At 34.4% G+C, this 144179-nt stretch overlaps 1 protein-coding gene across 3 annotated transcripts; it reads left to right on the top strand.

Annotated features, from left to right (window-relative positions):
* The first annotated feature begins 40896 nt into the window (after positions 1 to 40896).
* LOC149556535 (uncharacterized) lies at positions 40897 to 124974 on the top strand. 3 transcript variants are annotated; one of them, XM_089830842.1, is made up of 6 exons: positions 40897 to 41341; positions 93143 to 93257; positions 124118 to 124177; positions 124281 to 124411; positions 124504 to 124688; positions 124868 to 124974. In XM_089830842.1, exons 1-6 carry the CDS (start codon positions 41230 to 41232, stop codon positions 124898 to 124900), a joined length of 636 nt encoding a protein of 211 aa, XP_089686968.1. In that variant the 5' UTR covers positions 40897 to 41229; the 3' UTR covers positions 124901 to 124974. The 3 variants fall into 3 exon arrangements, with proteins under 3 accessions (XP_089686968.1, XP_089686966.1, XP_089686967.1); XM_089830840.1 differs by having other exon boundaries at positions 40976 to 41341; positions 124504 to 124726; XM_089830841.1 differs by having other exon boundaries at positions 40976 to 41341; positions 124504 to 124974.
* Positions 124975 to 144179: the final 19205 nt, after the last annotated feature.

Here is a 144179-nt window from a genome sequence, read left to right as displayed (position 1 = left end):
AGGGTTCTATAGAGTAATACCATGTTTAGCAAAAAATGTGCTCTTTACCTCCACGAGTATCTTTAGAGTTGCATCCCAATTTGCTAGTGCAATGTCCAATGACTTATGCTAGATGGAAATATCTGCTGCTAGATGTACAAGTCCATTTGAGGTAGAAAGATTTGAATCTTTCTTGAGGACTGTTTCTGCATACATTTGCTCCTCATGGAGTACCTCCAAGTGAGGGGTTATAGAGGACTAGATTTGCATCAACTTAGCTTTTGTATTAGCCTCCTCTACTATTAATACAGCTAATTCTCTTTTAGTGTGAAGCGTTTGAGCAAAATGCTTCTCACTTTGAGCTGGATTGGTGGGGAGTTGCATACTAGAAATCTTTAGATTTCTTTCCAAGCTCATTATTCTCTGGCTAGTCTCCTGTGTGAAATTAGAAAAATCACACAACTTGTTGTACAAGGAGACTATATTCCCAAGTACAATCTTTACTCTTTCCAATTTCTTAGCCAACTCAACTTGAGATAGTGTTATATCACCAGATATCTTCTCATTAACTTTACCTTGGAACTTCCTCTCTGACCATTCCATTAATTTGGCATTTGTATCATGATCTTCATTTGTCACCTGGTCAACTATGTCAGATAGTTGCTCTACTATTGGCCTTGACTCATCAGGTGTCTGTAAGCTGAAGGCATCCATAAAGATGTCCTTTATCTCATTCAGTGCTTGCCTATATTTATATTCTTTTCTCAATGCCTCTTGTCTCCTTGTATCTAATGCACTCTGTATCTCATTAATCTTTTCCTCAATGAGGATACTAGATTCATAGTAGGGTATTTTAATTTCTTCATCTAGCTCAGGAATCACATAATGAAGTGTCTCGGCTACCCTTGTTGAGCTCAAGCCTAGTGTTCTAACTTGCAATGCTAGCATGTCAGTGCTCAGCTTCTGAAGAGTTTGTGTGGGAGTACCTATTTTGGGTAGTTGAACCAAAGTTTGTATTGTAGATTCCTCCTCATCTATTGTCTCTTTCTTCTCTTCTATTTGTCTCACTTTTTCACTATCAATGGCTAGGGATGTACCTACTAACTGTACTAATTTTTCTTTGTCTTTCCTTGCTACCGCACTCGGCACTTGAAGTGCATCTGTGATTGCTTTTGGTGGAGATGGTGGAGGAAGGAATGGGAGTCCAATAGTTGGAGTGGTCGAAGGTGGTTCTTGTGTTTTCACCTTGATTTCCTTTGATTTTACTACTAACTTTTGCAACTCATCAATACTAACCAGTATAGGACTTGTGCATAGTCTAGCTAATTGGGTTGATTGGTCAAGGATCTTTGTGAGATCCTTTGCAGTCAATGGATTGATGCTTTGACAAGAAGTGTCAATAACATCCTCTATTTTGATACTCTCTGCAAGTGTGATAATATCATGAGGAGGGCTAGGAGGTGATAGTTTTGTGTCTTGTACACTTTGTTCTTGTTGCTCATCTATACCCTTTTCTTCCTCTTTCTCCTCTTTATTCTCCTCTTCATCTTTCTTTTCTTCTTCCACTTTCTTCTCTTCCTCAACCTTCTTCTCTTCTTCCTTCTTTTCTTCTCCCTTCTTTCCTATTGTTTTTATTTCCTTTATCTTGGCACTTGCTTCTGCCTTGTATTCCTCATCAAAAACATCATCAATTTTCTTATAAATTATTTTCCACAACTGTGTGGATTTGCTCACAACATTTTCAATTTTATTCTACAAAATACTAAATGCCCTATGCTTTGGAATAAATCTATTATTGTTCCACTTACTACATTAGTTATTTGACCCTTAGTCAAATCAGGTGACAATCTAGCTAAATTAGACTCCCTTATTTCCTTTTCCATTTGCAAGAAAAAATGTCATTTGTCTTCTACTATTTTATACAACTCTTTGGGCATTGAGCCATCTAGCTCTAGAGGTGTGTGCTTGTACTCTACCATCATTGTATACATAGATTCCTCTATTTTATTTTTCTCTTCCTTTGTGAGCTTATTGAAATCTAAATTCTTTAAATCTTTTAATTCTCCATTCCTAATTTTTGCACATAATTTATCAATTGAAGACTTAGGTCGATGACTTACCACTTTGAACTAACTATTATCATCTAACTCTATCTTTTCTTCGTCTGAGTCAGGTTGAGCTACATATTTTCTTCTCTTCCTTGGCTTCTCATCAGTCTTCTTGGTGGCTTTCTTCTTCTTTTCTACCTCTTCCTTGGCCTTTTGAGTAGTGGCTCTGGTGGTGGCTCTAGTAGTAGGCTTCTTTGCTATAGGTTTTGTCACTTTCTTTGCCTTGGGTTGAGGAGTAGGTTGAGCTTTAGCCTTTCTTTTAGTGACCTTGGATCTGATAGGTGCTTCCTTAGCTTCTTCTTCCTCTGCACCTTCTTCCTTGTCCTCACCTAGGCCTTGTATTAGTTGTAGAGGCTCTTGTTTAGGCTCATCCTCTTCATTTTCACTATCATCATCTTCTTCATCTGCTTCCTCTTCCTCTGTTGTGCCTACTGCTTCAACACCAAATCTCTTCTTGATTAATTTTTCCTTCTTCTTCACTACAGTGGTCGTTTTAAGGTCTATGATCACTCTAGATTTAACAACATCATAAGTTCCAAAATGTTTTGCTACCTTGTCAGTATCTTCTACAAGTAGTGTTGTTATTGTTGTTGAGGCCTGATTAACATCAAGTTCATAACCTAGTGGCCTAAGCCATCTCACTCTAGGTATGACTACTTGTATATAAGTGTAATTAATATCCACAAGAAAGCAAATGTCCTTTACATGATGCTCAACTAGTGAGACGGGTATCCTCATCCTCTATTTCATGGACTTCTTGAAGTCCTCAAAGTAACTTGTCATCTGAGCATCAAAATTGTCTCCCATTTGATCAATGAAGTCATTGATTTGTGTGACAATTGTCTTGTTAGGATCCCATCTAACCTGTCCAACTAATGAAAATTCCTTCATAACATAGAAAAATATGCAGACCAACAGTGATCCAAATTTGCATTGGGCTCCTTTTCATTTCCTTATGGCTCCCAAATTTTCATTGATTTGTTGTAGCATGAGCTCTACTAGATCATATGTGTGGTCCTTCTTTACAATTTTGTATGCTACATCCACTGCTATGCATGGCATGCTATTCAATCTACTTGATTTATAGAATTTGTGAGATATGACTCTAACAACGAAATCAAGTAGTGGATCAGTAATGGTATCAATGGTCATTCCTCTGTTATTCCATTTGGCACCAATGTTCTTCTCTATGGCCTCCTTTTTAGCACTTCTCAAGGTCTTGGGCTGATCTAGGGTTGGGAAACCAGTAACCCTATGAACAATTTTCTTCGTGACCTTCATTGGCCCTGTTTCTAACCAGAATGACGCATCATGAATTTGACTCAACACTATATGAATCCATTCAGTCTTAAACACAATGGAGAAAACTAGGGCTTTAGTTAAACCCTTCTTTTCAACTATTTGAAACTCATCCTTCAATATACCTTTACCACACAGCTTATCAAAGGCATTGAAAATTTCTAAGTCACATATGGATACAATCTTACAATTATAGTATTTTCTAACGTCTTGGACCATTACAACTTTGTCTGAAATGACTAACAAAGCACTAGTATGGTCATTTTTATAGGCACCTTCAGGGATGGGCCTAAACTCTGGCTATTTGACTTCATTACTAACAAGTTGAATTTTGTGACTTTCCTTCCCCTTAGTGGTTTTTGACCCAGATGCCATTGTTTACTAAACTAGGGTTCAAAATTAAATAAACTTTTAAGTTCTACATAGGTTGACACTTGAGTGAAATACCTATTGATCGATGAATTGGAGTTGAATCGTAGTTGGAATCACTGCAAATAGCTATGTGATCACCTATTCGCTCTGCTCAACTTTATTCTTTGTTTGAATGGCTTGAAAATGAATGATTTTCACCTTTATTAGGTTCAAGAACCTAGCATTTATTGCATTTGTGCTTACAGTTGTACACTTGACTTCCAAAGATCTTATCGACTCAGCTTCCACTGAAGTTCATCTACTCGGTAGCTACTATCTAATTTCACTCATCGTCAACTAAACTTTTTAATTGCTCGGTAGCCACTAACATCTCTTACTCGACATCCACTAGTCTATTCAACTCAACATGTACTGAAGTTTTACTCAGCAACCAAAGGTAGCTTGGCATCATCTTCTAACTTTTAACTTGGCATCTTTTCTCAAGCATATTTCTTCTTTGCAGTACTTCTATGTTTTCTTGGGTTGATGTATGATACATCTTTATATGTATCAGCCCCATGTATCTGTCTTGTGCTTAATTAGATGACGTGTGATCACTTGACCTCTTAAGTGAAGTGATCTCTCCATTTGATGTGTTGCATTCACCTTTCTTCTTCCATGTCTTGTTCATTTGTCCTCTTACTTGTTCAACATCAATCTTCTCTTTTCTTTTGTTGACTTTAGTCTTTGGTGCTTTTGACTTTGTAGGACAGTTTCTGTTGATATGACCAGTCTTCAAACAACTAAAACATGTAGTTTGGTTTAGCCACCTACTGTAACTTCCCTTGAAATGTGTCCTTATATAATTTTCAGGAATGTGTGCATACTCTTGACAATAGTGACAGCTATACTTAGTATTGTAATCCCAATTGTAGTGATGTGCATGATTGATTCCTCTTGTAGGGTAATTAGGTGTCCACATAGGCTTTGATCTGCATTCAAATGCTCTATGTCCATACTTTTTGTAGTTTTAGTAGTGACCTTCAAATCTTGGTGTCCTCATGGTCTTGGTTCTGCAGTCTTGGGTTGAATGTCCTTACTTTTTGCACTTATGACAAAAGTTTGCATTTGTAGGCTTATCATGTTGATGACTATTCTTGCTTCTGAACGCATTAGAGGTATGTCCCTTTTTACCACAGAAATGGCAAGTAGGTTTAGTGTGCTTACCTTTGTTGCTTCTTTCTTCTGCAATCTTGGATGATTCTCCTTGTTTAGTGCTGATGTAGCCAAGTCTTGAAGTATCACTACTAGCCCTTGGTGATTTCAGCAATTGCTCAAAGTACTTGATGTTCTCATTGGTTTTGTTGTAACTTTTTGCTATTTCCTTTTCTCTCTTCAATTCATTCTACAATTTTTCATTCTACATCTTCAAGGTGGAGATCTCAATGTCCTTCATGTTTAGCTCATGATGAGCATTCATCATCTGGCTTAAGGTGTCTAGCTGCATGTTTGAGATCTTTTCAAATTTAGTTGTCTTCTCTTCCAGCCTATTGGTGAGATTTCTCTTGTCATCTTCTATCATGGCCTTATCTTCAATAGCTATTTTCTTTTGTTCAGCCACTTCACAAAGCATTATGGCTTGTGATTCTTGTTCAAGCTTGAGTAATCTGATTTCTTTAGCTTGTGCTCTATTTTTCTCCATTAATTCTACTATTGCTGCATCAAATTCCTTGGAATCTCCATTGGAAAACACTTGTTTGGTGTCAATCTCCTTGTAGTGTATGTCATTTTCAGCTATGGCGATCTCCTTCCTTCTTTTCAAGGATTTTCTTAGTTCCTCCCTGGCTTCCTCTACTTTGTGTAGAGCTAGTTGCACATCAATCACCTGATTGCCAATGATCTTCCCAAATTTGAAGACTTCTATCTTCTCACCTTTTTCTCCAAGCTGTTAAGCTTCTCCTTGTGAGAACCAGTGCTCTGATACCAATTGTTGGAATATTCAAATGGGAAGGGCACTTTTGAGAGGGGGGGTGAATCAGAAGTACCACACCTTTTTAACCTTTTTTTTTCTATCCTTTAAACATATAACTGAAAAAAAAATTGCATGCATGTAAACATATAAAAGAACATAAAATCAATCACATGCAATAACACATAACACCTGAATTGATAACCCAAAAACCCTCCATGAATAAGAAGGTAAAATTAGGGTGGGGATGATACTCACAAAAATCACTGTAGCAATCAATGTTCAACCACTTCTGATGGTCTGCCCTGTGAAAGGCCTGCCCTATTAGAGGCTTTACACTATGTCAATAGTGACTTGGTTAGAGGATTTACAAACACTTACATGAAGTGCCATCCTGTTAAAGGATTTACAATAGGTTGTTAAACCCACCTAATTTAATAAGACTTTCATGACCTTCTTCAAAGGTTCTCCTACCTAGCTGTTAAGCTAACCTATCAACATAGGATTTCAACCTCTAATACAATTGTGAGAGAGTATTAGAACATTTGACCTGATTGAATGCAATCTCAAATTGCTAGATTCAGGTACTAGATCTACTCTTCTCATTCTGATCCCTACTTGATCTAATCTCTGAATGTATCCCCTGCTCTGTTCTGATCAACTAGATGTATATTTGAAATCCATTTCACTAAGTCCTTGACACCTTTGTTGATTGTTCTGTTCTAAAATTTGATAACTCCATCAATAACCTTCTCAACTCTTGTCTTAGCAATCTCAACAACTTCAATATGGTGTCATGGTCTCCTTATAAAGATATTATGGACTTAGGGTTTTCTATGCATTCACAAACTTGAAATTCCTGCTCAAATCCTTTGTTTTCACCTATTGGTTGCATGCTATCTCCAATTTTTTGATTGGCTACATGTTGATTTCATAGGTAATTTCAAGGATTCGATCTTATCTTCTTATCCTTTCATGAGTCATGCAAAAACTATTTTTCATCTTAGTTTGTGATGGCACAAATTCTTATGCTAATCCTAAGTTACTTGGCGCATATTGTATTCCTGATGTTTGGCACATACTATTTTTGGATTGCTTAGCATCTACTACATTTCTAGTTTGCTTGGCACCTATTATATCCTGGTTTGCTCGGCACCTGTTATATCCTAGTTTGCTCGGCACCTATTATATCCTGGTTTGCTCAGCACCTGTTATATCCTGGTTTTCTCGGCACATGTTATATCCTGGTTTGCTCGGCACCTATTATATCCTAGTTTTCTCGGCACCTATTATATCTTGTATTGGTCAGCACATGAATGTTCCTAGATCACTCAGCATCTGAACAATTCTGGATCACTCGGAATACATTGTGTACTTGACATATATAGTGAAAATGGTTAAGTGTGTTGACACTCAATTGACAAGACTATTCTTTTGACCAACAAATATATTTATTAATTTAATTAATAACATTATTTAGAGTTTATTATTAAAATAAAACTCCTACATAATTATCATTAAATTAAATAAATATAACTACGCCACAGTTAGAGCTATAACTTTATTTTTGAATTTCATTCTTTTGTATTTTACTTTCCTCTAGTTTATTAATTAGTGCAAGCACTAATTAAAGCATAGTTTATTATTTAAATTAATAATAATAATCAAAGCTCATTGTTTAAATGCAACTCTAATTTAATTATTATTAAATAAATAATTATAATAAAACAATATTAAATCTTTAATATTTTAATTATCTTTTTGTCCAACTTCTTAAATTAGACTTTTAAATTAAATCTTTTAAATTGAAGTAAATATTTAATTAATTAAATATCATCATATTCTAATTTCTCTTTAACCAATTTTCTAAATTTGGACTTCTAAATTAAGACTTTTAAAGTAAAGTACATATTTAATTAGTTTTTAATAAATTAAATATTCTCATACTTTAATATTTTCTTTTTAATCAAATAATATTTAATTATATGATTATCTAAAATATTATAATTAAATCATTTACCAAATAAATCACATAGCGAAATCCACATAAAAGCAACATTACCAAAACAAACCAAAACTCAAAATCAAACAACACAGACAAAGATAAACTCACATGTTTTAAAAAGGGTGGAAAGTCAGTTACAAGTCCTCCTTGCAAGACAAGTACTTAGGCTATGGCTGGGATTGGACCTAAACATTATCTCCCCATTTTTACCATTGAGTTATTGTGATAGGGCATACTCATCCTAGCAATTTAGGGAAGTCGATGCCTGATACCTACATTTTTCATAACAAACGAACATGTGCATGTATATAAATATATCTAAACTAAACAAAAATGGCAGAGAGTGATACATCATGTAGATCCCGACTAGCAGGTGACTATGACTCCCTCCCTTAACCACATCAAACATGACAAACAGAAAGATAAAACAAACACACGCACCATACACATGCAAGTATGGGGTAAGTACCATAATAATTATAAGTCAAACATCAAATGTGCAGATAAAATAATGCATCGTTACAAATATGAAGTAATCATCATTAAAGAATCATCTAACATTGCTATGAAAGAAATCACATTTATTAACTAAGAATCATTAAAGCATCATTAATCATAATCATTAAACAACATATGAAATATAGTCTACTAAGTAATCATCATTGATATATCTCTAGTCCAAGTTATGAAATAATATCCTTGAAACTAACACATCTATGAAAAAGGCATAAAAGAGTTTAATAAATATAACATAAAATTAAACTATGGGTGGGCACTACACTCAACATGTTGGTGTTTTATGTTTCATATTATTAGTTCTCTTTAGACTTACATGATTCCATGATATCTTCACACCCATACACATGTACTGTGAATACAATCTTAATAGTGTTAGTGTTTGCAAACATTTTTCCCAAACGAATTTTCTAAGTCAAGTTTTGTGTTACTCATTGTTTTTCTCCTCCATGGTTTAAGGGTTTCTTCAGTGCATGCTACCTCTTTAGGTATAATAGAGCTTAGGGAAATTTTGCTAATCCTAGTGTCAAACATAATTCCTTTCCATATCAAATCTTACACACACACACACACACACACACACACACACACACATATAAACAAGCAATGGCATGGAGTGATACATCATGTAGATCCTGACTATGACTCCCTCCCTTAACCACATCAAAAATGACAAACAGAAAGATAAAATAGACACACGCACCATACACGTGCAAGTATGGGGTAAGTATCATAATAATTATAAGTCAAACTTCAAATGTGCAGATAAAATAATGCACCATTACAAATATGAAGTAATCATCATTAAAGCATCATCTAACATTGCTATGAAAGAAATCGCATTTATTAACTAAGAATCATTAAAGCATCATTAATCATAATCATTAAACAATATATGAAATATAGTCAACTAAGTAGTCATCATTGATATATCTCTTGTCCAAGTTATGAAATAATATCCTTGAAACTAATACATCTATGAAATAGGCATAAAAGAGTTTAATAAATATAACATAAAATTAAACTATGGGTGGGCACTACACTCAACATGTTGGTGTTTTATGTTTCATATTATTAGTTCTCTTTAGACTTACATGATTCTATAATATCTTCACACCCATAACATGTACTATGAATACAATCTTAATAGTGTTAGTGTTTACAAACATTTTTCCCAAATGAATTTTGTGTGTGTGTGTGTGTGTGTGTGTGTGTGTGTGTGTGTGTGTATATATATATATATATATATAAGAGGCCGAAGCCAAGATTAGTTATTATGTATTGTTATTAATTATTATTTTATTAAGCACGGGTAGATTTGAACCCAAGACCTCTTCGATAAGAGGGCTCACAACTTACCATTGTGTTATAGGCTCTTGCCTATATATATATATATATATATATATATATATATATATATATATATATATATATATATATATATATATATAATTTTTATTTTTATTTTATTATTATTTTATTTTTATTGGTAAAATGGCCAAGGCATATCAAATCTTATATTACTTTTTATATTGAATCTTATTTTCTCTCAACATATGTATTTATCTTTCACAATTTTTTATCCTTAAAGACATAATACTATAGATAACACCTTTGACGCTTGCATTCCTTATTAGATATACCTAGGTTTTAGCTTAATTATTTTTTATTTTTAATTAAAAAAAAATCTAAATTCAAACTAGAATAAATCATATGTACAAATTCTATAATCATAAATCAATCACAATCTTTTTTCTATTTATACTTCGTACTACTAATATATTATTTGAAACATTAGATATGATTGAATATAATGTACGATATTAGACTAAAAACAAATGCTCCTAAACATTTTTTTAAAATCTCATTGTAAGATTTTGTTTGAAAATAAGAGTTGTGTCACAGCTAGAGTCCAGCCTTATTGCAAAAGTAAGAAACTTAACAATCACAAATTTAATTGCGCTAGAGAAGTTTTTATGTTAAAAAATAAGTAACATTTTTAAGTTTGGAGAAAAATAATAAAAACATATATTTAAATAATTATATATGGGCACGCACAATATTATTTCTTAATTATTTACAATACATATAGTTTAGATCTATTGTATGTTTTCTAACACATTATTAAAATTAAATATTTAGTTTATATAAAATTTAATTTTAATTTTAATTTATTATTATATTACATAGTACAAATATAAATATGTATGTAAAATAAGAGAATACAATTATATATTTAAAAATTAATAGTGTAATTTTATAAATAGTTAATTAAACATGATAAGTTTTGAATGTTAAATTTCTATCTATCTATCTATAATTGTAAATATTAAATATAAATATATTAAATTATAGTTAATATATAATTATGTATATTTGTAATTTTTGCATATAATACTAATTACAATGTCAAATTTTTTTTTAAAAAATCTATTTGTTATGAATATTATACTAAATTTATTAAAATATAATATATAAATATTATTATTAATATAATTATGATCATCTACAAGAAGAAAAAGAATTCAAACTAATAATAAATCAAATTAATATAAATTCATACATTATCAAATTCTAAATAAAAAATATTTAATATATTTTTTCTTTTATAAAATTATTGCATATATAAAAATATTACCTCATAATATAAATATTAGAAAAATCTTAAGAAATAAATATATTCATTTTTTTAATCAACATAATATAACTATTTAATATTTTGTTTAATTATTACTATTTAAAATATTTTTAAATTCTTTTTTAAAATTGAATTTATAATATTATCTTATAAAAACTAATAATTTACTAATCAAAATATAATATAAATAATTAATAATAATAACTAAATAAGGATACATAATATAAATAAATAAGATGGATGTCTCTTTTTAGATCCATATTAATGAGAGTACCGATCCTGATGCATTTAATTCTTTTAATTCTGATGCATTGTACTTCACATTGTACCTAACAAATGTTTTTAGTATATGTTATAGACATTAATATTTTCATTAAACTAGGCTCTGCAACCTATAACTTTCCCACTCCTTTTGCTTTTCAAAATTATGATGCCTGAATCTAGGGAAGATCTGTCCTCCCCCGCTGGTTCCTTTGGCCATGTGCCACTGGGGTCATCCATGGACTCGATGCTAGCTAAGGCTGACAATGGTTTGCCCCTTATCCTATCAGAGGAAGGTGTGTCACAGATTATGGGTCCTGAAACTAACCCTTTGATACCCACAAAAAATGGTTGGAAATTTGCACTAGTGGGAGCACCTCAAAACATACTTGAATTGGTCTTGGTCAACATTACCACCACAGATGCAAGGACTGAGATAGGGCTCCCTAACTAAGTGGTGGACAAAACCATGATAGGTCTTCATCTAGATGTGGTGGGTAAATTCCTAAACTTTTGACCTTCAATTGAAATGGTTAGGAAATGGGCTATGGGGCAATGGAAATTGAAAGGCGATGTTTCCACCTTTGCTATGTTGGGTAGCCTTTTTCTCTTCAGGTTTGCGGCTGCTAAGGACTAGTCTAAGATCCTTTCAAGGTCATGGCCTAATGGAAAATACCCCCTCACTCTAGCTAAATGGAAGCCAAGGTTCGAGCCGCCCATGGATCTTCTACACATGGCTCCTATTATGATTAGCTTGCATGGGCTTTCATTGGAATATTGAGATGAGTATGTTTACCATTGGATTGGGGACTCATTTAGGAATTTCATAGCTACAAATAACATCACTCTATCTAAATCTAGGTTGGTGTTTGCTAGATTCTACATTAATGTGGCTATAAATAAAACCCTCCCCACCTTTGCCATCCTAAAGTCAAGGCTTGGGAAGCACATCCAAGTGCTAGTTTATGAAAATGCATCTATGTTTTGCCAAAATTGCAGAACTAGGGGTCACACTATGGAGACCTGTAAGCCAAAGGAACAAAAAGCTAAGGAAAAAATCTCCTCACCTAGGGATGTTAATACAGCTGAAGGAGAATGTTCTAAGACCATTGAATCCTAGTGTGAGGTTGTTACCAATAGTTCGGAAAGAGAAAATTTAAAATTGATTATGGAGGTACAAGATGTCCCTCGAGATTCCTGACAAGGGCTTAACTGCCTCCTGTGTACTATAAGTTGAGTGGTTGTATTGGGCATTGATAGATCGGTCTTTTGGTGCAATGGCAACCCCACTCTGACAAGTGGTATCATTGGAGGAAGGGTTTCAACAAACCCCTATTGAGATGGAATCTATGTTTTCTAATCCTGATCATCTGGTTGTTGAGGTTATGCAACTTGAGGATTCCCCTATGAATGAATTAGATAACCAACAGGTGCTAGTGGAGTGGAAGAAACTTCTAAGCTATGAAGAAATGTATTGGAAGCAACATTTGAGGGTTCAATGGCTGAGGGAAGGGGATAAAAATAGTACCTTTTTCCATAGGTTTGCCAAAAATCATAAAAGAAGAAATACTATTGATACCCTTCAGAATGAAAGGGGAGAAATCTGTAATAACAAACTATTCTTGGGGGGCTTGGCCACCAACTATTTCAAATCCTCTTTTGCCTCTATTGGCACTGGCACAAGAAGGTCAATAAAGAGGTCATATAGAAAGCCACGGGCCTAGCCATGGAGGGGAGGAAATGGAAAAAAAGAGAGTAATAGTTCTAACTATGATGCCCTCAACCAATTCTTAAATCCCCTAGAGGAACTGGTTAAAAAGCAGGGTAGGTTCAGCAGGGAAGATTTTTCAAGCATTTGGAAGGATATTTGCCATGTTATTATGAAGTACTTCACTCTTAAAGGTAAGTTTATTATTTACTACTTCTACCATTTTCCTTTTCTGAACCATTTATACTACAAAGCCTTAATTTCTATTATGTTCCACATGTTGCATTCCATTGAGGGAAACATTGAGGCTAACAAAAAAGACAAGGATAATGTCATTTTTCATCAAGGGTTACTATTTAGGCTTTATAACTTTCATTGTGCGCTTTGTCCATGAGTTAGGGAACCCATTGTCTCTCATACTGTCATCCCCCTTGGGCCCTTGATGTTGGCCCTTCCCATACTAGAAAGAAAATATCAAAATGGATTCTTCACCTGACAAAAAATCTAGCGAGCTCACAAAAAAGACAAGCGTGAGGTTTATACTGTTGAGTCAAGTGATGTTATTGAAACCCCTAGAGCCCATAGGCTTAACCACCTTGCCAAAGAGAAGTGTAAATGAGCCATAAAAAATGTTGGTGGGTCAGATTCTAGTAGTTATGTGACTAACTCTACTAAGGAAACTTCTGGCAATTCCTCTAGTAAATCCTTGGATTCCCCCCTCCCTCTAATGTCAAACATACCCACGTTCCCTCCCCCTCAGAGACCAAGAGAAAAAACCCTATCCTAAATCTCACTCCCAACCCCTTTGTTGTGCAGGTTTTGGGGGAGACTAAGGAGGCTACTAGCTCAGCTACTAGTGGGCTTCTGGGAAAATTGAAGGACAAAATTGACAAGCAAGACTCAAAGATTCAAGAGGTGAGAAGGGAGGTTGACAGTTTTAACAGCCGACTAGAGGACTCCAACAAATTTTCTATTAAAGTTATGCATGCCTATTTGGTGACCCTTTGTGCCCTCCATGAGAAGTTTATTGGGACTAAGTCAAAGCTTGGTGAAGATTACAAGGGTGTCTTCCAATTCCTCAAGGAAGAATTAACCTCCACATTGTTGTCTAAGTGGTTGGGAAAATTTTAGTTTTTTGCTTTATGGGTTTTCCTAATTTTTTGTTCAACCTGGATGGATTTAGAACTTTTACCCACCCTATGTGACATAGATACTATGTTATTATTATTATTTTACTACATGACAATACCAGTACTATTAATATGCTAAACTTTACATTTTTGGTTTTTTATAGAGATAAGATAGATGTTCTTTGTGTTGAAATTCACTAGTGCTATTAATGTGTTATTAACGTTCTATTAATATGCTAGTTTATTATATGGACCAACACCCTCTTGCTGCTTTTAATGATAAAAAACATTAATATTTTCCTCACTTATTTTTCATTGGCCAGAAAAAAAGTTTATAAATTTTAAATGAAAAAATAAAAAATGCCCAACAAAAATATAATAGCCAATCAGAAATAAAAATTTGAGACTTGCAAACTTTAGTAAACATTACAATTTTTGTTTAATATTTATGTAAGCACAATTTTCAATACTAATTAATTGAAAATTGGCAAAAAAATATTAGTCTGGCCTATAGATAGGTAGGACTAAAAATCTATACACATCTTAATTTGAAATATGAAACAAGTGCCACATAGTAGCATCTACTTGACATTAGAGTCGTAGTAAATTATAATAAATTTTTGATATAATAAAACTTAATTATTGTATTTGATAATTAATGCATTCAAATTCAAATTAATATTGATAAATAGCCCTCAAAATCATTTTTGTTATTAATTCAAGTAAAGAAAATAGATTAAAAGTGAAGGATTTGAGCAATACAAATCCAGAAAACTCAAAGAACACTTGCATGCAAGAACCTGTCACAAAGAAGAAAAGACAAAGAAGAGGAAAGGGTTTGGCTATGAAAATATGGAAAATTATATTATCAAACTGAAGGAATGAATGAAATTTACAATTGATCAATCCTTATGGAAGGAGATCGTAAAACCTACAAGGGAAACCCTAAGAGGTAAATGACATTTAATAATTACTATTTAATTATTAAATGAAAATGCATGTGCATAAAGTGAAATATTAAGAAGGGAGTAAAGGTAATTTAATAAATTAAATTAAATTAACCCTTTACCGTAACACCCCCCCTTGAGATGAGCAACAATGCAACTAAAAATAATGCATAAAAAAGAAAGGAAACTACAATACTAAAATAAAACTTGGGTTTCGACAACAAGGCCTAATGAGGTATCCAATCACAAAAAAATCTCTATGAAATGGAGAAATAGAGAAAACTCAGTAGGAAAAACCATACTCCAAAAAGAGATAGAAAGAAAAAGTACAAATGATATGTCTCAAGAGACTCTCTCAAAACCATAAGTACAATGAAACCCCCCATGGTAGAGGCTTGAGACTCCATAGCCCCCCCCCCAGAATGACAGAAATCCTATGTTGATGAACAGACCAATGTGACTCCAATCTGAAAGAAATAAAGGTAGTGGACAAGGAGGGTGAAACCCCTAAATGTAAGGTGAAGCTGGAAGTCCTAGCTGATGCTCAAAGGAGAATGCATGAGAATCCTAAAATGGAATCTCCAATGGAGGTGGGATAATAGGTGTGTTGAATCTTTCATCTGAGAGGAGATGTATGTCCTCTTATATATCCTCAATAACTGCACTGGGGGCTCAATGATTGGAGTTGCAATGTTAGGCAATATTGAAGAGTAATCCTATGCAATAGATGGAATCTAAATAGGAGGTGGAGTTGTACAAGTCACAACACTAGTCTCAAGAATAACACATAAGTTCAAGTGACGCAACTTCACCTTAGTAGTCTCTCATGAAGGAGGAGTGTGAGTCTCTAATAATGGAGATGGTGGACCAAAATGAGAGAAAGAGTATAAGCGAGAAGAATGATCAATAATCCTTGCAGCAACAATATCGTCTATCTCACTATCTCTAATGTGCACTAAATCTTGTGCAAACTCAACTGTCTTCCATGTCCCATCGTGTGTAATTTGATAAATAGAGAGAAGGTTAGAGGACAAAGATGGAACGCATAATACATCATGAAATGTACCATCGTCAATGTCAATAGAACCTTTCCCACATATAGTCATAATAGTGTTGTTCCCCATCAAAATGTGTGGAGTGAAGCCTCAAAAGAAGAGAACAAATCTTGAGAAGATGTCATATGGTGTAAAGAACCTAAATCCAGTAACCATCTAGAAGAATGTGAAGTAGTAGTTGCACATAGTGCATGACACTTTCCTATGTCTTTACCATCTAATTGAAATGGTGATGATGAAGAAGATCTGTGAGAAGTAAAAGGAATACCAATGTTGTTATTCTAAAGGAGAGTTGTCAAATTTGAAACATGTTTGGCATAGCCATCTAAATTCTTCTCATAGAAATGTGACTCATCATGATTGGGCTTATTACAATAAACACATTTCAGTCTATCTGGCTTTGGTTTATCCCCCTTAGGAGGAGGAGGCCCTGATGTGATGTGAGGGCTAGAATCAATCTGAGACTTTGTAGGATGTGACTTCTATTTCTTCTCTTTCTTTCCAAAAGATGTCTGAGTTATCAATGCATATTATGTGAGCCTATGAGAGAATCCGATTGAGAGAGTTGAGCTTGATCTCTAGTCAAATGATTACAAAAAACCTCAAAGGATGGCATGGTAAATCTAATACCCAAAGCATGCATGGTGGAATGGAAGGTAGAAGCAAAAATATGAAAGTTTCCACGAAGCTTAAAAAGAATCAGGTAAATAGACTCAGTGTCAGTCTTGGTTTTCCCACAACCCTGCAATAAAGATCTCTATTGTTTTAACTATATCAAGAAGTCCTCATGCCTTGAACTCATTCACTGTACCAAACAAGCCGTCAAACTTGGTCCACATAGCTAGAGGGGAATTGCACCCATCAAGATGAAATTGTAGACTATCATATACATGTAAAGAAATCAACCCCATTGCCTCATCCATCTCATTCCTACGTTGCATGACCTCAAAGGGCCTCTGTAAAACTAGTTGCACTATGTCTAAACAAGACCACAACCTTTTGACTGAAGAAGTCATGTCATCAGGGACTTCCATGTGTGATAGTTATGAGGTATTAGAAGTTCTAGACAAGAAGAGGTCTTGATCATTGTTTTAAAAGGTGTTAGATTTTTTTTTTGAAAAAGTTATGGTTTACTGATGTAAATAACAAAAACTATAATACAAATACCCCCCACAATGCAAAAAATTGAACCCCATATGCTAAAAAGAATGCATATAAAAGAAAAGAGAAAAAAAACTTTAGTTGAACATCACAAATATTTGGAAAAAAATATTGGTGAAACAATAAAGAATTTGGAAAGTTCTCGAGAAGAGCTTTTCGACACTTTTTTTTTTCAGATTGAAAAATGGAGCAAAAAATAGGTACCAAACTAGAAAGAAATCCAAAAAATATCTTCACCATCATGTCCATCTCGAAATTATCAACTTTTCGATGATATTTTATTTTCCAAAAATCGATAACGTATGCTCAAGTTAGAGCCAAAAAATTGCCAGGGACTCCATAAGGCAAAATAAAAAATAGGAATAACCCCTTTAGCCAAAAAAATAGCCCTTGGGTGCTCATAGGACCACATGCAGGTGTGGAAAGGGCTAGTGGCTCGGAGGTGGTGCGGCAACAACAGGGTGGTGGTGTTTTCCAATGGCAAACGAGGGTTGGCAATGCTCGAGTGATGGTGAGTTGCAAGTAGTGCATGAAGTGGCATGCTAGTCACAAGCTATGCATGGGTGGCGTAGGAGCGACCGCTCGGTGATGCATTTTTTAAAACGTGTCGCATTTTTTGAAGTGGGAGTTTAAATTTTATTTTATTTTTTAAAATAAAAAATCACATTGGCATCCATGCCGAGGGGCATACAACCCTAGTAGGCAAAAATGTTTTTGCCTCCTTAGTCAATGTTGTCCAAATTTGACATATTTTAAATGAAAATAGGGGTTTTGATGTCCTCTGAATCCAACCGTGATGTCTATTTGGCCTCAAAGTGCTCTGAAATTCAGAGATCCCCATATTTTTATAAAAAGTAATTGAAAACAACCATATTTGATCCAACAAACCCTCATTCTCACTTTTTTCAAAAACTGAACAAGCTACAACAGATCTAGCTCTAACATCATGAAGGATTTGAGCAATACAAATCCACAAAAGCCCAAAGAACAACTACATGCAAGAACCTGTCACAAAGAAGAAAAGAGAGAGAAGAGGCAAGGGTTTGGCTTTGAAAATATGGAAAAATATATTATCAGACTGAAGGAATGAATGAAATTTACAATTGATCAATCCTTATAGAAGGAGATCATAAAACCTAAAAGGGAAACCCTAAGAGGTAAATGACATTTAATAATTACTATTTAATTATTAGATGGAAGTGCATGTGCATAAAGTGAAATCTTAAGAAGGAAGTAAAGGTAATTTAATAAATTAAATTAAAATAACCATTTACTCTAAGAAAAAGATTTTTAAAAAGATTTATTATTGTTCACCAACTTTATCTAAAAATTTGGTCTCTTTCAAATTTAGTTTATAAATTAGTTGATTGTGAAGAGTTTTAAATTAGTTTCAACTTAATATTTACTTTCTTGGTTCTCTATTTTAAATTAAAATAAGTATTTTAGTATTTACTTAAGTGATTATATTAGCTTTCAAAGAAGCTTTAATTTAGATTAATTTTCATATTAATGGTAAAAGATTAAAAAAAGTTTTTTTTGCATTCAAATGAAACTACTTTGTGATCTAGTGGATTTTGTATTCAAATAACTATTTGTTAAATACATATTTAATTATGAATTCATAGTTTTAATCTTAATATTTATTTTATTTTGCTCCTTTTAATTATGCTTGAAATATGGAGAAATGTTATTTTAACAAAATGAAAAGATAAGAGTAAATATTTATTGTATAGAAAATTAAAAAAAAGTCATGAATGGTTGGTTTTAACTTTAACAGTTAATGACTATAGTTATGAAATTTGAAATCTATGTCTTCAATATTTAAAAAGTTAAATCAATTTTATGACTATATATTAATAGTTAGGTTTTTATTGTGTTGGATGGATGGAATCCTGGTCCGGCTGGTATTGGTGGAGTGGCTCGTTGTAGTTCTGGGAATGTTAAATTTTTCTTCTCAATTCATAAGGGTGATTATACTAACAATCTCATGGAAGCTTAGGCTATTTTATATGCTGTGGAACAGTGTTGCTTGTGGGGATGGAGTAAGATTATTTGTGATTCTGATTCCCAGGTGGTGGTGAACATGCTTTCTTCGCAAGAGCTTGAGGATGTTAGTTGGCAGCTGGCCACTGTTGTTAAGCAGATTCTTTTCTTCTCTTCCTCTTTTTAGTTCATTAGGTTCAAGTATATTCCGCGAGAATGGAATAGACCTGCTGATTGTTTAGCCAAATGGGCTTCTAGTCATGATCCAGGTTGGAATATTAGGGATAGGGGGCAACTGTCCTTTGAGATGGTGCAAGAATTTGATGATCTTGTTGCTCAGGATCGAGCTCCTTATTGAGCTCTCCTTGTTGTATTCCTTTCTGTCTTAATAAATTTTTACCCCTCTTTTTGCAAAAAAAAATTTGAATCTATGTTGAGTTGCATATTAGATTGATAGTTGGATGGGTCAACTCCACCTCTAAGAATATTGCTTCATAGAAATTTAATTTATGGTGAAGCATTTTTAGCTTAATATTTTCTTTCCTTATTATGTTTTCCTTTTCAAGTCAAAGTTTATACATTGGAATGTACATAAATGATGTTTTAAGAGTATGTGAAAAATGGTAAATATTATTGGTGGGACAATAATATTTAGGAGGTTATATCAAATTTATGACTAAGTAATGATAGTTGGATTTTATTGTATCAATAGATGGATTAATCTCAACTCTTACATTTCTATTACTTACACTAGTTTAGGAATTAGTCAATGAAGTTATAGAGAATGATATTATAGAAGCATGGGAAAATAAGAGTAATTCTTAGAAAAATATTATTTAATTTAATGATTATGCATAGTGAATATTTGACTCGATAATTTTTTATATGAACAATTAGATGGGTCAACCCCAACTTTATCTAAGATTTTGACTTCTTTCAATTTTTGTTTTAAGAGTTTTTAGCTTTCTATTTATTTTTTCTTGATTTTATTACTTTATATTAAATGTTATATTTTGGTATTTGTATAAATGATATTTTAGAAATTTAACCTTTAAAACAAACTTGTGATCATGTTCTTCTTTGTTTAACACATATTTAATTCAGTTAATGGTCAGTTTTTAATATTAATATTTATTTATCTTGAATATTTAGGAAGTTAAATCAATTTTATGAAGGTAAGTTTTTTAGTATTTGTCATGGGCAATATACTATTGCAATCAAATATAAGTATTTTTGTTTTTATTTTTACTTTTAAATTTTTCTAATGTTTATATGTCAAATTTATAAGTTTTACAATCATTTTAAAATCATATTACATTAACTTGATTGGTGCATATATTTGAGGTTTTATAGGAGCAAATTTTTAGGAAGCACTATATGCGCTCTATGCTATATTTAGTCACACACATATATTAAAATATAAGACATATTAAATAGCTTCTAATAATTAATACACTAAAATAAACTAAGTTATAGTAGTAACTTCATAAATTAGAAATTAAGTTAGAAATTATTTTAAATTACAATTATTTTTATATTTAAAAATGTTATTTTTTAAATATGTAAATATATTTACTTTTAAAAAATGATAATTTTTTAATATTATTTTATAAAATTATGTAAAAGTTTCATGTAAGAATTTTTTTTTTTTTCGTTTATTTTTTTATCGGTAAAAGGCTAAGGCCCTATGAAAAATTATTATTAGAATAAATCCAAATTACGTGTTCTTCTTTCAAACAAGCACTGGTAGGAAAGAATGGAGAAGAAAACCTCCAATCTTGCCTGGGACCCAAGGTCCTATACATATTACACAAGTAAAAGGGGCATACCCCAGTTTCCATGTCTGATAAAATTATTTTAACAATGGAGTTTTAACAGTTATCTTTGAAGGGTGTATTCTCCCTTCCATTGTTGTATGTTTATTCCTTAGTTGTTTTACAATTCTTTTTGTATCATTTTTGTTTGGTTCTATAATTTCCTCAGTCTTCTTCTTTTACGATATGGCTTTGGTTTTCTCAAGTCCTAATTCTTAGATGGTGCTTATGGTGCGTTGTAGTTGCTTCCTTCTTCCTAAAAATTAAGTAATCTACAAAATCACAACTTATCTTGGCCAAGATCATTAGTTAGCTTGATTAAAGTGCAATCTGTAATACCCACCCGTAGTTTGCTTTTATTAACTGATTGTCAAATTCATTTAGGCCGATTTTATGCATTGATTTGTTTAGAGATACTGGATTTACAATATTATGATATTATTTCATGTCTTGGATTACAAATATATTTGTCATAATTGCTTAGTTGATTTCATTTCATGTGTTGTTAATGATGTTTTGATGATTCCTAGTTAGTAAATTATGTGGTTTCTTTCGTAACAATGTAACGTGATGTCTTTAATGATGATTATGTTTGTATTGATAGAGATGCATTATTATATGTACGCATTTGATATTAGACTTGTGGTTTTTATGATACTTACCCCATACTTGCATGTGTATGGTGCGCATGTTTGTTTTATCTTTCTATCTAATGCGTTCGATGTGGTTAAGGGAGGGAGTCGTAGTCACCTGCTAGTTGGGATCTACACGATGCACCACTCCTTGCCATTGCCTGTTTAGTTTAGATATATATTATATACATGTACATGCTCATCTTTTATGCAGGATGCAAGTACCGGGCGTTGACTTTCCTGAATTGTTAGGATGAGCGTGCCCAATTACAAATACTCAAATGGTGAGAATGGGAAGATAATGATCAGGTCCAATCCCAGCCATAGCCTAAAATACTTGTCCTGCAAGGAGGACTCGTAACAGACTGTCTACCCTTTTTAAAACTCGTGAGTCTTTTGTGTGTATGTTGTTTTATGACTCTTTGATGAATTTTCTATTAATTAAGTCTAATTAAAAGATTAAATTAATGACTTAATTTAATGGAAAATTATTATGACATTTTAAAATTTAATTATATTTAATTAATTGAGAAATTAATTAAATAAAAAGAATTGAATTCAAAGATAAAAGTTATAAGAATAAATTTCGAACATGATAATATTTATTTAATTTAATAATATATTTAAAGTTCATTTTTAAATAAATACTAAATATTATTGTTATTTAAGTTAATAAATATTTATCAAATTAAACGTTCAAAAATAAATTAAGAAGTGAAAATATATTAAATTATGAAAAAACATTTAAGTTCGCATGAAAGGAATAATAAAATAATATCTTAATTAAAAGCAAATTAATTGTGCATTAAAGAATTAATTAAATAAAATAATTATAATTTTAGATTGGTGGAGACAAAAGCCCTAAAAGGTAACTAGAGGTTATATTAGAGGGTTTTCAGGTCATTATCACACACACAAGTTTTAAGACACACACAAGTTTTGGAGAGCAACTCAGAGGGTTTGTAAAAGAAAGGAATTTTTCGTGGCTTGAAGCATTCTGGTATGCAAATATTTGTTCTTGATTGAGAAATATTTGTATATGGACCTAGATGGATACTACATTGAGTTTACTTTAGAGGATTGTATCTTAATATGAATAAGATTAAATAAAAATCAATTAGAAATCTTGTCTGTAGGTAAAAGAGAATCGAAGTTAAATCTGGGGAGGGCTTGAGATGTAAAGGAAATTTTTAATTTGATTGACTAAAAGTATTTATCCTATCAGACTAAAAGTGTAAATATTGTTTTTTTTTAAATAATATTTTAAAATATTTTTTAATGGGGTCTTTGTTATTGTGAAAACTATATAAAATATACATATATATTTTTAAAAAAACACATTATATATATATATATATATAAAATAAAAATCAAATTGGAAAGTGGGGGCCACGACCTCTCCTAGCCCCCTTGGCTTTTAACGTCGCCGATGGTCACTGTTGGTGCAGGTACTGCGCAGGCAAGCTGCCACAGGCCCTACGTCAGCAGGTCTGCCACACGGCAACAACCTTTAATTAGGCTTGCGATTGTTTTAAAATAATTCGCCTTGCAACATTATTAATAAATATAAATTATTTTTAATTTTTATTAAAGTTTTAAATTAAATTAAATTTATATTATTAATAAAATTAAATCATTTTTAATTTTTACTAAGTTTGAATTAAATTAAATCTATATTATTGATTATTATTATTGATTATTAATAATTTTATTTTATATTGTTATTTATTAAAGTTTTATTATTAAAAAATATTTATAATTAGATAAATTATTAATGAGTGAGATATAGTTAAATAATTATTAGTTAATTAAATTTTGATTTAATTAAGAATGATTAATAACGAAAGTTATATAACAATGTGTAAATTTATTTACTATTGTTAAATAATCATTAACGTGGATTTTAATAAAATTGTAATGATTTTATTAAATTTAGTAATTGTTACTTTTATAACTTAAATAAATAAACAATCGATTATCCTCATATTATTCTTTTAGGAAAATGACTTTTATTATGAGGATAATTTTACATATTTAAATCAAATAAACGAATGGGTTATTGGGTGGGATAAACTAAGAATCTTATACACTTAAAACGTTCATTAAAATGCAAATTGAAACTTTATTTTTGACTATATTGTGTATTCTCAAATCAAAAATTGTACTATTTTGCTTGTACTATCTATGCTTTTGGATTTTTGGGTTGATTAGATGTTAACCAGTCTAGGATGTACACCAGAGGTTTTGTGAGAGTTCTTTTGTACCATTTGCGTGGCTGGATGTCATGATGTGTCTTGTGATTCAATTGAAAATTTTATATATATATATATATATATATATGAGGTTTACTTTGTGGAGCATTTATGTGTACTTGGGTGGGAGAACCATCTTATTTTTGGGTTGCCTGTTAAGGAACCGAGCTTGATCATTATGGGTGTTGTGGTATGGGACACAACTGTGATTTTATGTGCTTAGGAGAGGTTGTCTAGGTACATGACTTGGGAGAGGCTTGTAGTAGGGGTCTAGGACCCAAAGTGGTCAGTGCCAGGGTAACCTATTGTAACTTATGTAATAAGTGATAATCTAGTAACTAATATTTGGGGGGGGGGGACACACTAAAAAGATAAGTTAGAGATATTTGATCCACCCATGCCTTGAGTGCTTGTATAGACTAAGGATGGGAATGGGATGACAATATAACTGGTTGCCTCATCTTCTTGAGAGGGGTTTCTGGTTCCACATGTGTTATGTTGAGGGTTCGGGGTTCAGAGTAACCAGTCTAGGGTAACTCAACACTTGAGGGTCTGGGGTCCATTGAGAGACCAATCCAAGGTAACTCAAGTAGTTTGACCATGTGATGATACTCCTTAGTATATAGCCTATGTTTCCTCTATAGATTTTGTGTACCTTTGGTGGTGTACTTATTGTTGGATGTGTTTATTGTGGTTATTTACTTTCATTGATGATGATTGGTGATTCATGGATGATGTACTTTTGACATGTGGCTTTTGACTTGAGGTGATTATCTTTTATTGACTTTATCTTATAATCTTGGTATTCGATTTATACTTTGATCATGTATGATGTTTGATTATGAGGTGTTGGTATTGGATTGAGTGTTCTTACTTTTGGATTATTTTATCTTCTTGAGTAGTATGTGTTACCTTTGAGGTAGTTTTCGCTATTAGGAATTCCTTGCCTATGAATTTTTTATGTTTAATTAGCCGTATGAGGATCGTTCATTATCTTCCTTGCACGATGGGAGTGGAAGCTTGACTAAGTAACCACGTAGTCATGAGGTAGTGTCTTCTTACCATTTGGGTCCCCCTCACTTTGCTAGCTGTTGGATTTTTGTTGCAGAAGATGTGCCTTTATCATTCTTATTTCTTATCTCAGAGACTTCTTTTCAGTTGATGTAATAATTCTATCATGTATTTTGATGTATTGCATCTATTCGCACATACCTTGCAACATGTGCAATGGATGTTATTAATTGGATTACTTTTATTGTATTAGTTTTACTTATGCTTTGCTTATGCGATTATGTATCTATTGTTTCTTTATGATCATGAGGCATTGTACTTGAAACTTAAACTAATTAATTTAAAATTATTAAATGTGACCCAAAGTAAAGGAACCCTTGAGGAATTGAAACTATATTTGTAATTGCAAATGTGTATTTGATGTGAATGATTATATTGCTTCCGCATTAATGTTAGCTTGATGTTGTTCAAACCTTTAAAAAAAAATAGTTCAGTAAACATTGTAACATGTTAGGTTTATTTCTCTTGGTTTCCCGAGCAGGGCGTTACACAATCTATATAAAAAGAATATTCATTTTCTATTTTGTCTTAGCGGTTAGTTCTTTCATGAAAGTAATTTGAATTAGATTAGATTGTTTATAAAACTATTCATTATCTTCCTATAAAAAGTATGCTCAAATTTGACCTTTACTTAGAGTTTTTCGGGTTCATAGATTCTTATGTTGTGGTTATTCTAATTGTGCCTTTTAATTAATAGTAATTGTAACTATAAATTATCAATATTGATCTTCCTTTATTGGTGATTTGCAATGAGAGTAGTAGTTGTAATTAACAATTTGATTAATAAGTTTGATAGGTGATAATGACAACAAAATTAGTGATTGTAGAAAATCTAGAGTGTCACATACAACTTATAGATGTTGAGGATAATTTACTTCATTTTGGAAGTTGATGGTAACTTTTTATGATGATAGTGTCCTATGTCATTGTATCAGCATGGTAGTTAAGGGTTATAGGTGAGGATTGCATTTCATTGTTATTTGTTTAACTCTATTGCTAATCACTTGGTTATTTGGGTTTTAAATTATTCTTTTATCTACAAACATTCCTGAGGAGAACCTTTGTCAGCTTAATTTTATTTAACGGTGAATAAGTATCCATTAATTCAAAACTTAGAAAATTAAGATGAATAAGTAACTTGTTTGTTGCCTTAGCTCAGATTTAATAGATGAGGGATGACCTATTACGGGTTTTTTGAACTTTATTACCTATCACTGAGCTATCTTGATGTGTAAATTAATTTGTATTGCAAGATGCCCACAACCTTGCTAAATAATTTGAATAAGCTTCATATGCTTATTTGTTAACATAAACCAAATTCAAAGAAAAACACTTTGTAATTTCAAAGATAGATATCCATAAATTGTGGATGTTGCAAGGCTTGAAATTGCTAAATACTATTCTTTGTATTTATGATTCTTTGTACATTTTGTTTACGCTTTGAGTTAGACAGCATATGAAGGAGCCCCATAAAGTATGTTGAGAAGAAAATAGGGATAGATATAAACCTAAGCTATATAGTTTGTTGCTAAAGCCAAGGCTGAGAATCAGGAATATAGAAAGCTAAACTTGATAAGCTTAACCAAGGGGAAAAGTTGAATACATATGTAGAAAAAGAAGTCAAGAGGGAGAAAGGAACCAACAAGACCCAAGCTTAGGGTGACACACCGAAAACTAGTACAAAAAGATGAGACTTAGTAAAAAAAAAAATAGTACATATAGCAAGCCCTCATCTAGAGAGGATCCTTTACCTTCCTGATCGACTTAGTAGAGCCCTTCTTCCTCCAAGTACCAATTCATTCCTTTCCATTCCACATAGATTCTAGTTTTGGTAGCCAACAGCAATAACATCCGATTTCTTGTTATGTCCTCACGCTACTTGGCAAACTAGTAATGGTTTCTGATCTTCACTATAGGCCTCACCAGTACAACCCTATCATTGACTTCATACTCGCTCCTCTTGGGAATGCATAGATTATCATCTATGTTGTCTAGGACCTCATATAACTCTTTAATAATCGACCTTTTGAAGAAATCTCAACAAAAATATCTTAATGTAGGTTTATCCCTATTAATGTGCAACACAATAGTGATAAACATGGCAACAATGTCAAAGTTATGTTTGTGTTTATCCAACATTTTTGAGAAATATTCACCTACTATAATCCTAATAACCTTAAGGACCAAGCCTTTACTAGTTTTGACCATCTTCCTAATCCTCATATGGCTAATTTCCCCCCAAAATGACATTTCCCTATTCCCTGGCCTCATTTTTATCAAGGTATCCATATCAAACTATGGGAGTTGGTTATAGAAAGAAATACAAACTAGAGGGAAACCTACCCAAAAGACCTATTAATAGTGTCAAACAAAACCAATTGATCTAAATCTTGAGTTGAATCCCTTTAAATAGAGGAGAGTGACATCATGTCTTCTCGCATTCCTAATTATGGTAATCTTAGTGCCTAATTCTGTCATATATTTTGGTCTAATTACTCCATAAGGTAGATAGTAGTCTTGCATGTAGAGGGTGAGTTGTCACTATTTCCTACATTATGCCTTGAATCCTTTGAGCTTGTTGTACCACCTCAATTGCCAAACATGTGCGAAAGGATTACACATAATTAGAATAATCTACAACATCTTAAATCATTTCCTAAGGGTGACTATTCATGATTGCAAATAAATAAATGAAGCTAGTTCTTTTATCAAGGGTATAACAAATTGAGGAGGAAAGGGAGTGGGAGATCCAAGACTCTAATTTAAGTTGAAACATGAGGAGAGTGTGTTAAATTAAGTGAAGCAAGATGGGAGAAATTTAAAAAGATTTGGGAGAAGAGATTGAAGTTTAAAAGACTAAGGTTGGTAACACTAGTAATCTAATATGTATTGTTATGATGTTAATAAACTATTTTAAATGTTTTTAGAGTTGGTTACAATTATGGTCATGAACTATAATTCCTTTTTTGCGAAAGTTTGATAATTTCAAACCACAAGTTTTAGGGGACAAGGCTTAAGGTTTTCATTTTTGGAAGATTTTGTTATTGTTGACCTTTAAAGTTTGGAGTGAGTTGTTTCAACCTAGTTCTAAGTATGGATTGGTTTAACCATTGAGTATTATTATTAGTTATGTTAATTATTATCTATGTTTGTATGAAAGGAGTCTTTTCCATTAGCTCCTAAATTTGCTAGCAAATTAGCTTCCTTGTTTCCTTTTGGAAAGATATGTTGAAACATGCTCTCTTCAAAATTGTCTATTAATGTTAGAGCATTTTCCAATTTAGAATGCAGTCTCCAATTAGGTGTGCTTCTCTTTCTTATTGCATTTAGGATTATTTGGGAATCCCCTTCTATAATAATTTTCTTGATCCCCAATTTCAAGCACATTTGGAGGCCTTCTATTAGAGCTTATAATTATGCCAAGTTATTTGTCATTATTCCTAGTGGTTTGGCCCTTTTTATGATCCATGAGGCCAGTGAGGATATAAAACATCCTAATCCAGCAATGCACGAGTTGCTTCTAGAAGCTCCATCAAAATCTAATTTAGTCCATCAATGAGGGGGAGGTTCCCATCGACAATTTTGCCTAGTGTTTTTGTTGGCTTTGGAATAGGTCATAGGGGGATTGATAAGTTTTCTCTAGTTCTTTTTCATTAATGCACCTCATTCAGCAAAGGTTCCTTCTTCTTTGGTGGTGTTTCTCAAAGGTTATTAAGTACTTATGTTGTGTTGGCTTCTACTTTGCTTAGAAAGGATTGCAGGGGCATCTCTTTTTCTGTGAATATCCTCGTGTTTCTTTCTTTCTAGATTTCCCATAAAAGGATGGAGGGAGATGTCTTCCATAGGTTGTTGTAGATATTGAATTGACCCCCCTTTGGCTAACTCCTAATATGATCCCATAGAGTGTTGTGAAATGTTGTTGACCAATTTAGCTTGTTACATAACTAGTACCAACATTCTTTAACAAAATTACAATTATATAACATAAAGTCAACAATTTTAGAGTCCTCATTACATAGAGGGCATCTTGAGGGACCCTCAAATCCCATTTTTGAGAATCTATTTATCGTTTGGATGCTAACCATAGAAAGATGCTTGCTTTGGGTCGGCAAGTTGGGTCCCAACAAAGAGCTAGGGGAATTTCAATCCTTTCCCATCTTTGTGAATTGATTATAAGTTCATATCCTCTTTTGACAATGTATATTCCATCGTTTGAAGCTCCCCATATCAGTTTGTCATGTCTTTCTTTGTGATTGGCTTGTCTGAGGTTGATAAATTGTTCATATAATGTTTTTTCCTATTTAGAGAGACCTGTGCCTTCCAAGGTTTTTCATTTCCATCCCCCCATTTGGTATAGTCCTTGACCTTGTCACCCCATTGATTGACTAGAGTTTCTTTGATGGAGAGAGGTAGGGAGGAGGTGATGGGGGGGAGGACCATCCCACAAGTCTTCCCATAATAGGGCTTGCTCTTTGCGACCTATATCCCAAGTGAGATTTTTACTTATTAGTGGTTTACATTGTAGCATGAAGTTCCATGTTTGCAAGCCTTTGGAAGGGTTTGTAGTTAGAAATACTAATAGGGGATCTAAGCTATTGAGATATTTTTGGTATAATATTTTTGCCCATTTGTTGTCCTTTTCCTTATACATCCTCCATACTAATTTTTCTCGAAACTCTTCATTTTGCTAGCTAAGATTTTTGATGCCTAAACCCCCTTGTCCTTTAGATGTACAAATATTTTCCCACTTAATCAAAGCTTGTTTTTTCTTTTTCTTTGTGCCTTTCTAGAGGAAATCCCTTAGTTTCTTATCTATTTTGTGTTTTACTCCCTTAGGTAGTGGGAGACAAGAGATGTGGTATAATGGTAAGGCTAAGAGAACTGATATAATATTTGTCACCCTTCTTGCCTTGGTGAGCCATCTATTTTTCTAACTTTCATTTTCCCCCCAATTTTTTAGTGATTGTATCCTAGATTTTACCATATCGAGACCCTTTCTCTAGATGTACACCTAGATATTTACATGGGAAGGATCCTTTCCTATATCCTGGATCAATTGGCAAATATTTCTTTCCATTTCGGGTTCAATGTCTAGGAAGAAAATTTTGGATTTTTTCGTGCTTAATTTTTGTCCCAAAGCTTCCATATATGTCTTTATGATTTGTTTTAGGTTTCTTTCTTCATTTAAACTAATTTATCTTGGCATTATTGCATCATCCACAAATTTTTGGTGTGTAATGTTATCTACGTCTTCTGTCACCAAAACTCCTTTGATCTTGCTTCAAGTGTTTGAGACATTTTTATTTATCTGCCAAATGATTCTACCATGCTGATAAATAGGAAAGGGGAAATGGGGTCTCCTTGTCTTCTACCTCTAGTAGAGTTAAAAAAACCTTCAGGATTACCATTGATTAGGAGGGAGAATTTTTGGGGTTGAGATGCAGTTGTACATGAGGTCGATCCATTTTTGAGAGAAACTAAAAGCTTCTAAAGTTTTACATAGGAACCTCCAATCTACATTGTCATAAGCTTTTTGTATATCAAGTTTCATGAGCATGCATGCTTCCTTCTTAATTTGAGCCGAATGTATTAGTTCCAATATGATTATAATGCCATCTTGTATAGATCTATTTGGAACAAAACCTTTTTGTTCCTCCGAAATTAATTTGGGGAGGAGTGTCTTGATCATGTTGGCTATTTCTTTGGTTAAAATTTTATTAATGGTGTTGCAAAGTGCTATTGGCCGAAAGTCCCTTGGGTTTTCATGATCTTCTTTTTTAGGGATAAGGGTTAGGAAAGTGTTGTTGATTTCCACTAGCAAAGAGCCTGAACTTCTTGTCACTTCTATTGCTCCTCATGTAGGTTTTCCCCTAGAATATCCCAACATTTTTGGAAGAAAAAGGCTTGGAAGTTGTTAGCCCTTGAAGATTGGTCTAGGTTCATGCTAAATAATGCTTCTCTAATTTCTTCTTTTGTAAAGGCTTTAATTAGAAATTTGTCATCCTCCTTGTTTATAAGTTTAGGAATCGATATTAGCATGGTTTTTTGGACTATGAGATTCAAGTGTTCATAATTATTAAGTATATTTGTATAGTAATTTACAAAGGTTTTTTCTATTTGTGATAGATTTTCTAGCATGTTTCCTTCATTGTCTTTGATTTTTGTGATTCAATTTATGTTTCTATTACTTATTGCATTGTTATAAAAAAAATTTGGTGTTTCAGTCTCCCTCATGGAGCCAAGTTTCTCAAGATTTTTATCTCTAGAATATTTCTTCTTTGGTCGGTATGCCTTCTTGTTTTAAAATGAGTTCTTTTTCTTTTTAATATTTTTCATTATTCATCCCAAACTTAATGACTTCTTCATTGAGATTTTTTAGTTCATCTTCTACTCCTAGTTTTTCTTTTAAAATATTATTAAAGTGATCTTTATTCCATTATATATATATATATATATATATATATATATATATATATATATATATATATATATATATATATATATATATATATATATATATATATATATATATATATATATATATATATATATATATATATATATATATATATATATATATATATATATATATATATATATATATATATATATATTAAGTAAATTGAGTTTGGATACAAAGAAAAATATTCTAGAACCCTCAAATTCTCCTTCCTACCACCACTTATTGATATTTTCCATAAACCTTTCATCCAGGAACCACATTTTCTCACACTTAAAGGGGTTTTGGAGGGTTTTTGTTGAGCTGAAATTTCCAAACTTATAGGGAAGTGATCTAAACGAGCATGGGGTTGAATGGTTGACTTTACCGTGTAGTTGAATGTTTGCAGGTTTCCTTTGAAACTAAATCTATCTAATCATTCTACTATCTGACAAAAGCCCTTCCTCTTGTTGTGCCAAGTAAACAACCCATTTGTTGGAGGTATATCTATTAAGTTGTCTCGACTAAACCATTCTTGAAAGTCGGTCATTGATTGGGATATTACCCACACCCCCCCCACACCCCCGTACCATCTTTTTCTCCAAGTTCTAAGATGGCATTGAAGTCTTCCCCCAATCTAGAAGTTCTCTGTCTGATGTGAGTTCATGAATATACTTAACTCATTCCAAAGAGTTTTTTTCTCTGTTGTCTGAACTAGTTCATATACATTTATAATGCAAAATTATTCATATTTGTTTTATGACTCTTAAATTCACCCCCCATCCAATTTTTACTTGAGATTAAGTTCTTATATTCTATTTTCCTTGGGTCCCATATCACTCCAATTCCACCTAAAAGCCCATTTGATTCCACCAACAAAGATTGCCAATGACCTAACTTTTTGCTTAGTATTTCCCCTTTTGACTTGCTCGGTTTTGTTTCCTAGATCAAATTAATTCTGAGTTTAATAAGGTTAAACTATGCTTTATTAAGCATTTATTGCTACGGGTGTTTAGGCCCCTGATGTTAGACCTTGTTAGCCTCATTGTTCATGGGGAAGGATCTTCCCCTTCCCTCATTTTAGGATGTCTTGAATCTTTTTTTGATTTTTTGCATTACCAATTACTGCTCTTAGTTCTACTAAAGATTTCCTTCCTCTCTTCTTTTTTTGTTGTATTTCGCATTGTGGAGCCAAGATTCCTTCCAAGTTCTGGGCTAATGCTAAGTTATCTATGTTTTCCCTTTCTTTTTGGATACAGTCCCCCTCTGGTCTTTCTTTATTTTCTTTATCCTCAAGTCTTATTTCCTCTAGTATTTGCTTGCTAATGTTTGTTTCTTCTCTATCCCAAGATGACCTTTCTTCCTCTAGTTTTGCTAGATTGTTTTCATTATTGTAATTTTTCTTTTCTTCAAGTAAGTCCAATACTCCAAATTCTTCCCAAAATTCTTTTGATGGTATTCATGTTCTATGCAAACTTCCCCTTATTTTTGAATATTCTACCAAAAGTCTGTCATGAATTTTACTGCCTCTATGGGAATGTAGTTTTGATCTTTTGGTTCTTCCTACTCACAAGTATAAAAGGGGTCTTTACCATTCATGGGTGTTTGCCAGAGTTTGAATTTCTTTGACTTTGACTTCTTTCTTGTAGTTCCTAGCTCTGAGTCCCCAATTATGGTCGAGGGGTTAGATAAATCTTCTAGCCTTGTATGACTCCTACTGATACTCTTTGTATGTTGGATTCCAACCTCTACAATATCCCTATTAGGGGTTGTTTCTTTGTTGCCCTCTTGTATAACTTTTTTGGTTTTATGTGAATTGATTTCTTCTTCCCGATCTTCCTTACAACATTCTTCTCCCACTATTTTATTATTGTCTGCTATTATTTTAGGTGTAGGTTCTTAGTCCATATTATATCTATCCTCAATGTTCCTTCCAATGTACTTTTTTCCCTTGGAATTTTGATATGAGGTCATGTTTATCATGTTTTCCTCCTTGCTCCACATGCCCTTGACTTTTCTCCATCTCTACATCTTCCTTTTGGCTATTTGAGATAAGCTAATAGTTTCTCTTTGGATTTTCTCCTCTCCTTCTTGAATCTAAGTTTCCATTCATCCTTCCTAGTGGATATGTGGGCTATTGAGGAGTAGTTATGATGTGGTGATTCAAGTGTGCTTCTTCTCATAAAGAGATGTAATCTTTTGTATCATTCCTTGTGAGTAGGATATCATGTGTAAGCTTATTTATATTGTTCAAATTACTTCTTATCACATTAGTAAACATGTGTTGTTGCTGACATTGATCACACTATTGTAAAATAGTTATTTTCTCCTCTATTCTGGCTCTACCCTTAACGTTGATTTCTATTGACACTTCATGCTCATTTTTACTTCCTGCATAAACCTGTTTCTCCTGGTCCTTCTTGAATTCCTTGTAGTTTTCCTCAACCTCTATTATTTCCCCTTCTTCCCTTTCTAGTCCTAGATTGATTGTATTTAATGAGTTCACCTTCTTTTCTGTGATTTGTTCTCTTGCTTCTGCTAAATCCCTCTTAATGTTGTTCTTATTCTTAATATGTGTTAGGGAGAATACCTCTTTTAAAGATGAAGTTCTTCTAATGTATCATGGATTAATTGTCCTTATCGAATTTGTAGTAAGGATCCCTTTGATTTGATCTTCATATTTTGAAATTTTGAGTTCATATATTGATATGTTTGTTATCAATTTCAGAGGCTTGATTTCTTGAGTTCCTAACTCCATTTTGATAGGAAACTTGGTGTCATTAGAGTCGATATAACTATTCTCTATTCCTATCAGATCTTCTATTGATTCACCTATGCGACTAAGAATTTGGATTTGTTTAAGTTCTAAGGGGAGTGATTTGTCTTCACTAAAATTAGGTTCCCATTTAATTTTTTTTTATGGAGTAACCTTTGAAAAAACAATGTGGTGCTGAAAGAAAATTATTTCTAATTTGATTACTTAGACATTGAATGTAAATTAAATGCTCAAAGAAGTCAGAAATACTTACCTGGTCCCTCCAAAATCCTTTCAACCAACTTATTATCTCAAATTTTTTTATCTTGGGTCCATTCCAATATGCATATAGAAATTTTTCGTGGCATTCTTTTCATTAGTTTTCACTATGTAGATCATTGGTGATCAAAGTATGTTTTGTCTTTTCCTATGATGGTCCTCTATTCAATGAAGTTTGATAAAGGTGTAGGTTTAGTTTTTGCAGTTGAGTGTTTATCTTATTGTTCCTATGGTGAGGGTTATGTAGAGTCTGGTTATCTATTAATCATTTAGTTCATTTGTGAGGAGGAACATATATTTCTGTCAAGGTTCCATCTTTAAAAGGCTCGGGCTGCTTGGGTGGAGAAAAAAAGGTCATAGGTTTATTTACATTTCCATGCGAGTTTTTGGATGCGGGTTTGTTTATGTAGGATCATACTTGAAGTGTGTATTTTGGTATTTTATAATCTCGAGGGCATCCTCCTATAGGACTATTATTTACTTCAGAGATGGATGCAGGTTGTTTGATACTTAACCTAGGGCAATCAAAAGGCTCTGTTCTGATGATATTATTTTGATTTGCCAAAGGGTTTAAACTCGTAGTCATGCTAGGGGCTACAACTCTTGAATTCCAAGTCTTTGATAGCTGGGCATACCTAGTTTTGGAGAATAGATCCGTCTACTTAGATGGTCCTTCGAATGGTTGTTTACTCTTCTGGAAAACTTAGGGTTGGGATCTTTCATGGGTCACCATCCTCCTTCCCCTTTCCTTGTTGGTTGATTATGTGAGTCACACTTGATCATGTCCCTGATTTCTTCTTCCTGAACAAATTTGGTTTTTGAGAAGTGAGCACCTTGGTTCATGAATATTGCAATGTCTGGAGCTTTTGCTAGTTTGAATGGGGTTTTTAATCTCGTTTTCCTCTGTACTATTTCCTAGCCCACTTCTTAATTCCCTAAGGTTTTGGATATCACATTTTCCTTTAATTCCTTCCATATTTTAGGTACCACAAGTTTTCCTTTCAATTGCTAGGTTATTAGCTCTTTCCTTTTGCTACAATGCAAATTTATTAGGACTTCAAAGCTGTTTTTGTAGACTATATGTTTGGTGTGTGTTGTATCTGGTCCTTTCTTCACATTTTTCATTCTTGAATTGAAGGGCTTCTTTGTTGTTTGAAACACACCTTTTGTTACCTTTTTCACATTAAAGTTAGGATTCGTGAAATTCCCCATTTCGTATAAAAAAGAAAATATTAATAAAATATTAAAATATGAATGAAATATAATTTAATAATATTAAATTTTATCATTATAATTAATTCATTTTTTCTCTTATAACTATTACATTTTTTGATCTATCTATAAATATTTAATTTAATTTTAATTTCTTTACTTAATTAAGTTAAGTTATACGACAAATACAAGCCATTATGTGGTACTTGTATTTTATAATGGATAGGTGGATGGATCCACCATAATTGTTATGTTTGCAATATGTTATCTATATTGTGTTGCATAATGAATTAATAGTTGGATGGGCTAACACTAGCATGCATGACTTGAGTGGAATTTAATTTATTAAAATTTATTATAAAGAGTTTCTAGTTTAATATGTATTTTATTTCTTTTATTTACTTTACACTATTCTTGTTTTTAACTTAGTTTTTGAATGAAATATTTAAACATTATTTTAAGTTGATTATTTAGTTATATAAATTATTATTTTTGTTTAAATATTATAAAAAAGTATTAATTGATTGTTTACTTTAATTTTAATTTTAATTTTTTTTGAAGTGTGATATTTAAAAAAAATTGTAGTAAAGAGTTTATGTAATAGAAAATAGTTCTTTTTAAACTATGAGGTAATTAAAATTTAGAAATATACACATTGTCAATGTCATTAAATTTTCATACTAATCTATAAGATTAAATTCTTTGTTTGTTTGTATCAAAAAATTAGCTGAAAAAATGAAATATGTAAAGCCCTCCAAAAAAAGAACTCATATAACACAATATAGATTCACCTAATCATATAAATTGTATTATATATAAAAATTATAAATTAATTATTAAACTTTAGATATGTTTCAATTATATAAAAATAGTTTGTTTCTCATTGATTGGGGAAACTAATTCAAACTGTTGGAATTCTTTAGAATATCTAAGGGTGGGGAGGGTGGGGGTGAATCAATTATCCAAGGTCCAGATGTACAAATAAAACTTTTCATAGCTTAGTGAACCCATATCCATAAAACATATTCGTCATGCATGCATCCATTAGATCATACAATCACTTAAAATTGTATGTTACTGTCAAATCAACTTTGTAGAAATGTAAGCATGAAACATAATAGATTAAATAACACATTTGACATAATGATTTTGCATGGAAACTCAATTTGGGAAAAACCATCAGTAACATGCTACTCATTTTCACTCTTCTAAAGTGATGTCATGTGAAAGGCCAACCCTGTTAAAGGTTATAATGCACATTGTTAAATGTGACCTATTTAGAGGATTTCAATCACCCTGTTAGGAGTGAGCATTTTTAGAGGACTTTAGATCATTCACTTGGAATGTCACCCGGTTAAAGGATTTACAAATGACTGTTAGGTTAACCTTAATCCAAAGGATTTACCCTAGACTGGTATAATGATTAGAAAGTAATAGTAAGGATTGATCTAATAACAACTTACAACTCACTTGCAGATTATGGATCTTTGTTTCAGTCCTCCATTCTGCTTGGCTTTCACACACTTCAGCTCTAATAGCTTGTTCACCCTTTAATCATCCACACCCTTAAGCCTTCTTGTTTTGCTTGCCAATAACAATCTCTTTTGTTCAATCATTGTATGAAGCAATACCTTAGACCTCTTGTCTAACTTAGGTTCTCTAACATTGGTTAGCCTTGCTTCTGACCAACCATCTCTATAAATAGAAAATTAAGATATTTTTTCATTCATCATTTATTGTTCATTGTAGGGTTAGGTAGAATTAGGTAGGATTTAATGAATCTACCCATCTATTCATTTTAGTTCCTTCTAGAAACTTCTCCTTCAATCCTCTTTGAATTCACTTCAAAATAGTTTACCATGAATTCTGTGCCACCAACTCATCATAGTTATCTTCCACATGCTTCACAAATTTCAAAAAAATAAAATAGTCAGCTTAGATTCGTCAAATCCATAATTTAACATGAATACTAGCACTCAAAATCAATATGTTGTCACTCAACTTCCACATTGTTCTTCCACTCATCATTAACTAGATCAATTGACAAACACTAAATTTTACTTGTGCTCGACATCAACTAAACTTTACCCAGCTTACACTGTATCACTCAGCATACACTGAAATTTGCCTTTGCTCGACTCCAATTGATTTTTTGTTTGGCTTGCACTTACTTTGCTCAACACCTACTGTCCACTCAGTCAAGCTTGGCAGACTCAATTCTTCTTATTTGTTCTTCTAGACTTAGTCAGTGTATCCAACCTTTGTAACCTTAAGTAAATAATCAATGCACTATATCATCACTATCTTAATTGATCTTTGCACTCCTTTTTACATACCATAACTCAACCTTTTCTCTAGGTGCTTTTGTTATTTCATTTGATCAAATCCTCTTCATCAATCAAACAAATGATAGTACTCAAAATCAACTAAGTAGTTGTCTTACCAACAAGTAGCAGGTTTGACATTAGTGACAAAACAATGATTGAAACACATTGTCATACTTGTATCAATATGTTTTCAACACAAATAGGGACGCATAGCGTCCAAGTTCCTTCCCATGTATAATTAGGTTGTAGTCAAAGTGCTAAGTATTGTTAAAGCATATGTTAACTATCAAATTAAATGAGCAAGTTGTCAAAATAATATTAATTATAAACCTATCAATTCATAGATAATGCTACGATGTAGAACTCCTAAGAGAAATTTAAAAAAATCAAAGATTTGAAAGTAGCTTTTGTTTTTAATTCATTGTTAATCTTCATACATTACAATTATCATATAACATTTTAAAACAAAACACAATTCTAAAGGAAGAGGAAAATATTCATTTGCCAAAACATAGTAGCACCAAATTTTGGAATAAAGAAAAAAATCACTTAGATTAATAATTATAAAGTAGACAATCCATTAGTAGTACTGAAGCTCCAAGTAATGTAATATTTATTAGTCTCTTCTAAGAAACAATAATTAAACAATAATCATATTCTATAAGCATAATGCCAACAAAGACTCATGTTGACATAATCTTCTTGTATTGATTAGAAAAAAATAGTCTCAAACTCAATTACATGCATTTGTCTCCTACTTTCAGTTAAAAAATATGGCCCATGGATTCCATATTTGTTGAAGACTTGTGTCCTCGCCTATGATTTACAATCTACTCAATTTAGTTAGGTCCATTTTTAGAAACACCTATTAATTTGTTTAAACAAATAAGCAACATCTACCATAATATACCAATAGAAACAAACTAATTAAAACTATGGTTGCAGGTTTACAACATCACCTCTGAAATTGTTGTTGGAAACTCATATTGTCTCTGAAATCATATTGCCTATAAAATGGTTGTTAATAAAATAGAAAATTAATGAGCATAATGAAGTGTATGCATATGAAATCATATTGCCTCAGAAATGTTTGTTGATAAAAAAAAATTAATGAGCAGGGAAAAAATGTATGCATATATTGTTAATAATCAAAAGAAATAGTACTAATTTGAAGACTCAAGAGGAATATTTAAAAGATTTATCAAAATCTTGTGGTGAATTTTTAATCTTATTTTATCATTTGTCTTATTCAGAATAGAAGGGATAAGTATTAGAAAAAGGTAGTTTTATTATCCACAAAATTTAATAATAAATAAGACAAAACATATAATTGTATGCATTTGTTAAAAAAATGATTATTTAAAATCAACCAATATATTTTCATTCTTATTGGTGAATGCTTTGACTTTTAAAAATGTGACTAATTAATTGTGAAGGTTGATTGATTGATACTTTGATATTTAATTGATTTGAATGATTACATTAGTATCCTACCAAATGTAAAAATAATGTCAAAGTTCATAATAATAATAGAAATTTAAGCCAAAGTTTATAATAATAAATAGGAAGATATAAAGTTGACAAAATAGACAAAAGCTAAAAGTCAAACTCATGATTGTAGCACACTTCTTCCACCAATAGCATTGAAGATAATTTTTTTTAAAGTTCAAATAAAAAAATTGCATGATATATTAAAATTATACAGAAGAAAAAGTGTCTAAATGCCTAATAGAAACTAATAATATAGGACACATTGAATGCAGTAGTACATCATTGGGCACCTTAAACTTTATAAGTGATCCTCTCAAACTCTATACGACTAGCAGTCACATGCTTTTGTACATGCAACGAGTGTGCCGATAGGAGATAAGATTAAAATGTAGAATGAACATTAAATAATGTAAATATAAGTTTTTTGAAATGAAAATACAAAAAAAAAAGTTGAAAATTAAAACATATATATAAAATTTACAATATTTAGGAAATTTGAATATTGTTTAAAAAATGTGTTTAATAATTTCAAGATTTTACAATTAAATTTGATTATCAAATATGAAAAAAAATCATTTTTAGAAAAAAAAACTCATCAAAAAATTTATTACGAAGAAATACAAAAAAATACTATGAAAAATAGTGACATCTCTAACAAATATTTTATTTGCAAAATAAATTATAGAAGTAGGAAAAATAATATTTAAAGAAAAAATTAAACTAATATAAAAATAATAATTTAAAGTAATTTAAAAGCTAAAATCTAAATCAATTTAAAAAATCAAAAGTTTAATAAATATAGATTACAACACAATTTAATGTGGAGATCACAAGTAACTATTTTTTAAATAAACAAGAAAAGAAAAATAATAGTTAAAAGTAGATATTTAAAATATAATCTTATGTGAACAAATTAGATTATTAATAATTTTTAATTTATTTAACATATATTTACTAAAATCTTTTAAATAGATTAATAAATATTATTTATTTAAATTAAATCCATCAAATATATAAAAAAAATTATTTAAAAAAATCATCAAAAAAATCTATTATAAAAAATGAATAAGAGAAATACAAAAGTATAATATGTTTAACAAATATTCTATTGACTAAATAAATTATAGAAACTAAAAAATGATATTTAAATTTTTTTTGAACTAATATTAAAAAAATTAAAAAAATTTAAAAACTAAAATTTAAATCAATTTAAAAAATCAAAGATCAAATGAAAGATCACAACATGAGTTAATGTGAAAATCACAACTAATAAATAGAAAAAGTAAAACAATAGTTAAAAGTAGAGATAACAACTAATAAATATCAAAACTAGAGTTAAAAGTGGAGGGAGATTATTAAAAAATAGCTAATAAATAATTAACGAAAAAGATTTTCAATTTTCCCACAAACTCACAACTTTTCCACTGAACTTACAATTATTCGTCAAAAATTTAATTTTCAGAAACAAAGTTCGCTAAAATATTTACGCTATCTCTTGTACTCCAAACTCCTCCAACCAAATATCTTGGTAATTCATTTTCAGATTTACATTTTATTTTAAACTATTTATAAAACATAGTTCTACGTTGCAGTGTCCTCCTTTTTATCATTAGGCCCGATTGCATTTGAAATGCCTCCTCCGAATCCCTCCCGGGAATAGAAGTTTTTAGAGAGTTCCTGAATGACTAATGAACATGGAAGGCTAATTGCCTGTAGATGCCAATCAAAGAAGATGGTCAATGTATAATACTAACGATGTTATCCCAATTCAGATCATCGAGGCTCAGCTGAATCAAAGATTTTTGCAGCCGGAAGAGGTTCGAACCAGAATTTGGTGGTAAAAGCAAATGGATGGACATAAAGTTGTTGTGGTAGGGCTCATTTCTGACACCCATGGAGTTTTAGATGAGGCAACTGTTCGAGCATTGGAAAGAACCACCGATACCATTATACATGCAGGTCTGAATGTATACTTCCTTAAAAGAAGTTCTACTCTACAAGTAACCCTTTGCAGTATTATTCTGTTTTACTAGATAAAAACAAACGCTGCTAAAAACTTAAACCTAGTGGTGAACCCCGGTGTAAGAGAATCACTCAGAATTTTCTCTTAATCCAGTTGGTTAGAAATTAGAATTGCATGGGCTACATTTTTTGAAGTTCCCAAATATGGATATGCAATACCCATCATGGCCTCTTAGATAATCATATTGTGATAAGTTTTGGTGGAGGGTCTCAACAATTATAACTGCTCTGTGTGACAGATTATGTTCTCAGTGCACTTATGCACATTGTTGGCTGAATATTTTGCAAGTAACAGTTTATGGATCAATTGTATAGTAGTAGTTTCAACTACAGCACCTCAGATAATCTTTCCTTCTTATTAGGGATAAGACTAAGTCTAGGCACTTTAATAAGGGAGAAGACTAAATCTACATACTTGGACAAAATCATAGAAGAATAATGCTGTATAATATCATTAACTAATAAGACAACGCCAATCTTTACATATTCAGCATTGAAGAGTAAATCTTTCTATATACAATAAATTGAATACCAAGCTAAGGAAGTACTTATCTCAATGATTGTTTTAGAAGGTTGATGTATTCCTATAAATGCCCTCAACGGTAACTTCCTGGCACGGATTTCCCCAAATTGTCCTCTCAAAACATCCATATGAAAAGCAACCTATCTGAAAAGAATAATGCTGTATAATATCATTAACTAATAAGACAACGCCAATCTTTACATATTCAGCATTGAAGAGTAAATCTTTCTATATACAATAAATTGAATACCAAGCTAAGGAAGTACTTATCTCAATGATTGTTTTAGAAGGTTGATGTAGTCCTATAAATGCCCTCAACGGTAACTTCCTGGCACGGTTTTCCCCAAATTGTCCTCTCAAAACATCCATATGAAAAGCAACCTATCTGAAATGACTTAGAATCTACATGCAGATCCATTGTCATGCGCAAATAAGCCTTGCATCAAATACCAGTGCCGACCATGATTCCTTGATCCACATATTGTAAGAATATTGCATGTAGACTAGTGAGCCACGCAAATCACTTTCCAACCAAGGTTGATTGTTATGGTTTCTGCAATGTCTAGAACTATCCCAAGATACCCACAACAACACACTCTAAGGTGGCGAGAGAGTCCCTCCTCACAATAACTCTCGCTCCAGGATTGATTGACTACTTAACAATGGTTGGTTGATTGTTTGAAATTGTTTACAATTACTCAATTCGGTTAATGTTTCGCCCAAAAATAAAGATAAACAACAATAACATCAAAATAGAAGCAATAATGAACACTAAGGCACAACTATTTATCCTAGGAAATGTTAATGTTTAGCCCAAACATAAAGCTAAACAACAATAAACAAAAAAAAAACAAAAAAAAAGGCACATAAAGACAACAATTTGTCCTGGGAAAACCCTCCAACCCGAGGGGGGAAACCCAACTACACCAGAAAAATATCTCTTTTAGTAAAATAATAAATGTCCAAGTACAATGCTTTCAATTGAATACAATGCTTATCGCACAAAGCAATCATATATATATTGAATTAAGAGACTATGTGAGGCTGACCGATGCACAAATTTTGATTGCAGATTTGAACACTAATGTCAATGAATTTGAATTGCTCCAGAATCTGTATAAGTTAGTACAAAAATAACAGAGATAACAAAGATGTTCTTTAACTTGAGATACTATCGATCCTTTGGTATACTTGAATTAATTGACTTCAATGCCTTGTTATGTCGGGCAGATCGAGTATACATATTACACAGAGGGGTGTGAGGAGACATGCCCATTCATCGTCATACCGGGTTAATGTTTGTTTATCATACCCGATTATAGTTAGACTTAACACAAGTCTTAAACATGTATAATTGATCATAATGAACTCGATTCATATGCAGCCTGATATTTATATAGATCGATAATGATATTTAAATCAAAGGAATCAGAATAAGTTTCGATCATGGTTGAGATGTGATCTCAAATAATCTGTGTGTGTGTTCATCGGTTCAACTGTATCGATCATATGCAGAATTACATATATTGCCATTATATATATATATGTATGTATATATAACAGTATGTACATCATACTGATATACATATATACATATGTATATATAGATCTGATCACAATCATTGTCAGACCGAAGCTACATGCTTTAACACTCCCTCTTAGCTAGGGAAGACAAAGTGCATATATATAAGTTCTCCTTATTTGAAAAGTGATATCACCTAGATAGTGATATACTTAAGAAAATAGCCTTATGATATTCTTTCCAGTTATGGTGTGTACATAGATATCAAGTCTCATGATATCTACCATAAGAGATCATGGTATATCCATAGATATTATGTCACATAAATGATAATATCCACCATGGTAAAAATGAACATACTAATCTTCTACAGATATCATGCCACATGATATCTATCAACGTATTCTTTTAACTATCATGACTTGTCCATGAATATCAAGTCACATGATATTCATCATGATAGTAATCTAATAATTATAAAGTCATCACCTTATAATATTAGAGTCAACATTTCGTTATAAAAGATTGTCACCTTTTAATAATGTACATAGGGTAGGCCCATAAGTCATAGAGTCACACATATGACAAAAGGGTTTACACTTTAAACATCTTTATTAAAAATAATACAAATTTACAAAGTTGAGACTCAATCTAATAAACTTACATTTCAACCATACCAAGTTTCTTTCTAAAATTATCAACCTTCACTTTAGGAAGAGCCTTGGTGAGAATGTCAACTGTTTGATCTCCTGTATTAATATATTTTGACTGAATAGCTCTTCTTTCCACCATGTCTTTTACGTTGTGGTAAGGGATTTTATATGCTTGGATCTATTATGAAATACCGGATTCATGGATAACTTGATACAACTTTGGTTATCATAGTGAATAATGGTAGGTTTCAAAGGCTCACAGAATAAGCTAGAAAGCAATTTTCGAAGCCACACTGCTTCTCTAGCTCCCATAGCTGTTGTAGTATACTCTGCCTCAATAGAACTCTGAGCAACTGAAGCTTACTTTCTGCAGATTTATGAGATCATAGCTGATCCTAAGCTGAAAAATAATCCTGATGTGCTCTTCCAGTCTTTTACACTTCCGACCCAATCAGAATTAGTATATCCATGTAACTCCAAGCTGGTATTCTCATATTTAAGTTCATACCCAATAGTGCCTTGAAGGTACCTTAATATATGCTTCAAAGCAACAAGATGTATTTCACGAGGTTTACACATGAACTGACTTAATGCATTCATAGCATAGCAAATTTCAAGTCGAGTATTCACAAGATACATCAGAGACCCAATTATCTATCTGTATAAAGTGGGATCAACTATTCTGGATTCAACACTTGCTTCCTTTAGCTTATGTAAGTTGGTCTCCATAGGTGTTGACATAGGTCGGCAGTTCCACATTCCAAATCTTTTCAGAATATCAATAGTATACTTCTTTTGATGTAGAAAGATATTCCTAGACTTCTGACGAACTTCCAATCCAAGGAAGTAATGAAGAATCCTTAAGTCCTTCATGTCAAATTTAGAAGTCAAATCTTTCTTACACTGATTAATAAGATGGTCTTCTCCTATAATCAGAAGGCCATCAACATAAAGAATTAGAATCAACATATCACCTTTAGTTACTTTAAAGTAAAGATTTGGATCAACGTCATTCTTGGTGAATCCAAGACTTGGAGGATATTTATCAATCCTTTCATACTAGGCTCAGGGAGTCTGTTTGAGTCCATATAGAGACTTTTTCAATTTACATACATAGGAGGCAACATCATGAGTCACAAATCCTTCTGGTTGTTCCAAGTATACTTCTTCAATTGCTCCATTTAGAAAACCAATTTTTACATCCATTTGATGAATTTTCCAACCTTTAGCTGCTGCAATGGCTATTACAATTCTAACTGAGATATACCTGGCAACTGGTGCAAAAGTTTCTTCAAAGTCAATTCCTTTCTTTTGAGAGAATCTTCTAGTCAGAAAACGAGCTTTATGTTTTTCAATGCTACCATCTGCAACATACTTAACTTTGAAGAGCCATTTGGATGAAACAACAAATTTTCCTTTAGGTTTAGGAACTATATCCCAAACATCATTTTTTTAGTATGGACTGATACTCTTCCACCATTGCATCTTTCCAAACTTGATTTTTAAGTGCTTTTGAAGCATTAGAAGGTTTAGAGTTTGGAATCTTACACATGAATGCATTGTATGTTAATTTTCAAGGTCTTTTGCTTTCCCTAAATGTCCTTGAAGCTGCTGCAAATTCATATCCTTCCTCTATAATTTTCCTTGCCCAAAGTGGCCTTTTAGAAATATCATCAAGACTCTCTTCTTGAGTCTCTGGAAGGATCTCATTTTCATTTGAAGTCTCTTCAGGGTACTCCCTATGACTCTCAGGAGTAGGAGCCTCTTCTAGGGAACATGATAAGTCATCTGTATCTAGTTCATCTGAAATTTTGGCTTGTTTGAAAGCAATATCTTCTTCAAAGATGACATCTTTGCTGAGTTCTATTTGTTTTTGTCCAAGTATGTAGATTTTGTACCCTTTTACTGTTTCACTAAAACCAATAAGAATTCCTTTTCTTCTAGTAGGTTCTAATTTTGTCCTTTTCTCCTTAGGTACATGAACATACATAGGACATCCAAATATCCTTAAGTGGCTAATATCAGGTTTCATTCCTGAAAATGCTTCTTCAGGAGTTTTGTTGTTCAAATGTGAGTGAGGACATCTATTCTTAATATAGACTATTGTATTAGATGCTTCAGCCCAAAATGACATGCTCAAGTTTTGATCATATATCAAAGCCCTAGCAGCTTCTACATTGGTTTTATTTTTCCTTTCAACAACTCCATTTTGTTGAAGATTGTAGGGAATTGTAAACTCCCTCTTAATCTCAACAAGTTTGCATAATTCTTTAAATATTTTAGAATTGTATTCTTTCCCATTATCTGTTCTTAGAATTTTAATTTTTTTTAAATTTAGAAAGAATCTCTTTAGATTCTTTGCACTTAAGGAAGTATATCCATGTCTTCTTTGAAAAATCAACAAATATCACATAGTACAAGAACCCTCCTATAGATGGCGTAGACATGGGTCCACATAGGTCGGAGTGCACTAGTTCTAACACATCTTTAGTTTTGCTCAAACTATGAAGAAATGACTTTTTAGTGTTTTTCCCCAAAGCACAACCTTTGCAAGTTTCATTGTGAATTTGACTTAATTTGGGCATTCTAGTTACCAACTTCTTCATAGATGTTAGAGCACGAAAGTTGATATGACCTAATCTTCTATGCTAGATTTCATTTGACTCTGAAGTCTCATGAACAAGTGCAAGATTTGTCTTAACGCAAAGCTCATATAATAGTACTTCTATTGTTTGAGCCTTCTTTATAGTTGAATTCTTAGCCCATGCTAGCACTTTGCCTTCCATGAAAGTAATTCTATAACCATCATCTTCAAGTGCTGGTATAGATATTAAATTCCTTTTAATACCTGGTACATATAGAACTCCAAAAAGCTGAATGGATTTTCCAGATTTTAATTTGATAGTGCAAGTCCCAATTCCTTTTACAGAATGTGCAGAATCATCCCCAATTGTAAGTTCTTCATCTGTTTCTATTTGCATGCTTTCTAGGTTATCTTGATATCCAGTGATGTGTCTTGAAGATCCACTGTCAATTATCCAAGTGTTGGACTTGGTTGATGTTTGATTAGACAAGGCTGAGTAGAAGGCATATTGTTCAAAATCTTGACCTTTGATTGGTTTATCAGTTTTGACAAATGATGCTTGAAGTTTTCGTTGATCAGGATAATTTAGTGCATAATGTCCATATTGATCACATCTGAAACATTGAATTTTGGACAAGTCTTTCTTTTGTTTTGACTGTCCTTTTTCGTGAAAGTTTCTTTTCCTTTTGGTGCTCTTCTTCTTACCCTTCTTATGAGAGTTGGTGTTGAGAACATGAATGTCTTCATCTAAGGTTTTATGTTTTCCTTTAATCATTAATCTCGACTCTTCTTGAAGACAATCAGATCTTAATCTATCTAGTTTTGGGATTTTAGATCTTGCACTTATACCTTGTACAAAGGACTCCCAAGAATTTGGTAGTCCTCCTAACACTATTAGGGATAATTCTTGGTTGTCAATCTCATAACTGACTGCAAATAATTGATCTCTCAATTCTGTGATTCTCACGAAGAAGGCATTTACTGTTTCTCCTTTATTCATGTTGATATTATTCATTTGTTTTTTAAGAGCAGGTTTTCTACCAGAGTTATTTACTATGAATGCATTTTCAGGAGCTTTAAACATGTGATATGCTGTTGCATGTTTTGCCACAATAGGCACTATGTGATCTCGAACGACATCCACGATTATCTTCATGGCCTTCTCATTATTTTCGATCCATAGAGTTTTCTCTGGATCATCTTTAGGTTCTTCCTTTTCTTCTTTTACAAAGGAATCTAATTTGTTCTCTTTTAATAGCATCATTATACAAAGTTTCCAGGATTCGAAGTTATCAGCACTTGTAAGGTGGTGTTTGAATTTTAACATGTTTGTCATCTTGAAGAGTAATGAGAGTCTGCAACTTAATGTGAAATCTGATCCCTTTAAATTTAATGAGATCTCTCCTTAACAAGGCTCTGATACCATGTAAAGTTTCTTACCAGATTTCAATGTGAGGTTGACTGATGCACAATTTTGATTGCAGATTTGAACACTGATGTCAATGAATTTGAATTGTTCCAGAATCTGTATAAGTTAGTACAAAAATAACAGAGATAACAAAGATGTTCTTTAACTTGAGATGCTAGCGATCCTTTGATCTACTTGCATTAATTGATTTCGATGCCTTGTTATGTCGGGCAGATCGAGTACACATATTACACGGAGGGGTGTGAGGGTGAATGGGCATGTCTCCAAATTCACCGTCATACCGGTTCAATGTTTGTTTATCATACCTGATTACAGTGATACTTAACACAAGTCTTAAACATGTATAACTGATCATAATGAACTCGATTCATATGCAACCTGATATTTATATAGATCGAAAATGATCTTTATTTCAAAGGAATCAGAATAAGTTTCAATCATGGCTGAATGTGATCTCAGAAAATATATATATGTTCATCGGTTCAACTGTATCAATCATATGCAGAATTACATATACTGCCATTATATATATATATATATATATATATATATATATAACAGTATGTACATCATACTGGTATACATATATACATATGTATATATAGATCTGATCACAGTCATTGTCAGACCGAAGCTACATGCTTTAACAATATCATAACTAAAGGTCTTTTCATTTACCAAATGCGAGTCTCTTCATATTTCTAAATGCATGTCACTTGTCCCTTCGTATAATAAAATGTTAGATATTTAGAGTGGGACACCTAGCACATCTTGGATGACATGTCGTGCTCACTTGGAAATATCATCATAAATATCTTGTTTAGCTGCTGATGCAATACAAAGGCATTTTCTCAATTTCAACATATAGCAATATCAGAGATAAAGATCTCTTGCAACTATAATCTTCAACATTCCCTCTTAGCAACAAAGATATCTTTAGTATGGTAGGTACACCTAGCTGCAACCAAAAATGTCAATAACTGGAGGGAACTCTGCTATTAACTCTGAAACTATCTGTGTTGGTAATGAATTCTTTACGTAGAATTCTAAGCACCACTCTTAATACCCAAAAGTGTGTGGAAAGGAGAACCTCTTTCAGTTTATCACCAGTATTTGGCTCATCAAAGGCAATGTGAGATCTCGACCCTCTCAGCTTGATGACAGTGTTCATCATGAGGACCCTACAGAATCCAACAATGAGAATGCACTATTTATAAGAAAATATAAGCCTTTGATTTTAGTCATCTGGGGGAATGCAATCGGTTAGGCTACCAGCATAGATGCAGGGCTGCAGACAAACTCAAAGGGTCATGTGGGTGATTCTTAGGCTTCCAACACCGAATCAAAGGACACGGGCTAACTCTCACTCGAAATATGGAATATACCAGACAAATAATAAAAGCTAAGGGACATTCAGACTGGACAAAACCTTGCAACTAGGATATTAGAGAAGGAAGAGAATCAAAATAGGACAGTAAGGAGGTGCTGCAATGGAACATAAAAGAAGGATCTTAAACAAATGTAATACCAAAAATTGAGAAAAATGGCAAAGATATATATATATATATATATATATATATATTTATGAGAGTGAATACAAGCATGAATACCATTCTGAAGGTCTGCAGAAGAGAATCTAAAATAAAGTGACGGGAGGGTTAGTATTCCCCAAAGATTAAAGCCAACAGCAGAAAACCACCCAGATTAAAATACCAGAGGGTAATCCTTGATCAAGATTAATTCAACAATATTTCAATCAAATTCTAAGGATAATTTTGCAAAAAGCCTTAGCCATTTGCTAGTAGACAACTAGCATATCACTTTTATATTATATTAACTGGTCCTAGAACAGAGCTATACAAAGGATCAAAAAACCAAAAGTCTTCAGAGTCTGTAGTTTTAGACCAGCATTACCATAGAACCATCCTAGTTAAAGATGAAAGAAGCGATAATGCTTTTAACAGAAGTCCTAATATTCCCCTCTTGCCACCTGTCTATAGTCCTACTCAAACCATATTAGAGACATTTACATACATTTTATATAAAGCATTTTCAAAAAGACATCCACCTAGGGAATTGCCCATTTAATGCACTGCAATACCCTTGCCTTTCCCTTTGACAACCATCCTTCTAGTGCTGGGGCCTTCGTCTGCCTTCCACTTGCTCAAACTCATCTGTTTGTCTTCCTCCAGAATCACCACATCCTCGTCCTCTTCCTCATCACTTTCATCCAGCGCTATGCAAGAGATGTTAGCCCATTCCATTACTTTCTCAAAACCCTCTATGCCTTCTTCCTTCAAATAGAGAGCAAACCAGTTCCAACAAGAAGGCCTCTTGACATGAATTCTGATAACAGAGCTGTCTGCGAGTGCTTCCCAATTTTTGACCCACAAATGGGGTATTTAGGAATGGCCCTACCATCAATATCAATCTTGTCGTAATTCCTAGCTTTCACAATCATCAGTCCCTAGTCGATATTTCTCAGAACCACATCAATGTCAACCAAAATGGTTTTCTTGAAAACAATCTCACACAAATCCTTTACTAAGGGCTTTTTTCCATTTGAAAAACATAGCAACAACTAAGAACATTGCTGCTATGTCCGAATTTACACTCGTCCTATCAATATTTTCAAGATATGCTGTTCCAAGAACTTTTTTAATAGCATCCACAACAAGAGAGTGTGGCAAGGTTAAAATACCTCTGAGATGATCATCTTTGACAATATCCGAGACCTCCGTTTGCCTCTTTTTCCCCTTCAATTTCACTGGAGTATCCATTATGCTTCCGCAACGCTTCCTGGTTTAATCTTTCACCTCTGCTTGACTGAAATTGTTGGGAAGCCCAACATCCCTTAACTTTACTTTAAAGTACTTCCTCGCAGCCCGAGCATTGAAGTGATGATGACCCATAAATGCTGTGTTAATGTATAGATTATTAAAGAGTTATTGATAACTTATATTCATATTTAATATATATATGTATTCGTGTATATATATATATATATATATATATATATATATATATATATATATATATATATATATATATATATATACTATGTTGAATTAAGTTATGGATTCCTATCAAACTTCATATAATACCAAAGCAATATATATTAAGCGGCAAAGAAATATATATCAACCGGTGGTTATAAAGTCATTTATCGACTTAGTCTTATTAAATAATGCTGGTCAGTCACGCGGATAGACGTGACTCAAATATGAGTCATGACTATCGGTCGTGACTCTTGTATTACAGGAGTCTGCTGTATTTATATCTTCTCCTGTCCTGTTTCAGCTGCACGGTGAACACATACATATACAAGTCTTCTAAGTTCAGCAGAGCAGATATTATTCCTTCTCATCCCTTCAATATATTTTGCAGAGTACAGAGTCTTCATATAATTCCAGTTTATATCACTGTCAATAATACTAGTATAAAATCTGATACTTTAACATGGTATCAGAGCAGGCTTATTATTAAATAAACAGAGAGCAATCCTGATATCAGATTTTAAACAAATATTATTTGGAAAAAATAAAAATGGTGAATGGCATGAGGCTGTAGGACAGATTAGAAGGGGATTTAGATTTTGTAGGTTGGAAGCTTCGACTGAAACTCTTACTAAAAGAACATGGCCTAAATAAATTTATTGAAAAATCTGATTCATCACCTAAGGGAAATGATGAAAAATGGGAGAGTGACAACAACAAAGCTACGAAATTATTGTGGATGGTGTTAAAACTCATCTACTCCCTGTAATTGCAGAACTGGACACTGCATATGAGATGTACAATGCTCTTGAAAATATGTTTGAGATTAACAATGTTGTTTGGATTATTACATTAAAAGACAAATTGTCAAATATTAAAATGAATAAAGGAGAGAAATTTTTTTCTTACTTCATAAGAATAACTGAACTTTGAAATCAACTCTGTGAAGATCCTTACCACAAGGTCTCTGGAGACAATACTAAACTATGGAGATTCCTTCTATTTTCTATAATTTACTTGTCAATCATATGAGGAGGAAAAAATGTAATTTTTAAGACAACCAATTCAATGATAAGTGGTAATACCAACAGTATAGATTTATAACAGAATAGCTAACTCCTTTCAGTAATAATAAATCTGATACACACCAATCAGTTGTGAAGAGTAAATGAAAATATTCAAGAAATGTCAAAACCTGGAGTTCGACCAATATTTTTTGAATTCCGCTCCCGGTCCACCAATTGCTATGGCTCTGTGCAAACACTTTCTTCTGTCATCTGAAGTTCGAGCTAGCCCTACTGTCGGCGGTTTTCTTGCTGGGTCGAATTTGCGTCTCAAATTGATCCCTACTCGTTCAAAGGAAGGTTGCCCAAAGTTTTGTCTTGGTCGGTTTCCAATCTAACCCGAGTTTCTGCACACGCTATCATTCTCGCAATTTTCTTCAAAGGTTTTTCCAAACTTCGTGCAAGCGACAGTAATGGCCGCGGGTGTTTGAAAAAATATCGCCGAAATTAAAAAAATATACTTCTGCCCGTCGTTATTTCTATATCTTCATTTCGTGGGTTTTTACCATTCGGATTTGTAACTCCAATATAATTTCCCCTTCCGACCTGCCCTTGCGATTTGCTCGGCTAAGCACAAATCGACCCTTCTTGGATTGAGCCTGTTTGAATTCGGCTAAGACTGGGTAATGTTCCCAACTGGCCTGGAGAATTTACCAATGCGCCATTATTTGTTTCCCTTCAAATTCCTCCAATCTTGCCACAGTTTATTTCCTTCTGACTGACCCTTTAGTGATCAACAAATTGCATAAATTGGCCTTAGGCCACAGATCTCTGTCCAGGTGAAATGACTGTGATATCACTTCCCGTTTGCAATAATTCGGGCGATATTCCACACCCTCAAAATTGCTTATCAATGGGAGTTTTCGTTCCCAAAGATAATCTGAGAATTTGCAGACCTAATGACTACAAATTGCTCCAAGAAGAATTAAAGTCGAATCCACAAAACTGCCCTCCCTTGGGTGCCTCTTGTCCTCTATTTATTTACTTTTTTGAGAAGTTGCTGGAAGCTTCCAGATTAACTTATTATAATAACTTATTATTATTAATTAATTTTATAAAATTAAATAAATAACTTTATAAAGTTATACAAGAATGTAATCATCTGTCAACAGAATGACTCTCTTTCCAAATCACTTGCCTACGAGAGTTAATGATAGGCAAATCCCCGGTGAAAATTATGTCATGACTACAAATTGCTCCAAGAAGAATTAAAGTCGAATCCACAAAACTGCCCTCCCTTGGGTGCCTCTTGTCCTCTATTTATTTACTTTTTTGAGAAGTCACTGGAAGCTTCCAGAACAACTTATTATAATAACTTATTATTAATTAACTTTATAAAATTAAATAAATAACTTTATAAAGTTAAAGTACAAGAATGTAATCATCTGTCAACAGAATGACTCTCTTTCCAAATCACTTGCCTACGAGAGTCAATGATAGGCAAATCCTCGGTGAAAATTATGTCACTAGAAAGGGGACATGACAGTCTGCCCTTCCTAAAATTGCTTGTCCTCAAGCAATCTCAAAGCTGGATGCTGCAAAACTGTTTCATTTTCCCAAGTGGCATCTTCAACTGGAAGATCTTTCCATTTAACCAAATACTCTCTGATTACCCTTCTGCGGAGCTGTTTTTCCCTACTTTCCAAAATGAATTCCGGCACTAAGATCAGTTTTCCTTCATCATCCAAAGGGGGTAATACTGTAGAAGGTACCACATTCTGTCCCAGGGCCTTTTTGAGGCGTGACACATGGAACACATTATACACTTTGCTATCTGCTGGAAGCTCAAGCTCATAAGCTAATTCCCCTATTCGTCTGGTGATCTTGAAAGGCCCATAATATCTAGGCTTAAGCTTTTCTGACCCACTTCTTTTAAGAGTGGATTGCCGAAAGGGTTGAAGCATGAGGTAAACCATGTCACCAACCTCAAAGCTTCGCTCAATCCTTTTTTGATCTGCATATTGCTTATATTGATTATGTGCTCAAGCGATATTATCCCGAAGAGTTCTAATAATGTCTTTACTCTCTTGAATCAAATCCCCGGCATGTGGAACCCGGACATTCCCCATCAACAAATCAGTAAAGCTTGGTGCATCATACCCATATAATGCTCGGAAAGGTGTCATCTGAATTGACATGTGAAAAGTGGTATTGTAACAATATTCACACAAATAAATCCATCTTACCCATGCCTTCTGCTGATCAGCCACGTAATTCCTCAAGTAGCCTTCCACCCACTTGTTTACTATCTTCGTCTGTCCATCAGTTTGTGGGTGATAACTAGTACTGGGTGTGAGCTCAATGCCATATAATCGAAACACCTCCTTCCAGAAATGACTCAAAAATCTGCTATCCCTGTCACTGACAATATTACAGGGTATCCCATGTAATCTGAGAACTTCTCTGAAGAATACCTTAGCTACCTATACTGCTGTATAAGTTGTGGTGATGGGAAAGAAGTGGGCATATTTCGTGAGTCTATCCACCACCACATAAATACAAGCGCATCCCTGAGCCTTGGGCAATCTTGTAATGAAATCCATGTATATGCATTCCCACTTCTGTCTCGGAATGGGAAGTGGCTGTAAGAGTCCTGCTGGAAAGGTGTGCTCCTGTTTATTCTGTTGACAAACGGAACACTCACGAACATACTGCAGCACATCCTTCTTGAGTCCTTTCCATGTAAATCGTTCCTGCACCTGTCTATAGGTTTTAAAGTACCCAGGATGACCAGCTATGGGTGAATCATGAAGAGCCTGCATAATAGACCGTTTCACCTTCGATCCTAGGACTAAAAAGATCCTACTCTTGTAAATGATCAAGTCATCCACAAGTGAATACTTGGTATCAACAATTGTTCCATCAATTATCCCAGATGCCCAAGAGTCTTTAGCATACTCTGCAATAATCAAATGCTTCCAATCCTCAGAGATCTCAATCATCGTACTAAGACGCGGCCTGCGTGACAAGGCGTCTGCTACCACATTCTGAGTGCCCTTAACATATGATATATCAAAGTCATATGCCTGTAGCTTACTCACCCATTTCTGCTGTCTATCATTGAGATCTCTCTGCCCAAGGAAATGTCTCAAACTGTTGTGGTCAATTTTTATATAAAACTTACCACCTACTAAATACTGCCTGAACTTAGCTAATGCATGCATGATAGCTAACATCTCCTTGTCATAAATGCTGAATGTTCTCTCTGACCCACGGAGTTTCCTGCTCTCATATGCAATAGGGTGTTTGTCCTGCATCAAAACAGCCCCAATACCATCTCCTGAGGCATCACACTAAAGTTCAAATGGCTTCGAAAAATCGGGCAATGCTAGTACCGGGCATGAAGTCATGATCTCTTTAAATTTGTCAAAACAAGCCTGTGCCTTTGCTGTCCAAACAAAAGCTCCCTTTTTGAGCAAATCTATCATAGGAGCCGCATGTCGCGAATATCCGCAAACAAATCTGCGATAGAAGCCACATAAACCAAGGAATCCTCTCAGTTGGGTCAGGTTCTCAGGAATAGGCCACTCCACAATAGCACGGATCTTATCAGGATCCGTCCGTACTCCTTCTCTACTGATAATATGACCTAAGTATAATAATTCAGTCATACCCAGATCACATTTGGACTCTTTGGCATACAAGGACTCTGCTTGCAAGGTATTCAATACTGTCTCTAAATGCTCCGTATGCTCACGCCATGTTCGACTATATACCAAGATATCGTCAAAGAAAACCAACACAAATTTCCTCAGCTGATGATGGAAGACCTTATTCATGGTGGATTGGAAAGTAGCTGGTGCATTGGTCAACCTGAATGGCATCACTACAAACTCAAAGTGTCCACAATGACATCTGAAGGCAGTCTTCTCTATGTCTTGTTCTCTGACTCTAATCTGGTGGTAACTCGATCTCAAGTCTATCTTACTGAAGTAGCATGCCCCATGTAGTTCATCTATTAGCTCATCAATCTGTAGAATAGGATATCTATTCTTAATGGTCTTCTTATTCAACATTCTGTAATCAATGCACATCCGTAGAGAACCATCTTTCTTTTTTACCAAAACTACTGAAGAAGCAAAAGGAGACTTACTAGGTCTAATGTGTCCCATTGCAAGAAGCTCCTTGATGGTTTTTTCTATTTCGTCTTTGAGCCTCTTTGGATGTTTGTAGGGAGTGATCATAACTGGTTTAGCACCTTCTTCTAATTCGATGATGTGTTCAATCCCTCTATCAGGTGGTGTTCCAGGTGGAATATCGCTGAATACCTTATTATACTTTTCCCTCAATATCTGGATGTCTGGATGGCATTCCGTCTTTTGTTGTTCCTCCTTTGTAGGCATGAGAGTACACACGGTTGCCCATTCAATATCGTTATGCCTTACCAACCTTTCCAATCTTCTAAGAGAAATAGTTCGGATATCACTATTCCTGATAGCTCTTAATACATGCTGCTTCCCATCTACCTCAAACTTGATCTCCATGTCCTTGAGACGGAAAATAACTTCGCCCAATAAACGTAACCATGCCATACCCAAAACGATATCCAAGTCGCCCATATTGACCACATGGTAATCTGCTTTGAACTCATAATTATTCAGGCGTAAGGGCATGTCTCTAACCATCCTGTTACACTTAAGAGTGTAACCATTAGCAACCTGTACTCGGAGACCCTCAAACTCCTCTGTTTTGATTCCACGGCGCTCAACCAATCGTGCATCAATGAAGTTGTGTGTGGCACCTGTATCCACCAATGTGATCACCTTCTGTCCTGCTAGAACACCACGTAACCTAAAAGATCCCTCCTACTGAATACTAGACAAATGCCCCTGCTGTCAATGTAGCTCAATTTCTTCCTTTTGTTCTGAATTTCCTGCTTCTCCTTCAGGTTCTGAACTACTGTGATCATCCTCATTTGCTGCGCTGTCGGAATCTGACCCTTCGTAATATGCCCACATAACTCTGTTGGCCTTTCCTTTAGGTCTCAGAGGACAATCATGGTCCTTGTCATATGGGCCTTTGCAATAGAAGCATAGTTTCTTTCGGCGCAAATCATTTAATGCTTCAGCATCCAAGGGTGATTTTCCTTTGGTTTCAATACTCTTCCCTTTATTCTTATCAAACTTCTTATTGTCTCTGAAAAAAGTAGTACTCTTGGAAGTGAACCTACTAGAAGATGTCGTTAGCTCCATACTTCGTGCTTTCCTCATGGCCTCCTGAAGTGTTGGGGGATCAAATGCTTTAATCCACCCCTTAAGGGGTTTGGACAATCCCTCTGTGAATAGGATAACCAACCGTCTCTCAGATACATCCTGTACCATAACTGACAACCTCTGAAATTCACTAATATAAACCTCCAAATGGCCCGACTGTCTTAACTGAGCGAGGTCACGAAAATAAATTTCCGGATCCTTTTTATCAAAACGTTCAACCAACCTATCCACAAAGTCCTGGTAAGATGTCACTTGGTTGTGTTGCAACGTAACCATCCCGTGTGACCACCAATCATGAGCTGCTCCTTCCAAATGCAAGGTGGCATATGTGATGGCATCTATCTCTGACATAGGCCTCAATGCCAGGAATGTATCCAACTTATGAACCCAAGCCTGTGCTGTCATCTGACCACTACCATCGAAAGATGGTAAAGTGAGTTTGCTAACAGCTCGCTGCAACTCACTATCATGACCTTCTCTTGACCTCCTATTCTGTCGGCTGCTCCTCATATGCTCTCTCCTTTGGTTCAGATAACGATCAAAGTTCAATAGTTCACGCACATGGGGGGGTAATGCTCGCCATTCAGTAGTAGCAGCTCTGAGATCATCTTGAAAATCATCTGGCAATTCGTCTTTGCCTATCTCCTGAGCCTCCTCCCTTAGGAAAGTGGGACGAGTAGGCCTATTTGCTGTCCATGATCTGCGCCTAGGAGCACCCTGTGAGCCTGCCACACTTCTATTATCATGATTAGGTGTACCTCTACCTTGTTCCTGAATTCTGGGCTGAACAACTCTCTCCATTATGGTAGTCAAAGCTTGTAGTGACTGAGCTATTTCCTGCTGTCCGGTACTCATGATTCTGTAAAACTCTCTGGTTTCATCGTCATCAACTCTGGGAAATCTAGGTGGACTCTGTAACTGTCTTTCACCCATATTTCTGCCCTTAAGTATTGTTCTCCTGCGAATATAATGTCTGGAATATGGTTGCATAAAATGTTCTACCCAACAGGATGGCAGGAATACTGCTCTGATACCACTGTGAAGATCCTTACCACAAGGTCTCTCTGGAGACAATACTAAACTATGGAGATTCCTTCTATTTTCTATAATTTAGTTGTCAATCATATGAGGAGAAAAAAATGTAATTTTTAAGACAACCAATTCAATGATAAGTGGTAATACCAACATTATAGATTTATAACAGAATAGCTAACTCCTTTCAGTAATAATAAATCTGATACACACCAATCAGTTGTGAAGAGTAAATGAAAATATTCAAGAAATGTCAAAACCTGGAGTTCGACCAATATTTTTTGAATTCCGCTCCCGGTCCATCAATTGCTATGGCTCTGTGCAAACACTTTCTTCTGTCATCTGAAGTTCGAGCTAGCCCTACTGTCGGCGGTTTTCTTGTTGGGTCGAATTTGCGTCTCAGATTGATCCCTACTCGTTCAAAGGAAGGTCGCCCAAAGTTTTGTCTTGGTCGGTTCCCAATCTAACCCGAGTTTCTGCACACGCTATCATTCCCGCGATTTTCTTCAGAGGTTTTTCCAGACTTTGTGCAAGTGACAGTAATGGCCGCAGGTGTTTGAAAAAATATCGCTGAAATTAAAAAAATATACTTCTGCCCGTCGTTATTTCTATATCTTCATTTCGTGGGTTTTTACCATTCGGATTTGTAACTCCAATATAATTTCCCCTTCCAACCTGCCCTTGCGATTTGCTCAGCTAAGCATAAATCGACCCTTCTTGGACTGAGCCTGTCTGAATTCGGCTAAGACTGGGTAATGTTCCCAACTGGCCTGGAGAATTTACCAATGCACCATTATTTGTTTCCCTTCAAATTCCTCCAATCCTGCCATAGTTTATTTCCTTTTGACTGACCCTTCAGTGATCAACAAATTGCATAAATTGGCCTTAGGCCATAGATCTCTGTCCAGGTGAAATGACTGTGATATCACTTCCCGTTTGCAATAATTCGGGCGATATTCCACACCTTCAAAATTGCTTATCAATGGGAGTTTTCGTTCCCAAAGATAATTTGAGAATTTGCAGACCAAATGACTACAAATTGCTCCAAGAAGAATTAAAGTCGAATCCACAAAACTGCCCTCCCCTGGGTGCCTCTTGTCCTCTATTTATTTACTTTTTTGAGAAGTCGCTGGAAGCTTCCAGAACAACTTATTATAATAACTTATTATTATTAATTAACTTTATAAAATTAAATAAATAACTTTATAAAGTTAAAGTACAAGAATGTAATCATCTGTCAACATAATGACTCTCTTTCCAAATCACTTGCCTACGAGAGTCAATGATAGGCAAATCCCCGGTGAAAATTATGTCACTAGAAAGGGGACATGACAAACTCTCATCCATAGGACACATCTGTGATGGAAAGGAGTTAACAATAATGGCTCTTAAAGGTCTTCCATCATCTTGGGATAAGTTTAGACAAGGGGTATGCTCTTGGTCAAAACTACTTAAATTTGAAAGACTTAAAGCTGATTGTATACAAGAAGAGTGTATGCAAATAGCTCGAGGTCAAACTGCTTCCTCTTCCAAAGGAGATTTACAAGTTCTTTCAACTCAAGTAAATAAGAAGAAAAGAAAATTCAAGGGAAAAAGGAAGCCACCAAATTTCTCCAAAATGCAATGTTATAGGTGTGATAAAATTGGACATCCAGCATCTAGATGCCCTGATAGAGTTAAGCCTTAAGCTACTTTTGCAACCACTCAAAACTCTAAAGAAAATTTTGAACACAATGCCTTCTATTCAGCACTCTCCAGTGAAGCATCAAACAGATCAAGTACATGGGTAATTGATAGCGGAGCCTCTCGACATATCATAGGTTTTAAAGGACAGCTGGAATCTTTACAAGAAGACTATGTCGATGAAGTAACCATTGGAGATGATACAAACTAACCTGTAATGGGAATAGGAACATGTACTATTCATCTAAAAGCAAGGAAAACAATTGAACTTACTAAGGTACTATATGTACCTGGCATAAAAAGGAACTTGCTTTCTATCTCTGCTCTTGAAGGTGAAGGACTTAGAATTACATTTATAGAAGGAAAGGTCTTAGCTTGGCCTAAGAATTCCAACATTAAAAATGCATACAAAATTGGCTCTAGACATGGATGTCTTTATCAGATTAACTCTGTCTCTCATTCAGCTCTAATTCATGACTCCTTCAAAGCAAATGAAATTTGGCATAGAAGATTAGGTCATCTTCATTTTCGAGGATTATCTTCTATAGGAAAAATGGTAACAGGTATACCTAAACTTAATCCATATCATGAAGGAACTTGTAAAGGTGTGCCCTAGGGAAGAATATCAAAACTACATTCCATAATAGTCAAACCAAATCCAAAGATATTCTAGAACTTATCTATTCAGACTTATGTGGCCATATGTTAGTTCCATCTCTAGGAGGTTCTCTATACTACATCATATTTGTCGATGATTTCTCTAGAAAGACATGGATCTATTTTCTTAAAAGTAAAGAATCTGAGGAAATGCTGACCAAATTTAAAGAGTTTAAAGCCCTTGTAGAAAACCTTTCTGGAAATAAAATAAAAGTATTAAGAATAGACAGTGGTAAAGAATACATTTATGATATATTTATAGATTATTGTAAAACTGTTGGGATCAAGAGGGAGTGTTCTGTTCCTTATAATCCCCAACAAAATGGAATAGTTGAGAGAAAGAATAGATCTATAGTTCATTCTGTTAAAGCAATGCTTCATGATCAAAATCTTGAAACCTTTCTTTGGGGTGAAGCTTCAAACATTGTTGGTTACCTTCAAAATAGGTGTCCCCACTCTTATCTTGAATTTAAGATCCCTGAAGAGGTATTTACTGAAAAGAAACCTGATCTTAAACACTTAAGAATTTTTGGTTGTCCTGTCTATGTACATATTCCTAAAGAAAAGAGAACCAAACTAGAACCTTCAGGAAAGAAAGGAATCTTTGTAGGTTATAGTGAAACTTCAAAAGCATATCGCATCTATATCCCTAGACAAGGAATATTGAACTAAGTCGAGATGTAATATTTGATGAAGATATGGCCTACAAAAGATCTAAAGATGAATCAAATTCAGAAGAAACTCTAAAAGAACAAAACTCTGAAAATGAGAGGGAGTCTCTAATGGAGGAAGATAAATCAATTGAACCCATGGACATTACTCACACCTCCGAGGAAAAGAAAAGACCTCTATGGGCTAGAAAGTTAATTGAAGAAAACAATTCCATTCCTTCAGATTTCATTAGGGAGAGGAAACGTCCTAATATATACTCAAATTACATTGCATTAATGAGTGAAATCTCCAAATCTGAACCATCTAATGTAAAAGAAGCTATTAAACATCAACATTGGAAAGATGCCATGACAGAAGAATATAACTCCATACTTAAAAATGATGTTTGGGATATTGTTCCTAGACCCAAAAATAAATCAATTGTCTCCTCAAAATGGCTATTTAAAATTAAACATGCTGCAGATGGAAGCATTGACAAGTACAAGGCAAGGTTTGTTGCTAGAGGATTTTCCCAAAAGGAAGGAATAGACTATGAGGAAACTTTTGCTTCAGTAGCCAGATATACCTCAGTCAGAACTGTTTTAGCCATTGCTGCATCCAAGGGATGGAAAATTCATCAAATGGATGTAAAGACTGCATTTTTGAATGGTGTCATAAAAGAGGAAGTTTATCTTGAACAACTAGAAGGATTTGAAGTTCACAATAAACAATCACATGTATGCAAATTGAAAAAGTCATGATATGGATTGAAACAAGCTCCCCGAGCTTGGTATGAATGGATAGATCAGCATCTAACTAAACTTGACTTCTCTAAAAACATTGCATATCCAAATTTATATTACAAAGTAATACAGGGGGATATGTTAATCATGGTTTTATATGTTGATGATCTTTTGATTACAAGAGAAGATTGTCTACTCGAAAAATTAAACAAGATCTCATATCTGAATTTGAAATGAAAGATCTAGGAATACTACACTATTTCTTGGGACTAGAAGTATGGCAACATTCAAAGGGAATCTTCCTAAATCAAGGCACTCTAGATCTACTTATCAAATTTGGCATGTTGGATTGCAAGGCAGTGAAAACTCCTATGGAAACAAACCTTCTGAAACTAAAAGGAGCAACTAAAGATTCTGAAAGTGTTGATCCTACTCTATATTGACAGATAATTGGTTCCCTAATGTATTTGGTGAACACAAGACCTGACATTTGTTATTTGTAAATGTTCTCAATTAGGTCATGTGCAAACCTAAACAAACTCATTTAGTAGCAGCAAAACACATTCTCAGGTATCTCAGTGGTACTATTGGATATGGTCTCAAATACACTAAAACTGAATTAAATTTAAAGGGATATACAGATTCAGATTGGGTAGGAAATTTAGAAAATCGTAAGAGCACTTCTAGATGTTGTTTTACTTTGGGCTCAACAATGATATCTTGGTTTAGTTGGAAACAGTCTTCAGTAGCACAGAGTTCTACAGAAGCCGAGTACATAGCTGCATCCATGGGAGCAAGAGACGTTGTATGGTTTTGGATTATTTGGGAAGCTACTTCCACCTACTACTATTTATTGTGATAATTAGAGCTGCATCAAGCTATCTCTTAAGCTTGTGTTTCACAATAGATCAAAGCACATCGAGATACCTTACCACTATGTTTGAGACATGGTTGAGAAGAATGTAATCAAGTTGGAATATATTAGTACAGAGGATCAAATTGCAGACACTCTTACCAAACCACTTGCTAAAACTAAAGTGGAACATTTTCGCAAAGAACTTGGTATGATTGTAAAATCTGAGGACATGTCTCAGAGAAATTTATTATTGTACATTTTTTTAATATATTATAAACAAAACTTGTGTTAATTTTTAAGAAGTGACAACTTCAAAAGGATTTCACTTGTATCAGGAGAAGTTGTTGTAAAGTGACGTCCTTACAATAACTTGTAGCATGACTCAATTTTAAGTGTTTCATGCAAGGGCTTTATCTTGAAAATCAACAACTAGGCGGTTGATATCATTAATTTGATTATCTACAAGTTGTTTGTATAGATATATTCTCGGTACTTGGTGTATATCTTGCCCTGATATTATGATAGGCCATTACCACATTGAGTATTTGGTGATCATCATTAAGTTGATGTTTCTGATAGGCCATTGCTCTTGAGAGATTGGTGAATATCATGAAATTGATATTTTGATAGGCCAACTCTCACATGTACAATGTTTTGACATTGGATAAAAGAAGTCTTCTGATCAAAGACATCTTATGTGTGTTTATCTTACTAATCTAAGAGGGAGTCTTAATGTATAGATTAGTAAAGAGTTATTGATAACTTATATTCGTATTTAATATGTATATGTATTCGTATATATATATATATATATATATATATATATTTAATATATATTCTTATAAATGTAGAAGGTATTTTATATATATATATATATATATATATAATACATAATATGTTGAATTAAGTTATCAATTCCTATCAAACTTCATATAATACCAAAGCAATATATATTAAGTGGCAAAGAAATATATATTAACTAGCGGTTATAAAGTCGTTTATCGACTTAGTCTTATTAAACAACGCTGGTCAGTCACGCCGATAGACGTGACTCAAATATGAGTCACGACTATCGGTCATGACTCTTGTATTACAGGAGTCTGCCGTATTTATATCTTCTCCCGCCCTGTTTCTGCTGCACGGTGAACACATACATATACAAGTCTTCTAAGTTCAGCAGAGCAGATATTATTCCTTCTCATCCCTTCAATATATTTTGCAGAGTACAGAGTCTTCATATAATTCCAGTTTATATCACTGTCAATAATATTAGTATAAAATCTGATACTTTAACATGCTGCCACATGCAACAAGTTGTATCATGTTTTGGCAATTGCTCCCGAAATCTTGTCAATTTTAAATTCAAAACATGTTTAAATCCACTAATTTTACGAGTGTTATTGGAGTACAAAATTATTAAACTATTTGGGAATTTGGGATGGAATAATTACTATGCCAAAATATGCTTTTATTTTTTAAGTTAACACTATGTAGATACATTTCTGGTTAATCCTCGAGAAGATGTTTAAAATATCATGCCTTAATTCGAGTTTGGTTTGATTATGCTTCTCTGATCATCATTACTATAATTATATTTATCAGCTCCCTTGTTAGCCAATTCATCCGCTCTTTTGTTACCCTCTCTCTATATATATGGTTTCAAATAATGCTGTCAAAGGATTTGCATAAGATTAGAGCTTTGGAAAGTAATGAATTCAACCTCCAATTTGATGTTTTTTCTGTTCTTAATGCATTAATTACAATAGTCGAGTCACCTTCAATTTCTAGTTTGTTAATTCCCAATCTTTCCATAGTTCCAGACCAGCTACCAAAGCCATGAGTTCTGCCCAGTTATTAGTCTCTATCCTAATTGGCTTAGCAACTACAATGATCTCTACGCCCTTCGCATTATGAATAGTGCATCCTATACGTAATTTTCCTGGATTGCCTCTAGAGGCACCATCAAAGTTAAACTTAAACCAGCCAAAAGATGGAAGAATCCATTGACATTCTTCCCTCTTATTCATAGATGATTTCATTCTGAAGCCAATATAAGGTGGCATTTTAAGATCCAACTATCTCCCTCGTTGCTTGTCATCCCATTGGGTCATTGGTGTATTGCAAACATTCCTATTCGAAATTCTATTATTAACCGTCTCTGTGATAGATGATTCCATTTTGTTTAAGAGTTGCCTAACTTCCAATTTTTTCCCCTGAAAGATTCTTCTGTTCCGTTCTTTCCATAATTCCCATAAAGTTATTGAGGGAGCGACTATCCACAATCTCGAATAGATGCTCACACTTTTCAGGAAGGGAGAGCTTTGGAGCATCTCTAGAATGGAATTGAAGAAGGGAGAGGACCACCCCGGCTGAGAGCAAAGCCATTTCCAACTTTGATACGTGTATGGACATTGGAGAAAAAGATATGATCAATGCTGTCTTCATCTTTTTCACACAGAGCGCATCTACTAGGGCCTTGAAAGCCCATCTTTCTAAAGTTTTCTGCAGTTAAAACCTTTTTATGGAAGGCTAGCCACGAAAAAAATGTGCCTTGGGTAAACAAAGTTTGTCCCAATAAATTGTAAGTGGAAGGGGGGATTTAGGATACAAGTGCTTAGAAGTCAGAAGAAGAGAGTATCCAGCCTTGTCTGAATATTCCCCAGAACTATCACCATCCCAAACTAATTTGTCACATTCTGAATTTAGAAGAATCTTTCTTGATCTTCTTGGAAATTCCCATTACCATCCTTTATCTTAGATATTTTGTTTATTATCCTTCTCTGCTTTGTGCTATTATGAAAAAGATTCTAGTTCTTATCCCCCTCAGAGAACCACGTAATTTGCCTCTTAAGGATTCTTTAATGTCAAATATGTTGCCAAAACTAACCTTGTTCCATTCCTTCAATTTTTGTTTGATCATCTTCAGTTTGTTAACAACAATAAAAAGTTTTGAGCTTGCAAACTTTGCTTCTTGCCACCACTGTTTGATTAGACTAAGGCAATTTTCATCCTAAGCCATATTTTTTTGAACTTAAAGGGACATTTGTTGGATTGAGAATCAGAAACTAACTTAAGCTCCATAGGATAATGATCTGATCCTGAGATTGGGATTACTTCAGATACCAAAGAAAAGGAATAGTCAACTAAACTGCCATAAATGAAGAACCTATCCAATTTCTCCACAATATTAATAAAACCTTTCCGTAAGTTATTCCATGTATATGAGTTACTTGAGGTTTCTATTTCTGAAAGGTTATTTCTATAGATCTAGTTACCAAAATCTCAGTTGCTCTTGAGAGCTTATTTATGCCTCCCCATTGCTCAGAAGGTTTGATGATCACATTAAATTCACCCCAATGATGAATAGATCATTTTTTAATGCCAACAAAAAAGGCTTCAATCTCTTCCCATACCCTGATTTTATCTTTATTTTTAGTTTAACCATATACATTGATGATTCTAAAAGAAATTCTAAGCTTATGACAAGAGACCAGGCCACTAATCCAGTTCTTATGACTTTGTAACAAAGATATAGTTAGATTCTGGGGATCCTATAGGATTGCCAATCCACCAGAGGCCCCCAAAGCTGGAGAGTCCCAAATTTCCTTAAATCCTAATTTTTTTTAAGTCCTTGGATTTCATGAGAGCTAAGTTTGGTTTCTTGGATCAAATGAATGTCAGTTTCGTCTTAGAAATGCAACATTTAAGTAGCTGCTGCTTGTTAGGGGCATTGAGGGCTCTAGCATTCCAAATTAGGATATTCATGGTTGCGTGGGAAGGAAGTTCCCCTTCCCTACATGAAGAATATCAGTGAGTTTAGATTGGCCATTAGCCCTGCCATCTTTGATTCTTAGTTCAAGGTTTGATTTTCTTCCTCTCTTTTTAGATGTTTTCACACAATCCGAAGCAGGTTTGCCTGGAATAGTAGTAGCTAACCCAAGGATCTTGTGATTGTCCTGTTCTAATGAGTTTAGATTGATAAATGATTCCTTAACATCATTAATCCTATCCAAACTATCCTCCCTTATAATATTTTCAATTAAGAGTTCTTTTTGTCTTTGAAGCTCTTCCCCATCACAAATCTCATCCATGAAAGCATCCATGAGTTCATTAAGTACCAAGTCACTAAGGTAATCAGAAATTACATTAACCACCGCTTCTACTCGTTGAAGATCATCCTGCTTCTCAATAGCTGATTCAGTCTCTTGCTTTCTATTCCCCACTCCAGGAAGTGCTATCTCCTTCGAAACATGAATGGCAGATACAGACTCCTCAATATGGGTGTTACCCAAGGCTTCAGAACTGGGAGGATTAGTCCAAGTTTTATTTGCTTCCTTTTTGAATTTAAAATTTCTTCCTCAGGATGACATTGAGGATCACTGATAAGATAGCTATTCTTTATTTCAGGGGCTTTGCTTGGGTCATCACCTAAGGAAGAAATATCCCTTTCCTTGATTTCCCCTTCTTCAAGGTTTCCTATGTCTTCAATATTTACAATAGAGAAAGCCCTCTCGGCGTTATCCAGAACCACTTGAATTTTTGGATCATAAACAGGGAAGATAAGATTTGTATCATTACCTTATTTACTTGGAGCTATCCATTCTCTAAGGTTACCTCTGTAGAATTTTGGTTCTATAACTACAAATTGATCGTTTACCTCAATTACTATTTTCTGAAGATTTTTGATATTGATATCCATGTTCACTATAATTACAGGGCAGGGGTAAGAGTGGTTCTTAAGGGTTACCAATCCACAATTCTAAATGGTTCATTTTAAAAAGTTAAATTACTACCAAAATGCAAATGCTGTTTTAAATCTGTACTACTACAATCCATATATAGAAAATCCTGATCCGTAATCGCTAACCCTATTTTCTTACCATAGGTGGATTTCAATCCACTAGCAATTTCTTCTATGTTGGACCCAATCACAGTCCGTTTTGTGAAAAATCCATACTTTTTGCATCGCTCTTGAAGGAGGGCAGTTGGATCATGGTCTAGTTTGATAGTTGCAGTCTTCATCTGAGGGCTAGAATCGAGGGTTTGCTTTTCGTTTGCCACATTATTCTCAGAAAATTTACCCTTTGATTTAATGTTTTCCACAATACCTTCCTCTACTTTTTAAAATTTGTTCCTGTGAAACCCATTATTGATATCCCCAGAGGGGAGAGATTTCTGGAGCGGGAGGAAGGGATTATTCCCTAACACTTTCCTCTGAGAGACCTTCGCTGTTTGATAAAATTGCTGCCTTAGAACCCTGTAATTAGACTGGAGAAAGAAGTCTTCCAGAGATCTGATCCAAATTTTTTTGGGTCAGAATAAGGGTTCCTCTAAAGTCTCCTGGATCGGACCCTGATCCAGCCATCATTAACATTTGTTGAGTGAGAAGGGGAAGAAGAATAAACCCCTTCCACAGACTTAGAAACAACATATTTTGTTCTACTGAAGAAATCCACCTGCTTTGCAAAACTCGCAGGATCAATAAATTGAGAATTTGCAGGGCAGAGCATTTTTTTCCCTCTACATAAACGGGCATTTATCAAATTTATTATAGATGCAACTCTTACAATAATATTTCTACCAGAAATCAAACCAAGAGAGAAAGATAGAACATAAGGGGATGTCAAGATATATTGCACCTCCAAAGACAAAAGATGACTCTGACTAGCAAAATGCTTGAACATAAGAATACATTGCCTGAATACATAAGCCAAGGAGGAGACAGCCACTGCAAGCCTTAAAGATTTACCAAGAAACTGTCATTGTGTAGGCATAAATTACATTGCTAGAGTTTGACTACACACAAGGGATTTGTCACCTGAAGGCCGAGAGTCTATGTTTACACAGCCATTGACAGATCCAGATAATACCAAGCCTCAACCGTTGACACCACAGGATTGGGTGCAGATGAAGACAAAACACCGAGGGACCACGATGCCACAGAGAAGAGACACACTTAAATCAAAGTAATTGATACAAAGACATTCATGCTCATAAAGAAGGAAAACCAATGCTAATTACGAAATGACGATAAACATAAAGAAAGGAAAACGAGGCTGCTGGGACATCAGAAGTTCAATAAAAATTGGCAAGAATAAGAACTACTGCACACGAAGAAGGAACCATCACGAGCATGAAGATGAGGCAAAAGAAGGTGAAATATGGACATAAAGACAGTTCATAAATACATATAAATTCTTGTTGATCGCACAGAGTTGTTCTATTTTCTGCACATGCAGAAGACTTCTGTTTCAAATGAACACACACCTTACATTAAAATATGCATTAGAAGAACCGATGGAAGAATTTTTGCAAAGGCTATGATATAAAATCTAAATGACAAAGAGCCACGCAAGCTCTGAATGAGATACCCAACTCAGAAAATGTAGAACTCATCCGTAGTAATAGTTTGAGCAAATGTAAAACTCAGAATATAATGAAGCTGACAACACTTAGTAATAGTTTGAGCAGCCTTGATGCAGAAGCTTGAATGGAAAAAAAATATCAGTCGACAATAGGTACATAAATATGCACTTTCAGATACAATGCTGAAAATGAGAAAGATAATAGAATCTTCAAATATGACAGGAGGAACATAATAGAGGCAATAAATAATAGATACAAGAGAAAACAAAAAATTGTAGAGTGATAAATAATAAGCTCTGTCTCGCAGCTGCCCCAGTTTTCAACACTTGCAGTTTGCGTACAAAACACTCAAAGCAATCTGTAATATATACACAGATTAAAGAACAAGAGAAACTCCCTTATTTACTTATCTAACCTTGCTCTGATACCATGTTAAGGTTTAGCTTAGAAATAAAGATTAAAAACAATAAACAAAAGAACCAAAAAAGGCACAACAATTTATCCACAGAAAACCCTCCAACTTGAGGGGAAAAACCCAACCACACCAGAAAATTATCTCTTTTATTAAAATAATAAATGTCCAAGTACAGTGCTTTCAACTGAATACAATACTTATCGCACAAAGTAATCATATATATATTTTGAATTGAGAGACTCTTCGTATCATAACTAAAGGTCTCGTCATTTACTAAATGCGAGTCTCTTCATATTTCTAAACCCATGTCTTTTTCCATGTCGTAGGTCTTGACTCTCTTCATATAATAAAGTGTTTAATATTCATAGTGGACACCTAAAACACCTTGGATGCCATGTTGTGCTTATTTGAAAATATCATCATGAATCTCTTCTTTAGCTGCTAATGCAATACAAAGGCATTTTCTCAATTTCAACATATAGCAATATTAGAGATGAAAATCTCTACCACAGCTATAATTGCAACATGAAAAGCCTCCAACTTGAGGGGAAAAACCCAGCCACACAATAAAATCACTTTTAATTGAATTATCATAAGTCTAAAATACAATATTCTTAGACACAAGGCTTAAACTGTTGTAATGTTCAGAAGCACAATTTGTCAATATGTTTTCATATGAAATCCTGAAGAATATATAAAATTACCTTGACCCTTCATTATCTTGTTGTTACAAAGCAAAGACTCCTTCGTTGTCTTGACCATTCATTGTCTCAACTTTTCAATATCTACGCATGGTCTCTTCATTAGCCAATGTTGAAGACTCTTCACGATCTTCAAAAGACGAGACTCGTCATATGAAAGCTTGTTCATAAATAAAGACTCTTAGCAACCTCATCATATTAAAGGATTAGATGATGCAGCAACAAGTATCTCAAATATAATGCTGATGCAATTGGAGGTACGCAAATATCTTCTGCAGCTATCAAACTTTAACACTCCCTCTTAGCAAAGGAGACATCATGTGTAGATTTCATGTTATCACGACAAACACAATGGCTACACCCATGTGTGTCAACAACAAAACTTCACTATGTGATATCGTCATCTCAACATGATAGTCACCGTAGATACTGCAAGAGGGTGGATCCACCATGACTACTCCTAGAGGGTAAACCAAGGGCTTTTACCTCAAACTTTTCTTGCATAGAAGAATGCATTAACAAGGAATTGTACCTTGAACTTCTCCCTCATAGAGAAGAACTCATTAACAAGGGATTGCACCTCAAACTTCTTCCTTACAAAGAAGGTTCATTAACAATAGATTGGACCTTGATTTTCTCCCTCATAGAGAAGAACTCATTAAAGCACATAAAAGATCATATGAATGTGGAGACTCCCTCTCAGTCGAGACATCATACTCATCTTTGATTATCACAATAAATTAATTGACTCCAATGTTGGACCAAACAAGGAGCTTTTGTAGTCTTGCTGCTACACGAGCATGTTGATCCTTTGCAAAGGACTTCACACTCTCCCTCTACCACACAAGCTTCTCTGTATCTTATTGAGCCTTAAAAATGTGCTCCCTCTTCAGCTCATCAAGCTTTCCCTTGTTTTCTTTATGTAATTTCTCATCTTGTTGCTTCACGATCCATCTTGGAAGCATTTTAGAGAGATTAGTAATAGACTCAACCTATGTCTCGAAGAGAAATATACAATTGTAATTTTGACCAAGAAAACCTCGAGCATCATCTCTATTGAAGATTGTAGCTGCGATAGAGATCTTTATCTCTGATTTATGTAGAAATTGCGTCAAAAACTAGAGAAAATAGTCCTGATATCTTGAGTGAACACAATGTGGCATTCATTGTCTGCTAGGTGTCACGCTCTAAATATTTGACATTTTATTTACTGAAGAAATGTGTCACACATCATGCGAAGAGGCATTCATTTGGAAATATGAAAAGACTTGTTTCAGAAATTGAAGAAACCTCAGTTGTGTAATGAAGAGTCTATCAATTTTATATATATATTGTATCAAGAGAAAAACATTGTACTTGAACATTTTTATATCAATAAAAGGAGATATTCTCTAGTGTGGCTGGGTTTTTCCCTTCAAGTGGAAGGGTTTTTCCAAGATAAAGTTGTTGTGTCTTTTGTACTTATCTTGTTCTTATTTGTTTATTCTTGTTTATCATTATTTTTGGGCAGAACATTAACATGGTATCAGAGCCTAGTTAGATAACAACAATTAAGAGAGTGTTGAGTATAATAGCAGTGATATAGATCATCAGTCTTTAAATTTATGCTCATACAACTTATAGAGTTCTATTCATACTTCATTAGCTCACTGGCTCTTTGTTTGAGTTTCTTTTGGATATTATATCTCATCTGAAATGGTCGTGGTCCCTGGTTGTTATAAGCTTTGTATTAGCCTTCAACAAATATGATGATGTTCTTTGTGTATAGGCATCGTGCAAGGTTGTTCGTCTATGACAGTTTTTAAAAAACAAAATTATTGGCACCATTCAATTATGCTTCTGCTTTCTTGATAGTAATTGTGCGGTTGTTGATCGTGCAAGTTGTTGTTCATGACTAAGGTTTTTGTATTATTCTTTTTAATTGTCTATCGCTACTGAACGTGTGACGACTTGGCCAAATGACCTGGTTCATGGATTCAATGTGAAAGGTGTAGTTGATGGTTCATGTCTTTAAGCTGTTAAAATTTTCCTTGCATCCAATGTTCGTAATTACTAATCGAGCAGTGATAGTAACTGCCATCCTTTCTCTTTCCATGCAAGTCTATTCCTTTTTGGGTTGCTTCAAATAGTCAGATAATTCGTTTTATGTTTTCCTCATGATAGGAGTTTTTCGAGAATAGGTATATGATATTCATTGCGCTAGGGAGTATATCGTAAAGTGCAGATTGGTGTTAGCAATAAGTATTCTAGATTTTGATTTATAATTCTAAGGAAGTCTTGCAATTGAGTTATGATCATATCATGCTCATTCTCATGTCTCTAAAAGTGAACAATATTATCTTAGTAGTTCTATTCTCTCATATGAGAAGCATAGTGTACTCCAAGTCAATATATTTCTGTATTGTGATTTTTAGTCAAATAATATTTCGATCATAGAATGATCAGTATGTGTAGAAGACATTAAAGGGAGCAAAGTTTTTAGAAATTCATGTATCTCTTCTTAAGATATCTTGTCAGATCATTTCATGAATGTAATCGGTATTGAAGAGGATTATTATTCACGATGATCAGTTCTGTATCTTCTATATTGTGTACCAGTTTTGAATATATTCCCTGTAGCTATGTATATTTGATTATTGAGTTATTGATCGGAATTCTAACTTGGTGTAGCATTGTATATATCATTGGGCATTAGCTTTGCGAAGATGGACTATAACATCCTCCAGTATCTTTTCCTTATAAAGGCATTTTGATGCCTTTGTAGAACAAAGAAGGATTCAAATGGCTCGATCAGGTTTGACATTGCAATCCTTAGTGCATGGGTTTGGCTAGCTTCCATTAGAGATGCTTTGTTAATTTATTTTATATGAATGAGTAGATGAAATACATTTTGTTTGGTATGCATGTGTGATAAGAGATATTATTGCATCAATGTCCAATTAACGCAGGCAATCCATCCTGCCGTATTGGCAGAGGTGTGACTGATGACCTTCTACCTTAAGCAGAACTTGGGTAATGTGTATCCCCTGCTGGAGAATTCTAGCTGCTAAGCTCGAACTTCGGTGCCCAACATCTGCAGGCATTCGTTTGTGGTCTTAGATTCAACTGCTAAAATTAGAAAAAAAAATGTGCAAGAGCATTTATTGGTGACGGGGTCGGGACATGTTCTAATGAGTTAAAAAACATTCCACTCAAGAATTTTTATTTCATCACTTTTCAGGCATTTGTTGTGATGGCTTTTAGTGAGTCGGGGAAGATAGCCATGTATTCACCAGTTTTCTATGCGGCCTGCACCATGGGAGGCATTCTTAGTTGTGGTATCACCCAAATGTATTGTGCAACAGGCTGCTCATTCTTGGTCACAGATTTCCATCATTTCCTTTGCTTCTCTCAAAATGTGGTTGTGGTACATAGGTCTCTAGACTTGAGTATCTAATGCCTTGAGTTTAATTTAAGAGACTTCATTCATTTGCTGCATGCATAGTGTGGTCCATGCTGGCAGTTAGTTGCCTGACTGTTTATGTATTGAGAGTTGTATGTATGATCATTACCTTGTGTGCATACTGAGATCCTTCTCAAGGAAGATTAGATTACAAAGAGATAAGTATTCTATGATTATTTGTTTTTATTATATTACTGGAAATAGTATGCTTTTAGCATTGATATCTATGATAGGTTGATTTCTCTCTTGGTTGCATGACACTTCAAGAAGTAATGAGATGACGAGAAATTATATGCAAAAGCCATGATCATGGGAACAATTGCTTGCAGTCATGGGACTGATTTGATGATATAGAAAATGATATTGAGAGGGAGTATTTTTAGCTTCAGAGAGAGGTTACGTGACAAAGGGAGATGTATAATTCTTTGCAAGCTTATGTGGCAGTACAATTGCTAAATCTCTCTATTTGATCAAATTGAAATCAGCTGTCTTAGTATGGTGATCTGCTGAGGAGTCTCTATTGAGAGAGAATCTCAACCATTCTTATTCATGGTGGAAATGCATTCTTTTCTGGGAGAAGTTTGAGGTGAAACCCCTTGTTCCACCCTCTGCGAGTAGGCATGGTGGAAATGCATTCTTCTCTGGGAGAAGTCTAAGGTGAAAGCCCTTGTTCCACCCTTTGCAAGTAGGTATGGTGGATCACCCTTTGTGACTAGGCATGGTAGAAGTCATGTGTGTGATATCATGATTTTAAATCTATGTTGCTATGGTAAATTATGTTATGCTGAGATAACATGCTTTATGAGAATCTATGTGATGAGAATTTATTATTGACATCTTTGGTTGTAGCTATGTGTGCCTACCATATTAAAGATCTCTTGCTAAGGAGTGTTGAAGATTGTAGCTGTGATAGAAATCTTTATCTCTAATTTATGTTGAAATTGTGTCAACAATTAGAGAAGATATTTCTGATATCTTAAGTGAAGATAATGTGACATTCATTGTGTGCTAGGTGTCACACTCTAAATATTTGACATTTTATTTTATGAAGAGACATGTGTCATGCCTCATGCGAAGATGAATGCATTTGGAAATATGAAAAGACTTGTTTGAGAAATTGAAGAGACCTTCAATTGTGTAATGAAGAGTCTCTTAATTCTTTATATATATAGAATCAAGTGAAAAGCATTGTACTTGAATATTTTTATATCAAGAAAAGGAGATATTTTCTGGTGTGGCTGGGTTTTCCCAGGATAAAGTCATTGTGTCTTTTGTTCTTATTTTTTTATTGTTGTTTATCATTCTTTCTGGGCAAAACATTAACAATCTCCCTCAGCACTGGAGCACTCACAATGCTGCCACATGCACTTGTCTGAAACTCAAGACACAACTGAACACTACATCAAGAGTTGATGGCAGGTCCTCTTGCCATTACACATTAAACTTTGTTGTAGAAGCAACACAATTACCATAATACTCTCGACGCTTAGCAGGATCCAATAATTCCAACACCCATAACTCACATACTCAATAGCAACTGCTTCATTACCAACATGCTTCTCAAAACACAGGGTTGTATTTTTCCATAAATATTTTCCACCACCCAGCTACATAATAATGTTATCAAAACTGCCATTAAACTAAAACAAGGATGAAAGACTAAATGAATAAAAAAAATCTGCCAAACTTTATTTTGTGACATCGTCCATAAACATAGAACATCAACAATGAATGCTCTTTCAATTTAGCCACCATACTGCCAAAGACTGCTGCAGCCCATAAAACAAATATATCGTGCCTCATTTTGTCAGCTTGTCTTGAAGAGTCAACATTTTGAAAAATGAAATGATGACATGGCAACTGCATCTAACTTGTCACAAGAAAGCAACTAAAGATTACAAGCAGCCAGCTCAACTAGACAACCAGGTAGCTCAACCAGACAACGAGGTAGCTCAACCAGTCAACCATGCAGCTCAACCTGCTCTGGTACCATGTTAATGTTTTGCCCAGAAATAAACATGAGCAACAATAACATCAGATCAAAAGAAATAATGAACACCAAGACACACCAATTTATCCTAGGAAAACCCTCCAACTCGAGGGGTAAAATCCTGTCTCACAATAAAATCACTGTTTATTGAATTATCAGAAGTCTGAAATACAATATGTCCCAAACACAAGGCTCAAACTGCAGTAATATTCTGAAGCACAAGATGTCAATATGTATTCTTATGAACTCCTAAAGAATATATAAAATTGCCTTGACCCTTTATCATCTTGTCATTACAAAATGAAGACTCCTTCATTGTCTTGACCTTTAATATCTACGCACGGTCTCTTCATTAGCCAATGCTGAAGACTCTTCACGATCTTCAAAAGATGTGGCCCTTCATATGAAAGATCGCTCATAAATAAAGACTCTTCGCATCCTCACCATATTAAAGGATTAGATAGTGCAACAACAAGTATCTTAAATATAATGCTGATGCAATCACAGGTATGCAGATATCTCCTGCATCTACCAAACCAAAATGCTGCCATCCCTCGTACTAGGAAGAAATCGATCTCCCCAAGAAAAAAGTCCTTCCAATCACCGTGCGATCAATAAAGGGGCAAGTAACCCAATGGTTGTTTCCACCATTTGCAGACCCCCTTGCAATTCTTTGTTGCCAACTCCTTTGGCACTACAATTGCCTCCTCCCTTCTTGCTTACTGCCTCTGTATAGAATGTATTTTCAATATTAGTTTACATAGAAAATGTGCCCCCCCAGGTATGCATGATTCACCACGACCTCCCTGACGGTCCTAAAGCAACCGTTTCATAAAATGCAAAGAGCCATGAAATGACAAGGCACATGAAAATAATAATTGCCTTCCCAAAACTTGAACGAAGAACATACGTTCTGCTTTTCTTGGATCTCTAACACCTCCTCTGATACCATGTTGAAGATTTGAACTAGAATTAAGATGATCAACAAAGCAACAGTAAATGAACACAAAGACAGAAAAATACCCTGGGAGAACCCTCCAACATGAGGGTGAAAAACTGAACACAAAATAACTTTATTAATAATGAATTGTCAGAAGACTGATAACCAATTGTCCTAAAGCTATAACACACTGAAACAGTGATAACATGCATCTGTGAAAAATGTATATCTGCAGACCATAAAATATATTTCTATATCATATGGTACAAACTTGAATCAGCAATGAATATCCGTTTCTTGTTTTATGGACTCTACATTATTGGACTCTTCAGTCTCCAGACAATGAAGAGTCTGCCGTAATACTTGAAATTCCTGCCATTACAAAGATTATTCCACATCATTATAGTGGCTCTTGAATATCTTCAAATGTCTGCCAATACAAGGATAACCACCAACGTGACTGGCTGTCTCAATTGAAAATTGAAACAATATACATATAAGGAGAAACAACAACACATTAGTAAGATGGCTATCTCAGATATGGGAGAAAGATATCTCCCGAAGCTAAATCACTAAAACAGTTGGGGACTTTCTGGACCTTCAGCCAAGTGAAAAACTGAGTACGAAGATTTGGAGACTTGACCGGCTGGGTATCCAAAGGGTTAAAGAAACCTACCATAAAAGAAACTTTGGATAACTTTAAAATTTTGAATTGAGCTTTGTATTATGTTGAGACTTCAAATACTCAAAATGGGCCAATTTTTTTGAAAAATCTGAAAAATTTGTGGGTTAACAATCTGGGAACTGAAAACTGTTTATTTTTTGCATTAGTCATAGACTTATCTGTTCCAGATTCCAACCCTTGTGTGTGTTTCTTCATTGTCCTAATACAAAGGCAAAGACAAAGGTAAAAGCAGTGGTTGATTTTTGGTCATGACTCATGGCCAAACCAGAGGCCAATTTTATTGAGTCTCCTAGTGAAAGCTCAAAAATGGATTTCTTTTCATTTACCATGTATACCTTAGCAATTAATTATTATAATTGCACTTTTAAACCTTCTTTTATCATCAAGCACTGCTGACTATATTTTTAGTCCTGGACATTTATAAACTGTTCTCATTTTCAAATCATTACATATTGTCAAAACCAAGGCTTTCATGTATTGTTTGATCCCTTAAGTTGCATGTGAATTCATCCTGCTTTCATAGCTTGGTTAAATCATCAGTGTTACAAGTTGCACGTGAAGCATCCTGCCATCATAGCTTAGTTAAATTATCACTATCGCACCCCACTCATATAAGGTTCTCAATTACAGAAATCATTTGTTCAATCTTCATCATGTCAAGTTAGATTTTGAGTTAAAAATCAAATTGACTGAGTTGTGGCTAATGTCATGATAGGGTTTTCTATTTGGAGAGTGCACAAGGTGAAAGGAAATAACCTGAGAGATTGGTTTCATGTTTTTATTACATTAGGTTCAGAAAACCTGTAACTAAGGGCCCAGTGGAATCAAACAAGATCCCTAGACAAATTCCAGAAGAGGCTTGTGGTGTGGTGAAGATTGTTATTGGTCATGGAGGGTTAATTTGACTGTGGCCTCACTACCACTTTATTTATTTCTGTATACATAGTCATACTCGTTTATTGAGCTTATCTCCTAGGATCTAATGCTATCAGACTTATGCCTTGTCTAGAATTAAATGAATTCGAGTGTTACTCAAGTAACTTTGTTATAGTTAAATAAAAGATGAATGTCTGAAGGTGTAAAGAACTACAAACGTGATTGAATCAAAGAGTCTAAAATGCTTGTTAAAAAGCATGCAAATATGGGATTGAGGTATTCATATCTGGTAATATTGCAGAAAGAGATGATTTGGGTTCAGTATTTATTCTTTTAGAAGCTCAAATAATTGATGTCTATTACATGCTTGCACTCATGGGGGTTATACAATAACTCCGGCCATGGAAACCCACTCAAATCGCAATCATTCTATAGTTTGTCATTTTATAATGGGTCGTCATGGCAAGCTATGGGTTATCCCCAACATAAGATACATGTGAATTGAATTTAATTTGAAAGGTTTAAAAATTCAGGAAAAGGTGACTAGAAAACTGTTTCAGAAAAATTGATGGTTGTCACTACCACATGAGAGCTTGACAGGGTTGACACAACCTTGTCGGTGCTCAATGAGGTTTCCTCAACTTCTTAAGGTGTGGATAGACTTTGTTTTGAAAAGTGAAATGCCCAAATTATTTGCCTGTATCTCCTTTCTAGGCGCACACATGGGAGCCAAAACAGATTGTACCGAAGCATGCAAGATTGAGCAATTTTATTAGATGTAGTTGTAAGTGCCCTAGCCAACATATATGCAAGTTGCAAAGACACAATAATAGATCACAACCACTTTTGATGTCTGGGAAATGGTGTAATTCGTAAAATGTTATAGTTGCAGGATATGCAAGAAGTAGGCTTGAGTAAATGGTAAATCAATGAGTTATTGTAACCAGTTCTGGTGTTCAAAGGGTTTCTCACAACCACCTTGTTTGCTGCCACCTTTAGTTACTGTGCACCCTACAAGATACCTCAAAAAGATATAATGTGATGATAGCTGGATTTGCATAGAACGGGTTTGTTGAACAGGTATCAGTGTTGTTATAACAAAGAGATTTCATTTTATGGGCTACAGTAATTCTAGAATATCCACAAAATGGATTTGTTGACACAGCTTTAGAAAACCAAATCCATAGCCTGAACTAGCATCCTACTTGTGGTCTGTCAAATGGGAGTTTTTGAGTAGGTTTTGGATATCCATTAATGCATAATGCAGGGTGGGTTTATGCTAGATATTAGAGTTGGAGATGTTAAAAGCCAATGACAACAGACCTGACCTATTTGGGGTTATCATAGAATGCAATAAGTGTACGATAGGCACCAAATCAATTTGTAGATACAACTCTAGAAAATTTCAAACAAATGTACTTTGTGGATGTGAGCCAATTTTCCCATACTTGAACGACATCCTTTCTGCTTGCACGGAAATGGGCATTCCTTGAAATGTTAACATAGAGGGATTTCATTCATGAAGTTGATGCAGACATCTTTATTGGATACAATATATGCAATCCTGATTTACCTTGTCTCATAGAATGGGTAGAAATATTGAATTTTCCTACTTTGTGTTGTATTAGAAATAGTTGTGTTCAAGTTAAGGAGACTAGCTTTTCATCAAGGCAATATGGAACTCGAGAAGCACACCTGATGGCGTACAGAAAGAAGATGTCCATCATTCCATCATTTCTAATTTGCATAATGGGAACCCGAAAACAAGGTATAAGGTTGTTGTGTATTGCCTAAATAGATGGCTTGTGTTATTGGCATTCCTTTGTCGATTCTTCTTTCTAGAGGACAAAGCATTAAGGTCTTGTCTGAGATATTAAGAAAATCAGATCAAAGTAATCTTGAGGTGCCAAATATCAAAAGCCAAGGATTTAGAGAAGTTGTTTAAAATGACCGGCAAAATGACTCTAAAGATCAGTGCAGACTTTGTTTATGGTTTAACTAGAGCAACTATTGGGTAGTTGTGCTATTTGGAAATCTCATCAAGTGTGGCATGTTGTTGAGTTTTATTGAACAAGTGAGAGAGATTATAGTGAGCACCTCAAGTTATGTTGCATGTTAAAGAAAATGATGTTTTGGTTGAATTTGTTGTGCACATAAATATATTGCGGGGTGGGGGTGACTTATTATATATCAATTTTAACTTCAAAGCCTATTGCAGCATCAATAATATCACCACATCTTTATGCAACATCAAAAGAACTATGCAAAAGATGAACACATCTACACATCTACACATTAGAACACCAGATTTACATGGAAAATTAGAAGGGAAAAACCACAATGAGAATAGTTACTTGGGTCTTGTTGATGTGTGTTTTATGACTTTCCAAAAGTAGAACAAAATATTGAGATATCTAATCCTTTCTTAATCAAAATTGTGTGTACGCTAAGATTGCGAAAGATCATACAATTGATTCCAAGGTTCCTTTCATGTTAGTTCTTGACTATGGATAAGCTCAATGGTTGATGTGATTTGCTGTTATCGTGAGGGGCCTTACTTTATGTATCTCAAATTGACTTCAGATGATACTTTATATGGTGGGCTTACAAAGATATTGCAACGAGATAACTTTTTTTTGGTTTTCACAAATATGCAGAAGTTACAAGAGAATAGGGTTTAGGAATTCTATTTTACTCATAAGGGTAATGATATCAATGGATATTGCTTTGATGGACAAATTCCAAAATAACCAAGCTCTTCTTTGCTGAGGTCAACTAAAATTCTGCAAGAACTAGTGCAATCTTCTGTGGTTATGCAAAAGACGCTCATAAAATACCATCATAATGAAGAATACACATTTGATGATAGAAGTTAAGCATCCATAAAAGGGTTGGCTTAGGCTAACTTTACTCAACAAATTATAATAAAAAAACTATCAAAAGTATGAGCCATGGAATTCATCAGACATCATTATAGTCTCTATTCAATTCAAATCACTTTATCTAACAAATCTAATTTGAGGGAACAAAGAGAACATGTAAGCACTAAGAGACATCAAGAGATTGCTAAACTTCAATGATAACTTTATTATCTCAGTAGCTAATAGCAACAATCTCCAAATTCCATACTTGCATTTGAGAAATGAGGCCTTTATATAGGTCCCAGATTGAAATGAGTGAGTGAGATTGAAAAAAAATCGATGGCCAAGATTGTGCTACCTCAACCCTAATTAGGGTTAGGGAAAAAGAAAGAGAATCCACAATTAATGTACAAGTCCACACGGACTAATCAAAAGAAAACTACTTTCTTAGTGGGGGTAGTAAATGTCCACTATGCTAGCCCATTTAACAAGATAGTGGGGTGAGATGAATACACACTATGCAGTAAGTGCTCCTATGCTGAGAATAGCCTATGCTTGACATTGGTCTTTGAATACATGTAATCTGGTCAACACTGCCTCCTACTTATCTTCGTCGACACTTGGTGCCAATTCCCTCTTGAACTCTAGAATTGCCATCTCTCGCTCACACTTGCTTAAACTATTCTCCCAATTTGACAATGAATTTGTGGTTGTATGCATTACAGTTGAGAATATAGAAAAGTTCTCAAAGTCATCCTCTGTGAAGGAATTCAGCTGAAAGAACTCTTAGTTTACTTCTTAGGTTGTTTACAGTTATACCCCTCCACTAGTCTCAATGATAATAATGCTATAACTGTGTTGGAGATTCCTTGCTAAATACTTCTGACAACCTTTTCCAATCGAATGAATTTCTCATTGAAATGTTCAAACATTTCCTTTGCAATGATTACTGCGCTACACCAATGGGCAAAGTCATACAGTTCTTCTGTGATCACTCCTCCATTAGCCAACATCTGCTTGGGCATTTCCATTAAAGTTTGCAAGTGCAAGATCACAGCATCTTGATAGACATGCTCATCATCCCATGACTCATCTATTTATTGTATCTTGGAAAGGATGGCCAATGCCCTTTCGTATATCTACACTAAGTCCTCAATGAATTTGTATGCCTTCCTGTGGGTGCCTCTTATGCAAGCTTATGTATTTTGTGAAATCTCCTTGATTTTCTCAATACCTTCCACTGACTTAGCAAGAAGAACTGTAGGAGGAACAAAGGCCTAAATTTCTTCCCTCACTAGATTGGATAAGCTATTCAAATGTTCACACAAAGTTTTGTTCTCCCTTTTCAATTTTTGGTGTTTTCCTTCCAACTTCCTTATCTTTTCCTTCATTGTTGTGCAAAATACTCAAATTCTTCAATAACCTATTCTCGAGAGGCATTTCTCAAATCCAACTCTATCATACTGTACTCATCTGCAGCAATTTGGTCCTTTGTTTTGCCAATTGCAGGTTCTACAAACTGTAGAGTCCTGGATCAAGTTTCTCCGCTAGTGAACTTTGCAAACTTTTTGGACTTTCCTTCTTCTTTGTTCTATTGACTTGGTTCAAGATCTTTTGAACTCTAATGTCGGCTTAATTTCTTTCTCATGACTTCTCTTGAGTCTTTTCCTTAATCAATCCGAAATGACAAGACATTGAGCATGGACTGATAATCGCTCGTCCTTGTATTGCTCTTTCATTAATTTCTTCCTCAATAAAAGGACTTTCTGTTATTGCATCAAGAATCCTTGCTTCTGCAATGGAAAGCTCCGTCTATACCACATGAACTTATATTTCCATCCTTTCTTATTCTGAAATGACCCCAAGGCTTTCCTCAATGGCAACCTCTTGTTCCTAGTCATCTGATCTTTTTGTTGTATCCTTCTTCTACTTGTGTCAACTTCTACCCTTGTGAAAGGTCAATTTCTTGCAAACTTGGAGTCCAATTAGGTGATGGAGTAGTTGTTTACGTTTACCTCTTTTGTTGGGGTTCTTCATTGTGAAGGTCAGGCCTACTTCTTGGATACACGTCCTTTGCAATACTCTTCCCCTTTCCATGTTCAATATTCTTTGTTGGAATTTCTCCTCTGATTCTCACTCTTGAGGATTGCCTTGGTGCCCCTTCTAAAGATAGAAACTCTTTCCAAAATATAAACTTACTATAAATAGTAAGTTTGCCAATCTGTCTCAAACAAAGAGAAATCTCGAACATCCTTGACCACTAGAGTGAGAATTGGTCTTAGGCTCTGTCATGCCCAAATTACAGGGCAAAAACACACATAATTTTTTTTTTTAAAAGTTAATTTTACTAAGTTTAATATGTTGTTTACGCAAGTCATAGCATGGGTATACTACAAGGCGGATACACGATCACCTATCAAAATTTTAAGACTACAACTCAGTTTAAAAACATCTTGTAGGATTAGATTGTGAAATTTAAACGTTTTAATTAAAACAAAACTATATCTTGAAACTAATTAATATTCAAAAACTAATACTAACTACACTTTACTAAAACTAAATTCTAGCTTAACAAGACTAACTACAATTAACGTAACACTTTAAAACAATTAATAATAATAACGTATACTAATAAAAAAAACATATTAATTTAGTTAATAAAACTAACTAAAATTAAATTATACTAAAACTAAATTATACTAATTAAGTGATAATAAAAATATATAAATTAAATTAATTATACATAAAACTTAACTAACAAACAAAATAAATACTAATACTAATTAAAATTTAAACTAACTTAAACTTAACAAAAAAGCTTTACTAAAGCTACAAACTAACCTAAACTGCCTATACACATATCCAAAAAAATGGGCTCGCTGCCCCAAGTGCAGACCACACCATAAAAGTCCTCTCCTCTATCCAACTCGCCTACCCAAGGAGATGATTAAGGAGTGAGGGTTTGTCAAATCAAAAATGTCAAGTCTATGCATTGATAACCATACTTATTGCAAACCCATGTGTCAAATCAAACATAGGTGTTTCCCAAGGGCTTCCCACGCATACCAAGGGACAGTCAAAGCAGCAAAAAGGAGATCCAAGAATGGTACGCCTGGTCATGGATTGCAATAAGAGTAAAAGGCAAGTTAAATATATGTTTGACTTTACCACAAGCCTGCTCGCCTCCCATTGGCCCATAATACGCACTGACAAGCCTGGTTTGGGGTATGTGGGGTACTAAAATGTAGAGTTGGGGGTCTTTTTCAATGCCAGCAATGGAAGAGGATAAAAGTTTTAAAATCATTTATAGTGTTCTAGGTGGGTAAGGATAGACATATGGAGTTAAGATTAAAAATAAAGTAGTTAGGATAGTTTTAGGATATTTTGATATATCAATGGGTATTTTCTTTTATTATGTTTATTATTATTATTATTATTTTTTGCCCCAAAGAGTAAAATGTCTCTGTTTTTTGTATGGCAAAAATGTTTTATTCTTTTGTTGAAACAAAGAATATTCTTTGTGGATTCCATGCTATGACTTGCGTAAACAACATATTAAACTTAGTAAAATTAACTTAAAAAAAAAAAAAATTACGTGTGTTTTTGCCCTGTATTTTGGGCATGACAGGCTTTGCCAATTGGACCCTCTGAACAACTCCATTAGCTTATGAGGGTGAGGAAAAAGTCTAATCCTCTAAAAGAGTATGTTCACGAAAATGGGTACATTACATAATGTTAGAATTGGTAATCTTTTCTTGGTTGTATTTATTAAATGGGATAAACCGAGGTATCCCTTATGTTGTTTGTCCCCTAGTCCACATGTGAGGACAAGTCTATTTTTGTAATTCCTTTATTAAGGAAATAGTTATTCCTCCTTAAGAGGATTATGACACTTGTTATGCACACACTTATGAATGTGGCAATCATTCACATGGGAGTTACAAATGACTCCTCTTCTCATCTCTTTATAAGAGATGCGTCTCTCTCATTCTAAACACACAATCACGATGTAGTTCATGTAATGAGCATTATGGCTCCTCGTTATCTCCTTCTCTCTCTTTCTTCATTCTTAGGCATTTGCCTCATTCATATAATTCACAAGGGGTTTTCTTTGCTTTCCCCTTTCAAAATCCTTGTCTCCTCTTTTGTGTTGATCTTGGGAAGCTCTTATAAATGATGGTAATTATGTTCATCACAAACTCTCTTGGATTAATTTACAATTCTTTAATTTTAGTTCATTTCTATTTTATTATTTCTAACATGGTATTAGAGCAAACTAATCCTTGTTTTGAGTTTTGTGATAATGGATTGGAGCTCACCTTATTTCAACTTAGGTAACTCTATTTAAAAATTATTATTATTATTATTTTTCATTTATCAATTTGAGTTTAATATTTTTTATTTTTTATTAAATATTTTAAATAAAAATTATGTTGTGATTCCCTAACTTTTTATTCGAGGGAACACTTAATAATAATAATTTTTTGATATTTATATCTTATATTATAGTCATTCATAATTATTTAAAGAAATAAAAACTTCTCTTATCTATAATTTTTTAATATATATATATATATATATTTATATATTCTATATATATATTCTTTTTAGAAATTCTCTAAGATTCTATTATTATTATTTACTTATGATTAAAGTTCTTATTTTTATCTTTAAAATATTCTATTTTTGTCTATTTTTTTAAATAAATAATCCCAATTTTTTTGGAGGCCTGGAAAGTTTCCTTATTGCTCTTACTTTTCCTTTGTTTAGAACTTTCCTTTTATTTTCAAATCATATCTCTCTATTTTTTTAGAAGTTTCCTTTAATTTCCTTCTGTGTTTGATTCTCCCTCACCTATTTAATTGTGTTCCTCTTCCCTTCATTGTTTTTTGTTCATTTGTTTTCTCCATCAACGTGGTGCTCCTCCAGATTCGGCAAACGGCTCATGGCTTCATTATGACAGTGGCGGCAGTGATACACCAAATGCTTCCCAGCCCAGGACATGGAGAAGGATCTTTCTGTGCGCAAGGTCTTTTTTCATGAGCTTTCAAATGCTTTTCAGCCTGTTGGGTTTCTTTATGGCAGCCTTGCAGAGTATGGCGATGAGCTAGTCTTTGCTAAAGGGCTCTAGCAGCTTTGTAACCTCTTCCTTCCCCTTGTCGCCATTGTTGTTTTGTTTGCCTTCTTGTGCTTCTTCGCCATGGCTGCTTCTTCTTTTGATTAATTATTCAAACCCTTGAAGCCCTCCTCTAGTATTATTTCTGATGACGATGAACTATGTAAGATGTATTTGAAATAACAATAGGTTTGCATATATAGGGTTTGGAAGAATTTTGAAGGATGAAGAAGATAGCTCTACCACTGAGCTATCCTTCTTTTTTTTATTTTGCATGCGTGAGTGACCAGCGTAATCTTTGTGCAGTATTAAATAGCTCTTAATTAGCTATTTTAATAAGTTTTTAAAAAAAAAAGTCTTTAGTTAACTTTTTACAAGTCATTTTTTTTTAAAGAAAAGTTTAATATAAATTTTAAAGTTTAATATAAAACTTTGCTTATTGTTTTAGTAATGAGTGTGTTTTATTTTATAAAAAAAAAGTTATTGTTCTAATTTTTCTTTTAACAATGGCTAAGCTTACAATTGAGTTTTAAGTTTTTATTGATAAAGCATGAATGCTTTAAGTTTTAAAAGACATTTTATGTATTACTTTATTAATAAAGCCTTATTTTTTAGTTTTATTTAATAAGCCTTTAGAATGGTCGTAGCATAAGTTATAAAATTGATTTATAACTTAAATGTTTGACATTCTCATATTTCAAACTCTTTCAAAAACATTAATTAAGATTCCATATTCTCAAGTCATAAAATTTGGTTATAACCTATAAGTTATAAAATTAATTTATAACCTATAAGTTTGGTTATTTACTATTACGTTGCGAGTTATAAAATTTATTTATAACTTGTACGTTTGGCTTTAATAATTATAATTTGTATTAGTTAGATACTACTTTTAAGTTTCTATTTTAAGGATATTTGCAGATTCTTTAGTAACGTTTGAACAAAACATTGGTAGATACAGTTTCTATATTTGCAGAAGAATTATTCCTCTAACGTTTTTTGCAGGTTTGCATCATTATTCACCTGTTACAACATCTATTCTAAGATATTCTCTAACAACTTTTTATAACTCTTGATTATTATTTTTAGAATATTATTCTAAGTCTTCCATTTGTAGCATTACATGATAAAGAGAAATCATTGCTAAAAAAAGGGTTGTTGCTAATTAACCACATTATCTGTTCATGTAAGATGCTTTTTCGGCTTTTATCATTCTGAAAATTCAGTTTTTTTTTACAAAAAAGCACTCTATTTTGGCAATCATTCCTAATAATTGTGATTAGATTCTGTTATCTAAAAGTACTATTTAAGAAGATTTTGTCTTTATTCAAAATGTTCATTCTACTTGATCTATATATATTCAAAATATATATAAATATATATTTTTAAGGATCCTTCCAATATTGTGACTTATCATATATTTATTTAAGTATATATGGGTGCACACATATATATCCAGATAAATATATAATTTTATGACTATAATAATTCAGAAATTGATTTATACCTTCACAAAATGAATTAAGTACTCATGTTTACCCTCAATGGAGTTTTATACCTGATATACATATTTTATTTATTTTGATCATCCTTGGATCTCTGCATTTTGAAAATAAAGTTTAATTCATTTTGAGTGGATTATGAGTTATCTTACACATTTGCCTTCGACTTTATTGTGATATTTTGATCATTCTATGCCCATGTTGGCACTTTATGGTTTTATGCCATTGATATACATGATTTATATGATATTTGTTTTGAGTTGCATAGGGAGCCATTTTTTTCAAGGATAACTATGTAGGTCCCCTCAGTATAACTGATACAGAGTTTCCTTATCTGGCCCATGGAGTATACCTTCATCCTATATTGGTGTGCACTCATTTTATATGGAGTTTCCCTATATTTGGTTCTATTGGTTCCACTTTGAAAGATTAATATTTATATGGAGTTTCCCTCCATTTGATTCTATATGCTTTATTTTGAAATGTTGATATTTATGGAGTTTCTCTCCATGTTGTTCCATTTTGTTCCTCAATGCGAGGATGATATTTTATGGGGATTTCCCATTTCAATCTCTTTATCTCCTTGGTGTATGCTCCTAGTTTTGATTTAGTCATGGTATGACTTCCTACACCTTGCTAATTTTTGAGTGTATAGGTGACGAGGCTACCATATCTTGGAGCACTCCAATATTGGAGACTCTATTTGAGAAAGTTGTTTTGACCCATGATGATTTTTCGTGGCAATGAAGTTGCTTGTCCATGATGGATTCCAATTTGAAGGCAATATGTTGTTACACCCTCATAATCCATTCATTTGAGTATCCTAACAAATCATGATAATTCTAATTTGATCAACATGTCTCTCTTTTTACTTTATTTTCATATATTAATTTGATAATGATATGCATACTTTATTGCTTAGATCATGAGTCATGCATGTTATGGATTGATCACCCATTAACTTGCAGTGGGATGATTCATTAAGTGGACTGTCTATATCCACGTGATTGATGCAATGTTGATGCATGTATCATTAATTGGCCTTGTTTGTGGTCATTAGTACATTAGTATAATATCCCATTCATGAGAATTCTGATCAAACTTTTTGATAATATTTTGAGCATATACTTCATTTTGGTATCAGGTTATCTCCATTGTTTTGTGGTAACATGTTTTATTTTCCTCTATTTCTCTATGAAAATTTTCTTATCCTTATTCAAAAGGATTTCTAATTTGCATATAAGATGAAATACTTCTTGTGGATAGTTGTCTTGTGTCTATCTTTTTCAGGTAATCCATCCAGCACATACAAGATTTGGTGTACTTTAATGACCTATCCACTTCTCTCTTGGCTCTACGAAGATCTACATACACTCACAAGAGACCTTTTGCATCATTGAAGATCAAGTTGCTGCTATCTAGAATTTCATTGTAAAAATTTGGGTTTAATACCCTTTGATGTAATTTCCCCAAGTAAAGATTAAAGGGGGGTGTTAGAATTGGTAATCTTTTCTTGGTTGTATTTATTAAATGGGATAAACCAAGGTATCCCTTATGTTGTTTGTCCCCTAGTCCACATGTGAGGACAAGTCTATTTTTGTAATTCCTTTATTAAGGAAATAGTTATTCCTCCTTAAGAGGATTATGACACTTGTTATGCACACACTTATGAATGTGGCAATCATTCACATGGGAGTTACAAATGACTCCTCTTCTCATCTCTTTATAAGAGATGCTTCTCTCTCATTCTAAACACACAATCACGATGTAGTTCATGTAATGAGCATTATGGCTCCTCATTATCTCCTTCTCTCTCTTTCTTCATTCTTAGGCATTTGCCTCATTCATATAATTCACAAGGGGTTTTCTTTGCTTTCCCCTTTCAAAATCCTTGTCTCCTCTTTTGTGTTGATCTTGGGAAGCTCTTATAAATGATGGTAATTATGTTCATCACAAAATCTCTTGGATTAATTTACAATTCTTTAATTTTAGTTCATTTCTATTTTATTATTTCTAACACATAACCTATGCTTATTTGTGTTCATAGTGCATATTAGCTAAAGTGAAGGATTCTAGAATCCAAACCATACAAAATTTCCTTAACCATGTTATATTTGTGCTATGAGCGCATATTTGGAGAAGCATAGGATTATTAAATCCTTTCCTCGAGCATATTATTAGCGCCTAGAGCGCATTCAAACCCCTATCATGGATTATTACTTTGCTAAGAATTCCCCAACCATAGAGATAATGCGCTCTAAGTGCATTTAGAGCTCAATGATGGATTGTCAGAGTTAGGCATGATTTTGTTGGTGTGGGGAATTAGAGCTTAGTGTATACAACATTTGGAGACAAATTTTTAATTTCATAATATTGCCTTAGGTGTTTGACATTCGCGCCTTAAGTGAGATTAGGTTTGCTCGTTAGGCTTCCTTTTTTCCACGATTTCTTAGCATTAAAATCACATTTAGAGCGAGTTTGAAGTCCCTGTCTCTGCAAATTGGAGTAGGAATCGATCTTTGGCTTTGTCAATTGGACCCTCTCAACAACTTTACTAGCCTATGAGGGCCAGGAAATAAGCTAATCCTCTAAAAGAGGACGCTTAGGAAAATGGGGACATTACATAACCTATGCTCATTTTTGTTCATAGTGCATATTAGCTAACGTAAGGGATTCTAGAATCCAAACCTTACAAAAAATCCTTAAGCATGTTATATTTGCACTATGAATGCATATTTGGAGAAGTAAAGGATTATTAAATCTTTTCCTCGAGCATAGTATGTTAGTGCCTAGAGCGCATTGAAACCCCCATCATGGACTTTTACGTTGCTAAGATCTCCCCAACCGTAGAGGAAATGCACTTTAAGTGCATTTAGAGCTCAATGGTGGATTTTCAGAGCTGGGCATGATTCTGTTGGTGTGGGGAATTAGGGCTTAGTGCATACAACACTTGGAGATGAATTTTTAATTTCATAACATATCCTTAGGCATTTGACATTCGCGCCTCGAGCACGATTAGGCTTTCTTGCCGGACTTCCTTTTTTCCATGATTTCTTATCATTGTTAAAATCACATTAGGAGTGAATTTGAAGACCCTAGATGGATTTTTACTTCCTCTTCAATGCATTCCCCGATCCAATGAAATCGCCCACAAATAGAGCCCACTATGCTCTTAATTGCTGTTTCTTCTTCATCAAGGGTGGCTGGGATACTTGGTCACAACCCACGTCATTTCATTATGATCATTGTTTTAGCACAATCCAAAGTAATCATGGTGATTAGAAAATAATAAATAATTCTTTAAAAGGAGATGTTCCTTGCAATTCGGAAACGATTCTTTGTGACTTTTTGTCTTCTTGGGCAGCAAGCAGGGCATTCATTTTTCTCTTTATTTCCTTTGTGGTCTCCTAAAAAATCCTTCTGTCACGCTTTTTGATCCCTGCGAGGTGGTACTTTAAACGAGATATGCCTTCACAAATTTGTTCTTCTCTCATTTTATGCATATCGTGCTATTATACTCGGTTCCTTTGAAGGTGTATTTCCATGCCTTGTCTCTAGCCCCGTTAGGGTGCGTGCCCATAGATCCATTTAGACATGAGTCTACAGGACCACTAGAGGCAGAAATTTTTAGGATTAGAAGATTCAATTTGCCTTCAGAATCTTAAATGTGATTGAGTTGATAGCTCTCACCGCTGTGCAATTGAATATTTTCTGGTATTACCCAAACATTTGACTGTATAAGAGCCAAGAATTGCGGTAATGGGAAATTGTGCTTTGATCCCAGCTTGTAGCATTGTAGAGAAGCCGTTAGGGGCTTCATCCACTGACCTTTCAAGGCAGAGCAAATGAAAGAAATGGTTGATTTTACTCATGTTACTGTGGTACGTGATGCTTTTGTATAAAACCTTCCAAATTGAGCTGCCACCTCGATGATCAGATAGGTAATTTCTCAAACTTTGATTCTTTATTACATTGATAAGGTGTGAACTTCATGCTACTTTTGAAGGTATCAATACGGCTTCTGCAAAAATGATTTTGATAGCATTTTTGGATGATTTAGTTGTGTTTGCTCATGAAGTAATATATTTCTGTAGACAACAAGGTCCAATTCTAGATGCTTGCCATAAGAAATTCTGTCATGCCTATTTTTTATAGTACCGCTACTTTTGATGTGGTAAAAATATCTGTGGGAAAAAAATGAAAGGCCTTCGGAATTACTACTCCAAGATCTTTTTTTAAAACTATTGTAGAATCTTCTTCAACGTTTCTGAATTGATCTTGTCACCACATTAGTTTTGACTTTATTATTTTTTAACAGATATATATCATATCAGTAGTTTCTTGATTTTGATACTAATGATCAGGCTAGTTATACTGTGAACTTGCCACATAAATTAACTACATTCTGTTAATGATTTATAAATGAGATTGATATGTGATTAAAGATGGACTAGAAAGTAGGAAAATGCAATATACATTTTTGCATTGTAGAAATATAAGGAGAAAATAATGGAGCTTGTCACCATATGCATTTTCTCTTTTGTTACTTTAAAGAAGATAAATATCATGTTAGCAGTATTGTGGTTTTTATACTAATGATAATGCAAGTTCTACCATGAACTTGTCACATAAATTGACTAGACTCAGTTAATGATTTAGAAATGAGATTGATATATGCTTAAAGATGGACTAGTAAGTAGGAAAATGCAATATATATTTTTACATGATAGAAACATAGGGAAAAAATAGAGTAGCGAATGGGAAAAGATTACACTAGTTACATAAAAATGAAATAGAGTTAACCTATATGGCAGGTTAGATTTAGTCTTTCAAATTTCATCAAATCTACATGATAGTCTTCACCGTTCTAAATATTTCCGTGCAATCAATAAGGTAACAAATTGACCAGGCTATATAGCCTATTAGCTTCAACAGCTGGAACAATTTAAACTTTTAGCATTGTAGCATCTTACTGGTTCATGTTGAAGCTATGACGTCTACATGTAATCAAATATTTCCAAGAGTTTTGCTGAAGGATCTTGTGAAAATGACTTGGAATTTTGCGTTTTGTGTACTTTATTGAAAGCTTGAATCCTTCAAAAGTATGCTATTGATCCTTTCTTTTCTATTAAACCCAGTAGTAGATCTTTGGCATTATTTTTATTTCTTAATATTCTTATCTTCTAAAATATCTTCTAACTTTGTGTATGGTTACTATGCAATTGCTGTTTCACACAGGTGATGTAGGTGATAAGAACCGCAAAAGTCGTCTTTCTGCAGAGCAAATAATTGCACAATTGCAAGGGGGCACAAATAAGTCAATAGTTGCAATTTCTGGCAATGTAGATGAAGGGTAAATTAAATTTAGAGAATTCGTGGTGCATTTCTCTTTCTGAAAGTTAAATAGATTGTATAATTATGATACCATCCATATAGTCTACACAGTGTCCTCATAGATATGGATAAGGTAGAGAACATCTGAATAGGTGACTACTCGTTATGATCTTTCTAGTTATCTGGTGACATTTATTTTTATTTATACCAGAATTTCATATAACAAGTGTCTTCCTTAATATAAAATACCATCCTATGACATGGTCAGATAAGAATATATTTATATATATTTTATTACATATGTTGTCTCTGTATGTCTTTGTAAATATAAGTAGCAATTTTTCGGTTCCTCTGGACTCCCATTAATTGCTTCTTGTTGATATTCTGTTTCTTTTGATTCACTGTCTATGCAGCCACTAAGCCTTCCTTACCATCTATCTCCCTACAGTCTTCCAATATTTACCAATGACAATCCACTTTGATGCTTAATATCTCATTAATTTTTCTGCCGTCATTGCCAATTCTCTCTCTCTCTCTCTCTCTCTCTCTCTCTCTCTCTCTCTCTCTCTCTCTCTCTCTCAGAGGTAGGCTGTAGCCATTGAGTCCTTTCCCTACACGATTTATCAATTTAAATCTCATCATCTTCACAGCTGTTGCTTATGAATATTTGGCACAAGAAGTGTATGTCTAAGCATTAGAGGGTTTGTTTTGTCTTAGTCTAAGACATAATCTCCATCACAGAGTTAATTACAGTCTGTTTTTTATGGAAGAAAAGTGAGTTTCTTGTGTTGAGACAACAGTAGGCCCTTGAGACATGATAGCATTCATCATTGGTCCAAGGAAGAGAAGTAAGTTTTTTATTTTAGAAAACTTTGAGATTCTTGGTAGATCATTTGTGTACTCTCCCCAAAATATCCTCATTGGAGTGTCTCTTAGATAGGTTGGGACTGAGCATATACACATACCTCAGGAATTTACAGGAACTACTATATACACATCAGGGAGCTTTTGATATGTTTGAGCACCTCACTGTCGAGGCTGATCAAGCTTATGAACCGTAGGACTGAATTTGGTCAAGGGACGAAATGTTAAAAAAAGCAAAACCGTTTTAAGTCATTGTGGGATTAAAAGGATTTTGAACTACTAGACCAACAATTTGGAGAGAAGTTTCAGATCATTTTGAGAATGCTTATGGGAACGTGCTCGAAAAGTTCTTAATAGGTGACAAGTCTTTTAATAGCAAAAACTTTTTCTTTAAAGTTCTTATTATTGAATAAGGATCAGGTAAAATGAAAGGATGAATTATTAAATAAGCTTGATCAAGTTAAGCTTTAATTAGTGAAAAGTTAAGCTAGTGACTTAATTTCTTGAACCTTATGTAACTTTCATATATAGTATTAACAAAGAAAGACATGAATGCTAGTAAAGACAGTGAGGCAACAAATCTAGTGGCAACCAAGGCGGGAGGCAAAAAATTGAATTTGTAGGTGGGCGGGAATTGCTCCAGGCAGGGTGTGTGATCTCCGGTGGCTGTTGGATCTCGTGATTCTTGCGAATTTGGGCAAGCTGAGGATGGTTTGCAGGATGGGGACCCACAGGCTTTCCAAAAAGATTTGGGAAAAGGGAATGTTCTGAAGGAGAACATCAGAAAGGAGAATATTCAACTGCAAGGACCCTCGGGACGAAAATATGGCAAGGTTGGATCTTCTCATGATCCTCTGCAGCTCTGTGGTGCGGAGCTATCAAAATCGTGGACTACTCTTTTTGGAGTCAAACCAACTGGGAAGTCCAAGTTTCCAGATGTCAAAGATATATCTGATAAGGAGAAGGGAAAGTTTGTGATTGATGTCTCAGATTCACTTATTGACCACAATATTGAGCTCATGACAATGACCTTGGTAGATTGATGGTGCCAAGACCCAATATTGACATTGTTTCGGCTGTTGATAAGAAGAAGTGGGATCTTAAGGGGCAGGTGGAAATCACAGCTATGGCGAAGGGGTTCCTTTCATTTTCCTTCTCGTGCCAAGAAGACTTTAATAAGATATTTAGCGCTGGTCCATGGGTGTTTGGTAAGTCTATCCTTGGTCTTCTTAAATGGTCTCCAAACCTTGATTTGAATGATTCATTTTTTGTTCGAGCCCCTGTTTGGGTGCGATTACTTGGACTCCTGTTAGAATCTTGGTATGAGGATATCTTTAATGGGATTGCTAGTGGTTTTGATGAGCTCCTATCCATTGACCCGGTGACTGACTCCCGAAGGAGACTTACCTATGCTAGGATTCGTATTGGGGTGGAACAAGGAAAGGATATGCCAGAGATCATTGAGATTCACTCCAAGCTTGGAAAATGGTTGCAAAAGATTGACTATGAGAGTGTTCCTTTGACTTGCTTTTATTGTAAAAAGGCGGGTCATATTGCGAAAGCCTATCCCTCTTTTAGAGAAAGAGAAAGCTAGAAAGGCTCAAAAGAAAATTTGCTAAGAGAAAGGGAAAGATCTGGAAAAATCTAGAGAGGACCCTCCTAACAAGAATAAGGAACCTAGTAAGGATATCCCTGAAAAGGGTGAGGATCCAAAAGTTGGGGAAGGGCTACAAGAAGATGTTGCCTCTAAGACATCCCTAGTGGAAAGTTTAGGGTTGATCCCTGGTAAAGAGTCAAAGGAGATTGGGGCTCCCATGGGCGGTTCCCAAGTGAACCAAAAAGAAGATGAGGTGAAAGACTATAAACCTATAAAAAACTTGGAAGACGAAGATTCCTCAAATTATATCCAGGTGGAGTTGGAAAATCTATTTGTTGTTCCTGATAATGTCTAGGACCAGTCTTTGGAGGAAGGGGGAATTCACCCGACTAGTGAATCTATGGCTAGTGCTACGCCGATGGCTGACCTTTTTGAGGATGCTTAGCCATTGTAATGTCCCCTCTTTTAGCTTAAAGAGTGAAAGTTGGAATCTGTAATAAATGTTTAGTACACTATGGAAAATATATATTAAAACATATTAGAAATATGGAACAATTTATATAATAAATATCAATCTAAGTATCCCTTACTAACCCCTCCTAATCCCTCGAAAGGGACTCTTCTCAAATTATTTAACTCTCTAAGAGAATTAATCCTCAATTAGGCAACTATCATGTGAAGAGTACCCTTCCTAAGGCCTCTGGGATCTCTTATTATACTCATTACTACTTGGTAGAGATCCCACCTCTAACCAAGTCTCTTATCTCTAACACATGCATATGATTGACTACTGCAATATATATTTCCCCTGATTGCTTCTCTACAAATCTCTCCCTTGGAATTCCTATTTGGAATCCAACATTCACTCTAGAATGTCCTCCATCTCTAAGCTCTCTTTCCAAGAGAAACTTGGTATCCAAAATGGATGCCCTCTACCAAGTGTTTTCTTGGTCTCTATGAGAACCATAAAGTTCTCCCCTTATGTATTGAATGATTACACAATTCTCTTTGTTAGTGTTAAGTTCACATACCTTATAGTCGCGATTTTATGCTCCTTAAGCTGTTTAATTCTCTGTCCATTATTTTTACTAATATCTAATTTTCTCTAGTTGTAACTTAAAGGTGATCTTTGATATGCATATCATATCCCTTATTGGTTGCCTTCGTCTATTTATTCAATGTTCTCTAGGAATGTTTGCAACTATGTAATTGGTGTGGGGTTGGCGTCTATTTACTTATTTCTGCTTGTGTTCAGCTCTTTCTAACTTCAACATTCAATGCGGGTATCCCTTATTGTTCCTCACCGTCCAATTGTCCTATCCTTTACGATGCTAGTTATCTCCTTGTAAGCAACATGAATGATGATATGTTCTATTAGTTTCTTGTTTGTGACTACTCACTATCTTTGCCCAATACTCCTGCTCTGATTGCTCGATTATGATGTTCACTGGATGTCTGGTTGTCCACATGTGTATAAGCTCCTTTTATTCTATATGTGCTTGCATATATGTTTCTAGTAATTAATGATAGTATGGACTCCCTATGTAGAACTTAGTCCTACTTGTGATTGGCAAATGCAAATTTGATTCGATTATTTATCAAACTATTTCCTTCTCTATGTATTGCTTCAGTTGGTTCCCTCTGCTTCTTAAAGTAGTATTTGTCTTTGTTTTGCGATGATGATTTATCTATGCTCAACCTTCTATAATTTATATGATTTGCACCAAGTTGCGTCCCTTGGCCATGACTTTGGTTATGCGATCCTTGGAGTTATATTTAGACTCATATATATTTAGTTCATAGTAATTGATACTGTAAATATGGTTAAATTATTTATTAGATACTTTATTTATTTATAATAGTTTTTTACTATAGTCTATTTGTCTTATCAACTTAATTATTTGTTCTATTATAATAATTTGATATAATAATATTTCAATACAATCTATATCAATTTAATTATTTGTGCAAAGGCATTTTTAAAAGAAGATTTTTATTATTTACTATTTATTTAGTAAATTATATATACTTTGAGGTCATTACAATCCCTCCATCCCCATTTTGCTTGTCCTCAAGAAACTTAACACTCTCTTCTCTTTCCCAGGTAGCATCTTTGTCGGGTAAGCCTTTTTATTTCACTAGAAGTCACCACTCTGTTTCTTAATGCCTTTTCTCTAGTATCAAGGGTTGCCTCTGGTTCTAATATGAGTTTTCCTTCGTCATCAAGTGGTGGTAATTCTGCACATGGTACTACCAATTGTCCCAAAACCTTATTGAGTCTGGATACATGGAATACATTGTGAATCCGGCTACTGTTTGGTAGTTCCAATTCGTAGGCTACTTCACCGATCCTTTTGATTACCTTATATGGCCCATAAAATAGGGGTCTAAGTTTCTCTCTCCCATTCTTCTTAATGGATGCTTGTTTATATGGTTGCAATTGTAAGAATAATAGATGTCCTTCTGCAAATGATCATTCCACCTTATTCTTGTCCGTATAGAGATTTTGCTATATTTTGTTCATTATGCAAGTTTTCTTTTAATTCCCTCATGATGTCGACATTCCTTTGAACAAACTCTTGTGCACTGGGTACTCTGCTTCTTGAGATAATTAATCCTTCAAAGGTGGTAGCTTCATAACCATAAAATGCTTTGAAGGGATTGATTCCTTTAGATATATGATGGGTTGTATTATAGCAATACTCTCCTAGGTATAGCCACTTAATCCATGCAGTTTGATGTCCTGTGACATAATTTCTCAAATATCCCTCTATAATTTCTGTTCGATCAAGTTTTCTTTTAATTCCCTCATGATGTCGACATTCCTTTGAACAAACTCTTGTGCACTGGGTACTTTGCTTCTTGAGATAATTAATCCTTCGAAGGTGGTAGCTTCATAACCAAAAAATGCTTTGAAGGGACTAATTCTTATAGACATATGATGGGTTGTATTATAGCAATACTCTCCTAGGTATAGCCACTTAATCCATGCAGTTTGATGTCCTGTGACATAATTTCTCAAATATCCCTCTATCCATTTATTAACAATTTCTATCCGACCATCAGTTTGTGGGTGATAGCTAGTGCTAGGAGTGAGTGAGGTACCTATTAGTTTGAATAGCTCTTGCTAGATTTTTCTAAGGAATTTTCTATCTCGGTCACTTACTATATTCTGGGGCAATCCATGGAGGCGAAAGATTTCTCTAAAAATTATTTCTTTTATTTGAGGTACCTTATAATTGGTGGAAATCGGAAAGACATGAGCAAGTTTTGTGAGTCTATCCACTAACACACAAATATTGTCTTTCCCTTGAACTCTAGGGAACCCAGTTATAAAATCCATAGATATGCTTTCCCACTTTTGGTTTGGAATAGGCAATGGTTGTAACAACCCGACTGGATGTGAGTGTTCGACCTTGTTTTGTTGACAAATTATACATTCTTGTGAATATTTTTGCATGTCTCCTTTTAATCCTTTCCATGAGTACCTCTCCCTTAAGTGTTTATATGTTTTGTAATATTCGGGGGGACCTGCTAATGGGTTATCATGATATTCCTTTATAACTATCTCTTTCATTTTGGTTTTTGGGGTCAAGTAGATCCTCCCTTTGTAGAAGACGATGCCATTTGAAACTTTGAAATCTTCATTAGATACTTTCCCTTCTAATACTTCAGTTGCAAACTGATCTTTAGGATAATATTCTATTATCTCATCTTTCCAGTTCCCAAAGATACTAGAAATAGTGTTGATATGGGGCCTTCTTGATAAGGCATTCATTGCTCCATTATTAATGCCCTTTACATATTCAATGTTAAAATCATAGGCTTGAATATCACTCACCCTTTTCTGTTGTCTATCATTTTAGTCTTGATTTAGGAAGAAGCGTAAACAATTATGATTTGTTTTGACTATGAATTTTCCACAAACTAGATGTTGGCGAAATTTTTCCAAGGCATGCATTATCACCAACATTTCCATGTCATAATAGAATAATGTCTCTCACCTTCCGTGAGTTTGTGATTTTCAAAAGCTATAGGATGTTTCCATTGCATTAGCACAACTCCTATGCCTTCTCCCAAGGCATCACATTGTAATTCAAATGGTATAGAGAAATCTGTAATGGCTAATACGAGACATGCACTCATAACTTATTTTAGTTTCTTGAAGGCTACTTGTGTTTTATTATCCCAAGTGAAAGCTCCTTTCTTAGTTAAGTCTGTAAGAGGAGCTGCAATGTTTTAGAAGCCTTTCACAAATCTTCGGAAGTAGCTGCATAGCCTTACAAATTGTAACAACCCCTTTTCCCGGGTCTTAGCTAACAACTATGGTAACATCGAAATACAAATACTACTTCACATTTATGAGAAGGTAGTTATAACAGTTATGTTCATGCGAAGGAGATTAACGGTGACAATCAATTTAACTGAAATACCATAACTAATTATTGAAGACATCATCATTAGATCTAAATAGAGGATTTTAGTTTTCCATACCCTGAATTCTAAAAGTGGAATCTGCGTAGGGCAACATCTGCAAAACCCAGATTAGTCCACATATACCACGTAGGGTACAAATAGTTAAACCAATGTATCGTAATGACCAATACCATCTAGGGCATCAAAAACCACTGTATCATCCCTTTTCCTATTGCTAATTATGGCAATAACATAAAGTTAAAAGATACATTCATTTTCGATATTCACATAAAAGGACAGTTATAACATCCATCAAGCATGCCTATCTCAAGCATACAGATATATTTCATGTTCAATTAGGAAGATCAAATGATCTAACTATTTACCAAGTACATTGAAGAGGAAAAGCTGATTTCATTGAAGGGAATAACTGATTCAACAATATTAATCAATCTAACATATCTTGAACTTGTAATTTCAAATATCATAAAAGTAAAATACCTGTTACCAGAAGATATTGAATGCAAAATCGTATCTCCGTCTTGTGCAAGTCTTGGCATTTGGTGGAAAGGAGAAGCATTGTTAGGGGCTTAACCTCCCAACGGTGGACCCTTAAATATCCCCACACAATCTCATCCAAGAAAGGCCTTCCCTACTTGGAAATAGACATGGACCACCTTGTCTAGCCACTAAGCATCCTGGTACTATAGTATCAATCCCATCGCTCGACTAGGCATCAAGATCTAAACATTGGACTACCAGGAGCTGACTCGGTATTACTTATACAGTTTAATTATTCATTTACTCTCGTTACTGACATTCAGTTGTTCTTGCAGGAGTACTTCTCCTCCCCACCCATTCATGCTTAACCTTCCTGGTCTTGGGTGTATCCTAGGAGATTTCTGTGTGTGTAATGCATTTCAACTTATCAAACATAATTACTTCCTCAAATCTGATTCTTATCTCAATGGAATATGGACAATACCAATGTATAAGTCAGATCGATGCCTCATGAATTATATTAGAACTAGCTCCATATATAATGTACATAGTATGCATTTAAAAAAGTGCTTGCTAGACATTCGCAATGGTGTCAAACTGTTTATGGCAGTGCGGGTCTGTATGATTATCAGCACCCAATAGGCATGGTAATAAATGAGATGAAATAATTCTAATATCTATACTTTCTAAGTCATTATACTAAAGCCTTTGGTTACGGCTAGTATTGCTTTATCCATGATTGGGGATGCATATTAACACTACAATCATTCAATTTCATCGTAGGTAACCATCTTGAAACAACTAGAAAAGACGAGAACATATGAAAATAAAATTTGAGCAAATGGTTGCATGACCTAAGAACGGTATTTGCATTCAGTTATCGTGGCTCGAAATCACAAGCTTCAACATGAGAATGATTTATGTACTGATAGCAAATAGTGTGGCTTATCCTGTAGCCTGGGATGCCGTGATGTGTAATAAAAGGAATAATGATATACTTCTGAAGGAAGTAGCAGTTAGAGGATGAATTCTCTGCCATAAAGGAGACAGAGAGAGAGCCTTACTCCAGCAGCTAGGAATGTTAAAATAGATTACTCGCATGCTCCCTCAGTTACAAGAAAAGGAGTGATGGTGCATGGCCATCCATCGGTCACAAGTAACTCCTCCAAACTTAAAAAATTTAAAAAGGAATAATGCCAATATGAAGGTGGCAATTGCTCATTGATATGGAGCCAAATTAAAGACATAAAGATTATACTTTCTCATGGTTTATATATTAAATATATTGGCATCACCTATTGTTGTACGTACACACACATATATATATGCATGTGTAATTTTGAATTATATAATTCCTTTTATACATATTGATTGTGTGCGTGCGCACACACACACATATGTATGTATATATGTAGATGCAATTATAGATGTTAAAAATTATCATGGTGTAAATATATATAGAGTTACATGGTAACGACCACTCAACAGTCTCAAAATAAAAAGAAGGTAACAATTTTTTTGTGTTATTGAATGTTTAATGTTTTTCTTGTACTAAGAACCGACCGGGTAGCTCATGACCGTGTCCAACATACACTCTTGCTTGTCCAACCATTTTCCCTTAATCATAGTAGTTTGCAACTCGTACCTATTTGCCCAGTGATGGTGGTGCCCCCCATGCCCAACTCCTTTTTGGCAATGCCTTCTCCCCTTCGATGTACTCTTGCAAGGAAATGAATTTCTCCACGATTGTATCATACTCAATAAAATCACAATTTCCATCACAAGTGATTATTCATAAACCAACACAACGACTAACCACCATATCCTTCCCATGAATTCATAATAAATAACCATTTTCCAAGTTTTTAAGATGATATAATAACATCATAACAGTTAACTGACACGTCATCTTCACACAAATCGCAACTTATATTACCCGTCAACTAACTTGACATGAGACCTCAATGGCTATATGAATTTTTTTAAATTGAGCCAAAAATTGGGATGTAACACAAATCCTCTATGTTGAGTAAGGGTCCTAGGTTTTGGCCATTCTTTAATAGCTTTGATCTTTTCTTTGTCAACACTTACCCCTTCTTTATTGATTTTATGCCCAAGGTAAAGTATTTCCTTAAGTCGAAATTCACACTTTGAAATTTTAGCATATAGTGATTTTCTTCTAAAATACTCAAAGCTTCCTTGATGTGTTGTAGGTGCTTCTTCCACATTTTTCTATAAATAAGGATGTCATCAAAGCATATGAGGAGGAATTTTCGTAGTTGTTGTCTAAAGATACGATTCATACAAAATTGGAAAGTTGGTGCATTTGTAAGCCCAAAAGGAAGTACAAAGAATTCGAAGTGTCCATAGTGGCATCTAAATGCTTTTTTTGGTACATCTTCTTTCATCTTGATTTGATGATAACCTGATTTTATATCAATTTTGGAGAAATATCATGCTCTATGTAATTCATCCATTAGCTCATTGATTCTAGGGATAGGGTATTTTTTGTTCAATAGGTTTCTTGTTTAATGCTCAATAATCGAGGCACATTCTTATAGTCCCATCTTTCTTCTTGACATGTACTATTGATGATGCGAATGGGCTGCTACTAAGTTGTATGTGCCCCATTTCTAAAAGTTCTTTGATAGTTTTCTGTATTTCTTCTTTATACTTGTGGGGATGTCTATAAGGTGTAGTAATTACAAGTTTTGCTCCTTCCAATTCTATGGTGTGTTTAAATTTTTTAAAACCTCTTTTGGGAGGGAGTAATAGAGGAATAAATTCAAACACCTTTTTATATTTCTTAAGGACGGGTTGAATCTCTACATGGAATGTTTTCTCTTTAGAGGGATTTTTATCTAAGATCATACATTGGGCCACCATTTCTCCTTGGTCATGCTTTAATATTTCCTCCATTTTTTTACATGATACTATTTTTGCTGTTCCATCAGGCATTCACTTCAAAGTTATTTCTTTCCCTTCATGTTTGAAGCATATTTCAAGATTTGGTCCATCCATGATAAAACATCCTAGGGAGTTTATCCATGGCATCTTTAAGATGATATCATTTTGTATGTTTGCTACATAAAAATCTCTTTTGATTATATACATTCTTCCAGTGGCAATTTCCACTTGTGTAACCTTCTTTGTACAACGATCTATGGATCCATTCGCCAACTTGACACTAAAGCCTTCAAAGTCTTGAGTTTTTAGCCTCCTTTTTGCTACCAAGTGTTTGCTGATAAAATCATGAGAAGCTCATGTATCTACTAGTCCAATTACTTTTTGACCCTTAAGTATGCCTTGAATCTGAAAGGGCCTATTTTCGTCTTAGTAGATGACTGCTAGCATTCCTTGTTCTAATTCCTCCACTTTTACTTTTTTATATGTTTTTTCAATTTGATTTACTTGCCCTCTTTTACATTAGTGACCTCGCTCCCAGGGCTCCTTACATTTGAAGCATAGATTATTTTGGATTAATTCTTCCCTTTTTTGATATCTACGTCTAGTGCTCCATAGTTTGTTAGACAAGTAGCATGGTTTATTTTGGGTATCCGTCCTTGTTCCTTCATTTTGGTGGAATGTTTTACAAGTGAAATTTTGAACTCTTTCTTTATTATTAGATTCAACCATCTTTTCCTTTCTTATAGCTTCTTCTAGATTTTGTGGTTCATGGGGTTTCACCATGGTTTTTGTGGATTCTTTAAGATCTATGAACATACTTGTGAGTCTCTTTTGGAAGAGATTAGGAATCATGAATTAAAATTCTTGGAATTGTTTAATATATTCATTCAATGTTCCTATTTGCTTAAGATGTGTTAACTCTTGAAAGTACCATTCAATATCCTTCTCATCAAATCTGTTCATAAGTTTTTGAGAGAACTCTTCATAGGTTTTTACATCTTTATGCGCTAATGAGATACGTTCATGAGTCCACCAATCATGTGCTACTCCACCGAGATGGATTATGGTAAATTAGAGGGCGTCTTCTTTTGTCATGGGGTTTAGAATAAAAAATGGGTTTAGTTTTCTAACCATTGATGGGCTGTAATTTCCCCTAATCCCTTAAAAATTGGAATTGCTACCTTGCTTACTTTGCATTTGAGTTCTTTAGTCATATGCCTTCTAGGCATCTCTCTTCTTTTATCCTCACAAAATTCCCTAAATGAGACTAGATTTGTAATGTGAGGTTCTAGAGCTGCATATGCTCTTACAATGTCTTCAGTGCTAGTTAGGAGATGCTCTACCCCTTCCTCCTCTCTTAGGTTTACTCCTCTAGATAAGAATGTGGGTTGGGGAAGGTTGGTGTTTGAAGTCATATTGTTATTTTCAGAATGGATTGAACTAGTTTCTCTCCCTAGGTTGGGTTGTCTTCTTAAATTATGGATTGAAATTCCCATGTTCTGTAAGGCTTGGAGGAGGGCCTGATTTGACTTCTCCATTTGATTCAATATAGTTTTTTTGGTTTGCTTCATATAGGATTCATCTCATTTGCTAAGTCGTCCATTGTAGTTTTCTTTGCTCTCCTCTCGTTAGTTTGCATAAGCCTTCACTCATAGGATGGCAAGATTATGCTCTGATGCCACTTTAGTGTCCCATCTTTTAGCTTACAGAATGAAAGTTGGAACCTGAAACAAATCGTTAGTGCATTATGGAAAATATATATTAAAACATGTTAGAAATATGGAACAAGTTAAATATCAATCTAAATACTATTCCTTACTAACCCCTCTTAATCCCTCGAAAGGGACTCTTCTCAAATTACCTAACCCTCTAAGATAATTTATCTTTGATTAGGTAATTGTCATATGAAGAGCACCCTTCCTAAGGCCTCTAGGATCTTTGATTATACTCATTACTACTTGGTAGAGATCCCATCGCTAACCAAGTCTCTTATCTCTAACATATGCATATGATTGACCATTGCAATATATATTGCCTTTGATTGCTTCTCTACAAATCTCTCCCCTAGAATTCCTATTTGGAATCCAACATTCAGTCTAGAATGTCCTCTATCTCTAAGCTCTTGTTCCAAGAGAAATTCGGTATAAAAAATGGATGCTCTCTACCAAGTGTTTGCTTGGTCTTTATGAGAACCATAGGGTTCTCCTCTTATGTATTCAATGATTACAAAATTCTCTTTGTTAGTGTTAAGTTCACATACCTTATAGTGACAATTTTATGCTCCTTAAGTTGTTTAATTCTCTATCCACTATTTTTACCAATCTTTAATTTTCTTCAATTGTGAATTAAGGGTGATTTGTGATACTTATATTATATCCCTTACTAGCTTCATTTGTCTATTTATTCAATGTTCTATAGGTATGTGTTGTGAGGTTTTCACACCATCGCCCCAAAATTTTTGAGGGCCCCTTTTTTGGGGCAAGCCTTGGCAATTTTGGGAGTTGTTTGGAATTTTTTGGTTGCCTCAGAAAAATTTGGAGTTGTCCAGAGGTTATTGAATTGGAGATTTTACACCTTGGACGTCTTGGTCTCCAGGAGGGGATTTGGTTTGTTTTCACCCGGTGCGAAGCTTGATTTTTTGGAACATGTAATTTTGTCCTTAGGCCAAATAGGTTTCAACAACAACATTCTTTTCAATGGTTAAAACGATATCTAGTAGGACAAATTTGCAAATTTTGGGCTTAGGTGGATTTTTGAAAATTTGATATAATTGTGTAAGCTTGAGCATTTTCAAAATGAATTTGTGGACTTAGTTGTTTTGGAAATCTTGAAAATTCTTCGGTGAAAAGAAATTTTGATAGTGAAATCGAATTTAGAGTTTAAATTTCGATTGCCAGGAAAATGATTTATTGTGTTAAAAAATTGAAATTGTATTGTGAAATTGAAATTGGATTAAATTGCAAAATCTCATTAATTTGGTTGAAGTTTTGCCTAGAGGATTTTAGAAATGTTAAAGGAAATTGGTAATTTGGAACTGAAAATTGATTTTGGCTTGCTAGATTCGATTTTAGTGACATTTTAATTGCCAAAATGTTGTTAAATGAAAATTTTGACATCTCCTAGGCTTACCTTGTTTCTATTTTGCAATTCTGGATCAAACTAGTAATTAAATGGGCCAATTTCGCTATGAGGCTCAGTTATTTTCATGTTTTATTTAAATCTGGGCCATCTTTGGGGGATTAACTTAAATTTTGTTTCCTTCCAGGCAGGTCGGCCCACTTTGGAGGTCAATAGGAGGATATAAGACGGGACTTCCCCCCTCTTATTTCTCATCCACTCCCATCTTCCTTTGCGAGGTTGAGCGATTTTTCCTCCAATTGGGCAATTTTCTCCTTGGCAGTGATTTTTGAAAGTCTAATTTTCATTTTTTGAGCAGTGATTTCTTCCTTGGAGATGGGTGATTTCTGCCCTAAGGTGAATTTGGAGGTTTGATTTTTGCAAGATTGACAACAATTTTGGGGTTTGGTTTTCCTCCAAAGGCAGCGATTTTTTTCCTCCAGCTATGGTGATTTTATTTGGTGGAGAGGCAAGGTGATTTGAGATCTGATTTTTTTGCAATTGTGGGCAAATTTAGAGGGTTGAAATTCTGATTTGGAGCAAACTTTTCTGCCCTAGGGCAGCGATTTTCCTTCAAATTGGACGATTTTGGCAAGGAGGTCGAATTTTGGTGAAAGGGGCAGATTTTTGAAAGTAATTCATTTGCTAGGGCATCACATTTTGGAGGACTGAAATTTTTGAGATCAGATCTGAATTTCAAAAAGCTCGAGTGTAGGCTGAAGGCAGATTTAATGTAAGATTCTCATTCATTTTTAGAGGTGAAGATTGGTTTTAAAGGCGGATTTTATTCCTTATTCTTGCTTGGTTTGTTTCCCTTATATTCTTCTTGCACTATTCATCCACTACTTCATCATTTCTATTGATAGGCTGAAGTTGGGAGATATAAGTGTAGATTTCATGATAGGACATTTGGAGAGGCAGAAATAAGTTAGACCACCCTAGGATTGAAGTTGGGAGATATAAGTGTAGTCCATCCTAAGGTAATGAAGAGGCAGAAATAAGTGGTAGTCCCACCCCTAAGATTGAAGTTTGGAGATTGATAAGTGTAGAGATAGGATTTGGAGAGGCAAAACATAAGCTAGGTTCCATCGATAGTAAGAAGTTTGGAGATTGATAAGTATAGTCCATATCATTTAAAACGAAGGGGCAGAAATAAGTGTTTAGGAAGGTAGATGCTAGTGCAAGCAAGAACGCAAAGGGAACAAATACCAAAAAAGAAAAGACATGATGCCTAAGACCACCTTCTTCTCGAAAGTGAGGCGAGTAAGAGACACCAACAATTGACACAATGAACATGGTATAGTTGAAAGGCATGATAGCGGTAATGATGGATCAGGCAACCAAGTTCTTTCAGGATAATTAGAAGGCCTACTTCATACATCTAGGGCAGAATTGGTTACACAAAGGCAAGAAGGGAGTTACCAAGTCGTCAAAGCTCACCCAATTAAATTTCAAATCAGAGTATGGCGACCTTATTGTGCTTCTCAACCGGATCATGGGTGTGGCTCAAGGTATGCAATTTGAGAACTGGATGTACTATTTTATTGATGAAATTAAAACTGGAAAGAGAAAATTTGATTGGGCTAGAATTATAAGTGAAAATTTAGAGTTGCAACTTAGGATAGTGCAAAATCAAAAGCAATTCTACATGGGATCCTATCTTTTCTATCTGATTGTGAGACTATACGAAAATCCTAGACTTAAGACCTTAGGAGTAATTGGCAATGGGCTGGGGCAATGTTTGGTGCATGAGTGCTATCCATAGCTTCATTTGCACAACACCAAAGATTATAAGATGTTTTATGACGCCTTTGCCATGAAGACGGTAAGGATATTACAAGGGACAATTGCTAGGAGGCTCTCATTGAAGCGGAAACAAAAGAAGTACGGGAGTTGGTTCATCCAATTTCCGCAATTCACATATATTAGTGGTAGGAAGTACAGTTTGTCCTAAGAGACTTCCAAGGTACCCACTCGACAAGATAGTTTTGATGGAGTTGGCTAGGCAACTTGAGCATTATGATAAGATGATGAAACTTAAAGGTGAGACAGGGATTACCTTCTCATTTGGAATAGGCAATGATACTTGCCCCAATCCTATCGCCTTTGTAGCTGCGGAGGGGGAGTTAGAATCGTATCATTTAGGATGGTATAGAGCAAGACAAGGATTTGATCCTAATGGTCTTATCAAGACATCTCACGAAAACACATTCAAACATATTCCTACTATAGAAGATTTTTGGGCCAATGCACAAGATGACTTTCATGTAAGGAAGCTAGCTTTCTCAAGATTGTCAGTGGGCATGATGAGGGCAGTTAGACAGGGAGGCCTTAATATTCCTGATCAATTAGAAGATGATGAAAATGTGCTAAGAGAGGATTATGATATAGTGGATGGAACAGAGTTGGGTCCAATGGATTGGGATGATCATTAGGATCCTTCCTTAGAGGCAGTTACAAGGATAGTTGATCTACACACTGAGTCATGGTACAATGAGAAGTTAAGGCAATTACAAAGTCGGAAGATATGCCTTACTTATGAGAAGATGAAACCGGAGGAAGAAGGTCCAGTGGAGTCAGTCGGATAGAAAGGTGGCGGCAATAGCCAGCAATAAAGAGTAGTTAAGAGCAAGAAGAGAAATTTGGAGGTTGAGAAAAGTAAAAAACATTAGGAGCCTCCAACAAAGAGACAGAATGCAGCGCCGTCAAGGGAGAGTATAATTGAGGCTAGGAGCTAAGAGGTTAATACAAGTGGACAAAGGCTCTTGGTAGAGGTGAGCTCTGATTTAGAATCAAGTGGTTACAGCAACAGTACCGAATACTCTTCTCTCTCGGAGAACCAACATGGAAATGGTTTGATAGTCACTAGTGAAGAAGAGGATAGGCCAATTGATATTGAGGAAGTAAGCCAAGTGCCTAAGGCTGTTGGTGATGCTTTGCTAGTCGAATTGAATCCAGATTTGGGGACATGCACTGCACCGCTATGTTGAAGACAAATGCTTATGCCAAGAGGTGAGGTGGTGACTGTCCGAACAATTCAAGATATTCAAGGGTTAGTGGAAAAGGAAGATAGTGAAAAACATAAACAAATTGCAAAAACAATGTCAAAGGTAATCAGGAGCAATGATGAGGGTCATCGAAAAGTTTAGATTGCTATACCAAAGGTTAGCAAGGCAATGGATGAGATTGGAGCCCAGGAATATGAGATGGTAGAGTATAACTTGGGAAGAATCACAGATGACATGGAATGTAAGGAGATCTAGGAAGGCATGGTTTTAATTAGAGAAAGGTTGAGGAAGACAAACGAGAGGATTGTAAAGTTGGAGGCCGAAAACAAGTATTGGAGAGATTGCCATCCTATTCAACAGTTGCATCAGGTAGCCCTTCCGCAAGACAGTGGGAACAACATAGAAGAGATATTGGCTCAGCTACACGAAATCAAGGATTGGATCAGTGATATAATTCAAGATGGGCGAAGTTTCTTACCTTCCTTTATCTCGACATTCAGGTCATTGGTGGCTATTAGAGACAAATTCAAAACATTTGAAGGGGAGTGGAAGGATTTCCTTCTAGTCAAGGACTTAGCTGTTCCCAGGTTACGAGCATTTATTGGGCTACTAGAGAGATATTTGTAAAGAACCAAGTTGGTGGACGAAGGAGGAATGAGTACGGCGGACTCTTGTATGTTGCCTTGACCATTAGATTGAGGATACTTGAACAAATACGGAATGAGATTGCACAACATAGCCCAGGTGTTGACACTTCCATTTCAACCATGTTGAGCGATGTTGGGGTTGCACTTGATTTTGAAGATATCGAGAGGGGAACGTTAATGAGATAGAGTTTGGATCGAGATTGGATGAGTTGGGGAAGGTTGCCATCAAGAAGAAGCATTTGGGCACCCTTGCCTCCCTCATTGCCTTTATTAGATATGCGAAGGAATATGAGAAGGGTCACAAGAAGACACTGCAAGCAGGAAGCAATATGATGAATTTAGATGAGCTCAAGATGAAGCACACGCCTTGCCCTCCCATGAAGGAAATTAACAATAGGCTAGCCAAGTTCATTGCCTTGGCTAAGAAGATGAAAGAAAAGGGTAGAATTATAATAGAAGATCATTTGATGTAAGCCCAAGTGGAGAATTCTCCTTTCTTTTGGGTAGGATAGGTGTCTGATTTTGATTGGCCACCATTTTGGTGCCTTCTCATTGGTTGCCACTTTTCCTTTTTTTCATTGGTCCATTGATGAGGTGACATCTTCTCATTGGTCAATGGGGTGGCAACCCTAATTAGGGTTTCTGGGATTCGATCTGGATCGTTGATTTTGCCTCTTAATCTCTACCGTTGGTTGTAATTTGGCCCCTACATAAGGCCATTTGCTCTCACTTGTAAAGGGTTGAAGAAAATTGTTGCTTAAGATAATACCAAAATTGCTTCTCTTATCATTGTTGTGTCTTGCATGGTGATTAAGAACACTTGGTGTTATTTCATGGTTTTTACTTCCAATAGAAAGTTAATTAGGGCTGAAGAAAATTGTTGCTTAAGATAATACTAAAATTGTTTTTCTTATCATTGTTGTGACTTGCATGGTGATTAGGGACACTTGGTGTTATTGCATGGTTTCTACTTCCAATAGTTAGAGTTAAATTCCATTGAAATCATTAAAGTAGATTTTATTTCAAGAAAGTTGTTAAGCAAGAGTAAGAATAGATGGTTAGTTGTATGGTGATATTAGTGGATGTTTGATAGGGATCTATAAACTAGGCCACTAGCATCCCAACGGCTTGTTAGGAAGCCTTGCATGGTAATCTAGTGTTTTTTCTCTTGAATCATTGCATCTATGGAGGTAGAGCCGCTGGTAAGCTTTCATCAGATTTGATCCTCGTCCATTTGCTAATCTTTCCATTCGTTAGGAGTAGAGGTAAAATAGCAAGTAGTTTAGTAGTTGGATTTCATTCTTGGAACAACTTTGAAAATTAGAAATATCATCAAAGGTATAAGTCATTTGAACACGCACCCTTCATCATCATCGCCATCAACACTATTTGACACTAGTATACGTTACAAAGCTAGGTTCCATCATCATCAACGCGAAAGTTCGACATCCTTGAAAGAGCAACGTAAGCTTGCCTACGTGATTAACCAACAAATCACATAAATCTAACCGAGTTATTATCCACAGATGTAAGGAACCTTGGAGTTTTTCTCATGTTCTTCATAAGTATTTACTTTTCAAGAGAGGGTTGAGTGTTTGATATTCCGTATCAAGTATTCAATTCCTATATGTTATGTAGTGGTGGTACAAAACTGACATCAATGGTATGTTTGCAACTCTAATAATTGGTGTGGGGTTGACGTCTAATTACTTATTGGTGCTTGCGTTCAGCTCATTTTGACTTCAATACTCAATGCTGGTATCCCTTATTGTTCCTCACCATCTAGTTGTCCTTCCCTTCACAATTCCAGTGATCTCCTTGTAAGCAGTGTGAATGGTGATATGGTCTATTATTTTCTTGTCTGTGACTGCTCACTATCTTTGTGCAATACTCCTGCTATGATTGCTTGACTATGATGCTCACTGGATGTCTAGTTGTCCACATGTGTGTTCGCTCCTTTTATTCTGTTTGTGCTTGTGTATATGTTTCCAATAATTAATTACAGTATGGACTCCCTACGTAGAACTTAGTCGTACTTTTGATTGGCAAATGCAAATCTGAGTTGATTATTTATCATACTGTTTCCTTCATCTTTGTGTATCGCTTCGATTGGTTCCCTTTGTTTCTGAAAGTAGTATGTCTTTTTTCTGTGATGATGATTTATGTACACTCAACCTTGTATAATTAATATGATTTGGACCAAGTCATGTCCCTTGGCCATGACTTTGGTTATGCGATCCTTGGAGTAATATTTAGATTCTTATATATTTAGTTCATAGTAATTGATATGGTAAATATGGTTAATTTATCTATTAGATACTTTCTTTATTTATAATAGTTTTTTAACATAATCTATTTGTCTTATCAACTTAACTATTTATTCTATTGTAATAATTTGATATAATAATATTTCAATATAATCTATATCAATTTAATTATTTGTGCAAAGGCATCTTTAAAAGAAGATTACTTTTATTTACTATTTATTTAGGAAATTAAATACACACACACACACACGTGTGTGTGTGTATGGTTTTTATCAAGTACTCATTTTGGGGTCATTAGAGCAATGCAATACCTTAGAGGGATCTGCGGACGTCGTCTGTGATTCATTGGAGGGAAAGAAAACATAGAATACTTATTAGACCAATATGAAGGTTCAGAGATTTCTACAGAGGAGGAAGGAGAGAACACATCCAGGAAGAAGTAAAAAAAAGAAGAATAACAGGGAGGCTTCACCGACTATCTCTTCTCAGGTGGCCACTAGGAGTAAGATCAAGGTGGATGTTGGAGCTAAACCGAAAATGCCAGGAAAACTGAAAGCCAGTTCTATTAGAGATGAAGGAAGTAAGAATATTGCGGATGGTACTCAATTGATCATTCTGGAAGTATGCTCTCTTAAGAAAAAATGAAAGTCATATCATGGAATATTCATGGTCTCAATGGACTGTGTTGAGAAACCTAATTAGAGATCATAGGCTAGATATTGTGTTGATTCAAGAAACCAAAGCGACTAAGGAAAGAATGAAATGTTTGAAAGTGTTTAAGATTTTTTCGGTGGCTGGGTCCAGTTTGGATGGTGCCTCTAGGGGCCTTTCTGTTCTGTGGAATGCTTCTAAAAGTAAAGGTGAAGTTCTGTATGAAGCAAGTAATATTACGTTTGTTAATTTTACTAATTTCAAGGATGGTGATAACTGGACTATTACTAATGTGTATGCTCCAAATTTGAAAAGGGGAAGATTTAAATATTGGGAAAGAACTAAGTATATTTATGCTTCTTTGTCTTGTAATAGATGGATTGTAATGGGGGATATTAATACTCCTCTCAGAGAAGCGGAGAATCGAAGAAATGGAGTGGCTTTGCTACCGACCTAGATAGCAGGTTGGATCACATGAGCTTTATCAATGATCTTGCTCTTATTGATGTGGATTTGCAAGGCACTGAATTTACCTGGTCTAATAGGAGAATGGGAGAGGAGTGTATTCAGGTGAGACTGGATATGGCCCTGATTTCATTTGGTTTTCTTTCCTTTTTCAAATGTTCTCTTTTGGCTTTGGCTAGAGTTGGAAATGACCACTCTCCTATTTCTCTGATATTGGATCATTTGGACTGAAAGAACTTTTTGTTTAGATTTGAGATATGTGGCTTGGTCACTCGACTTTAAAGAACAATATATAGGAATGGTAGAATATCAAAAATGACAGTACAACGATGTTTAGAGTTGCCAAGAAGTTGAAAAATGTTAAGAATAAAATCAAGCATTGGAATAAAACTGATTTTGACAATATCTTTGAATCTAAAGCTGCCATTCTCTTGGATATGAATCAGATTCAAGGTGAAATTCAACAGTTGGGATATTGTACAGAGTGTCTCTCTAAAGAGAAAGATATCTTGTCAAAATATCATGATGTTATATCTGAGGAAGTTTTTGGAAACAAAGGTCAAGATCCTTATGGCTTAAGGAGGAAGATAGAAATACTAGATTCTTTCATCTCACTGCTCTCAAGCATCGTGGTGCCAATATAATATCTAGATTGGTTAAGAATGATAATACTATTTGGGATGAAGAAGAAATTAATTCAGAGGCTATAAGGATTTTCTTTGACTAACTGTCCGCTGACTCTAAACTTTCATATAAGGATCTAGAGAGGCTTCTCAGTAATATTTGTTCAATTATAAGCAGAGATATTGTGAAGACAGATGTCATCAAAGTGGTTCAAGAATTCTTTGGGTCCAAAAGTCTTCTAAAAGAAATTAATACGATGTTCCTTGTGCTCATTCTGATGGTGGCTGGGGCTGGCTCTATGGATAAGTCCCGTCCCATCAGCCTATGCAATTCATTTTATAAGATTATCTCGAAGGTGCTTACCCTTAGGCTTCTTGCTGTGCTCCCTTCAATTATCTCTCACTAGTAGTCTGGTTTTGTCCTTGGAAGGCAGATTCTTGATTCCATCATTTTGGTCCATGAAGTGATTCATTCCCTTGAATCTTCATCAAATCATGCTTTCTTCTTCAGCTAGATTTGTCTAAGGCTTATAGGGTTTTTGTCTAAGGTGTTAGAAGCTTTCGACTTTGATCATAAGACTTGTAAGCTGATATCTCATTTGCTTTCTTTTGCTTCCATGGCAGTTATTGTCAATGATTCCCCTTCTTTCTTTTTGAAACCCACCAGGGGTTTGAGGTAGGGCAATCCTTTATTTCTTGTCCTCTTTATTATTGTTGCTGATTGCCTTGGGAGGTTGATATCTGCTAGTATTGCCTCTAAGAGTTTGGTGGGGATTAAGTCAACCTTTGCCAGTCTTACCTTTTCTCACCAAAAATTTGTTGATGATACTATGGAGGCTAAGAACATAAACGAGCTGCTCAATTGCTAGAGTAATGCTACAGGATAGTTGATTAATTGGGACAAGAGCTCTTTGTATTTTATTAACACCCCCCTTGACAGACAACATTGTATTGCTGATTAATTGGGTTGTAATATAGGAGACTTCCAACAACTTATTTGGGTCTTCCTCTTTCGTTAAAAGCCCCTCAGTCCTTTTGGACCAGCTTGGTTGGGTGGGAAGGAGTGCTGCTAAGTCAAGTTGGTAAGCTCCAACTTCTTAAGTCCTCTCTTCAAAATTTGCCTACTTATGCTCCTAGTCTTTGTATTTTATTAACACTCCCCTTGACAGACAATGTCGAATTGCTGATATATTGAGATGTAATATAGCAGACCTTCTGGCGACTTATTTGGGTCTTCCTCTTTGGTTGAAATCCCCTGACTCTTTCTGGAGCAGCTTGAGTGATAAATTTAATAAGAACTTGGTTGGGTGGAAAGGAGTGCTGCTAAGTCAAGTTGATAAGCTCCAACTTCTTAAGTCCACTCTTCAGAATCTTCCTACTTATGCTCTTTGTCTTTTCTCTAATACCTCTAAATATGTGGAGGCTATTGAAAGGATTCAAAAGAGTTTCTTATGGTTGGGAGCTGAAGAACTTAAAAAAAACCCTCTTATTTATTTCATGGGATAAGGTCTATGTTCCTAAAAATAGGGGTGACTTGGGTATAAGAAAGATAAAAGCCTTTAATCAAGCTTTGATGGCCAAGTAGGTTTGGAGAATTTTTCATAACAAGGTAGAATGGAGAGACATCCTTGCCTGTTAAGTATCTCTATAGTATCACGACCTTTTAGGACTCCTTGTTTTCAAACCATATTCTGCACAATTCTTCCATTTGGAATAGTATTCCGAAGGCTTGAATTACTGCTTCGATGGATATTAAATGGAAGGTTGGTAATAGGATGATAATCAAATTCTGGGATGACAATTGGTTTCCTATTGGGAAGTTGGTTGATCATGAGGACTTTAGTGAGTGGAAAGACATCTTCTTGGCCTAATTTGGTAGCTTGGTTGCTAATTACTGTAATGGAGATGCTTGGTTGAACTTATGTGAGATTTCTCCCCAACTTGCATCCTTGATGACTATTCTTTCTTCTATTGTCATTGTTGATAGGCCAGACACCCTTGTTTGTGCTGTCTGGATGTTTGGATCCTTTACTGTGGCCTCATCCTACTATCTCTCTTCTATTGTCCCCGATCCTCCCCCTTACCTAGTCTTATTCCAATACTGAACATCTTTTTTTGGATCCTTCTTCAGAATAGAGTTCTTAGTGTGGATAATATTTATAAGAGGGGATTTATCTCCCAAATATGTGCATCCTCTATTGTGCTAATGAAGAATTGGCCAATCATCTTCTCATTCATTGTCCTTTCTCTAGAGAAATTTGGTCTCTCTTCTTTGGTAAACTCAACCTTCCCTGGGTCCTCCCCCCAAACCTGCCTGAGTGCTTCGTTTAGTGGTCCCTTCCTTTCCACCCTTCTAAGGTTTTCACCCAGTTTTGGCCCCTGTCTCTATCTCACATTCTTTGGGGAATTTGGAAAGAACACAACATGATTTTTAGAGATAGGTCCTCTTCTCCTAAGGCAGTCTTCAAGATTGAAAATGCTATCTTGGAAAACCTAAATTGTTTTGGTGGTGAATTCTCTAACCTAAATTTGGTCATTGAGTTTGTGCATATTACTAATCCTGTTAATTGCAGTAGAAGGGAAAGCAGGTGGCTCTTTCCTCTATTGAATTGGTGCAAAGCGAATTTTGATGGGGCAACTAAGGGAAACTTTGGGCTGGCTAGGTGTGGGGGAAAGTTGAGAGATCACTTTAGTTGATGCCTTGCTGTAGTGGCACTTCCCTTGGGAAAGAAGACGAACCACTATGTGGAGGCGATGACGGCTTTTTAAGCTACTAGCATGGCTAAGGACATGGGTATATTTAATCTATGGTTGAAGGGCGACTCAAATAATATCATCAACTGTTTAAAGGGGATTTCTAAATTGTCTTGGACTATTGATAATATAATCCAAGTGACAAAAAGTATCCTTAATACCATGGAGAATTATTTTATCTCTCGTGTTTATCAAGAGTCCAACAAGACCGCTAACTCTATTGCCAAGGCGGCAGTGAGACTTAATTAGAGGATGTGCTGGCAAGGTGAATTGGCCCTCCCTACGAAGGTCATATCAAATATTAATTATGATTTAGTAAATGGCAAAGAGGGATTTATTTCAAATGATGTCAATGGTACCTCGAGTTGATGGTTTATTGATTACGAGACATTCAAAGGATTGCAAGGAAAGTGGTGTAATGATTTCCCCTTTTTCCCACACATTTTATGGGTGATTTTGAGCACCGTCTCTTATTTTTTCCTTCTTAGCCAATTTAATTTGGGCAAGTGCTTTATTTGTTGTTTGTTCGGTTTTTTGGTGTGTGTTTTGCACAATAAGAGTATGGGTGGACAACAAAGATGTAGGGAGCCAAATAATTTCGAGAAATGGACGAGGAGAACCAGGGTGTGAGAGATCTTGCATGATGGTGGTCTAATGCCATTCGTGGAGAAATTGCATGGTGTTAACCCTGATGGTACTAAGCTTTCCGTCAAGAGCTAGATTGAAGGGACCTTGAATAATTTTTGGAGAAGTGTCACAGTAATAGAAGAGATCATATACCAAGTCATTGGAATTCCTATTGTTAGGAAGAAGTTTTACAGAGATGGGAAGATCTCTAATAGTGTTGTTGAGGACTTCCTTAAGGATGAAGAGGAGTGGGATGCTTTGATTAAGAACGATAAGACATATTGTCCTCTTAGTTCTATAAAAAAGATCTGAGGGTTCGTGCTGAGAATTATTGTTTATTATATCACTCTAGATAGGAGATTTTTTTGTATCTGCACCCATCACTTTGTCTTGTTGAACCATTTCAGACATGCTATCAAAATCTCCATTCCCTTTTATCTGTACACTTCTATCAATACCAACATCAATGGGATTAGAGAAAGGGTGGTTACAAACCCTCCTTTGCATGATGGCCTCATTCTCTTTATTTATGAATACATTAAGGTTCATTTTGTAGGGAAATCTATTGAGGAAAAGGTGGAGTCTAAGGGAGATTATGAAGACTCTGATTCCTAACAAGATTTTCCAAAGATGGAGGATGGTGAAGGCATGCATTCGGAAGACTTTGAGGCCACTACCACCAAAGAAAAAGGCAAGGGATCCTCTTCCAAGCATCCCCCTGAAGAATGTCAAGGAGGGGGTTAAAAACGCAAGATCACCAAAGTGGTTATTTCCTCTGATGAGGATTACAGTGAAGATGAGGAGGACATGGAGACAGATAGAGAAGAGCAGGACAACCACATAAAGAAAATGGGATCTCCTTCCTTTGCCATGAAGAACAAAAAACATAAGAAGGTTTTGTCAAAGACTCCTAGCAGAGAGGGTAAGGTCGCCAAAGAGACTCCTTGGAGCCTTCCCAGGAGCCTACTATGGATAACCCCTCCCTCTCCCCTATTATTAGGGATCCCCCCCATGGTGAAGAAAACTGGGAAGAATATTAATATTAGTACAGTGAAGCTGGGAATTGCTAGAGAGAAGATGAACCTGGCTGTTAGGGGTGAGGAGATTGGTGATGTTGATCTTAGGCAACTTATTGATCCTTCTATGTTGGTGCCGAGTGACTCTAGCAAAGAGTTACAAATGGATGTTCTTCACATTGCTAGGATCAGTCTATTGGAAAATTTTACGTCCATTAAGTGGCTATTCCATGAGATTAATGAGATCAATGGTAGGATGAATGCCCTTGAGACTAGATTTAATAATGTGACGGAGAATGATGTCATTGAGGGAGCCAACGTGGATACGGGTTTTGTGATGAATATTGCTACTCTTTCCAAGATGGAGGCCAAAGTCTTAGACTTGGATGGCAGGGTTTCTAGCATTGAGAATACCCTCAAAGACATCGTTGATTAGAGCTCTAAGATCTTGAGAGCCTCAAATGAGCATATTAAAATCCTCATTAGCAAGCTGGAGGGAACCTTCAAGGATAAGGCCATTATCAAGATCTCAGATGATAAGGAGGAGCATGCTGATAGCCAGGCAGGTCCGGGAAAGAGAAACAGATCCAGCACTAGGAAGATGGCTTCTGCTGCTACTGTAGAGATCAAGCATATCAAGCAGGTGGCTGAGAGGATGGATAAGCTCGAGCTGGAGGTTGCTGAGTTTCTAAAGAATTTGGGCTAGCTGGCCTGTATATTCTGGTGTTTGTGCTTTTTGTGCTTTTTGGTTTGTCACATCCTGTGCTTTGGGTGTTATCTTTTCTTGGCTGACTTTTTGTTTTCTGGCTGGCCTTGTTCTGTTTTGTCATGTTTCTACTTATGGGCTGTAATGTTTTAAATCGTTAGTCCTCTTTTGTATAGGGTTTCAGCGCCACTTCAAAACTTGTTTTCTCTTAATCAAAAACTTTCACATACAGTAACTTAATTACTTGAGCCTTATGTAACTTTCATGTTTAGTAACTTTTCTATAGGCTTTTGGGTTGATTGGTGAAGTTTGGAAAGTTTAGGTGTACCATGGTAGAAGTTTGCTAATGTTGTGAGAGTATTGAGGGATATATTCATGTTGATTCTTATTATTCGCTTTCTTTGTATGAATATAGTTTACTTATAGATTTTTAGAAGAAAATTTTAATTTGGGTTTTATCAAGTATGTGGTTTATTCATCTTTTAAGTTAGTGGTGCCATGGATTGTTACAAAGAATACATTTTTCTAAGTAATTTCTTGAGCCGTATGTAACTTTCATATTTAGTAACTTGTCTATAGTGTTTTTGATTGATTGGTGAAGTTAGGAAAATTTAGGTGTACCATGGTAGAAGTTTGCAATTGTTGTGAGAGTATTGAGGGATATATTCATGTTGATTCTTATTATTTGCTTTCTTTTTATGAATGTAGTTTACTTATAAACTTTTAGAAGAAAATTTCAATTTGGGTTTTATTAAGTATGTGGTTTATTCATCTTTTTAGTCAGTGGCACCATGGGTGGTTACAAGGAATACATTTTCCTAAGTTACCGGGTTTGTATCCCTTACCCTATGCACCCACACCAAGTTCGCACAATTATGGGTATGGCTAGGTGCTCCCAAGGTACTCCCTAGGCACACCAAGTATGCTGCAGGTGTGCACTCACGTAACCACTGCATAACAGTGCTAGCTAAGCTCCATACAAAATGCACTAAAGACAAAAAAAGGAAAAAAAATCAGATTGGTGAAAACACTCTTTTTCCCCTATTTTTCTGTGGATTCCGATTTACAGTATAGAGGATGATCAGAAGAACAAGTGCTGGAAATTTCACGAAAATCCAATGCGTTTTCCATTTTTTCAAATTAGGCCAAAGGTGCATTTTGTATGTGGAGCTTAGCCGCATTCCAACATACCCAAGACGTACCCTAGGCACACCTGGGCATACCTAAGGAAAACCCACACACTTGCACTTAGAAAAATGCACAATGAATTCAAAAAATCAAAATTTTAACCCTTGTTTGGACAAAAAACCCTAAAATGGTGCTTTAACCATCAATTCACCCTAAAACAACCACTAATTGGCATTTGGAATTGGTCAATGATGAAGTAGCATACTATCAAATTTATTTAGTTTTGCAATTTTGTATATTTCTTTAATTTTTGTGTGTGTGTATATATATGTGTGTGTGTGTGTGTGTGTGTGTGTGTGTGTGTATGTACATGTATATATGTACGGACATACCCAAGAGCAATTTTTTTTGCCCGTACCAACATACTAGGTTCTCATACCTGTAACTGGCCCATACCTATACCAGCAACTTAGACATTTTTTATTATATTGAATTAGGAATGTATAACAAAATATTTGATTTAAAGAAAATTATTTTTATCTTTGGTTCAACTCTTTATTTACACAACTTTCTTTTTGTTTTTGGTTATATTAATTGCAGGTTCAATTGGGGTTCAGTCCGTTGAAAAGAGAATACATTAAAGCAGCCATTGCTGTAAACCAATTCACATCAAAAGAAGAAAAAAATACATTTTTTTCCAGCTTTTCTTATGTGATCTTAAAATCATTTGAGAAGATGGTTTCTTTTTTAAATGAGCTTTTCGATTAGAAACTGTTTCCCAACCCCCTTTACTTGAGAGATACATCCTCCAAATCTAAACTCCCATCCTCTTCGACAGAGGAAAAATCCTTCTCTGAAGAATCTAAATGAAAAGCCTCAAATCCATGCTCTTGCCAAGGGAAAAACTATAGTATTTACTATTCTTGTTTCAAACTTGCGGTCTGTTCATTCAAATGCAGCGAAATTTGCTTCTTGAGCATGCTTAAGATTTGAATGAAGTCAATATTTTTTCCTTTAAATTTTGGTTAGAAGGAGAAGGCTTTTGATAAAACTGAACAGATTGCAGTTCTAGGCACAAATATTCTGTTGGGAATAAAGGAGGCATCTAAGTAGCTCCCAAAGCCTATATGCCCTCTAAAATTGATTTGATTGGTTAGAGAAGATATATCAGCTTTGCGATTCACAATTTGATCTCGTGATATAACTTCCACCAGGATCTGTGACCAGCAGGGTACCTGTTTCTAACCTAGACATGCATCTTATAAATGGCCAAGACTAGAACATTTTCTACATCTGATTGGCAGCCCACCATAATCAAGTAGTTGTTTCGAGATCTACTGCCTACTTTCAGGCAGATTTCAACTAGATGAGCAAGGCATAAATCCAATTCTACCATTATACGTGCAAAAGTAGGATGTGAGTGATCCTCATAAGAAATAGACACAAATTTGATTGGAGATTTTATATATACTTCCAGAGGCGAGCCAAACTAGAAGTGCAATGGAAGATTGGGCTGCCACAGCCATACTGGTAAAAGAATTTTTTTTTCAGTCATTGGATTAAAATTGAGTAACCATAGTTTGACAAATAAAGATGCATTCCACTAGTATCATGGTCCCTTGGCCAAAATAAAAACGTTATCCTCCTTAGCTTTGCAAGAGATTATAGAACCCCATGCGTAGAGATAAATATTCTTCCAGAAAGGGTTTCTAGGTTAGAGTTAACCATTTATCAAGCTTTGACAAAGTAGGGCATAGGTTGCCAAACCTACAGACTACACCTATTTCTTCATAATAGTCTGCTTCCTTCGTCACTTTATATCCCATTTTAAATAATGGCATATTCTGTGTCATTTGAACAGGCCTCCTGTAATCTCCCAGCTGCCAAAAAGAGGACCTCTTGCATTAGCAAAATATTATTGCTTTTTCCCGAACCATTGATGCTATGCTTTCCCCAAAAGGCCCTTATTACTACCCACAATTTCTGAATATTTTTGACCTTTAATATTTCTTCCAGCAGTCGCTTCCTCCATCCCTTCTCAATCCCCATCAACAGACCATGATACTTTTGCTCCTGCTCCCTTGCTAGGCGTGCGAGGGGAAATAGCTCCCTTTCCTCCCATTTGCTAAAGTCTGACCATATGCAGCAATACCCATGCCACTGTAAGGGTTTACAACAGTAGTTGTTGCTTCTATTACCCCTTTCACTCTCCATCCACTGCAAACACCAAACCAACGGGTGCAGGTCCAACTGTAGCCCCAAAAGTAGCACACAGAAATCTTTTTGCTTCAGAGACAAGGGTATAAAAATGCTGCATCATGGGCGACAGATTCTATAGCACCCTATGACCTACATTAAATACATGGATTTTTATTCTTAAGTTTTATTTTGCCCAAATAATGATTGATAATTATCTTATATTCTTTTTCCATGTTAAACAGTGTTAATATGATGGTGTATACATTACTATAGAGGTAAATTGACAAGTTTAGGGTATTGTATTGTAAAACAGAGGACAAAGGCAACAAAAATATGACACATTATGATGTGAAACTTCATATCTTGGCGACCAATCGGTGCTGACTTTGTTGGATTCCAGAACTTTCTTGCCTTCCAATCTACAGTTGAAGAGTATTTCAGCACTTGAATAATGCCGAACCTTGAGATTTAGATTTTCTGCAAAATTTTGAGGGTTATTTCTTAAAGTTTTCCTGGATATCACTACTACTCTATACCGTTTATTGCAAAGATTGCTTTTTTTCCGTTTGGTGTTGAAAGGGTATAGAGGTTATTGGCCTGAAATGCTTGAAGTTGATAGTTATCTTGCATTCATTTGGCAGTTTTTTGTAGAACTCATTGAAGTATACACTTGGAATTCATCCATACTAGTAGCTTTTCTCAAATTCATGCCTTTTTTGCCTGCTACATCTTCTTTGTTTCTTTCCTTTCCCTGAGTTTACTACGGTAGAAGCTTCATTGATTTTTAATGTTTGCAATTCCTTGTGTTTTCCTTGTTCTCTGTAGAGCATTCAAAGGTGTATGTCTTTGTGAACGATTTATTTGCTAAGTTAAAAAATTTCAGCTGTGAAGATATCTATACACCATGATTGTCTTAGATGGTGTCTCTTGATCTACTATTTTTGTGGCCTTTTTAACTTGTTAAAACTGTTACTTTCTTCAGTTACTCCTTGACTTTTTGTAAGATGTATGTTGTGCTAATTATTTATTCTTGATATGAGATGTTTCCTCCTAATTTTTTCTGTCTGTGATCCCGTCAATGAATTCTATATACCATAGTTCAAGCTGATTTTGTTTTTGAAGTGCTCTCTGTTGCTTGGAATTTTAGATTTTTCATTAATGTAAAGGATGGATTCGCAGGGCAGTCTTGCCACATGGTCATTTATTGTAATTTGTATATACCTTATACACCAATAATCTACGACGACTAGCAAAGCCACATTGTGTTTGCCATAGTTCCCTATCATGCTCCTAGAACCAATTTAGCCTTTTCTTAATTATGCTGTGAGCACTCTAAATCAATTATAACTCCATTGTTATCATCTTACATTTTTCTGTATCTTGCAGACACACAGACTTGCCACATTCTGTAAGTGTAACAATTCATGGGAAGAATATTCTAGTTGAGTAAGTATACACAGTTACAAACTACTGCAACATTTTTCAGAAGCATATTTAAATATGCTGTAAACAATGGTGATGTAATTCTTTGTTTGTGCACTATTGATAGGCATATATGTGGTTTCCCTCCAAAGAAAGAACTTGAAGAACGTGTACTTGCAAACTGTATTGATATCGTGGTGTTTGGACACTCACATGTTCCTGGCGTATGGTGGCATAATAATGTTTTGTATGTGAATCGTAAGTTAAAAGACAACTTTGTCGGACTTATGTTATTTCTTTTTAATTTCGTGAACTGACCTATTCCGATTTTTCAAATGTAAACCATGCAGCTGGCAGTGCTGGCCCAAGACGATTCAAGCTTCCACGTTGTATTGCATTTCTGATGATCCATTCAACAGGTGATGTTGAAGTAGAATTCACGCCAATTGGCTGTCTTCCACAAGACACGATTGGACTTCCATCACCATTTAAAATTCCGACAAAGTCCCATGACAAGTCAGATGAGAAAAATGAGGTAAAAGAAATAGCTAAAGATCATAGTAAACGACATAGGTAATCTTGCTATATTCCTTTTTGAATCGTTTTCTGGATCTTGAGCTTGGATATCTGATGATAGTTAGCACTTAATATTTCCTTCTGTGTAGTAGATTTTTCTATTATTGAGGCTATGTTTCCTGTAACATGTGAATACAGGGTTTTGTACATGGGCTGTTAATTGAGGCATGAATCGTCAATGAGTATTAATTGAAATGTCTTTTCTATCTTATAAATGGCGGCCAAACGAAATAATTTCTGTGATCTCTTTCCTTGTCAAACATTTTCCTTTTGTGCTTTTCCAAATTCCTTCAGAAATATTTTGTTCTAATACTCAGCTTTCTTCTCTCTCTTCATCTTTACATATTCCTTGTTCTCTAATTCTAAAATATTTTCACGTTGGTATCATTTTTTGTAAAACTGATGCACCTACAGCTATGTGCTTAACCTATCAGCAATTTGTCTATTATCACAATTATATGTGATCGAGTCTTTGGAAGTAAGCATTACGAGGATGACAAAGGAAATCCATTGGAAGCAATTTCTTTTTTACCTTCCTTAAAATGAAAGAAACTCAAAAACTATCTAGGTCAAATAAATTTCTATCATACATATCATTTTCTTCTTCGTATGCAAGTCAAAATTGCTCATATGTTTACTTTTTCAATTAAGTAATTATGAAGGCCTGTTATGATTTCCTTTCAGCAAATATTATTACATGGGAAAGTTTAAGGTTGTGTAGATTCATTCAACATCATTTGTTGTTAGAATGTGAGGTTGATGCTATCCATGTTGTCATTGATGTCAACATTGTTCCGTCCTCTTGGTGTGTCAGTTATGTATTGGTTGATGTGCACTGATAGATCTAGTGTATCAGTTGTGTATTGGACAATGTGTACCAATAGTTTATGTATTGGTTGATGCATTCACCAATGGTTGTGCTTCAAATTTTTTATCCTTCTATGTCTCAGTGGTAGATCTACTTGGCACTAGTAGATCTACTTGGCTTGCAACATATAGTGGATTGTATTTTTGGGTTGATCCTAAGTAAAGCACGCTATTTGTGTTTTAGTCCCAACAATTGCATTAATGTGCTCATTATGATCGATGGCACCAAAGATTGTAGATGGCATTGCATATTGGAAAGTTTGAGGAGTTTGAATGGTTGATGTGGTCCACGTTTCATTCCTTTCCCCATTGGAAGAATGTCTTGGTGTGTACTATTCCAAATTTGTTTTGGCCAACAGGTTTGAGGGCAACATGCAGTATAAGAAGAGTGAAGATTTCAGTTGGTGAAGATATGCATGATGCTTGTATGTGAGATATATGTGATACATGTGCGGATATATTGAGGCAATTGTTGCAAGTTGGTGTGAGCAATGTTGGACTATGTTGCAGAGTATCAATGATCATTGATTATATAATGGTGATTCAACTTTCATTTCTTATATTCTGGGTGTAAGCCTTATTGTATTAGTAGTGAGCCTTCATTATTCTCTTGGGTAGTTAGTCAATGGCAGTTAGCCGATTGATGGTGACCCAACCTTCAATGAGCATTACTAATAACAAACCTCTTGTAAAAACTACCTTAATCAATGTCACTCTAACAGATGTTCATTTCGTGAGAATCAACTTCACTATGGTTTTCCCCTTTTGGATTTCTGTGTAAAACTTGGTGTTCATTGTGTTAGTGTTTTTGTGCTATCATATTTATATCTACTGTGATTAATTGTTGTTCTTAACAGATAGTTCAGAAGTGGTTATTAGTGCTTGTTAAATATTTACTAACAAAATAAAAGTTTTAATAAGTGCGTGGGAGTAACTGATTCATCCCCATCTCGATTATTTAGCATGTTCAATAATTAGTATTAGAGCTTCATTCCTTGGTATAAAGCTTAATTGTTTGAGGTAGATTTTATGGCACACAAATTGAACATTGATAGATCCAACTATAGTTCATGGAAAGATTAGATGAAATGTTATTTGTTTTTTCTTGGCTACAAGATCTGGAAGCATGTTTAGACAAAGTATGTGTATCCTTGGAATGACCTGCAAACTTGAGATGGAATTGAAGCGAGGAGAATGAGAAAGCAAGGTATGCGACCATTAGTGCTCTATATAAGATAGAATTAGCTAAAGTTATTTTTAAGACTTCTTTTGAAGTTTGTGAAAAGTTGAAAGAAATATGTGAAGGAAATGAAATGGTATATTTATCTAAGAAACTAACTACTAAGAGATATTATGAAACTTTTAAAATGTAAGATGGTGAAGACATAAAGAGTTACTTTCAAAGAGTTGAGAATGTCGTAAATGAAGTTAAGAAACAAGGCGAAACCAATATCGATGAAGACTTCATGGAAAAGATCTTGATGATACTACTTGATAGTTATAATTACAAGATCTTGGTTGTAGAGGAGGTTTATGATCCAAACAAGCTTACCAAGGAGCAAGTATTTGGCACCTTGATAACATTTGAACTAAGGAAGTTTGATAGAGACAAGGGAAGATTTGAGACAACTTTCAAGGAAATCAAATCTGAAGAATCTAGCAGTTATAAAGAAGAACTAGAAGCTAACTTTCCAACAAGATTGGAGAAAGGTATCAGGAAGTACAAAGGTTGCCTTTGAAATGTTTTAGATGTCGCAAGATTGGTCATTTGGTTGCTACACATCCAGTAAGAGGCCCTAGATAGAAATTTTGTAGGTTCAACAAAAAGGCTTACTATGTGAGTGAAGATGTTAGTATTTTAGATGATGAGTTGGAAGGAGAACACTGTTTGTTTTATACTGAAGAAGAAGATGAGAAATCTGAAATTGATATTTCTAACATATGATGTTGAAACTACTTTGTAATATTGTATGCTAGATGAAATAAAAATGAATGGTTGATTGATAGTGATTGTTCTCATTGTATGACTTGTAACTCCTTGCCAGGGAACTTGAGAGAACAAGTCATCTAACTACTAAAAGTGGAAGTAATATTTTTTACCAATGATACATGTGTCATTTATCAAACATAAACATACACTTGTTTACAAAATTCAAATGTGATATTACTTGTTGACATATTAGTCAAGTTTGTTATTAGTGACACACACTTATTCAGATTGTATATAGTTACCAAGTTCATTGTACAACTATCAGTGTTTGCCAAGTATTTTAGTTGTCATTGAGTTCTACAGTTGCTACCGAGTCCTTTGGACAAATCTTAGTGGTTATTGAGCAGCCACAGTTACAGTGAAGATCAACAATGTAAACCATCCATCTCAGTGTATGCCGAGTTTACCAGTGAAAGCTGAGCTGTGTAGTGTTTACTAAGTTCGCAGTGTATGTCATGCGAGTCTAGTATTAACCAAGCTTCTCAATGTTAAACAAGTGACTCAGTTTATACCGAGCTCGAGGTGAGAATGTTTATTGAGTCATGTCATGGTAAACAAGTGATTTAGTTTATATGACGAGTTTCACAATATTTATCGAGTCACCAGTGCAGATCGAGTTTGAGACTACTTGGAAGTGATCAGTATGGACCGAGATTCTACATCTACCAAGTGCATGATGATGCCGAGCATTAACAGTGGATGCCGAGTATTAGAACCTCATTGAATCAGTCTTCAAAACCCAAGTGTCTTCATGTGGGCCAACTCTGTAATATTTGTGGTAACTTTTATTGTGGCCAACTTTGTAATTTGTATAATTGGATTGATATATATGTAATGCATTGTATCATATCCAAAGAGTGAGTATGAGTGTGTATAAGAATGTGAAGATGTAACTGCAAACAAAATTAGAGAAAAGCAAGAGTGAATTACAAAGGCTACATCAGTATAAGGAGCAGCAAAGTCATATCTATCACAGCAAGGTGATTAGTATGTAAAGGAATCTCATTCAACAAACCAAGTTGCAGAGTAGAGATCTTCTACTGTTTCATCCTAACAAGTGGATCAGTCAAATCCTTTCACAAGGTAGACCTAACAGTCTTTTGTAAATCTCTTTATCGAGTGTATACTTAATTGTATGTTTGTAAATCCTTTCACAAGGTGGACCTAGCAGTCCTTATTGCTCCTAATAGGGCAGATCATCAGAAGTGATCAATGTAAGCTTTAATAGGCTAACTTTATATTGCAGTACTAAAGTTGTGGGTATCATCCCCACCCCAGTTTTACTTTTTATTTGGAAGGTTTTTGAGTCACCAAATCTTTGTGTCACAGTGTTATGAATGCTCTCATGTTTTCAATTTCTTATGCATGCAATTAGATCGGTTTACATGTGATGAATTACATGCTAATTGAATAGTTGGATTAAGAGTTGAAATTGCTAAAATTCTAGAGGTTACTGATTCACCCCTCCCCTCTCAGTTACCTAGCATAGTCTTGAATATTTCCAACAATTACTAACCAACCTAAGCCCTCATAGGTTCCATAATGTCGCTACTAAAGCAACATCATCAAACATATCTACATCTGTAAAGATATACATTGAATTGTGATATTTATTATTCTATGAACATTTTAATGTTCATATCTTACTTAAACGTAAGTTAATCAACTATCCTTATTAGAATTATTAACTCAAGTTATTACTTCCAAGACTAATCATCAAATTCATAGCCTCTGCTAGTCTATGCTTAATATTAGTTCTTTTTAAACATGTAGAGATAAATGTTCATTAAGTTATGTTTTGTTTTATTACCCTACGTTCATTTTAATTGCATTAAATAAACATAAACTAGTCATTAATCAATACAATCAAGTTAGTGTCTCCACCCATCATATCACAATTACCCATTGATTACAAGTCTAATTGCCACGTGTTATCATTCATAATACATCCTTTGAATATTAAGTTAAAAGATAATATTTTCTTTCCTCTCTATCATTTTATTAGATACATCGCAACATAACTATTCCTAGGTTTCCTTTTATCCATCAACATAGGAGATACTTAAACAAATACCATTATTAAAACAACATCTTTTAAATACACTAAAATAATAATGTTCACTCTTCCCTTTCTTTTCTCTTAGAGCCACCCTTTCTTTTTTCACATTAATTTCAAACTAAATTACATCATTATGTCATAGATTTAGTCTCCTCTTAGGAGTTTATATTTATATGAATGCATACACATTAGTACATCTCAAAACAATATACCTCAATATAATTTTTGCAAAGACCAATCTAGAAGGGAACAAGAACAAGGGTCATCCAGAGACCACAAACAATACCTTGGAAAAATTAAACACCCAACCACGTAGAACCAAAAGGATCCACTCCCTCGAGCTAGGAGATAGAAACCAAGGTCCATGCAAGAGATGACAACTAAGATGTTCCTAAGGTGGTAGTACCCTTCCCAAAATAAAGCACAAGGTTATAAACAAGCACTTGCACTTGAAAGAGAAAGGGGTATGCCAATAGTGATAAAAGGTACAAGTCTATATAAGACAGTTGCTCACATGTATTTTTTTGTCAAACATTTAATATAATATGAAAGGAAATTTAAAAGAGGGAAAAAAATAAACTTAGTGAAATTGAAATAGTTAATATAATATGAAAGGAAACGAAAAAAAAGATAGTTAAATTGGTATGTGTTTTGCCCACAAAGTAAACTTTTTTGGAAGCAAAATAGGAGGCATTTACACATTTTATTTGTAAGTTTAATAGAATGTATTACATCACAAGGTAATGTACTAAACAACTAGGTCACATATATAGTTCGTTCTTAAATTCATATACATAATAGAAGAGGAAAATGAAAAAAAAGGATAGTTAAATTGGTATGTGTTTTGCCCACAAAGGAAACTTTTTTGGAAACAAAATAGGAGACACATTTACACTTTTTTTTTGTAAGTTTAATAGAATGTATTACATTACAAGGTAATGAGTAGTTTGTTTTTGGAAGAAGAAGAAATGGATTTCAATCGCATGTAGCTACCAAAAAAGGTGTATTTTTTTCCGCAAAACCAACAAATCAAAAGTGTGGCCAAGGATTGATTTCAAGCAATAGAAGTTTGGATGAAACGTTCATTTGAGCTAATATTGCCCTAGGTAAACATTGGTAATAAAGTTGTTTTAAAAAAAAACATGATTTGTATCGTTACAAGGGGCATCTTCTCACCATACGTGTAACACATCAACTATATTCATCAAGAAAAGAGGATATTAAATTGCAAAAAATGTAGCTAGTAAAAAACTGATGAAGTAAACACATAATGAGACATATAGTATAGAATAGAGCAATGGTACAAAAGTGTGCCAAATAATGGAAAAAAAAGAAGAAGCATATTAGCTAGAAATAAAATAATTGGTGTACAAAAGGGAAAGTACAAGATCTTGTACCCATTTTTACTATAATGAGAGTTGTTGCAATTGAGACTCTTCCTTTTTCTCAATAAATTGTATATGGATTGCTTTTTATTCTTGAATATTGAACAAAGGAGAATGGTGATTCTATACGAAGGTTGTTTGGTGTTTTAACTCTTTATAAGGATGTAAAAGTCAAATCTTGTTTTGTTTTACCAATGTCAATTGTTTTCTAAAGCGCCAATCCTTTGGATTTATGTATGGTGAATGCCCATGAAATGGATACTGGTATTTGTTTATGATTGCCTAAGGATATAGGTGTTATAGGTAAACTTCTTGGGTCATCTTGGTCCTAAGGTGGGCCATTGTAATTATAAAATTGGACAACCATATATATAGGCAGTTTTGGGGGTTTACAACTAGGTGTGTACACAAAATCTACCACCTCCCCAAGAGATCCATTTACAAGATCCATTTGGATCCATAGGTTTATTAACATTTTGTGTTGGCCTCTATATAGAAAGAGTTCGTTTGGAAGTCAGTCAACATTACTATTAACATTTTTTTGTATTTGTCCTTTTATTATAGTACTAAATGCATCAGAAAGTTTGAGTAATTTAAGCATTTTTCAATTGTGTAGCCCCACTAGATTTTTTGTAATTGGTCAAATACATTTATTTTTTAGAAACACAATGTTTTGTTTGTGCATTGCATTAGTAATTCCCAATCTTGTTCAGTTGATTCTGCATTGCACATGTTTTGCAACATTTGGTGAAAGCCAATTTGAGTTTGATTGTCACATTTTTGGCAAAATATGGGTCAATGTGATAACCATTGTGAATTGCTCCCAAAGGTATTTGTCATTTTAGTGTGATGCATAGGTTGTTCCATATAATTTGTGGGAAATATTATGCTTTAATTAGACCTATTTATTGCACTATTGCATATCTTATTCAAAGCGTAAAAACTAATATGTATTTTATGTTTGGTCATATTTAATAGAATTATATTTTGTTGGATATTTCAACTTTCAAGATTATAAAGTTTATATTGCATGAAAGATTGTAATGAAGGTGCAATGGTTATGTTAATTTTTATAAAGAATAACACTTTATGCCCAAAGAAGCTGAAACCAGCTACAAAGGTGATTCCTAGAAAGAAGGAAACAAGAGGGACTAGAAAAAAGGATTGGAAGCCTAAGGCTATGCAGAATAAGAATCGCGATCAATCTACCAACCAAGTTGTGGCTTCATCTAATGAGCTTCTGATTCCAAATGACACTATTATTGTGGTTGAAAATAAAGATTCCCCAACACAGGAAAATGATATACAAGATAGGGAAAACAAAAATGATAATGTGGATCCAATGGTTCCTTAAATCCCTAGTGGAGTGGTGTAAGAGGAGATTGGGGATAAAATTGAAAATTTAGAGGAAATGGGTTTACATTCAGTTCTTGAGCAAGGAGGTGTGGTGGAATTAGCTAGTCCTGAAGCCATGTCTTCTCCCAATTTGTTTCCCAAAGATGATCAAAATGAACTCTAGGAGGAAGGAGAAATAAAAGAGATGGAATGTGAGATCTCCAAGTGAATATTTGATTGCAAGGTGGAGGACTTTGTAGAAGCTGGAAATAACCCTGATGATGAGTGTCTTGAAGATGCTCAAAAGTGTGCTATTTTGGGTGAAGATTTCTCTTTTTCGGAGGAGAAAGATATTAATATGGTTAATTCCACTTTTCCTAAGGGGAATAGTCTCGCAAGCTCTAAGAAAGGCTATAAAGATTTGAAAAGAGGCAACAATGGGGACACAAAGGATAACAATTAGAAAACTGCCAATAGGAAGAAGGTGGATAAGGAAGAGGGATCCTCTTCCTCTTCTATCATAGGAGTTGCAACAAGAAGGATGATAGCGAATGTGAGTTCTTCAAAACAATAAGGAAGAAAATATGCTAAAATGAGGAGAGAACAAGAGAGCATGCAGAATATAGCTGAAGGCAAACAAGCCACTATTTTGAAATATACTCCTAAGAAGAAATGAAAATAATCTCTTGGAATAATATTGTCATTCAAGAAACAAAGATAGATAAAATGAAAGTAGAGAAGATTAAGCTCTTTAAAAATTGTGGTGCAGTAGCTAGTAGTCCAAAAGAGGCTTCGGGGGGTACTTTGGTTCTTTGGAATCAAAGTTATCTTGGAGGCCAAGTTATTAGTTCAAACAAGAACATGACTATGGTGAAATTTCATCATATGAAAAATGATTTTCTTGGATTCTGGCTAACATATATGCTCCTAGTACCAAAAGTGCCAGAAAAAGATTTTGGGATGCGCTAGTTGATTTTAGAAGTAGAATGTTGGATTCTAGTTGACTTATTATGGGTGATTATAATGTTCCTCTGTACGATTTTGAAAAAATGGGAGGTAATCCTTGTCAGATGGATGAGCATCTTGATCTCATGGATTTTATCAATCAACAAGCTTTGATTGATATAGATCTTAGAGGCCTCAACTTCACATGGAGTAATAAGAGAGTGGGGGAATAGTGTATTCAAGTCCGCCTTGGTAGAGTTTTAGTCTCTCATGAGTGGCTCCAAAAGTTTGTTTGTTCCTTATACTATATTCCCAAAATTGCTTCTGATCATTTTCCTCTAGTGTTTGTTGTTGATGCCTTTTTTGGTAGAAGAAATTTTCCTTTCACGTTTGAGAAGATGTGGCTTCATCACCCTAACTTCTTGGACGAGTTTAGGTGTTAATGGAATATTAAAGTGGATGGTACTACAATTTTTCAGTATTACCAAAAAACTTAGGTTTGTGAAAGGCTTTGTTAAGAAATGGAATAAGGCTTCTTTTGGTGATATTTTCAAAACAAATCTTCTTTTGAGCAGGACCTTAAAGATATTCAACATAGGATTCAACATGAAGGTTATTCTCCTCCTTTTTGGAATCAAAAAACAAAATTTTGGCTAAATATCATGATATTATAGCTAAAGAAGAGACTCTGTAGAGGCAAAGGTCAAGGGCTATATGACTCAAAGAGGGTGACAAAAATACTATTTTTTTTCATCTGACTACCTTCAAATACAAAGCTGCTAACCATATTTCTTCCCTTAATGTTGCTTTGGGGGAGATAAAGCAAGAGGAGGAAATTACTAAAGAGATGATGGCTTTTTTCTCACTTCTCTTATCTGGTAATTCCAGTATTTCCTTGAATGATCAGGATGCCATTTTGGATTCCCTTCGTTCTTTAATCTCCGAAGACCAAAATGCAACTTTTGTGGCAATTCCTTGAAAGAATGTGATTAGAAGGGTTGTTTTTTGTTTTCAAGGAGATAAGGCCCCTGGCCCTGATGGTTTCCCTATGTTTTTCTTTCAATCTCTGTGGGAAGTGGTTGGGATAGATGTCTGTGATGTTAAGGAGTTCTTTGGAGCTAGAAAAATCTTAAAGGAAACTAATTATACTTAACTTGCTTTGATCCCAATGAAAGTTGGTGCTGATACTCTTGATGTTTTCAGGCCAGCCTTTGTAACTCTATTTATAAGATTATTTCAAAGGTGCTTACTCTGAGACTTTTGAATTTACTTCCACTCTTAATCTCTCCTCAACAAAATGGTTTTGATCTTGGTAGACAAATTTTGGATTCAATTATTGTGGTACATGAAAATATCCACTCTTTGGTTTCATCCATCAAGGTTTTGTGATGAAGGTTGATTTGTCTAAAGCCTATGATCGTGTGGATTGGAATTTCATTTTCAAAGTTATGAAAACTTTTGGTTTTGGAGATCGTTGTCTCCAACTTATTTCTCAATTGGTTAATACTTCCTCTTTGACAGTTTTAGTTAATGGGGGCTTCTAATTTCTTTAGGCCCTCTAGAGGCCTTAGGCAGGGGGATCCTATTTTGTTCACTATCATGGGTGAGTGTTTGGGGAGACACATTTCAGCTTTATCCAAGGGATGGGAGCATTCATGGTCTTTCTGCTTCCTCCAACCCTTTATTATGTGCCCATGAATAGCTTGTAGATGACATAGTGCTCATGGGGATTGCATCGGTTAGAGAAGCGAGAAGTTTTAAAGAGGCCCTTAACCTCTATTCTACTGTTTTAGAACAACTGATTAAGTGGGAGAAAAGTTCTATTTTCTTTATGAATACTCTAAAGCATAGACGTATAAAAATTGCTAATATTTTGTGCTGTGCAAATGCTTATTTTCCCTGGGTCTTCCTTTGGGATCAAAGCCCCTTGATTCTTTTAGGGTTTCTTTGGCGGATGAATTGAATGCTAAATTTGTTAGTTGGAAAGGAAACCTTCTTAGCCAGGTTGGTAAGGTTCTTCTTAAGAGTTGCCTTCAAAGTTTGCCTATCTATGCTCTGAGTTTGTTTGAAATTCCAGCTAAATATGCGGATAGTATTTAGAGGATTCAAAGTACTTTTTTGTGGACTGGTACTGAAGATGGAAGGAAATTTCCTTTGGTGGTTTGGGATCTTGTTTGCCAATCAAAATGCAAAGGGGACTTAGGGATCAAGCCGATTAGGCTTATGAACAAAGCTATTTTGGCCAAGTAGGGTTGGGGAGTGTTTGAAGATAGTAAGGAATGTAGCCTTATTCAAAAACATAGATATCATTTTAATTCTCCTACTATTTAGGATTTTGTCTCTTTATCTCTTGTTCTTAATGATTCTTCTATTTAGAAATCTATTTAGGATGGTAAGGACATTGTGGCTCCGGGCAAGAGATGGAAAGTGGAAAACAATAGGGTGGTGAAATTTTGGAAGGATTGTTGGTTGCTGGATGTCTCGTTGGATTGTGTTTTTGTTAATCATCAGGCTATAGAAAGCTACACAAACTCTTTTGGTCTTTTTGCCAATGACTATTGGAGGAATGGATCCTAGGTGAATTTGACTTTTTTTGACCATGGTCTAGGTACCATTCAGAAGACTCTCAACTCTATTACCATCAAGGTTAATTATCACGATTCTTTTATTCGGGCCCTTCATCCTAGTGGTAAATTCACGGTTTCTTCTATTTTCCTTGCTAAGGTTGATAACTCTTCCCGTATTTGGGCAAAAGCCTAGACTAAGGGCCTCACTCGCAAAATTGTTTTTTTTTTTTTTTTTGGATAGCCTGTAGAATAAGAATTTGACAATTTACAGCTTGAACAAAAGGGGCTTTCAACTTATTAACATTTGTTTTCTTTTTGAAATGGAAAGTGAATATGTGAACCACTTATTTCTTCATTGCCAATATAGCTAGGATGTTTGGAAGATTGTTTTGGAGTATTGGTCATTATCTAGGGTTAATGCAGCTAACTTAATTGTTGTTTTTCTCATTGGAAATGTCTTGTTAGAAATCTTGAAGCTAAAACTATGTGGTGTTCTTTTCTTCCTCATCTCTGTTTGGGCCTTTGGAAAGAGAGGAATAAGAGGGTTTTTAGAAACTTTGAAGCTCATCCTTGGGTGGTTGGTAGGAAACTTCTCAGTGCCATTAAGGAAAATTTTATTGCATCTAAGGGAGATATTAGTAGTTTTGATATCACTTTTCCTTATGCTAGTCAATAGATCCACAATTCTTCTTCAAGCAGGGATGGGGATGTGTGGACTTCTCCTTCGATTGACTAGATAAAGGCTAATTTTGATGGGATTGCAAATGGAAAACTGAGCAAAGCTAGTTATGGGGGGATTCTTAGAGATTTTTATGGTATATTATTGAAGCTACTGTGGTGCCTCTTGGTGAAAATACTAGTCATTTGGTTGAAGTGTCTGGAGCTCTCTACATGGTTAAACTGTTGCGAAGTTAGGTTGTACTAACCTTAGGTTGGAAGAAAATTTGCTAAATATTATTATTACTTTCAATAAAAAAAGTATTGCTTCTTGGACTATTGAGATGATCATTCATGAGATTAAGAAAATTTTAAAAAAATTCAAAAAGGTTTACATTTCCCATAATTCTAGGGAAACCAATAAAGTGGCAGACTGGCTTGTCAATCTGGTGGTTAGGTTTGATAATATGATTACGTAAATAGATGTTGTGTGCCTTGACTCAATCCTTAAGGTGATTATTAATTATGATATGACAAATGCCACTGCTAGAAGGATTTTGTGAAGATTTTTTCCTTTTAATGATGTGCCTCGAAAATAATGCTATTAAGTGGTTGTGTTGGATTATGCACCGACCTATAATTATCAATTTTATTTCACATGGGAGGTGGGCTTATTTGAAGGATGCCTCTATTTTGAATCTTATTGTTCTTTTCAAACCTTTCTTTGAAGATCTATGTTTTCTTTGTGTGAATTTCATCATGGGTGGCGAGTCGAAGAAAAAAGAGCCTGATAATTGCAAATTGTGGAAGGAGAAGGGGGAGGTTTGGGAGCAATTACAGAAAGGTAAAATTAATTGCCATCTAGAGAGGCTTCATTGCTTCAAACCCCATGTCACAAAGGAATTCTTTAAGAGCTGGAATGTCAACAAGGTTAGGCTATGTGGGGCCACGATAACCATTAATGTTGATTTTACAGTTGAAATCATGGGGCTGCCAAAGTCTGGGATAAATTTCTTCAAACAAAGGAAATTTTTTGAAGCTTCTATTAAGAAATTTCCTAAAACTAAGAGGAGGAAATGTTCGTGAATGTGGAGGACCATTACAAAATTGAGCAAATTAAGGGCATTTTGGAAAGAGGTCTTGACCAGCGTTACTCGAGGGTACACAATTATCATTTTGTTTTTCTTATCATTTTTGATATAAGAAAATAATTTTTTTTCCTTTTTTCCTTGTGAATTCTCTACTTCAAGGCCTTAATGTACACCGTAAAAAGCCTAATAGGCCTATTTTGCATGAAGGCCTTATCTTGTTAATTGCAAAGTATTGTAAGGCTAGGTCTCCTTCGTCCTTTGTCGTATATTTGAAGGGGAAGAGAAAGGTTGAAGGAAATATTTTTGAGAGTGTCGCTTCTTAGAAGGATAGAAAAGGATCTCTTTCTTGGAAAAGATAAGAACTCTGAGATGGAGACTAACTTTGAGGATGCTTTAGAGGCTTTAGATATGTAAGCGAAGGGGTCCTCACACAGTAATTATAGTTCGGGCTATGTTACTAATAGTGGTGGTTGTGCTTCTGAGGATTTTGGGGGTTACTCCTATGAGTTATGAGGACCTTGCCACAAAGAAAAGTAAAAGGAGGGCTACGAGTTCTAAGAGTATATCTACTGCTAATGAGGAGACAATTGGTGGGGGCTTTACTGTAGGGATTATCTCAGAGGAGGTTTTTGAGAAGGTTGTTAATGTATTGAGGAGAAAAAAACAATAATAGTAATGATGTTTTTGTGGGTGTGGATATGGAGATGACTATGGCCCCTATTAAGAACAACGATGATGCCTCCCCTACTAATGGTGCCAATAAGGAAATGTTGGATGCTGATGTGGAGAAGGGTACCAAAGCCAAGTAGGATAATTTGAAAGTGATTATGGAGGAAGGGGTTGATAATAATGAAGTTGTGCCTAAGGTCTTCGCTATTGCTCCAGAGATTCCAATTGAGGAAGAAGCCCCTGCTTCTAATGAGGAGAAAGATACTCTAAGAAGGATAAAGGGATGACCCCACATTAGAGTTTTTAGGATAAGGGGAGTTTGGAAAGTAGACTCGAGTTTCTTAACAAAGCTAAATTTCGTGCAGATAACTCACTGGCCATGGACAATTGGGTTTATAATGAACTAAAGACCTTGAAAAATAGAGTTGAGAACTTGCAAGGCCGACTGAATGAGGAAGTTAATAGAAGGAAGGAGTTGGAAGGCAAAGTTGGTGATTTTCAAAAAAAGCTCTTAGAATATGAAGGTAACCTTTGTTAACTGCTCAACTCTAGTGAGCAAAATATGCAAAATATCACTTTCAGCCTAATGGAGGTTGTTGCCAAGATGGGCAAATAGGCTACTATGAAGGTTCCTGGTAAAGGGTTTCATGTTGCTAGAGTTGCTATTGGTGGTTTGAGCAAATGTACTAGGGCTAGTACAAAGGAAAATAAATCCCGAGCCTACCACCATTGCTGTCAAAGACACTATTGAGGAGGTTATTGGTGTGGGAAAGCAACTAGCCAATATCCTCAAGGGGTTGGCCTAGTTTCTTTATTATGCTTTTGCTACTGTTTCTTGTTTCTTTTGTTGTTGTTCTTAGGTTTAGTTGTTAGTCGCTGGTTGTTCTTGCTAGAATTTTGTTTTGTCCAACAGATGGTTCTAGTTTTTGGCCCCTTTGGGGATGTTTTGGTCATCTATAAATACCTTTTGTAACTTGATGTATAGGGTTTCAGGGGCCCTCAAAACTTGTTTTTTGGTCTTGATAGGGATGTCTTTGTAATCTTTGAATATCTATTGTATCTTGATGTAAGGGATTTTGGGTCCACTCAAAACTTACTTTTACCTTAATCCAAAACACTTTATGCCTATACTTGTTTGTATAATTCAAGGTATCATTTTCTCAATCTAATCTAGGTAATGTAAAATAATATTATCTTTTAGGTGTAATTTAAATAAATAAATTTTATTAAAAAAATCTTAACATTTTCAAGATTAGCCATTGTAGAATCCTTCACAAAATTAAATAAATATAGCATTTTGACATACAACATTTGAAGTTGGCAAAATCATATTGTAAGAATAAAAAATAAAATAAAACTTATTTCATTTCTTTTATAATAAGAACATCTATAACTAACCAACTAGCCATCAAAATCAATATTGACAATTGTTAGCTACAACTATCTAGTTAACAATAGTAGCCATTATTATTAGATTTGAAATGATGGACAAAATGTCTTGAAATAAAACACTTACAAACACTATTATTATTAAAGGTAAAAAGGATGTTTATGAAAATGAAAGTATGTAAACAAATACAACATGAATCATGTAAATGAGTAAAATTAATAGCTAAAATAAAATAAGAGTTTGCATGATATAAAATATTAACAATTGTAGCGAGATATAATGTCAAAAGAAGTGAAAAGATATAATTTGAAGGATATCGTTTTAAATAATTTTTCAAATGTTATGTAATAATATATGAGTTATACATATAATCAACACATTTCTTATTTTAGAAGATTTTAAAAAGTGGTATGGAATATTTGCAATGAATAATGTGCTACTCTATTTGAATAATCTACATTTGTAAGGGGCTACATACATACATGTAGATTTCAGATTGAAAATCTTATAATATCTGTGTGCAACTTTGTACAACCTATTCCAACATTGTGCATTGAAAAACATAGAGAACATTGGTGTATACTTTTCTTGGTCACTAGATATATACAACCTTGTCGATAAGAGTTATGATGCATACATATACATTTGTTCAACATCCAAGGATTATTTATAGAGATTGTCAATTGCTAGTGACTTGATTATGATTATTTTATAAATGGACAAAGGGTGAGCATTGCATTATCAAACAAAGTATTTTTTGCCCTCTTCCTTACCAAGATTTGTATTTAAATGATTCTTCAAAGAAACATAAATAAATGATGAATATGTTTTAGAGTATAGACCTACATGTTTAAATGAATTCTATATTTGTATGGAAAGCCACATGCCTTATTAATATTTTAACTTACATGTAATGTCATACATGTAGTACTAATGAAATACCTTGTTTTAAAAGAAAATTAGTAAAATTTAGTCATGTAATTAATCAAACATTAGTAGATATTTAGAGAGATTATTCACATAAATATCTACATAGCATATATATGCTATTATGGAAATATTTGTTATATACAAAAAAAATTATTCACATAGACTCAACAATCAATGCTTTGAATTTCTTCTTTCTGTCTTGTGACCTAGAGTGTAGATATTTCCTTTCTCAAGCTATATTGCATGGCATTAAAACTAAAGAGTGGACCTAGAGTGTAGTAACTAAATTTGAAGTAAAACATTAATAATTCATTACTACATTTGCACATAGATTAAAAGTTTGGAGGTCACTTACAAAGTTGAGTTAAAGCAAATCCTTTTGATCATTTCTTTAAAAAAACTTTTTATTTAATTATTATCTTGACTTGTTTAACCAAATTACTTTGTTCTTTATTGTATTGTTCATTTTGAAAGATAATTATTTTTTTATATCCACTCCAGTTTTGCATATGTATACCTCACACTATCTCTTAATTACTCTTTTGACTCTAGAAACAATTTCAAACATCTTCATATATGTAATCCTCACACTATGGTTACCATTCCAAATTCACATGAAATTTGGAGGTCAAATAGAACACTTCTTACCAAATACACCATCCATTTTGTATCACTCAATTATAGAGGTAAAGCATAATACTTTACTTTTGTCTACATTATTCATTGTCAAAGTAAATAGAAAATGCATGCCACTCACTACACTTTTTAAGAACTACTTGAATTGAAGAGCTCTAGAAATGCTATACAATGGAGCATCTGCAGGTAGTGGGGCTTCAACAAGTGGTTTCTCTACTACTGGAGGATCAAGAGACTTTTCATAGATTCATCAAAGTAACATATTTTAAGCCCTTCAACTCTACTGACCAAGTCTGAAATATTTAAATAATTTTGAAGTTTAATTTAAACATTAAAATTGTCATTTTAGTATGGATATTCCATTGTTTGAAAAGGAAGAGTGGCTAAATATCAATAAATCTAGTACACACATTACTTTCAACTTTTATAATGTACATAGATCAAAATGGATGCAAAAATAATGTTTTGGGAAAAAAATGGAAACGAACACTATGATTAAATTCCCATAGGGGGAGACTTAAAATAAAGTCCTGAGGCACAATGAATGTGCCATCATCTTCTCCCTTCTATAGAATGGGCCTATAAAGTTGGAGAATTCTTTTATTCTTTGTTCTTTTGGTATGTCAATCTGAAAGCATCTTTATACTTATATGTTTCTTTGCTAGACAACCAAAACAACATAATATCTCACTAATACTCATGAGATCCATATAAAATGATAATTATGAGTTTGACGGGCATACTATCAACAAATTATAATACTTTTTGGAAGAACAAACATTTTAAATTTCTACTAATCTAATATGAAAAAAAAAAAAAAACAATACTACTAGAGCATGTATGTCCATTTTTAACATGTCCACTTCTGAAAATGATATGATTGAGATTGGAGAACAAAGAAAGGAAAGATAGACAATCTAATTTTCACACTAATAAAATCTAAACCTCCAACAAAAGGTCATGGCATGCATATATTGTGCAATAGAAAAAATGGTCATGGCATGTTTCTATTGTGCAATAGAAAGAATGTATTATTCTATTTGCAATCACTGTGTTCATCATCAATAGTTTTTTACAAGCATGATTTCGATGCCCAAATAATTTGTTGAAATTAATGTTTTTTTTGGTCTATCCACTATATTAAATGAAAGAGATTAATTAAAAAAATTGTTGATTTTTGAATACTTTGAAATCCATTAAATTGGATTGGTTTTAAGTTGAGGGACAATGTTAAGCACAAGAAACTTACCTAGGTACCTAGTCACTTGTAAATAGAAATATAAAATAGTGATACAGTTGGATCGAAAGGAAAGATGTGATGACCTTTGCTAAGAAGTTTTTTCCAAGTTCGTATGTTTATCAATTCGAACCAGAGCTTGAAGTTATGGCAGATAGTGTGGAATAAAAGAGATATTATTAAGCTAAGACTGAGATGCATTCCACGTGATAATACTCAAAATAAAATAATAGGATACATTGTGTGAAGAAAATTGAATACAAACAAGAGCTCTGAAGGAGCTATAGTCCCTGTCTTTTGCGAAAAAGGAAATTTTTATTTATTTATTGTTAAAGCATATTGAAGACAAGAAGATAATTTATTAGAGAAGCATTTAAGACATTTGCAAATATACAATGGAATAGGTCATAATAGATATGTTAACAAACATTTTTTATAAAAAGAAGTTTTCATTGATAGTTATTTTGTAGAATGATATGAAAATGAATTGTTAGAAGGATTATTCATATTGTAACTAGTGAAATACATTTAGGAAGATTGCAATTTTAGGTTGTGAGTAGATTGTTTAACAAAAATATAATTTTTACTCTACCAAGAAAATATTTTAAGTTGAATAGTTTGTTTGCAAAAGTTTAATAGATAATTAACAATTTTATAAAATGAATAAAATTTAGTTTATTGATAAAATTTGTAATGATATGCATAGATTTTCATTTTAATAGCTACAATTTTATGTCAAAATTTCATTAAAAAAAAAGCTAGATACAGTTCAATAATTATAGAATTTGAATTAATTTTTAAGAAAAATTAAATACCCAAATAAAAATAATTTTTTAATTTTACAACTAAAATCATATTTCATATTTATGTAGTTAATTAAATTGTATTGATATTTAATTCATTTAAAGTGTTTCGAAAATATGTTAATAATATTTTTTACATTAATCTATGAAAAAATATATTAGGGTAGTTTAAAGTGGATGTACAAATAATTGCTTTTTTCTTTTCTCATTGAGGCTTTTTAATTTACAAGAATTAACTTGTAATTATCATTTAATTGGCATTCATATTTAATTAAATATATTATATATAATCTGTGACTTAGACTTAAGAAATGTGGGTGTGGCCTTTGTGAAAGGATAATTATCTTGAAAATGATCTAATGAAATATGAGTTCAAAATTTTGAACAAGAAAATTACAAATAATTAATAATGCTAATGGAGTGATTACATTTTAGTTTTATATGCTTTCTCATAGTGTGCAATTAATCATAGTTAAAGTTGGGCATTTCCATTTTAGTGAGAGCTTGGAGTGCTTTTTAGTACGTTTGGAACAAAAACTTGTGTCACCTAACCGGTTGTTCTTTAGACAGTTCTAACAAACTTTCACCACCTATGATAAATTTTAAAGGATTTAAATTTTTGTAAGAACAAAACCAATATTTGCAACTAGAAAATTTATCTCCAATAGTAGTAGCACATTAATAGATATAGATAAGATGGAAAAATCTAGATTGTAAATAATCCTTACAAGACCTATTCCACATCCAGCCTTTTCTCAGCAACAAGCTCATGTCCATCCGCAACAACACGCTGACGTCCATGGAAAAATCAATGACACTGCTATGAGGGACACTTTACAATCTCTCTAATGTAACAAAGTTTTGAGATTGTAAATGGTAGTGAGTCGGA

This window comes from Cupressus sempervirens, chromosome 5, assembly GCF_028749045.1.
Source record: "Cupressus sempervirens isolate cs-2001-9-10 chromosome 5, ASM2874904v1, whole genome shotgun sequence".
In the NCBI taxonomy this organism is placed as follows: domain Eukaryota; kingdom Viridiplantae; phylum Streptophyta; class Pinopsida; order Cupressales; family Cupressaceae; genus Cupressus; species Cupressus sempervirens.
The sequence above is the reverse complement of the archived record's forward strand: the minus strand, read 5'-3'. Positions and strand labels throughout refer to the sequence as shown.

What these genes read in the sequence shown, in the direction of transcription:
- LOC149556535 (XM_089830840.1), top strand. Translation starts at nt 41,230, where the DNA reads ATGGATGGACATAAAGTTGTTGTGGTAGGGCTCATTTCTGACACCCAT. An exon ending in GGGAAGAATATTCTAGTTGA is followed by an intron (nt 124,178 to 124,280) that starts GTAAGTATACAC and finishes CACTATTGATAG; the next exon opens with GCATATATGTGGTTTCCCTC. An exon ending in GATCATAGTAAACGACATAG is followed by an intron (nt 124,727 to 124,867) that starts GTAATCTTGCTA and finishes ATGTGAATACAG; the next exon opens with GGTTTTGTACATGGGCTGTT.